This window comes from Cyprinus carpio, chromosome B18 (assembly GCF_018340385.1).
Source record: "Cyprinus carpio isolate SPL01 chromosome B18, ASM1834038v1, whole genome shotgun sequence".
Lineage (NCBI taxonomy): Eukaryota > Metazoa > Chordata > Actinopteri > Cypriniformes > Cyprinidae > Cyprinus > Cyprinus carpio.
In genome coordinates this window covers 16,679,047-16,802,885 of record NC_056614.1, presented here as the reverse complement: position 1 = coordinate 16,802,885, position 123,839 = coordinate 16,679,047, and the positions used below count along the sequence as shown (strand labels likewise).

Below are 123,839 nucleotides of genomic sequence, written 5' to 3'. Positions count from 1 at the left end.
TATGTAAGTAAATAGGCTATAGGCCTATAACCTTTATTTGGGAAACTAAAATAATTAAAATAGAAGAAACTAAACATGAAATAAGAAAAGGGTACATAATATTGGGTGGGTTAGCTACTCAGGACGTGTTAACCGTACCATGTTAATAATTTCCTAGAAAACGGATTGAATATTTTTAAATCCAAGTGCACTGGCCCTTCAAGATGCAACCCGGGTTTCATAAACGCCAAACTGAACACAGTGTGAGTAAAGTGAATTTAATGTGTATGTTCAGATAAGATAATAATATTTAGGCCTATAGTGCTTTTTAGTACACTACTCACTCGTATTCCAATTTAACTAACACTGGAATTCATCGTCTCTGGGACATGGAGCTGGTAAATGGAATGAACTGATGGAGCTATTAAAACTAATGCATGGGTTTTTATTACCTTCATATTTATCCCATTTTTATCCACAACGATAATGATTTGTAATCAATTCTCTATGTTCAAAATATTACCCAGCTCCAGATTTTAGAAGTGCACATATTTTGCCAATGACATAGTTTTGTCAGCTAAAAGTAAAATCCGATGTAGAATTTCATTCATTAAGATGGAAAGGCTTTACAATTACAATCCATTCATTAGTTCTTGATGATGCAGTCATCACTGTTCAACATTATAGCCCTGAGAATAGCACCTTTTTTTTTTTTTTTTTTTTACTTGACCTACGGCTCTTAAATCTAAAATGCTGAAATATATTGTTAAATATATTCAAGTGTCTAAATGCCTTTATTCATTTAAATCTATTTTTGAGTGGAATTTGATTGTTTGCATCAAATTGCATCACTATTTTATACTATATGAAATGTGGATCCAAAAATATAGTTTCTTACTCAAACAGCATTCAGAGTTCTCTAAACTGCAACTCAGTTCTTTCTAGCCTTGGAAATGGCCTTGACCTTGTATCTTCTAATCTGAAACTTTGTGTTTGGCGCCTCCATATGTCAAAAGGCAGCATTTATCATGTCTCATGTCCCATTGGGCAATGAACAGATCCTTAGTATGTTCACAGATGGTTTCAATTCCAGATCATTTGTACAACAAATCTTCAGCACTGTAGAGAAAAAGATCTGTTCTCAATGTTAAGATATTTGACACAGATTTTTGAATTTAAAGTTATAGTTGAAAGATCCACTAATTAAAGAACATATAGTGTGGAAATAGACTTGTTAAAGGGGTCATCAGATGCCCATTTTCCACAAGTTGATATGATTCTGTAGGGTCTTAATGAAAAGTCTGTAACATAGTTTGGTTAAAATTTCTCAGTGGTAGTGTAAAAACACCTTTTTTACCCTGTCAAAAACAACTCTTTTTTTTTTTTTTAGACCAAGCCGTTTTGTAGCATTTTCCTTTAAATGTTAATGAGCTCTGCTGACCCCGCCCCTCTCATCCAAATGGCTCTCGACTGTTTACTTTTGCTACATTCATCGTGAAACTTGCTAATTAGCTCATTATTGGGAAAGGCAATTTGCAAAGATTCATTAAAAAACCTTATACTTACTTCTTCTGTTGGTAAAGGAGGACCACAAATGATTTGCGCGAAGATAGACACATTTAGGGAGATGGGAGGCGCATTCCCTTCAGAAACAAATGTAATCCACTGTGTCTTCAGCAGCTCAGATGTCGGGGGGGGGGATAAATGACGACTGCTATGTTCATTATTTATTACATCCAACAACAAAACACCTCAATCGCTTAGGAGCCTTTCTTGTCTACACCCGCTTCAGTGTCTAAACAATAGCGGACTGATGACAGCTCACTCAGGGCGGGACTAAGGTAAGACACCAGTCATGTCTGTGCTGAAACACTACTGTCAATCAAACAATCGTGGGAGGGGCCTGTCTGTGTGACATCACAAAGACAGGCATCTGAGATCAGCTCGATTTAAGAAAGGGGTAAAGATTTTAGTAGATTAAAACAAAAAACACAGGGTGGATTTTTATCATTACAGGATGATTGTGTACACACATTGCCAACACACATTTCAGTTCAAACAAGTTGTAAAAGTGCATGTAGCATCTGATGACCACTTTAAACATGTTAAATTACTCATTTGGTAACAGAGGAATAAGATCTTTCCCACATTCCTGTCTCTTTTAATCATACATTCCTCTTTTATAAAAAACAAAACAAAATACATTTTATGCTCACAACAAAGCTTAAACACAAGGATAGTGCCCCAGATTACATCTGTCCTGGCTAAACAAAAAAGTTAAGCCCCTGTAAAGCTACAGTCAAAAAAAGAAAAAGCAGAGCAGTCACCAAAAGCAAAACTCCCTTGATACTGTGTTTCTGTCTATATGAGTTTGTCCTCATGCAGTTCCACCCAGACTACCTTTCCTTTAGTTACATTTCAGTCTGGCAGTCAAGTGGAAATAAGCATGTTTACCACTGACAACAGTGATGACACACTGTTTGTGTCATTTTGTCTAAGCCCAGACAGGAAGAGGAATTTGGAGGAGAGGGCGACAATTATGTTTGGTTGAACAGCTACAGTCAGAAAAAAGAAAAGTTTCCTGAAAAACAAGCTGAAAATAACATTGGGGGGGGGGGGGGGATGCAACAAATTTGTTTTTATCGCAGAGCAGCTTGATTCGATCACAGTTATTATTGTTATAACCCCCAAAACCAGGAGCCAAAAATTTTATTGCAGATGAGCACTGACCATCAAGTATTCACTTCCTCCTCTTTTGTAAATAATAGTTGAGACATTCCTTATGTCTGGGTAAACATTTTAACTAGGAAAAACATCCCAGAAAATGTGTTTTCTGCAATACTTCAAGAAAATGGAAAACAAATCTCTCTCTCTTTTTTGTACAATACATCATTTTGACCCTATAAACAGTATTTCTGCAAGAAAAAGATAAAGCTGAGTCATTTGGAAAGAGTTCATTTTAAGTGCAGCAGACAGGCAACATGCAGTTTAGCTCATCTTTTGGATGGCATGAACCTTGATTCATCAATTGGATTGTTGTGTTGCCACTAAAAAGCTTAGCTGGAATTATCTATTAGCAGTTCCTCCTGAGCTTCAGATTACCAACCAAGTATCGTACATATCTAGTGACTGAGTTTTTTCCTTAAATAATTTCTATAAAAGCTACTGTTTCTTTTACATTATAGTTTAATTGATTGAATTACATGGGTTTTGCATACACAAAGTTATAAATGAATTTAAAAAAATCATTAAAATTAATTAATTTAATTAAAACCCCCTAAACTCAAAGTATGGATATTTATTTATTTACATTTATAATGATTAAACATTTATACATTTATAAGATTTAAAAAAAAATAATCTTTATTATTTTATAAATGCAAAGCTTATAGTACAAAATCATCAAGACATTTTGAGTGGCCATTAGTTGACCATACATGATAGTTTAATCTAGATGAGTGAGAATGACATTATTTTTGTCAGTGTCAGCTTTCATGGGTTACAAAGTAGGCCAGGGTTCGGTGTAGCCAAGGCCATGATCCTCTTGTAAAGTCTGATCATGTGACATGGATTGAAGACACCTAAGGAATCCTGCATGGGTTACATAAACAGGCTAATGACAAAGCAAGGAAGGAAACAGATATGAAACTCACTGGTATGCAAAGCTAGATCCTGTTTTACATCTTAAACAGAAACCACATAGGTGTTTTACATTTAAAGTCTTTTGGCCAATTTACTTTGCTGCAATATTTGCTCTAATGCAAATTATCCTTGGCGGTTCAACAGCTGAGTGACAGTCCCTTTTGAGGATAAACTCTCATCTTTACAAAAGCATATTTAACAATCCAAGCTAGCCTTTCCTAGAGAAAGGAATTTCAGAAATGTCTGCAGTTTCTCAGTGGTAAGTCGGTGGTTTATGGGTAATGGAGATGAAGGGAGATGGGAATAAAACGGATGCAGAACGCATTTTCCATAGCAGGAGAGATTCAGATTGTACTATATTACTGCAGTTGTAAGTAGTAAATCAAGGTCAGAAAAGAACTCAGTGCAAATAATAGTGCATTTATGTCACATGAATTTGGTGTATTGTGCACATTTTGTTAAAAAAAGCCTTCAATGTGTTTTGTTTTTTTTCCACCCATGTGTGTCACATTTGTATGATGTTGTTGCCATCTTGTGGACAGTGTAAATACTGGACAGTCACTGTATGGAAATGGTCTTGGCTGGCATTGTAATTTACTGAATGTGGTTTGTTTTTACCCTTAAATGCTTCATTTACTTGCAGAGAGACAGAGGTGACAGAGAAATGGCACAGCTGTTATTATTAATAACCATCCCAGATGAGACCTTTAAAGATTCATTCAAAAATATTAAAATATATTAATACAGCTTTGACTAACATGACTGAATTGGTTTGCAATGTAAGCATCATAGCAAAAAAATAAAAAAATAAATAAAAATAAATTTTGTGTAATGTCAGTATAAACTTAATACCATGACAAGGAAATAAGAATGCATAATTTACCTTTTTTTTTTTTTTTTTTTTTTTTACAAATTATTTGTAAATGTAAAATTTGAAACATTTATTTTAATGTATTGGGAAATGTTGTCTTAATTATTATTATTATTATTTTTTTTTTTTTTTGTGTGTGTGTTGAAGGTGACACTTATAATGAAGAAGGGTATATAATAAGCTAAGGCTGCAGCCTACAGCTTTTTGGGTTAATGTGTATAGTTATCTATATTTATTATAAAAAAAAAAATGTGAGGACTGAAATAAATCCTGATGATGATGATGATATTTATGAATGAATTTCTCTTCTTCATACTTTATAGTCACTAGATGGCGCACGTTTGTTGAGAAACATTCAAAGGTCAAACAACTATCAAAATGAATTCAAGTCTAAACTGGAGATTAGTTTAAAAGGTAAATACAGGCTTTCTAAGAGCATTCCCAAAATTGATTATGTGAGCATTCCAATAATTGATTATTTTAAAAAGAAATTGAAAGGTTTGTTTTGCGTGCAAACATTCTCTCGCGAAATGTTCACCAGTAGGCTAAGTCAGACTGTCAGCACTCACATAAGCGCAGTTCTGCAACAATCAATAAACTAGTTAAGTAATTTAGAATTGCTGAAAAGTGTGCCGTAATGTCATCGTGAAATTAAAGGTCCATGATAACTAAGTACACATATCAAATGTTGTCTTTCAAGTGAAACCCTATCCAGTCAGTGGACCTGTGCGGCATTATGGCGAGTTAAGCACAAGATATGACGAATACCTGTCCCGTGTCAAGTCAGATGGTGCTGTCCCTATCACACTTCCACATGGAGAGAAAGTCAGAACATACACATTTGCATTCAATTGTAGATTTAGTTATATTGTCTCAAAAATTAGTTGCCTGCCTAGCCAGCATCTATGATGACTAAAAATGCTGTGTGGATAGGCAGCTCACTCATTTGAGATAGAAAGGATTAAATTCCTCATTTCAGTTCCTCAAAGTGTGACATTTGTGATAACAGGTGGAAGTAACTTGTCAGAAAGTTATTCGACTTGAGTTTCTGGGAGATGGTGATTTATCACATTTCATTCTTGCTCTCCACACACCTGAAGATGAAACCAAAGGTCTTGTGCATGCTGCGTTTTTCATTTCACTACCTGCTTCCTGTCACTCTGTTTCATTTTGGATAATACAGTATATAGCCTACTCTTTTAGTGGTTGCTCTGTACTTGCTAGGCAAATGGTTGGTGATGTTTTGAAGACATTTAAAAAAATCAAGACGTGGATTTTTGGTAGTGAGTAACAGTTAGCCTTGCAAAAAAAAAGTTTTGACCAGAAATGTCATAACCTTAACATTGTCACCATTTCCATGAAGGCTGTGATGGTTCTTGTCATTCCAGGTGGAATCAGTGATGCAGAGAGTTGTGCTCTTTCTGCTCAGTCAGGTTATATTTGGAATTCTGGAAAGGTCTCTTGAAGAAGACCTATAATTTTTAGCCTCCTCCTTGTGGGAACGTGGCAAAGTTATCTGGCAAAATGGAGAAGCAGTAGGGTTTTACACCATCATTTTTTTTTTTTTTTTTTTTGTTCTAGCATGCTTAGAGATTTGTAAAATCTCCATAAAAAAATAATTTTGTGTGTGTGTTATAGGCTGCCTGTGTGACAGCTGCGCAGGCCAGAGTTTTCAGCTTCCTGTGCTGGACACAGTGTTTGTTCGCTCTCACTGGAGAAGGACTGGTCTCACTTTACAGATGCTGGAGGATTTCTGCTCCTCTCAACCCCTCTGAGGCGATTCTGGGAATTAGCTTTCCTATGTCACCTGGCATGTATGGAGGTATGTATACACTAACATCCAAAGGTTTTGGGTTGGTAAGCATAGCATAATCATATTAAAACAATAAAATAATTGTTTTTATGGTTGATTGATTATTTGTTGATCATGGTTGATCATTTTATTTAATAACTTTTAACTTTTACGTTTTTTATTTTTAGCTGTGATATTTACATGTAAAGGATAAAAATATAAAATGCTCAACTTTAAAATTTTTAACTTATACTACTGTTAAAAAGTTTGGGTAGGTAAGATTTTTTAAAGTAGTATTTTATACACACCAAAGCTGCATTTATTTGATCAAAAATACAGCAAAAACATTAATATTGCACTGTATTATTACAATTCAAAATAACTGTTCTCTATTCTAATATATTTTAAAAAGTAATTTATCCCTGTGATGGTAAAGCTACATTTTCGGCAGCCATTTCTCCAGTCTTTGGTGTCACATGATCCTACAGAAATCATTCTAATATGCTGATTTAGGTCTCAAGAAACATTTTTTATTATCAGTGTTGAAAACAGTTGTGCTTCTGAATATTTTGTGCAAAGCATAATCCATTTTTCAGGATGAATAAAAATTTCAAAAGAACAGTATTTATTTAAAATAGAAATCTATTGTAACATTATAGATGTCTTTAACTTTTGATTAATAAATTGCATCCTTGCATTAATTTCTTTAAAAAAAAAAAAAAAACCTTCTGACCCCAAACATTTTAATGGTAGTGTTTTTCAGGGACATGCAGAGTGTTCCTCGGGGGCAGGGGCTCAAATGGAAAATAGGGGCAATGTTTAAAAAAAAAGAAAAAAAAAAGATCTAGGTCAAAAGTTTGGATACATTACTATTTTATATTTTTGTAAGAAGTTACTTATGTTCTTCAAGCCTGCATTAATTTGATCAAAATAATTTTATATTCTTTAAAATACAGTGCTGCTTGAAAGTTTGTGAACCCTTTAGAATTTTCTATGTTTCTGCATAAATAGGACTCAAAACATAATCCAAATTTTCACACAAGTCCTGAAAGTAGACAAAGAGAACCCAAACAAACACATGAGACAAAAATATTTTTTTGCCATTTATTTATTGAGAAAAAGGATCCAGTGTTACATATCTGTGAGTTGCAAAAGTATGAGAATCTTTGCTTTCAGTATCTGGCCGGACACCCCTTTTGCAACAATAACTGCAGGTAATGTTTCTTGACCAGTCCTGCACAACATCTTGAAGGAATTTTAGACCATTCCTCAGTACAGAACCACTTCAACTCTGTGATGTTGGTGTGTTTCCTCCTATGAAATACTTGCTTCAGCTCCTTCCACAAAAATTTCAATTGGATTAAGGTCCGGACTTTGACTTGTCCATTATGAAACATTTGCTTTGTTCTTCTTTAACTATTCTTTGGTAGAACAACTTGTGTGCTTGGGGTCATTGTCTTGCTACATGACCCACTTTCTCTTGAGAATATTTCACTGACAGATGTCCTGACATAATTATAATTCATTGTTCCATCATTGATGGCAAGCTGTTCTGGTCCAGATGCAGCAAAACAGGCCCAAACCGTGATACCAGCACCGTTGTGTTTCACAGATGGGATAAGGTTCTTATGCTGGAATGCAGTGTGTTCTTTACTTCAAACGAAATGCTTCTCATTTAAACCAAAAAGTTATTTTTTGGTCTCATCTGTCCACAAAACATTTCTCCAGTAGCCCTCTGGCTTGTCCGCATGATCTTTAGCAAACTGCAGACTGGCAGCAATGTTCTTTTTGGATGCACCATGCACATGACATTTGTAACAATACACACTACCATTTAAAAGCTTGAGGTCAGTATTTATATTTTTAGTTATTTTTTGTAAAGTAATTCGTTTTTTTTCAGCAAGGATTTGTTAAATTGATTTTTTTTTTTAAAAAGGTGATAGTAGAGATTTATATTGTTGGAAAACATCTCTGTTTTGAATAAATTCTGTTCTTTTTATTTATAAATTATTTATAAATTAACCCCAAAAAAGTATCACAGGTTCCAAAATAAATGAATGAATAAATAAAAATAAATAAAGCAGCACAACTATTTCCAACATTGATAATAAATCAGCATATTAGAATGATTTCTGAAGGATCATGTGACACTGAAGACTGGAGTAATGATGCTGAAAATTCAGCTTTGTATCACAGAAATAAATTATATTTTAAAGTATTTTAAGTTAGAAAAACATTCTTTTAAATTTTAATAATATTTCACAATATTAAATTTTTTCCTGTATTTTTGATCAAATGAATGCAGGCTTGATGAGCATAAGACACTTTCATAATACTGCATATTTATCAAAAATGGTAATATAATCAAGTCCTTTCACGTCACCATTTCGCCAGCCTACACTTCTCATAATATGCCTCTAGGTGGCACGTGTGCTTCATTAACGATGATAGTTTCATGAAATAGTAAAAGGTAGGCCTCTATCAAAATACACATAAATACAAGTGAATGGATTACTGCTTACCATTATTGCGACTTTTGGTGTTTTTGTAGTCATTTAGCATTCATTTTCTCAGCGAAACGCAGATCTAGATCGCTCCACAAATGTAAGCTTGTATGTCCATGTGATTTTCAGCCGATTTATGAATAAGAATGGAAAATGACCGCTGCACCTCACATTATTGTCCAATTCAATTTTAACTTCTTGTGCCAGATCATGATTGGTTGGTGTATTATACATGACAAACGTGCATTGATGAATCATGTAATATTCAAAAATATATAATATAGTGATTTTTAATTAAATTGACACACTAGCTTTTATTATTGATGAAAAAAAGTTTCAAATATTGTTTGGTTTATTTTTTCCTTTCATTGACCCACTCACTGAAAGAACCATACATGGCTTGAGAGCCTAGGTTTATGAACAGACTGTAGAATATCAGTAAGTCAAGCAAAATGCACGCAACCCACAGCAACGCCTCAGGGGCCATTTATACGACAATGTTTTCAGCCAAAAACGGGAAACTTTTTATGCGTTTTGACTGTTCGCTTACTCGACAACAGCCCACTGAAAACGCAGATTTATGAAAACGTGTTTCAAAGTGCAAGTTTTTGCAAACGGCACCGTTATCGTTTCCGTGTAAACACCCAATATGGGAATCATTGAAAACGGTGACACATGCATAGTACGTGTTAGGTTAGTAGACATGCACAGTAAGTGTCGATTTTAAAGGCAAATGCGAACAAACATAAACAACAATGGTGGAGTATATGTCACTGTCGTTGCTGCTCAAGAGTTTGCTAACACTTCTTCAGCAAAGTGTGGATTTACTTCACCAATATTACAACCAACAGTGGAGATGCATCATATACATCATATAATTATCACTTCTCTACAGGTACTATTTACTAACAAGGTGACAGCGCCAACTACTGGCCTGGCATACATAATACAGCGTTTTTTGCCGTTTTCGTGGATATGTGTAAACGCAAATCATTTTGAAATCGTTGTCGTAAATACGTGTAACTTTTTAAAAACACAAGGGAAAAACTTTTCCGTTTTTGACTACACCGTTGTCGTGTAAACGTAGCCTCAGATGGACAGATATGGAAAAATAAACAGGAATTTTCCGACTTTTGAGTAATTAGTTAGTGTCTTGTGCACATAGACATGTCAATTATAATTCAAATGCATTTTGTTTTATTGACCACAATATCATTGCTATTTGTCTGAGAGAGCCCCCCACCTCCCCACTCTGCTCGTGCCTGGTGTTTCTCATGAATAAATACTTGAGGTCAGTCAAAACAAAGGGTAGTCCTTTGGCTTTAGATTGTCATAAAAACATGGGGGTGGGCCATTTTGTTTTGGGCCGATTTGGTTCTCCAGCCAAATCTGAGCACCAGATATCATAGGCAAACTTCTGCAAACTTTTGACAACTGCATTTAAATATCTCCTAAATGATTGTTCCGTGTGCATGCAGAATACACAAATCGCTCAGTATTGAACTGATAAGAGTGGTTACATTGGATCTTATCTGTGATTATTTATGTAATAGAAACCTGACACCCAAAGCTTACACAACTTGTTGATATAATTGTTTACAGTTTGTAAAAAGTATCTTGAGATCCACGAAGACGAAAGAGAGCATCTCTAAGTGGAAGCTCCAGGTGGATGGGCTCAGAGACACATTGTGTGGTTAAATATCCAGCTGCGGGACTTTCCAAAACACTGTAAGAATCTGTGTAGATGTAAAACAGCAGATATGACATTGGTTGGGTAATAAAGTGAAACAGGACTCATTACACGTGAGCAAGAGTTCTGATTCTAGATATTTATTGGGTTTGTTTTTTATTGGTGCTATATCGAGACTTCGTGGCTGTTGCTCAGGACAGTTTATCTCTGAGGTGGGACTTTTTACAGGTGGAAACTCAGAGCAGAGTCCACAGTGCTCATATAGTCACGAAAGATGTGAAGTTGATTTGTAGGAAGAGGTATGATGTTATCTTGCGTTTATTTAAGCTTATCTAGAGACAGTTTACTGGCTGTTACTGTAAGTGTGTCTCAGCTGTCCTTGTAAGATATTATACTTAAAATATAATGATAAAATTAATCATATATTCTTCGTATTCTTACTCATTTCTGCGACAATGTGAATCATCAGGTTTTAAATGTCACAAAGCAATGTGATATTACTATGAACAAGAAAAAATCTTATTCTGGTGTTTTCCAAATAGATGTGGATTAGACTTATGACATAAAAACATATCAAGTTGATATATAATTAATTACCCTCCCCTTCAAATCAACAAAAACAAATAAAAGTTTTCAACAGTATCATAAAACTGTGATAACAAATAATAGATTTTTTTTAATATTAGCCATCACTCATATTTGCACAAATAAAGAGCATGCTATGTGTTTTTGGAACACGAAAATAAACATCTGAATGAAAGATGTGGGGGAAAAACTCATTTTAAACTCTTATTTTACATGTGTTTACATATATAGTAGGTAACAAGCAAGATACACCACATTTCCCTGCATTGTTAAATTGTTTCTTTCTTTCTTTCTTTCTTTTTTTTAATTCAAAAAATTGGATGAAAATAGACAATCACCTTCAGGAGAACATTAATAAAGAAAAGAAGAAGTAAGAAAAAGAGGAGAAAAAACACAATAAGGGGGTATGTAAGCTACAATAAAGGGACAAATATAATAATAAAAATAAAAGAGCAATGAAGGAAATCTATCTAAACTTAATCAAGGGGTTTAGTCATTAGAATTACATTTTTTCATATAGTTCCAAAAACCTGACACATTTTTTTTATTGCTAGTCAAACAAAAAGATGTGAGCAGCAAGTCAACCTCGATCAGAAAATGTGAAAGCATAGGAATTGAACCCATACATTTTTGTTTAAGGATGAAAAATTTGCCAAACAAAATAAAAAAGTTGAAAATATATTATTTAGATTTATTGGCAGAGTCAGAGTAATAATAAATAGTATCTTTCAAGATGAAAGAGTGTGCAAAGATAGGGGGTTTGTTGAATATAAATCAAACCAAAACGTTTGAAAAAACCACAAGAAAAGAATAAATGTATTAAGGATTCGTCTTCGTTACCACAAAATGTGCAGCTGCCAGGAATATCAACATATTTGGAAACAGTTGAGTTAACAGGATATATTTCAGGCAGTATATTAAAGTGGGGTTATTATTTTTAATTTTTTTGGTTTCATATGGATTGAGATTTCATGATGACGTAACCAGGAAGTAGCTGCAGCCAGATTCGACGAAATCCAAATCATCGGCAGAAAATGAGTCGCATTTATGACAACAACCCTTTATTAAACAAACCTGTCCATAATGAGAAATTCTCCTCCACATGGGATCCATTAGTTCACCAGAGGTAATACTTTAAAGTGTTTGCATGGTTTTTGCACAAGTCGACATCGACGCACAGCACAGCACGGTTTACTTCTCCATAGTTTCCCTTTCAAATATTCCAAATGCCATAGTCAGTGAAGTTATAGCTAATACTGCAAAAACACAATAAATTAAGTACATTTATATGTGATCTGTTTCACATCGTGAACCGTTCAGAATATTGAATGTTTTGTATGCGGTGGTTAATAACAAGTTACGTTACCATAGTTTTATAATAGCAACAGAGACTGTAAATGTCGGAAATTATGGCTTCCATGGTACTTTTTTGTAAGTATAATTTTCTTCTTGGCTGTCGCATTGTATTTTATTTATAATTTTCACTTTCCAGTGGTCATGGTGTCATTTTAGAGGGGACGGTCTTGGATGTGTCACGCCATGTCATAACAGATGTGAACAACAGAAAGGTTAGAGAACTTAAAACTCTTCCTCAATTAAGAACCTCAGGTCGTTTTCTGGAATCATGACCGTTTATTAATTTACACTTCCGTTCCAAAGTATGGGGTCAGTAAAATTACTTAACGATTTTAATTTTCAACATTAACAATAATAATAATAATAGTAGTAATAAAAGTTACTTGACAATCAAACAAGCATATTGACCCATGAAAGTGAAAGTGAAAGTGAAAGTGAAAGTGAAAGTGACGTGACATTCAGCCAAGTATGGTGACCCATACTCAGAATTAGTGCTCTGCATTTAACCCATCCGAAGTGCACACACACAGAGCAGTGAACACACACACACACTGTGAACACACACCCGGAGCAGTGGGCAGCCATTTTTTTTATGCTGCGGCGCCCGGGGAGCAGTTGGGGGTTCGATGCCTTGCTCAAGGGCACCTAAGTCGTGGTATTGAAGGTGGAGAGAGAACTGTACATGCACTCCCCCCACCCACAATTCCTGCCGGCCCTGAGCAGCAAATCTGCATATGGTATAGAAACTCTTTACTGTACTAAAGCAATTGTAGAATTCAAACAAATCTGCATATAGTATAGAAACTGTTTACTGGAGTAATTGCTGCTGAGAATTCAGGAATAAATTACTTTTTAAAATGTAGAACAGTAGAAAACTCTTTTTTTATTAATGTTTTAATAAATGTTATTAATGTTCAATATTAATGTTTTTACTGTATTTTGATCAGCATAAAAAGACAAAAAATGTACCAACCCCAAACTTTTGAAAGGTCGAGTATATTACTTTATTAAAAAAATAAAAAGACAAATATCTTCATTAGTAATGTTTCCCATGACACTTAGTGATTAGACAACAGTTGCTTTTGTGTTAATTTCAGGAGCGCTACAATGTATTGTACATCAAACCAAGCAGAATCCATCGCAGAAAATATGATTCAAAAGGAAATGAGATTGAACCTAACTTTAGTGATACCAGGAAGGTCAACACAGGATATCTGATGTCATCCTTCAGTGAGTAACCATAAAGTGCTTCTTTTTTTTTTTATCTAAATCCAATTGGTTCAACTTTTTTACTGTGCTTTTTAATAGCAAACTGTTCTAACAGCATTCATTTATACCATGCGATAGTACAAACTTGATTAAACTGTTGTAAGTAAATATATGATTTTGTAAATGCTGATATCTTGATGTATTGAAGCAGACTATTATTTATATATATATATATATATATATATATATATATATATATATATATATATATATATATATATATATATATACAGTATAGACCAAAATTTTGGAAACATTACTATTTTTAATGTTTTTGAAAGAAGTTTCTTCTGCTCATCAAGCCTGCATTTATTTGATCAAAAATACAGAAAAAAAACAGTAATATTGTGATATATTATTACAACTTAAAATAATAGTTTTCTATTTGAATATACTTAAAAAAAAATCATTTATTTCTGTGATGCAAAGCTGTCACTTCAGCATCATTACTCCAGCCTTCAGTGTCACATGTAACATCCAGTCTATCACATGATCATTTAGAAATCATTCTAATATTCTGCTTTATTATGAGTGTTGGAAACAGTTCTGCTGTCTAATATATTTGATGAATAAAAGGTTAAAAAGAACTGCATTTATTCAAAATAAAAAAAAAATTCTAATAATATATATTCTAATAATATATTTTCTTTACTATCACTTTTTATCAATTTAACACATCCTTGCTGAATAAAAGTATTGATTTTATTTAAAAAAAGAAAGAAAGAAAAAATACTGACCCCAAATTACTGACCAGTAGTGTATATTGTTATTACAAAATATTTATATTTTAAAAACATAGCTTCTTTTTTTTTTTTTTACTTTTTATTCATCAAAGTATCCTAAAAAAGTATCACATGTTCTGAAAAAGATATTAAGCAGCAGAACTGTTTCCAACTTTGATAATGAATCATCATATTAGAATGATTTCTAAAGGATCATGTGATAATGATCCTAAAAATTCAACTTTGCATCACAGAAATAAATGATAATTTAAAGTATAATAAATTTAAAAACAATTATTTTAAATTGTAATAATATATCACAATATTACTTTTTTTTCTGTATATTTGATCAAATAAATGCAGGCTTGATGAGCAGAAGAAACTTCTTTCAAAAACATTAAAAATAGTAATGTTTCCAAACTTTTGGTCTGTACTGTATAATATATTATATATTTGTGTGTGTGTGTGTGTGTGTGTATATATATATATATATATATATATATATATATATATATATATGTTGTTTTGGTTTGTGTGTATCAACCTTGCAGAAGTGGAGGCTAAGGGTGAAACAGATTGTCTAAATGAGTGCCAACTGAGTGACATTGTGAATAAGGATCAGCTGGTTAAAGTAACAGCAAAACATTGTCCTAGTCAGGCCTTTGCATTCTGGATCTCAGAAGTAGAGATGGACAGAACAGAGCTTGAGTCAGGCCAAGAAATCCGTCTTAAAACGAAAGGAGACGGACCCTTTATTTGTAAGTACAATGCTGAAGATAGCATATACTGTACATACTGTGTAATTCAAGGTGTCTACATGTGCTGTTCTGTCTGGTTTTGCCTGTCTAGTTTCCTTTGCCAAATTGGATGGTGGTACAGTGACGAAATGCAACTTTGCAGGAGATGAGAACGCTGGAGCATCGTGGACAGAGAAAATAATGGCTAACAAAGCAGATCAGGAAGATGCAGGGAAGAGTGGCGGTCAGGGCGAGGGAGCAGACGATGAAGAATGGGTAAGATTCTCTGCTCAATTGATGAAGTTTTGTGTTTGCTCTGAACACATAGAGAATTGGTTTAGGAAATGGGTTTATCATGAACAGATGTGTAATCTTTTTTACCATTTCCTATTATTCTATCACCAAGAGGTTTAAGATGAAGTGAAACTAATGCAGTGATCCAGTACAGGATTTGTTGGAGTTTCATTGTGCAAACCTGTAACATCTGTTTAATGCTATGTGGGATCTTGTTTTCAGGATGACTGAATGACACCATTGAGCTTCAAGGATTGCATCACAGTGCCTTATCTGTCCTCCAAATGTATATTTACGGCTACACCACAAAACAAGACCTAACTGTCAGTATTCATATGTTATCACATAAAAGTATCATAAATAAACAGCAAAAGTGCCATTGAAATTAAGACATTTATGTTTTATAATGTACTTAAGTATTTCATGTGTGTATTAAAGATATATCCTTAAGATCATTAAGCACTGTAAATTGAAAACAGTTGTACTATTTCATATTTAGAGATGCAGCAATATTAAAATTATGGCTGATAGCCAATTAATGGCATTATTTTAAAAGAATAAAAACTACTCAGATTAATTGTATTAAACACTACAATTGAATCACTAGGTACTTGGTTAGGCATCACAACATTATGTACGGTATAAAAGTGTATATTTATTTTGAGATTTCCTAAAGATTACATAAATGACCGTTTAAACGGCAGCAAAGGTTATCTAAATGTGAAACATGTACTATCAAATATCTAATATAGACAATAAATATCCTATATATTTGATATATTGTGCATCCCTTATCATAACATCAAAGATCTATTAGAGTATGAATACAAAAAAGTTAAAAAGGAAAAAAAAAACAGTTGTGTAAAATGATTGCACTTTATTTAAAGATTTACATGTTTGACTCCAATAAAAATATTAAGTCTCATAAAAACACACAACATAACCACATCATTCGGTTTCCAATCAGTCATTCCCAGAGATCAAAGTAATGGCTGTGGTTCTATAAAATGTAATATTTCAAAAAACTAGCTTTTATATTTTTTTGTGTGTATTTTATTTAAATTAAACTATACAAATAAAAAGGATGACATACTGTGCTTTTTCTAATGTGCTTCGTAAACAATACTAAGTCAGTAATATCAACTAAATTACAGTAAAGGCAATAAATTAAACTGTCCTATACATTCATTCTTGGCAAACATTCAATAGATTTGACATTAACTACTCAACATAGCATAGGGAATATGTTATGTAGCCATTTTAAAATTGCACATTCTTTGTTCTTCTCTTCTAAAGCTTGAATAATTCTCCAGTGAAAGTGGTCTTTTGTTCAGAACCACCTCAGAACCACAGGAGGGGGTTGCTTTCATTTCCATTCACTGTGGAACGCCTTTACATCTGTTTTTGATTGTATTGGCTCCACTGAGTATATTCTGATTGTGCAGGCCTACAAAAACTAAAAGTTCCTACAGCTCTCCAGTGAACCAGTCCTTAACAATCTGCTTATTTTCTTTCACCCACTTAATATTGGCCTCTGTCCTTTCAATGACCTGCTCCAAAGCTCGAGCTGCAATGCCCTGTTTTTTCTCCTCCTGCTCCCTCTGAAGCTGCTTCAGCTGTGTAGAGACAATTTGAAATATGTTTGTGTAAGATCAATGGTGGAAACACAATTACAGATTGAGACATTGTCAACTATTAAACTTTTACAATAACTAGAAGAATGAAAGTGTGCTAAAAATTTTGGACAAGAAGAGCACCTCTTCAAGTTCGACGTCCGTGGAGAACCTTTTTGTCACAGCATCTAACAGACTGCCTAAAGATATGACTCCCGCTCCATACCTGCCCAAAGGAGATGATTGTTAGTCATATGTCCATATATTTATGGTTTACAAGCAACTGTGTGATAAAACCTTTAAGACAATTATGACTATCTATCATTCATTTATAGCTGAAAGCAGCCTTTGGACCCTGAATTGTTCCTGGTCTTTGATTCTTTTATGTAACTTTAGTGTTACGACTTGCTGATTGCTGTAGCTATTCCCGCTTGAGTTTGTCGAAAACAACTGAACTTCCTCATGTTTGCAGAATGAGTAATTTGCACAAGAACTTAATGGTGATTTCATTTGCTTCTCTAGTTTCCATTCGTTGAATTTAAATAAATGTAAAAATCATAACTTACTCTTGGGTGATGTAGGACCAGTGCCCACGGACGAAATCCCAAGCCAGAGGCTGGCCGGCGACGTTTTTGGCGATGTAGTTTATGGTAGAGACCATATCTGTCTTTCTTATCTTTGAAGGGTCAAGAGTGTACTGAAGATATCTGATATTAAAAAAATCAATAGTGGGTATGAAGCAAACAAAATGGGTCATTGAGATGATATAAAGCTTATATCTCTGCACTGACCTGTTTAGCAGCCAGATTTCTTTGGTGCATGATAAGGCGTATCTTAGTTTGTCTTTCTCAGCTGCGACCGTGGCTCTTTTGTATTCTTCCCAAGCAAATTCCCAATCATTCTCATCACCGTTAGCTATTACACTGCAGTAGATTGCTTTCCTCAAATTCGGATGAATACTAAATCTACAAAGATAATTCAAGTCAGTATAATTTATGTTTATTGTAGAACTGTAATTGACAGTAGTTTAATTGAAACTTAAAGGCTTAAACTCACTTATTGCTGCTATTTTTATCATTTTCGAATAGACTTCTAGCCATTGTTATGCACTTAGTAAGGCCATTGCTGCAGGCTACTGAAATAGCATTTACCTGGTTATACCTGAAGGGGAAACAAAATAAATAATGATTGCTATGTCCAACAAAATATATATAAAGCAAGACAAAAATGCTGCTTACTGGTCAGTGTGTTTCTCAGGAACGGTTCCATTTATTGTGTACTCCTCAAAGGTGTCATACAGTTGTGTGATTAGTTTACGTAGGTATTTCTAGACATAGAATTGTACAGTTAATGCCGAGTTTCAGTGTTATGCACATATTCAGGAAACTGTGTCCTTATGCTCACCGTTATCGGACCGTAGACCTCAGAGCGATCAAACATAAGGATTAAATGATCCAGGTTTTTCAGCGCTGACTCCCATGGAATATATTCAGTATCATTTACTAGGTACTTGGTTAGATTTAGTGCAATAGTGACATTGAGGCGATGAGCCCTATACAGAAATAATCAGTTAATATACAGCAACAAATCACAGCGAGCCAAATAATTCTTTACAACACTGGTCAACTGAAAAATTACCTTGCAATATTAAAAGCGTCATCAATAAGTTGCCCTCGGTTGATGATTGGAATGACCTAAAAATAGATTAATAAGATTTGAACTGTTTTAAGCCAATCAGTATTAATGACAAAGCCTACTTTATGTAAGTACGTGAAGACTGGTGGCCAGGGTGGCCCACGCCAAATAACAACCAACTGCAAAATCGATGCAATGTTTTCAACTTTTTGGCCACTTGGTATCAAAAATCTGCTCGTTATTTAAAAACTAGAAAGTATTTGAATGTGACAGTGGTCTTCAAAACCCTGCTTGGAGCCAGTCAGGCTCATTTAAAAGCCAACTCATTTAAAGGAATAGTTCACCCAAAGATGAAAATTCTGTCATTAATTAGTCACACTCATGTCGTTCCAAACCCGTAAGACCTTTGTTCATCTTCGGAACACAAATTAAGATATTTCTGATGAAATCCAAGAGCTTTCAGACCCTCCATAGACAGCAACGCAACTGACACGTTCAAGGCCCATGAAAGGTAGTAAGGACATTGTGACATCAGCAAAGAAAACAAAAATAACGACATTATTCAACAATTTAAACGCACATTGGAGACTGACATGGAAGAGAAAAATCTGTTGAATAAATTAGTTATTTTTGTTTTCTTTGCTGATGTCACATTGATTCTTTTTACGATGTCCAGAACCAGACCGCGTGTTGGCCAAGCATTTGCGTCTGTGATCCCGTTCAATATTTCATTTGAACGGATGCTAATATTTCTTAAAAGATACTTACACGATGATTTCTTTCAAGTTGCATACGAAGTTTGTTCCAGTTTTCTTCATCGTAGTTCACACGGAAAAAGCCAACGCAGTTGATGTTTGCGAGAAGCCAGTCATCTTTGTCTTGAAGTTGAAAGTGTGGCCTTCGGACTGTAAGGAGGGATGCAGGAATGAGCAGCAGGATTAAACACAACTACAGCGACAGCAGATTTATTATTAGATGACATTTTTATTATTTGAAATGATGCTTTAATGTTTATTTGTTCCTTACCTGGACCTTTTACTTTCAGGAAATCGGTTTTCTCTGTTAACTCTCTGGCCTTAATGTATATGATGTGAACTTGCCATGCAAAACTGTTAGGAAGAAAATAAACAATGTTTGAATGAATCAACAAAAATTAATTTAGCTAAGGAAGCCACGTATAGCTTTTTTGTTTGATTGTAGTTTAAATCAAGTGCCATGTTAAATAATTCAATAATATGATACAATTTTAAACAGCAATTTGATTCTTGAAACTCACTCATGGCCCTGTGTTTGCTTTAGTAAAAAGTGTTCTTGAGAAGTCTCCCCCGTCTGGGTAATAATGGTGATTACTGGATACCCCACTTGCTCAATCCATGTGCTCATGAAGCCTTCCACATCTTCTTTTGTCTCCTGATCATTGTGGGAAATATTTGTCATTATCTTATCATATCATTTCAACTTGAAAATAGAATATAGGTCCTTAATTTACCTTTTGCAAGCATGTCAAAAGATCTTTGTATGCAGCGTTCTTGTACTCGAACTTGGCAAGATACGTCTAAAATACATACAATTAGTAATTAGGCAGTCAGTCCAGACCTTAAAATCTTCAAAAATGAATACATAAAAATATTCTAATAAATACAGGTGCATCGCAATAAATTAGAATGTCATGGAAAAGTTCATTTATTTCAGTAATTCAACTCAAATTGTGAAAATCGTGTATTAAATAAATTCAGTGCACACAGACTGAAGTAGTTTAAGTCTTTGGTTCTTTTAATTGTGATGATTTTGGCTCACATTTAACAAAAACCCACCAATTCTCTATCTCAACAAATTAGAATACTTCATAAGACCAATAAAAAAAAAATACAAAAAAAAAAAACATTTTCATAGTTGGCCTTCTGGAAAGTATGTTCATTTACTGTACATGTACTCAATACTTGGTAGGGGCATAATATAGATTCTCTCTGGGGTTCAGGTCTGGTGAGTTTGCTGGCCAGTCAAGCACACCAACACCATGGTCATTTAACCAAATTTTAGTGCTTTTGGCAGTGTGGGCAGGTGCCAAATCAGCATCTTCAAAAAGCTGGTCAGCAGAAGGAAGCATGAAGTGCTCCAAAATTTCTTGGTAAACGGGTGCAGTGACTTTGGTTTGCAAAAAACACAAATGGACCAACACCAGCAGATGACATTGCACCCCAAATCATCACAGACTGTGGAAACTTAACACTGGACTTCAAGCAATTTCTCCGCCCTTCCTCTAGGACCTTGGTTTCCAAATCAAATACAAAACTTGCTCTTATCTGAAAAGAGGACTTTGGACCACTGGGCAACAGTTCAGTTCTTCTTCTCCTTTGCCCAGGTAAGACGCCTCTGAACTCAAATTCTTGAATCGGTTGGTTGTGCATCTTTTTCTTCCACTCAAACTCAAACTTAGAGACCATTTTGAAGGCTCAGGAAACCTTTGCAGGTGTTTTGAGTTGATTAGCTGATTGGCATGTCACCATATTCTATATTTGTTGAGATAGTGAATTGGTGGGTTTTTGTTAAATGTGAGCCAACATCATCACAATTAAAAGAACCAAAGACTTAAACTACTTCAGTCTGTGTGCATTGAATTTATTTAATACACAAGTTTCACAATTTGAGTTGAATTACTGAAATAAATTAACTTTTCCACGACATTCTAATTTATTGAGATGCACCTGTAAATGCACAAATTATGCTATGGAAACTATAGTATACCATGAAAGGTCCTAATATTATAAAATATTAATTATTATATTATATATAAATTTTTTCCCATTTTGACTTACCCTGATTCCATTATCAAATGCTTCCTGGGTCATGAATGTGGCCAGCATTCTCAACACAGCAGCACCCTAAAAAATGTACAGAGCTTGAAAGTTTCTCATAATCCTAAAGGATTGTTTTATAAATTATAATATTGTGCAATATTGTATTGTAACATTTTTGTAAATTAAGCTTATCAAAATCATAAATGTACTGATGCCAACCTTGCTGTAGGTGATGGCATCAAACAGTTCTGTGATATCAGAGGAAGTTTGAACATCATTCTCCTGCAAGCTGAGAGGATGGGAAGAGTTTAAGGAATCCACTTGAAAGGCAGTCTGGGTTTCTCTGAGAACAATTAGATCTTTCTGAAAACAAATGAATCATATCATCAGAGGAGGTTGGAGGATGCAAGTAGAAGTCAAATTAAGAATTCGTCAGGGTGTATTGTTAAAATCATTCTTCTAAAATAAACAAAAACATACTAAGTCCCAGCCATCAGCTTCCACCCCAAAGTATGACATGTATGTCGCAAATCCTCCATTCAGCCATAGGTCATTCCACCAGCGCATGGTAACAAGGTTTCCAAACCACTGAAATTAAGCACAGGTATGAAACTTAAAGATGATTTTGTTAAAGATTTATGGACTCTTAACAGCTAGTGTATGATCTATGTAATGTTCTGCAGATTTACAGCAAAGAAAATACACTGCAGAATTCAAATAATAAAATACAATTAACTAAATAATCATGCTTTAGAATAGCAAAATAAACAGGCTAATCAAAACGAAAAGAAAAAGTTCCCTGTATATTTTTTACTACTTTATTATATACACTGTCAGTTAAAATGTCATGTTATTTATTGGGGATTTTTGATGGGGCTATGGCCTTTTTTTTTTTTTTTATTCTTCAGCATGAAATATAATTTGTGAAAATGTGTCAATTTACGAATGGTATAGTATTTTCATTGTATTTGTTGTTTTTGGAAGCCTCCTATAAACCGTTACCAATTTTGGACATCTGGTATAGAGATTTATACGATACGGATACAGAAGACAGCATTGACGATTTCTGCTGGGATTCAATATGGGCCAATCTTAAACTTGTTCTTAATCATCAATTAATTCACTACAAAATGGTTCATAGGATGTATCTCACTCCTAGGAAACGATATTTAATGAAGCTTTCTTAATCTTCAAATTGTCATTTCTGCAAAGGAAACTCCATAGGCACCTATAGACATATGTTTTGGGATTGCCCTGAAGTTAATCATTTCTGGAAACAGGTATCTAAGACTCTGAAGGACATACTGGAAGTCGATATATCATGCTGTCCTAAGCTTTTGCTTTTAAATGATGACTCATCTTTCAGTTTCTCTATGTCTGTTATAACCATTTTCTGTAACACTTAATAAAAACTGTATAAAAAAACAAAACTAAACCAAACAAAACCTGTGTTCATTTACCACTTAATCAATACCACGGTATCATACAGACAATGTACATTAGATTTTTTTAAGGTTTCAATTACTGCACATCTAGGTTAACAATGACATTCACTGAAATATCTAGCTTAATGTAAACTTTAGTCAGTGATGAATAATACATTATCATGAATATATGACTGTTTACCTGATGTGCTAATTCACGAGCAATAAGAGTGGCCACCCGTTCTTGATCAAAGGTCGATGCTGTATATTTATCATACAGCAGACCTGACTCCTGATATGAAATGACACCCCAGTTTTCCATTGCTGCAACACTGATGTCCGGAAAAGCAATCTGGTCTGTAATAAAACAAACTCTGCATGTGATCTTGTGAAGCTTGAGTTCGTATGCTCTCATTTTAACTTGTACCTGTTCAATTTAGGACAGTTCACACAAAAATGAAAATTCTCTCATATACTGACACCTACTGTTGTTCCAAACCTGAATTACTTTTTCTTTTTTTTCATTTGTGAAACACACACAAAAATATATATTTTGAAGAATGAATTTGTCCATAAAATTAAAACCAGAGGGCTCCAAAACAACCTTGGACTCCATTTAACGTACAGTATATGGATACAAAAAGAAATTTTTTCAAATGTATTCCCTAAAAAATGAAGCCATACAGGTTTGGAACAATAGGAGGATGAATAAATTTTTACAATTTTTGGCTGAACTTTAATTTTAATACATGTTAAACTCCATCCACATGTATTAAAGCATGAATTAAAATAATCCACATTGAAATAGTGAGTATGGTTCATATATTTTCATTGACTCACGTATTTTTGTTAGTGGGTAATTCAATCCAAATATTTTCTGATATTGCTTCAGAATATCCTCTGTAACTTTAAGTGAGTATTCAGCATGGCCAGCTTCAATAGCATCTTTCCGAGCACATACCTTGAAAATACATACTCATTATTTGTGAAATGTTAAAAATAAATAAATAAATAAGCAGGCACTCAAGTACCTTCAATAAAAAATAAAGAAACATACATGCATCTTTGTACTGGAATGTGTCATTATACATTTAAAATCAGATACAGTGAAGGCCAATGAATAAGTTGACATGATGGGGGTCTCTTCAAATTTAGTCACAATCCATTCTTCTCCATCTATTTCTGTCTGATCTGCGTCTAATGATAAAACAAAAAAAAAGTTATGTGCTGTACACAAATACCTTGTTTTTTTAGTTCATGTCCTTTGCAGATAAGAAACAGTCTTTTCTAAAATGTTCAGGTTTTGAACCCCCTGCTGTTTGCTGCTGATATTTATTGTTATCTCTATTAGAGACAGGAGGACCAAATATCTATATGAAATCATCTTTCATTAATATCAGAACAATGAGATTCTGACATAACTAGCAAGGATCCTAACCTCCTTCTGCATTAGACAGGGCAACAGTTCCAGGTCTGTGGATAACAGTAATATCAAAAACAGCCTTCAGCGCTGGCTCATCAAAGCACGGAAACACTCTCCTGGCATTTGTGGGTTGCAGCATACTGGTGGCGAGGAATCTGTTTGTAGAGACAATTTTATGCAAAACATAAGTAAATAAAAATGAACAACAGGAATTCAGTTCATTTGTTCTGGATTTATGTTATTTGGCATAAAAATTGTGTGATATCCACATGACAGCGAAGTGAGGATTTAATAGTTTTAGAGAAGAAATGAGCAACAAAAATCTCAGGAGGAAACTGTTCGTGGAGACATTTTTATGCAAAACAGTAAACAAAAATGAACAATAGTAACTGAATTCAAATGTTCCGGTATCCATTTGTAAAAACAACAATGAAGTGATGAAACGAGCAACAAAAATAAAAAATAAAAAAGTTTCTTGGACAATAGATCCATGGTGAATATGATAAAGAAAAACTTTAGACATGCAATACATGCAAATATACAGTATGAGGTGTTTCTTAGGTTGATATAAATAGACATGCACATTTTTGTCAGTGATGTTCCTATGGGTGTTGTTAACGGAACTGAAAACATCTTTGAAAGACAAAAATATAAAATTAAAAATATAAATGAAAAAAAAAAAACATTAAAATATACTAGTTAATAAAGATGTTTTTATTAAAAGCAAGTAGATTTCCTAATATTATGAGTCTTTACCTCTTTTGATCCTCATCTTCCTCCTCCTCCTCTTCCTTGGCTTTTACCTTCTCTGTGTACTGGCTCACATAAAACCCATCCAAGCCATCAAAAAGTTCCCCTTCGAATTTGGTGAAAATATAGTAGGTCCCATTTTCAGACATTGCATCCTCGAGTTGGATCTCGAAGAAATTACTTTCATTGTGATGAATTTTATATGATCTCACTGATAATTTCTCATTTGAATCAGATTTTCTCACTTCCACGGTCGTCACATTTAGGTCCTGAGCATGAAGAAAGATGCTCATGGAGCGTTTCATACACTTTACTCTTACAGTTGAGTTTCCCGTGAAAGCAAAGGATTGGTTTGTATAGTTATTAGTTATCGCTGCATAAAGGTACGGTTGAATGAAGACTTTGTAGCTCTCAGGAATAAAATGGTCAGGAAGTCTGAGATTCGGTGGAGGTCCTGTTGGAATAACTGTAGGTTTAATTGGAGGTGGTGGACTCACCGGAGGGTAGTTATCTATTTGAATTTTGTACATCACAGCCATCATCACTAAACCACAAACAGAAGAAACTGTGAGGATCCCAATGCCGACAGCCAAGACTTTGGTCATCCCAGTTCCTTTGGCCATTTCAGATCCTTCTGAGAAACCACCAAGAATGAATTGAGCTTGGCAAACCTGCTCTCTGTTTTTAGACTCTGTACCCTCTCGCAGATCTTCACCATATATATACTGCTAAAGGTGTCAAGCAACTATACCACGCCTAGAAGAGAGCACGCATTTCAAAATTACACATTAACCAGCATGGATGAGACAGAAACAAATATGTTGGCATTTCACAAGTACTGTGTCCCGTCACACTTTGCTCCACATCTGGAATCAGTTTTAATATCTATCAAGTAGTTCATGGTCAGAAAAAAATAAACACAAAAGAGAGCTTTGATGCTGAGAATAGAGATGGATTAGATGTTAAAGTAAATTTTTCTTAATCACCGAACCCAAGTAGAGCAATCTCAAGCTGATATTCAGCTGTTTGGGACCTTCTTGCTGGCCAGAAACTTTTCCAGAATCCTCTGATGACACCAAAAAAAAAATTAATAAATAATAATAATAATAATAAAAATAATTATTGACTGGTTTCTGAGACTTTTCTTCTTCTATATCAGTATGTCTTTGAGTGAAACTTGTAGTGTGTTTTCTTTAGAGTAAAGAATATTTTTAACATCTCACTACTTTCCCCTAACTTTTTTTTTTTTTTTTTTTTTTTTTTTAGAAAAGTACTGTTTGGTCTTATTAAAATTTAATGAATGTCCTGTGGAATCTACTTTTTATAGACAGATAGATAGATGTATAATCATTTAATAACACTTAAATGTACTCGTTGGCAAATCTCAAAACCAAACCTCTTAGCCATTTATAATAAAAACAGATATACTATTAAAACTTTCACCCTTTAAGTTGGAAATCAAACAATAATCAAATCCTCCAAAATCAAAATGAAATTAAAAATCAAACCATTTTGGGTTAAATCTGTCTACTTGAAACAGATTGAAGTCGACTAAATAACAATTCAGAATTATCTTAAAGTGAACTTACAAAAATAACATCTATATGTTAACACTGATGGGAAGGAACCGAAAGTGACAGTGGACCATTTTGTAGCACAAAGTTTTGAATTAAAAAAACTGCCTTTTTAAAAACAAACAAAGCGGCAGACATATTAAGTTAAATCATATCAATTTATTGTAGTTGTTTCAATTCCAGCCTGTACACAGAATTCCTTGATCACTGGGGTGGCAAGAGAGAAACACAACTGAACAGCTAGAAAAGAAAAGGGTGCCATCCTGTGGACGAGCATGAGATATTGCATTCAAATCACATTTTCATCCTTTGGGTTGTTTACTAGGAAATGCAGCTGCAAGTCAAAGAAAAACAAAACATAAGTTACATGATTAGTCAATTGGTTTGAGGCTAAAGGCAATATTTTCATTTAATAAAATCAAAGAAAAAACTTCAAGGGTCACAAACGTCATTAAAGGCACACTATATCTTTAAGGTACAAGTTATAGTTTAGCATGAATGCTGAGCATCTGATCTATCAATCTATGCTTATTCATTGGTCAGCTGATACCTCAAAATGTCAAGAATGTCTTAGCAGTTCAAGTTGTACTCCCATTACTTCTTTAGAAACTCCTAAACTTAATAACTGTCCTTTTAATTATAATTATATAAAATTTTATTATTAAGACATTTGCCCCAAATATGGATAAACATGAAGATGCAACACAATACATATTTTCACTCATGTAAAAATACTTAAAATACCCAGTCCTAGGCTTGATAAAATGAAATCTGTCTATTGAAATTCCAGTTTATGAAAGAAAGATTAAAATGAAATTGTCGTCTGAATTGTCTCAAATATAGATTATCAGGAATGTTATAACTTTTGGTCACGGATAAGTGGAAAATGCTTAAATAAAATCTAGTTAAAGACAAAAATACATACAAAATAAAGGCAAAAACACCTCTGTTTTTGATGACTCCTACTGAAACATACAAGGACTGAAATGCTATAAGAAATTAAAGTTCTTGTCAAAGTGATCCACACTCTATTGACCAAAACACAATCATAAACCCTTTTACAAAATAAAAATATACCTAAGAACCTAAAAAAATAACACACACTAAAAAAATCCATAACACAACAACACAAGCCAAAACTCTTTTTAAGCATAATTGTATAGTTAAGAATCTGGACATATATTGAACTTAAAATCACAGTTCAGTGAAACTATAGTTTGGTGAAAATCAGAGGTAAAAAACTATATGAATACTGTTCAGTTTCTTGCACAGACCGATCGTTTTGTGTCTTTACACATCAGTGTATCGTCACGAGCCGCAGGGTTTAATTTGGTTTTGTTTGTGTATGTTTTTTTGACTCTCAAAGCCGTGATCCCATCCAATTCCATTATATGACTGACAGACTGCAACAGCAAGGGGTGGCTGATGTATAATTAAATTACTGCTTTAAATATTTTTTTTTATTATAGAGGATCAGCAGAAGTGTGTTATCTGATTATATTTTGGTCTTTATAATTCTCCTACATAATTTTCTTCAGGATGTGGCTATGTCCTTTTAGGCCGTTATGTGTGGCCTGTAATTGTTTAAGTCTCGACTTCACCAGAGCCAACTGTCTAAATGTTGAAGACAGTAGCAAGACTGCTGGAGGATAGACGTCAGCTCTCTGTAACTTTGCTCTTTCCAGTTGGGAAGGAGTCTTTCATTGTTAAGGGCCTGAAGTTTGGGTGTCCCTTCCCGTAAGACCTGATACAAGCAGGGCCATCGGCTCTGTATCCGTAGTCGAGTCCGGCGGTCCAGAGTAATGCCCCGAACGATCTTTTTCGCCCGCAGCTCTCGCAGCGCTGGGAGGTTGAGGCAGGAGAAGACCAGACCTCGACTGGGCGACACATCTAGGAACTCGAGCGAAAGGGATTCAAGGGTGTACGAGATGCCTAGATTTCGCAGTGGAACAAGAACATGGAGCGTGAGGGATTTTAGATTAGGCAGCGATTTCGTCAGCGTCTGTAAAGTGTTCGGACTGACCCCTTTGAATACCCAAAAGTACTTCAATTCTAAGATACGGAGGTGTTGAAACTGAGTGATCAGTGCAACTGATGTTTCGGACCAGTCGAAGTGCAGCCGCATTTTGGCAATCCTGGGACAGCTGTGGACGAGTCTGGCCAGGAGAACCTGAAAGTTATTGACCTGGTCCATCTTGGTAATATTGTCTTGATGAGAACTAGAACTGGTGTGGACACGAAGGTCAAGAGGTTCGAGCAGGGTAAATGTCCAGTTCAAGTCTAAATAACTGAGATCCCGGCAATGCACGTTCTCTAGAAGGTGCAACAGGAGCTCTCCCCATTTATTGCACTGGTCCCCTAGATCAAAACTGGCCTTGAGAGTGAGCAAACTAGCCCCACGGGATAGAAGATGATGGGTGTAATGGTGAACCCAAGCCTTCCAGCGCTCAAACTCTCTGTTGGAAACAAGAAGACCCTCCTGGCCCAGATGAAACACCCCACGGCGGGAATAGTCTGCAACTCTCCAGAGCTTCCCAGAGCGCACTAAGCAGCTCCAGCTCACACACACAAGGGCAGAGTTGCATTTGTCCACCTCACTGAGGAATGAGAGCACATGGAGCTGACATTCCAACGGTAGGTTGTTGAAAGGGAAGTAATCTTCATCAGCTTTAACCCTTCTCCTTGTGTTAACGGGAACAAGGGCTCTCTTCCGTTGAGGCATTTTGTCAGTGCTTGATTAAATCTTTAAGATCATCCTTTTGTCTTGCTCTCTCACTGAGAGACGTTTGACTGCACCTTACAGAAAACACAATGTCATTTATTATGTGCATCTCAACAGTAAACATCGTCTGCAAGTTCATGTCAGAAAGTTGCACTACGGACCGAATCAGGTAACTCAAGAACAGCTGTAATTGTTTCAGTTCGATTAATGAAGGAAATCTTTGTGAACTGGAATAAGTATTTTTGTCAATACAAAATGTTTCTTAAGTGCAACAAGACAACAGTAAATGTCTAAAACAAAAGCAGTATTAAAACATTTTAATGTGTTCAAGTTATTTAATCTGCGATTTATATTTAAAAGATCCTTTCTGAATGATTAATTTAACTTGGGCACCTCTGTAACTGATTCGATTCTATTCGAGAAAGAAATCGTTCACACCGGGTTTGTGAACCGAATTAATAATTTTCCCCCAAAATTAAACGTTATTTTAATGTGTAACAGGACAAAGCATCTTACGCATAAAACGTATTCAGTAATAAAACATTTTAACGTCTAAGTTCATCAGTGTGGGATTCATATATTTCTAACTTAAATTAGTAAACAATATATAAACACGTATAACTTACCTTTAACATACTAGCATATTTCTGGGATGGCAAGTTAATATTACAGGCGAACACACTGTAACACTTTGCTCTGAGAGGCTGGTGGAAGAAATAGGTCGTGAGTTTAATTTTTTTTCAAAACCAAAATATACAAACTTGCAAAGCCAGTAAGTTAGTAGCGCCTCGTTAGCTTGTCACCGCGGCCTGAATCTTTTAGCGATAGCTGTGAAATATCTTCTGTTCTAAAGTTGGCTCAGTTGAATAATATAACTCAAACAACTGTGATAGTCTGACTGAGCTCTTAATTCAAAAAGCGTTTTAATTAGAGAGAATTAGTTAGCACTTTAGAGCAAGCTAAGCTGTGCTGAGGATCCCTGTAAGAGGCTGCTGTTGTTGTTCTCGGCGAATGACGTCATCAACGTGCGCGCTACAGCCGCGTGTGTTTATAGCTGATCCGGGAACAGCTCTGTGGATGTAGTCCTGCTGCTAGTTTAATCAGGATTTAGTTTCAAAGAACTGATCCAAGGACAGGCTCAACGTGCTTTTCGATTTCTGCTGTCAGTAGTTCCGCATCTAGCGGCAGCGGGTATCATTTGGTCGCATTTATCCATTACTACTTTTGTATTAAACGAATATTTCACACTGATCTATGTTATTAAGGAAAATCGTTTCTATAACGTATTTCACGGCGTGTATCTGGTAACGTAATGGTCTAGACTCTACACATCTGCACAGACTGGTGATGGGAAGTCCGAATCATTTCAGCGAATCGGTTCTTTCGAACAATTGAATTCAATGAACTGGTTTAAAACGCCGTTTCAGTTGTTTTACGTCATCCCGTTTTTCCCAGCGTGCTATGAACGTTCCAATAAGCCACATGTGGGCACGTCTGTTTAATACTTGTATAAATTCATGTGTCCCCATGTTCATTTTGGTATAAAATGAGTTAATCACAACTCATACAAACGTGGTTTAGGACCTAAATTTTTTACATTTATGGTAAACAAAGTCCCTTTCCTGTTTCTGGCAATTCTAAATGTCATTTTTCGTTAAAGCCACATGTATTTTGTAAGTGTGTTGATGGAACTGTTATACAGTCTACTCTACACAGTCAAATTATTTGTTGACATTTCTGATTCACTTTCAACAGTGTTTGGGCTAGTTACTCAAAACATGCAATATATTACTCATTACTAGTTACTCCATTCAAAAGTAATGTTATTACTTATTACTTTCTGGCCACAGAAATTAGTTACATTACTTTTCTTTCATACCCACATAAATCGCATATATTCCCCATAAAAAACTTCTAAAAAATACATATATTTCTGCCTCATCATTTGAACAAAATCCACATTGAATCGCAGTCAGAAGTTATTACAAATACTCAGTGGTGATTAATAGTAACTTTTAAGTGAAAGTGTTGTATTAATCTCATTAATTGTCATGTGTAGCTTGAAGCTAATTGTAGCTATAATTTCTCTGTTATGCCCATATATGATTATAAGTTATAAGTTCAGAAGAAAATGTTTTATTCTCTAAAAAGATTTTATACAATTTATATCTGGATCAGAGGGATGTGGGCTAGCCATGTAATGCCAGAGTAAAATATGCCACAATTTACACAACTGTGTTCAGATAATCTTTTCTCCTAACAAAATCAATGTAATGGCAATATTTCCATCCGCTGAATGTAAGCTTTTTGTATTCCATATGCCTGCTGCACTGCAAAGTTCTTGTGCCTGTGCAAGTTGTGAAAATTATGAAAATAAATCTAGGAATTAATGGATTGTTGGACTTCAAATAATAAAAAAAGTAACAAGCAGTTTTATGGATGGTATAACTGTAATATTATTACTGAACTCTTATTAGTGATTAGTTACATTACTAGTTACTGCAAAAGGTAATATTATTACTGTAACTAGTTACTGCTCAACACTGTTTTCAATTAATAAATCAATAAATTTTTGTTTACAAATCAAAATAAATAATTTAAAGTGCAACAAGACTTAGCATCTCATCTCAAATGCATAACAAATGCAGTATCAGAATATAGCTCTTAAGTATCTTTTAAAATACATACTTTTCTTCTTTTTACAGAAGTATCTGACACCATTTTTTTTATTAAAAGATCATCCTTTTGAATATTTAATATTTTACCTGTAACTTTAAAATTATTTGTTTATTACAAGCAAACTTTTGCTTTTAAACAATGGATTACAAGAGTTGTCAACTGGCTCTGAAAAATAAACCCCTTTAGGATTTTTTTAAATTCTTTTTTTTTTTTTTTTTTTTTTTTTTTTTTTTTTTTTTTTTTTATGAATCTGGTCCAAATAGACTATTTTCCTTGTAACCTCACCTTTCACAAGTTATGATATCAAATGCACCAAATCTTCTGATGCATAAATGCATAAACTGTTTTTTGTTTGTTGTATATTTGTTGATTTATTTTGTCCGGATGTTTTTCTTTATTGTTCTTCAGTGTTGGTATTTTTAACATGAGTAAAGATAATGTTGAAAAGGGATGGGTCATGGGTCCACTTTCAAAACGTCATGATTCCCAACAAGAGACTTCAATGCAAAACAAATAATGAGAAATATTTTGCAACACGTTTATTAGCTATAGCTTATTATTGATTAGGGTACCATTTCTACATGTGCGACTTCCAAAAAATATTTGTTTTTCATTGTTCTATATACCTGCACATGTTACTGGTTTTAGAAGTTGCTAGAAGAAAAGTTAAAGCAGAAAAGAGTACATTTGTGAGAGTCGATGGTGCGGTGGGATGCTGTTGCCTCTCCACGGAAACACAAGCGCGCTGAGCCGCAAGTGCACATTTAAATGGGTACAACAACAACGCAGTCTTTGTATACATTTGAGTTTGTCGAGGCTTTTATAGCGCTTGATCAACATACAGCCACCTTTTCCTTGTGCGACAGTATTATATGGACAGTTTGGGGGGTATAAAGAAGGAGCGAGCGTCAAATTAGCGCCGATAATTCAAACATTTTGGGTCTTTTTCTTTCCAAGGCGGCTCGGTAGTCCTGGTCTTCTCTGTTGATCTGGAAACGGTCGCCATCTTGAATTTTAATGTAATATTTTCGGACAATTTTCGGCAGTATGAAATTTTTGGATTGCATTGGACATCGGTGATGGGCAAACCTCAACGCAGAAGAGAATAAAGTGAGTATTTAGAGTACTGCGTGAATATGCTAACCGTGATCCCTCCTGCTCAGGGCTTTTCCGGGTGTCGCCTAGCAATCTCGCAGTTAGCTGTGCGTTAGGCCCAGCTTGATACTTATTTTATTATCGGTTAATGTCAGTATCTTTAAAAAATATCCCCAGAAATAAAATTTACGGGGTCTAATCATGCTCTTATATGTATTATTACAGTGCTGGAATATCCGTCAGGAACTCTGTTTAAGGTATCTTTGCTCTGCCGGTCAGGCAAGTCTCATTGTTTTGTTAGCTCGATGCTAAGCTAGTTAGCGTTCATCGAATGTTTACTTTAACTGCTAATTTAGGCTGTTCGCCAACATTAAGCGACCTAACTCGTTGCACACTTTAGAGTCATTGTGACCTCACCGCGTTTATGTTTAAGTAAAGCAGTAATTTGGGGCATAGACTAAAATCGGCGTGTTAATGTGGTTTGTGTTGGGATTTAAATACACCGTCGCTTACAGGGGAGCGTTTTAGCCGCAGTGGAAAAGTATGCTAATGTAAGTTATCGAACACATTTTAAGCATAAATTAATTTTATGAAATATTGGTCGATGTGGCATTATTTAGTAGACAATCTTGATTGTAAATTCAAGGTTTGTAGTTTAATTGAAGGCAGCTTTTGTTACTTCCAGTAACCTCCAGGGAGTGGCGCTCTATACTCAAGAACATTTGAAAAGTAATCATCTCACAACACTTTTTTTAATTCCCTGCATGCGGATCATGAATTCAGCCACTACCATGGATGCTGAAATTCTTTTCAAATTACGAATATTCATAAAATACATTTATGTGTTGATAAGCTGAGTATAATATTGATTCATTATTTTATATAGGTGAAGTAACAAGTGAAAAGAAGCAAGATTGATTCAAGGTTTCCTGGCAGATAAAACGACAGATCAGGCTTCAAACCAGTGGTTTCTGCTGTCTCCTTGTTGAATGGTTTCTCAGAAGCACACAGAAGCTCAATGCGCCTTCTCCAGACCGCCAGCTGGTATGAAGTAGATGGGAGAATCCAAGAACATGGTGCTGAATGGCAGGAGACATGGCAGCAGGTTCTCCAGTAATCAGCCCGTAAGCAAGTCCAGGCTGCAAAACACACAGAGAGCCCATCTTCGTCAAAGCAAGGGCTCCCCGAGTGCTAGAAGATGCAGTCGACGTAAGTTCCTAGCAAAGCCATCACAGAGTGTCTTTGAACTCATTTAACTACAAAAGCAGAATCTCAGTCCTGTTCTCAGTGGTTTTCATGCTGAATCCTCTAACAGGTTGTGGTGGGGCGCCCCCGGAGGCAGAAAGGCGCCATGTCCCCTCATCGGGAATGACTGCCAAGGAGCTGTGTGAATATGATGATCTGAGCACCAGTTTGATCCTGGATCCTTACCTTGGCTTCCAGACCCACAAGATGAACACCAGGTTGTGTTTCTAGATTGGTGAATTCAAATTCTCAGTGTCTGCAGTCAGGAAGCTTGTCATTCATGTTAACATGATGCTCTTTTTTAGGTTTCGACCAATTAAAGGTCGGCAAGGGGAGCTGAGGGAAGTGATCAAGCTTTTTAAGAAGCATGACAACCTGGAAAAAGCTTTTCAGGCTTTGACTGCTGGCGACTGGACCAGACATCACTTTCTCAACAAGACCAAGTCCCAAGAAAAGCTCTTCAAAGCGCATGTAAATGATACATTTTGAAAGATCTCAATTTATGATGACCCATATTTTTGTTTGCTCTCGTGTCCTGGCAGTCTTTGGTAATGTGTAAACAATTTTAATTGTTAAATATTAAATGTTTAGTATTAAATATGATAAAATAATAAATATATAAAAATTAAAAACTTGTTTAATATTTATTTAGAAAATGAATATTAACATTTAACAGTATTATTTGTTTGTTTGCTTCAAATACTTAAATATTAATACTGAATGTCATATTTAATATTTTAAAATATTTTTTATTTAATGATTAAATTAATATTTTAAATACTATTTGTGTATACATATTTGCTCCAAATACATATATATTAATATTATTTTATTATTAATTTTACATATATTTTGTTTTTTATATTATAATATTTTAATGTTAATTTTATAGAATTTTCCAAAATCAGTACAAATGGTTTATACATGTTATTACGAAGATGCAATATTTAAACATCAAATGCTTGTTTATTATTTAATTATACATTTAATATAATTTTTTTTATGCTTCAATATTAATATTAAGTGTAATATTTAATGTTTTACTGTTTGTGTAAACACATTTGCTTAATTATGCAATGTAATATTTACATTCTATATTTTTTCCCTCTCGTGTCCTGGTAGGTGTTTGTTTACCTACGCATGTTTGCTTCAGACAGCGGCTTTGAGATCCTTCCTTGCAATCGCTACTCTTCTGAGCAAAACGGAGCCAAAATTGTAGCAACAAAAGATTGGTGAGTTAACGTTTTTATGTGATCAAATCATCAACTTTATTTGCTTCTTGTTTTCAGCATGTATTTGTTTACTGTGCACATTACAGGAAGAGGAATGATAAAATTGAACATCTTGTGGGCTGCATTGCTGAGCTGTCTCCCAGTGAAGAGAGGATGTTGCTTCGACATGGAGAGAATGATTTCAGTGTCATGTACTCTACACGCAAAAACTGCGCGCAACTCTGGCTTGGACCTGCGGCTTTTATTAATCATGGTATTTCTCTTTCAGATCTTAAACAGTCACACCTGATCAATAAATTATGTAATTATAATGAGGTATCTTGATGTAGTAAGTTTAAGGTGTTCATTGTTTTTACAGATTGCCGGCCAAATTGCAAGGTAAGTACATATGAGGCTGGACTCTGCTTTATATGAAATGAAGACTAACTTGAAGACTTAACGAGAAACAGGAAATTACAGGAAATTACATTTGGCTGATGTGTGGTGTTTGTTGCAGTTTGTGTCAACAGGCCGAGACACCGCCTGCGTGAAGGTTTTGCGGGACATCGAACCGGGGGAAGAGATCTCCTGTTACTATGGAGATGGATTCTTTGGAGAAAACAATGAATTCTGTGAATGCTATACTTGTGAAAGGTATCATGTGCTGCATGCCTGTAGTTTCTCATGCTTCTTTCAATTCGGCACTTAGGAATAAATGAATATAACAACATTTTGTATTGGAAGGTCTTTTTATAAACCGTTACAACTTGCAGTTCTATTTAAAGAATTCTCAAGTAGTAGCTTGTTCCAAACATTTCAATATTATCCTTAAATGGTTGTTTAATTGAATAAAAATTAATATAATTTTAAATGTATGCATATTAAATGTAAAATTTAAACATTAGCAATATTAGTATTGCATAAAACTTAAGTATAAAACTAATATGAAACATTCCATTTCATTTCATTTCATTATTTGTTTATGCATATTCTCTACAAATATTTAGTAATATTAACATTTAGTATTCGTATTTATTTGCTTAAAATTTTTATTTTAAATGTGATATTTAATAATAAATTAGATTTTAATGCAAAAATTAAACTTAAGATTTTATTTGTTTATACAAATTTGTTGCAAATATCTGTTTATTAAATGTAATAATTATTTGTGTGTGTATCAGACGCGGAACTGGAGCTTTCAAGTCGAAAGCAGGGTTGCCCGTGGAGACTCCGGTGATCAATAGCAAGTACGGCCTTAGAGAGACAGACAAGCGTCTGAACAGACTGAAGAAGCTGGGGGAAAGTTGCAGGAACTCTGACAGCCAGTCTGTCAGCTCCAATCCAGAGGCAGACTCTCAGGAACCAACCACTGTACAAACATGTGAGAGACCTGTAATACTAGACATTTGATACTAATAATGCTGTTCCAGCTCAAGCTCATCATTTCTCTTCCTTTCATTTTTTTCCAGCATTACGTAAGAGGACTTCACAGTCCTGTGGCAAAAAGCACGGAGAAGCTAACGCTATAACAAGGCAAACTCTGTCAAGCCCTTCATCTTCTACCTCATCCTCTAAACGAAGTCAAACGAATATTTCAAGTTTACCAAAGAGACTTAAATCAAAGCCCACACAGTCTTTGCCTAAAGGAAGACGACGGTGTCGAGGCATATGGACGAAATCTTCTAGCCGAGTGAGTGCTAGTGGGAATCTCAAGGAGCCCTCCAGACGAGACGCAGACAGACGCAGCTCCGGAGGCAAAGGCAGTGTAGCGCGCCCATCAGAAAACAATCAGAGCTCTTCGAAGTGTGCTTCCCCATGCAAGGACAGCATACTTTGCCCTTACAGAACTCGTAGGTCCACGAGGACCTCTCTCGGTGCTCAGGGGGCAGACGGCACACAGGCATCAAGTCAGCCATCTAGCCCAGGTGTAGTCCTCAAATCGGAGCCTGGAGAGCTCATCCCTGTGACACCAGGGCACCAGATGAACACCCCTAGCTTGGAGACCAGCTGTCCAAAGAAAGGGACGTGTCCCAGACGCAGGAGGTCAATAAAACAGGAAGAGTCCGGCTCCTACGGCGAGTCCTTCCTCCAGGAGGGCGTGCCCGACCTGCGTCACGCGGTTCGGGCTGCAGATGTAGCAGACTGTGGGAAGGTAGTACTCGGCCTGCCGGACTGCCACCAGCACTACAATGGCTCGGCTAAAAGCAGCAAGGCCCTGCGCCGAGGCAAGGGCAAAAAGAAGCGGCAGATCACGCGCTACGATGCTCAGCTGATTCTGCAGAACAACTCAGGCATCCCCAAGATAACACTACGCCGGCGTCGAGACAGCAGCAGCAGTAAGAACGAGGCCAGAGAGGCCAACTCCTCCAGCTCCTCCAAAATCAGCATCAAGTTCAGCAAAGAGCACGAGAAGGACCGGAGCAGCTCGTACGTGGCCAAGCTGAACAATGGCTTCAGCCACGGCCCCCACAGCAGCTCCACCAAGCTCAAGATCCAGCTGAAGCGGGAGGAAGACGGCGCAGGGTTGCATCGCACTTACCCGGAGGACGTCACCTTAGGCATCGTGAAGCGAGAAGAGGGGGATGTACTGGATCACAATGCGGGCGCTCAGGTAAGTCAGAGCATGGAAGTGGAATCGCTGTCCTCCGAGGACGAAGAAGAGGACTACTTTGATAACGAGGATGATTTCATCCCACTCCCACCAGCAAAACGCCTGCGTCTCATCGTGGGCAAAGATTCCATTGACATTGACATTTCCTCCAGACGACGAGAAGATCAGTCCCTCAGACTCAATGCATAAGCTGTGTAAATATCCATTGTTTCAATCATGTTCATTTTGAACATATGTAATTTAAATAGAAAATGCAAATGTATAATTAAATCATGGCAAAATATCTTTCTTTACCTTTTAGTGATGGCACTTTGACAATTGTTTCCTCACTATGACTATAAATATTGTAGAAAGTGTACAGGTTATGTATGAATTCTATCCAACTCTGATCACGTGCAGATTTTGTTAGCATTCTGTCCAGCTTAACTGTTTTATTCCATAAACCTCTCAGCTTTGTTTGCAAGACGTTAATCCACTTGGGAAACACATGCATGGTTTCACCTCAAAAGGTTGACACGTCATATTTCAACAACAGTGTTCCCATGCACAAGAATCACATGCGTCTCTCTCTTCAGCTTGATCTGGCTAAAGGGAATCATTGAGCTAACAATGTGCAGAGGAGCTCAAATTTATACAGATCTCTCCACATCTTTTGTATCAAAATACTTTTTATCATGTGTCTGATTTTTTGGCCATGGAAGGCCGTGGTGCTCATTGTGGTGGCCTGGTGCTGGTCCATTAAGATACTGGACGATTGAATAATTATTCTGTGAACGTCAGACCCTTTTTGTGTGACCTTGGAAGTCCATAGAGAAGCGTGCCTACGGATAAAAGTCCTCAAGAGATAAGTTGTACTGAAACATCATCAATCAAGAATCTGTTTTCCTGAATCACGGTCATTGTGGTATTCAGTACATCTAATTGACTTTGTGGTTTTGTGTGCATTTTGTGCTCTGCCTAAAAATGATAAAAATGAAAAAAAAAAAAAAAAAGCTAAGGTATTCAAAGCTGTTGTTTGTGTTTCCATTGTTGATCTTAGGCAGCTGCCATATTAGGCTATTTTTATTTGTACCTTTTTCTATCGTTTCTTTCATTATATACTTTACATTCTGTAATGTCAAAGGTCTGCCATCTGTGGGCTTTTAAGAAGTTGTCAGCTTCTTATCCTAATGATCACAAAACTCCTATGGTCTCAAGCTTACAAACAGACTCTTAAGAGCATCATGACAGTAACAATGTAGGATGTATACATAATCTGGGGGCATACTGTTCACTATGTATATTCTGGGACTTGTTTTTATTTAACTGTTTTAAGTACTTGAAAACTATAAAACTCATTTTCAAGATACCTGCTTGTCTGATGTCATTATTAGATGTAATTGTAGTTTATCTGCAGTTGCAGGTTACCATACTCAGTTATAACTTTCTAGGTTTTATGCACTTTTATGCAGCTACAGAATGAATTTAAATATAGTGAAAATTTGTTGGAGTCGAGAGAACCACAAAATTATATTGGGATCTTCTTCATTTTTAGTGTCAGTTTTAACTTTTGTACATTTATCATGAACTCTTTAAAATTATAATAAAGAAACAAACATGCAAAAGGTAGGGAATTTTTAGAACTTTGGGCTTGTTTTCACATAAAGTCACTTGTAAATATGGGCGGTTGCTGTCTCGGTCTTTGTCAGAGAGTAGGGGGAGGCTGCAGATCTACGGCCCAGACAGTTTTACGCCCCTGTTGTTCCTGATGCATCCAGTAGGAGGAGGCTGCCGTCAGAACAGAAGAACACAAGCCACAGGCCCAGATCATTATCTGTTATGTGTAAGATTTTAAATGGTGTTGCTCCTAGAAATATAGTAATTATTAAACTTTGTGGTTTGGAGGGATTGTTCTTTTATGCTGGTTTTATGGAGGGTGATTTTACCCCAATATCATAAGGCAAAGATAATGCAAATGTGAAATGGATTGTCATAACACTTTTATATGCATCCCTATACTGTAGGCACAGAAGCCACTCGAGAGATCCTCCTTCTAGTCTCCCTAAATAGTAATCAAAGCCTGGTTTTGGAGATGACCAGAGACATCTTTAGGTTCACATCTAAGAGATGATTACGTTCCTATGGCATTTAACGTCGACAGTATGCCCTCTACACCATGCTGAACTCTCCATTCAGTTTCCCTCAGGTGAGCTTTTCTATTTTCTTCATTAAAAGGTTTTCTTTGTTTTCTGTTTATTTATACAATTAACAAAAGCAAAAAAGGTCTCTAACACTAGCTTGCACTATTCTTTTTCTGTTCTATCTGTTTTCTTTTTATTTATTATATAGTTAAAAAAAACTACCATCTTAAACAATGAAAAGAGGTTTAGCCCATCCTGACAAGCTCAATACAGCCATCAGGATGCGCTACCATCTTAAACAATGAGTTAAATGCCTCATCTGAAGGACGCTGCTCTTTAAAGGGGCCGGTTTAATGCTTCATCAAAAGGTCGCTTCTTTTTGCAGTCTGAAATCTGCATCGTTATAGTAGGACTTTTGCAGGGAATAAGCGTCCACTGCTGGCCAGAATAAAACTAAGTCCAGCATTAAACTAAATTTTATCAAAGGGGCTACCATCCACATATGGGCCAGGCTCTGGCCTGCTTAGCTTTAGTGAGGTAACAAAATTTGAAAGGGTAGCACAAGTCGCGGCACTGAACTATTTGCGGTCAGGTAGTATGAATCAGTGTTGTTAATCACTGACAATTTATATAGGTTACGGTTCCTGAAATATTTGCTGAGATTATCTCGGTATCACATCTGCTTGGTTTGCTTCTGTTTCTCCAATATGATGATTTAATTGGTCTTTACTGTACCACTCTGTATACTCTCAGTTCACTGCTCAATGCGATGATACCTTTAAAATGGTGCCTCGGTGACGTCACACATCATAAACATGACTGACAAAGATATTCTGGGCTTCTTTTCAGCAGTTTTTCGGGTTTGCTGGTGCTTGGCGACCATAATGCAATAAACTGTGACAAACCACTGATCATATTAAATCTCTGCATCTTCTGTTTGAGCATTATTTAGGTCATCGCCTAATTCTTGTAGACTGGAACTAATTTTTAATTGGTGGATCCTCTCTCCCTCAGGCCCAGTGAGTAGGTTATTCCAGTGGTTTTTACTTCATGTCCCACGGACCCTCATCTTTATACATTTTGTATTCATCATCTTCCTTATCTAACAACTCATTCAGACTCCAGGAACAGTTTGAAAAGCCTTACAGAGAAATAGGGGGCCTCAATAAACCTTCTTTACTCAGGTTTGTATTTTTTCTTTGTTATTGATGGTTTTAATTATATAAAATATAACCTGTTTAAATGTTGATTAATAAAGCAATTCTATTTCTTTTTTCTCATAAAATGCTTCTTCAGTTATTTTGGTGAGGTATCAGTTATATTTGAAATCTGTTTGGTCATATTTACTTTTCATTTTCCTCTCACTGATTCACACTGTTTCTGGGGTCTTGCATATAAAATCGCACAGCATCATCTCTTTCCTTCTATCCACCACAAAACACCAACCTAAGCAAGCTAATTTCCCACTTTTCGCTACATGAATCCTGTGAACGTTTAACCACAATTAAGTCAGTTTAACCATAAATAAGGTTTTAGCTGCCCTTTTATTTACAATCAAAGGGCGGGTGGGACAGTGTTGTCCACACATGGTATTCATGACTAATACGTTCTCGTCAGGGTCATGTGACTACAGAGGACCACTGTCAGACCCAGAGGATCGCACATGGTTTACAATTAGACTTGAAACGTGTGGAACGACACGTCTAACCACAACCGTGCAAACCCCCTTTGGTCCTTAACCTAAAAAAAAAAATAAGGAAAGGAATAATCTTCTGCACTAACAATTAACTGTTTTATTAAGTTGCAATAAGAAAATAATAAGTAACATAGATAGATAGATAGATAGATAGATAGATAGATAGATAGATAGATAGATAGATAGATAGATAGATTGATAGTAATATTAGTCAAACCATTTAATCAAGAAAATTCTGTAATGTACATGGTCTATCACACTAAACAGGTGCAATTTATGTCCCTGATGTGTAAAAATAATTTATTTATAATTTCCATCATCCCCATGCAATGTTAATATATATATATATATATATATATATATATATATATATATATATATATATATATATATATATATATATATATATATATACAACCGTAGTCAAAAGTTTTGAGAATGACACAAATATCAATTTTCACAAAGTTTGCTGCCTCAGTTTTTGTAGCAGCTGTAGCAGCAGACTTTGTTAATATTAATATTTGTGTCATTCTGAAAACTTTTGGCCCAGGCTGTATATATATATATATATATATATATACATACATATATATATATATATATATATATATATATACAGTGATGATGCTGTTCTTCTGAACTTTCTATTAATCAGAGGAACCTGTATATATATATATATATATATATATATATATATATAGATATATAGATAGATAGATAGATAGATAGATAGATAGATAGATAGATAGATAGATAAATTATCATACTGTTTTTTTGAAAAGACCTGAAAATCATGAGGTTATGCTTAGGTTCTGTTATCAGCTCATTTCCCTTATAAAGAAATTGACTATTTTATAAATAAAATAATAATAATAATAAATTGTCTTAATGATCATTGTAAGCAAATGCTCCAAATCATTACATTTTGTAAGAAGCCTGTAATGTCAAATTAATATTTTAAACTGACCACCTTGTTACCTTTTGAAGCTATTTATATTACAACCTGTTTGTAGGCCTATTTTGTTTTATATTTGACTGTATTTCAATAACAAACTGTTTTTCGGAATTTTTTTTTATATTCCAAAAATATTTTTTAAAACACATTATTAAACTGTAAATGACCCACATTTGACAAATACAAGACGTGAAAGCTGTGATAGTAATCTGTGTTTCTAAAGCATTGTTTACGGACGTCGTAGCTCGAGTTTGGAATGAAGGGGACGTGACTCTGTGGTCCAATCAGAGAACAGAATGGGTGTGGTCGGGTGACGTGAGGTCAAACCCACCCGACTTCAACATACTGCGCACGAAACGCATCTGAAGCAGTGTGTTCTTCATCACAGTAGTACGTACAGTTATACGGTGTCAGGTGGTCCCATTAAATCTGCGTTTAAAATATCTGATAGTTATAAAGCTGCATAGAGAGTCTGTGACAAAATTTATTGCCTGCAATTTTTGATTATTTACGTTTATACCAGTAACCAACAGCAAAGATGAAGACTAAATTCATCAATGGCGTCTCTTCCTTGCCTTCAATGTCTCTGGGTTTATTGGTAAATGAGAATGTCCTCGAAGTCCAGCCAGACATTGTGAACGACTGCAAAGACATTATTCGACCGGATGAGCCCGACCACCAGACGAAGCGTAAGGCGTATCTGTGGTGTAAAGAATTCCTTCACGGAGCCTGGACGTGCATAGATGAAGATGATTTCCAAATCTCTGTTATCAGGTATTTTGGTTTGCTACATGACTAGGGATGTAAATAACTGAGATAGAACTGTTTTTACTTGTGTCAGAGATGCCAAATTAAAAGAAACGTGATTCGGAAATAGGCGACACGATAAGTGAAAACGCCTTTAAACGCCTAATGGTTTTTCCTTTCTTAAGATGATTTAGTACTGTAATTTTGCTTACATTGGTCATGAGATGATAAAGGATTGCTCAATATTACAGTAATTTTTTATAACCATAACTGGGTCTCAAAACCTTTTCAGGCATTACATCAGTAATATAAATTGACTGTGTCTCAAAGCCTCGTTTTTCTGCTTAACAGGATTGTGGAAAATAGTGTACAAAAGTGGTGTCTCAAAATGTAGTGAGCTGCCTAATGAAACAACATTTTGTGTGTCATAGATGTGTGCAGCATTTTTAGGCGTCGATTTTGGTGCAATCATGATGCTCAAATGTTGGCAGCATTTTTCTAAGTGGTGTTGTCTGGATGTAAATAATTATATATCCTGATTCACTGTAAGAATGCAGTTATTCTCTTTTCTAACATGTATATTTTGCTTCCAGGGGAGGTCTCAGCAATAAACTGTTCCTCTGCGCTTTGCCAGAGAAGCAACCAAGCATTGGAGATGAACCACGAAACGTGCTCCTTCGTCTCTATGGAAAAATTCTGCAGGTGTTTTGCTAGTTTTTTTTTTTTTTTTGCTCGGTGAAATGTATGAATTAAGTGCCATATTGCATAGTAAGGTCTAATAAGATGCAAAGCAGTAGGCATACGTATTAGCATTCTTGATTTTTAATTTTAGTATTTTAAAAAATATGATAAACTTGAATGCTTAGTAACCTGTGCCTTAAACATTTCAAACCTTAACGTTTAAGATATATTGGTCAAGTTTTTGTGTAATTTACCTGTAGTAAGCTGGGAAGGATACATACATGCCTACAAATGCATACATACAGCACAAGATTGCCAAATGTTAAACCTTGCCATTTAGTCTGAAACTAGGTATTGTGTATCTGGGATAGCTTGGATGGTAGTAATTTCAGTTTAAACAGTTAAACCAATTTAGCAGGTCATTAATTTATGCATTAAACTAACCACAAATAACTTGTAATTATGATTTCACCGAAGTAGTGATTTTTGTGAGATATTCATACCTAATTTCATTCGGCAGATGGCAACCCCTGGATCATAAAACTCAGTTAAGAATGGGTATTAAATCACTCCCCCATCAGAGATTTTGTATTTGTGTGTGTACCCTCTAAATTTGAAGAGGCAGTTTTTATTGGGTGATGTACCTCCATGGCTGTACTTGCGTGTCTTCTTTGCCGTAGGCTTGCCAAAGGAGCGTGCCTTGAGCACTCTTGTTTCCAGGTGATCCCAGCATACCACTCACGGTACAGTATGTGATCCCTGAAGCAACAGCATTGCCTTCAAGTTTATGCGCACCTCAGTTTTTAAAATCTTTGAGAACTACGCTCATGATGTGCCCTGTCTAAAGTATTTTCTGCCTCTGTCTGCTTTTTTTCAACTCTTTATTACTCCGTTGAAAAATATTTAGGTGTTTGTTACATTAACAAAGGAGTTGTGGCAGTGAATTATAAGGGATTTTGGTGGCATTCCACATTTTTTAATAGAGTAACACATTCAACACATATTCACTATTATGTAAGAGTGTCCCCTCAATAAACTCCTAATTTGCTCTTTATAATGTATTGGCTATATTATATGACAGATAGATTAATATTTTCCTAAATATAAGTAAGATATAAACACACGTGAATGAAATATTATTAGGAAGTGACTAAATGTTCCCTTTAGGCTTTGTCTTTTGATTTTTGTAACGATGAGTTGCTTTTAACCTCTGGATGTTTTTCAGTAAATTATTTAGAGACACAGCAGTCACGAAGCTCATGATGTCATACCTGATGAGGTGTCAGTAGGTCCACAGTCCAGTCATGAATGAAAAGCATTAGTTGAAGCCATATCACAAATTACTTTGCTACACAGTGATTCACAAATAAATCTTAAGTGTTCATTAAGGCATTTTATATGAGTTAATTTTAAAACTGTGCACCAATAGTAATCTGTGTTGACCGCTATTTAACTAGACACGCTTTATTGTTGTCACTAGCATTCACATTGCTCATGTGAGATTTACATAGTGTTTATTACCATGGACACCATACCCTTTAGATCTTTTCATTCTAATGGAGAATAGCATTGTGTACTAAATATTTGTGCTAGGTCTCAGTGGAACATGGTTTTGATAATTGCTGTTATAAAAGATTTGATTGTTAGATTTTTTTCCCCATCTGTGGTCATGAAACAAGATTTTGGGATAGCATCCAGTCGATTCAAGCCTTTTGTTAAACAGGCCATAAATGTCTAGCTTTCAGCCCTATTTAACACTCTGTCCTTTTAGTTTTTTTTTTTATCACAAAGTTAATTAATTTGTTTAATGCACATTCTTACTGTGCTGCCATGGTCAAAGACATGGTCTCAGTAGTTTATAGTGGGTTCTGGAAAATAGCTTTGTCACATAATGTTGCGACTTTATGGAGATGGTCAAACTGATCTGTCACATAATCAACAACTTTGTTCTTATGGATAGTCTTTTGCTTTTTCTCTAATTGCTAGATGTCCTGTAATAAAAGGGATTCCAGACAATCAAACACAGAAAATCACTTTCAAGTAAGTAACATTAGCAAAGGTCTGTTTTTCTTTTGTTTTTATGTGAGCAGAATGTGACTTCATAGGCTTGTGTCTCTATAAAAGGTTTTTGTCTTTATTCCACCTCATCTGACATGTTTTATAACAAATAAAGGGCATCAAGAGGACAAATTCTTAAAAGCATTATAGTTAGTTAAACTGCTGTTATTGTATTTTTACCTCATATCCCATCATCCTCCAAGGACAAGGGACATGCTATTTGGGTCATCAGATATGTTTTGTTTGGAACTTTTAGGTCAAATTTTTCCATGAGCTCTCGGGTTTATTATTGTTACATTCTCGTATTTTAGTAGTGTTTTGGGGAAATTTGGTCACTTGGGACCTCTCTTATTAATGCTTCACAAAATAATTTTGTTCAGTATTTTTTCCTTGTTTTTAGTAAATATATAAAATAATTCTTAAAACAACGTTTACATGTATAATTGTATAAGATAATAAGATTTGTGTTCAGTAAATACATCTTCAACTGAGTATATTTTTCTTACCTCGACTTTACAGTTTTTTCTAGATTAATGCTTAAAACTTAAAAAAAAAATCCAATGGGGTAAGAAAAATAAACCAAATATAAATATTGTATAAAGATCTTTAAAAAAGAAATACAAATTAAATTTAACATTTTAAAAGTTATAAAGTATATAAAAATTATATAAAAAATTATTATCATTCTCTGAAAACCAATTCTTTTGAAACCAATATTATACAATTTTGCTTCTCCGGTAATATTGTCTTGGTTTAAGAATATTTAATTTTTTTTTTTACTCAAAACGAGACAAAAACTATTCACTATAATTATAATTAATAATAACTATATAATTAATATATTACAAATTATTTATATGAAAATGATTGTGTAAAAGGTTTATATTCATAGCTACAAAGCGAGATCACCCAGAACTGATAAGATGCATCCCCTGACACACTTTACATTTTCAGAGTTGCATTATTTCCCTGAGAGTGCATCCTTTTAGAAGCTTATCCCAGCATTAACTTCACTGTCTCGGTTCAGCATCACTTGTCTGGCCTCTGCAAACTTTGCTTCTATCTGTTTTGCATGTGTAGTTTTGTGTGCATTTATCTAGGTGTATTCTGCAGACTAACACACAGGGCTGTCAGTGGTGCTACTGTTGAGATGGACTTCTCCTCCTCGTTGGACTTTGATAACACCTGCATGTAGATACTGCCCTTGTGCTGCTGTGAACTGATCTGCTTTAGTAATCCTGTGATTATGCCTTGTGTATTAACTGGCACTGGAAAAACCAAAGCAGCTGCTGCTCAGCAGTCACATGGCCATTGCTTAGACAGATAACTGGGTAGGGAGGGAGAGAGAGAGAAAGAGAGAGACTGTTTGAAACCTGAAAAATGCTGGCTTTGCAGGCAGTATATGGAGATAGGAAGTAAATTTTTTGAAGGCAGCAGCACTGATGTATCCTATGCACACTGTTTAGGTGTGTCGTGAAAAGAATAAAAGTGGCATCTAATGGAATGATTGAAAATGTAAAATAAAATTTCCCCTACTTCCAAGAAATAAGCCTTGTAGTTATTTAAGTATTTGGTTATGTTTGAAGCTCTTTTGAATTTGTTCTAGGTCAAAGGTGTCCATTCCTGTTTCTGAAGATCTACGTTCCTGCAGAGTTCAGTGCCAAGCCTGATCAAACACACCTTTCTGTAATTATCAAGTGTTCCTGAAGATTTTAATAATTGTTGGTTCAGGTGCGTGCGACTAGGGTTGGAGCTCTACTTTGCTGAAAGGTTGATCTCCAGTAATAGAATTGGGCCCCCCTGTTTATAAGTCATTAGACACTACCACAGGTGTAATCAGACACACCTGCCTGTAATTGTCATGTGATCCTAAAGACCTTCATTAATCAGGTATGTTTGTTGGAACTATGTTCTGCAGAACAGTGGCCCTTAGAGCCAAAGTTTAATAGTTTTAATGATGCCTTCACGTGCTATTGGAAATTTCTTATTTCTCACATGTGAAGTCGTGATTACAATCTTGTCGTATTCAAGTGCTTTGTTGTCGGGAAGAATAAAATGTAACATCCCATTGGTTGACAATCATATAAACATTCACCACCCTACATATACAGTTTGCTGACAAGTCTGGAATTATATATATATAGCCTATAAATACACTACTTTAGCGACAAGACAAAGTGATGTAGTTGTTGTGACAATAGCATTAAAACCAGCAATGGTTGTCCCCTCCACCATGTTTAAAGTTTATGGCCCGCCCAACTTGGAAACTCTGGTATCAAAATTATTTCAGAATTTCCTAGTAGTAAATATGACTTGAGAGGAGTTCACATCTAATTTCCGATTGGGCAACTCGTATTTACGATAATTCCGATAGCACGCGAAGGCAGCATAAGTCACATTAAACTGTAGTTTCTAGGAAACCTGTCTGAAACCAGTTTCTGTAGGCATATTTTCGTAGAAGAGTGCTGTCTGTTAAATCATTTGACTCAGTGTTCACCAGACCAAACGAGTACCAGACATTTCAGAACAAATTTAAATGAAGAGCATGAGTTGTCGTATAGTATGTGTAAACTATTTTGAATACAGAATTAGAAAACTTGCTGATTCTGCCAATATATTCCTACTTCCAAAGCAAGCCAGTGATGGTGTTTCCGAAGTATCCTTTGAGGAAGTCTTATTTCCTTCCACGTTTTTCCGTCAGAATTATCCTCCAATGGGAAGGCCATAGTGTCCTTTTGAATTTCTGAGAGAACCGGATGTTTTTTTAACACTGCAGGTCAACTGATATTCCCTCATCAGGTTTGTTGCACAATTGCGTGCCAGTCTTGCATAATGTCAAACACTGAGATGAACTGAGCTCAGTGCTTCTACCTGACCTTTTTAAATTGAGCTGTAGTGAGATAAAAGACTCAAGGCCAATGCATTATTTGACTAGGTTAAACTGAGTTTCAATGTGTGCTGTCCCTGCACACAGTATATAATCTATGCCATGATGATTGTTTTAATTGAGATGAGTATTAGAAGAGATTTTCCTTTAGGGTATCTTCTAAGCAAGAGCCTTTGGTGATTTAATGTCTTTATTATCCACATTGAAGTGTTTGGACATCTTGATTATTAGTACTTAGCAAAAGATTTTCTGTTGTTTTATAGGACACTAAAAACAGGAACTACTTGCACAATGCTGCCTTTAACTGCACCTGGGAAACTCGAGTCAGACATTTGTTATTAGGACGTCATGCATTCATGTTGGAAATGGAACATGGAAGTAGCCTAAACAAAAGAAATGTACCAAATAGTAACTCTAATTATGATAATTAACCAAACAACTATGTCTGAACTCAAAATAATGAATAATAATAATGTTTTATTTATACATGGTATCACACCTAAATGTGAAGTAAACTGAAAAGTTAAGTGCTACACCATTTGCTACAGACTTGCTGTCAACTCATTGGTCGCTATATATAGATTCTACATAGATTATACAAACATTATTTATATAACAGATCAGTGTTTCCACCATGTTTACTAACTTTTACTAACTTCTAGAGTTTCCCACTTGTAGGACATTGATTGGTCATTCCTGTGCTCGGAACTCATAATTACAATATTTACTGAGATCTTAAAGGGAAAGTTGACAAAATTAAAAAAATGAAAGCCATAATTTGTTTACTTTCATTTTTCTCCAACCCTTTTTACATGAAAAAATAAATAAAATAAATGCATTTAATTTATTGAAAAGATCTAAGACAAGAAATTGAAACGTTTGAGTCTGATCTTTTTAATGAATCGACTGATCCAGACTTATTTTTTCAGCACAGTTCTCTTTCAATTTCATTATATTGAAAATAGTTGCTAGGATACTCACCAGGGAAAAAAGAAAGTCGTATAAGTTTATAATTTTTTGTTTTTGGCATTTTTTGGACTTTCTGTTTGACTTTCTGTTACCATATTGATGTGCCAGTTTGTCGTCAAAACTTTTGCATAACATTATCATGAGACATCAGTGGTTCAAGTTAATGTTATAGGAATTCTGTAACATTTGAATCATTCATGTTTGCAATTTCAAACATTTGCCCTACCAGGTTTGGATTCCTATTAGTTCAAAGTACAGCACTCAATGACTGATAACTGGTAAATATATAATCTCTTGACAATCTATTTTTAGATGATCTCTAATTGGAAGGAACGAGTAAAAGCAGAATTGTAAAATGTTTTGAAAAATTGAGATACCTTATACAAGTACTTCCCCCTAAATAGGAAGGGAGCTCTTTCGGTTCTGTGTATTAACACTTGGCACAGCCTTGTCCAAAAACAGGCTTAATGTCATTGCTAGTTAAGCAGCCACAATTAATGACTGGGATGTTTGGCAAGTTCTGCCTCGCTCAGCACAATTGTCTCTCTTGTTTTTCTCATTTAACTCACTTTGCTCCAGCACTGCCATTGATTTTGCTTCTGCCCATCACCCATGTTACAAAATGACTGGCTCTCAGACAGAATTGGTTTCAGTGCAGAATTTATTTTCCTTTATAGCATCACAGTTTTGAATTAAGTTCTTTAACTTAAGATGAACTTCTCTTTAAGGGATTGAAGGTCCAATCAGGCTAAGCAGGTTTTCATGGCAGTCTGTGGTTTGATGATAGATCTTGGCAGTTGATTCAACTTGTTGAGTGCCTAAACTGTATCCATATGTTTTTGTGTTTGCAGGGAGCTGATGCCATGGTACTGGAGAGTGTGATGTTCGCCATCCTGGCCGAGAGGGAGCTTGGGCCCAAGCTCTATGGCATTTTTCCACAGGGGAGACTGGAACAGTTTGTCCCTGTGAGTCTTCAAGCTATGTTGACTGAGAGGACAGTCTGGATGTGAAACATGGTTTTCGACACTAATGCTTATGAATCCCTTTCTTGCAGATTGGAAGAAAAATCAAATGACATTCTAGGCAAATTTCCTTATGTCATTTTTTCCATTTCTCTGAATGATTCTCTGTGATTTTAAATACACAGAAACTTAAAACTCAAGTGCAACTTTTAGTACTTTAGTTGCGTAGTTGTTTCTGTTTTAGTTTTAAAAACACAAACTGAAAGTTCAATGTTTGCCTGCAGAGTCGAAAATTGTCTACAGATGAGCTGAGTGTCCCTGGTATATTTGATGAGATTGCTGAAAAGATCACCAGATTTCATGGAATGAGAATGCCCTTCAACAAGGAGCCAAAGTGGCTGTTTGGCACCATGGAAAAGTGCGTGATCATAAAATATCTGTCAAATTAACACTTGTCCTGTGCTGAAAATCCTTTAACTAATTTGGCTGTTCCAGCCTTTTAAAAACTGCTTGCATTTAATGTTATAAAATCACCAAATTATGAATTCAACTTTTCTTTCAATTAGCACATGTCTGTATTTCGTTTTGGAACTTACTGATTGTAGGACTCATTGATCTGAGTCAGTTTTTGAGTGAATTGTTTGTAGACTGAACATTATTTCTACAACAAGTGTAACAAGGTGGTTAAAAAAAGCACAAAAATACTGGGGGTTGGGGGCGGGATTCAATAAACATTATCAGGAAAAAGAAAATCCTCTCTTGGTTTGAAATGGCTAGAACACAACCTTTAGCAGTGTTAAAAAAGGCTTGTAGTTTGTTTAAATGATCAGAAATGTTCATAGTGGGTGAGGAACTGCATCCTTACTGTCAGTATGTTGACAGTATTGGGTTTATTCTGGTGAAAGTCAGTTTATAAAACTTTATAAAAATTTAAATATCTAAACCTGGTTCCCTGGAATAAAAAGCTGTACTGTTTTCTGGAAAACCCCATAGCCATTAGGATCTCCACTGGGACCTAATTATAGATTACCAGCATTTATCATCTCATATGAATTTTCACTCTAGCTTACTTGATTGCTAAAAATAGAAGAGTAACTGTCTGTATTTACCTGCAAATATATTGAGTATTTTTGTTGATGGCCAACACTGCAATCTTTTTGTACTTGCATCTGCTGCACAGGTACATGGATCAAGTGCTTCAGCTCACCTTCACCAGGGAGCACCATCTACGAAACTTCTCCCGCCTTTTGAGCTACAACTTGCCTCAAGAGATGGACAGTCTCAAGTAAGAGCTTTATTATCTTGATTATTCCGTACAGCTGTGATTTCACTTCTGTTTTAGGGGAATTATCTTCTCGTCATACATTTCCAGCATGGTTTCATTGACATGCTTTATCAGAACCCATGGAAACTGTTCACACTTTAAGAGATTCGAGAGTGACTGATAGCAAGATAATGTATTGACAAATGTAAAATGTGTTTGCTGGCTGCTCATAATTGATGTCTTTTGTATGCTTACTTAAATGGCTGTTTGTGTATACAGGTGTCTACTTGAGTCAACTCCCTCTCCTGTTGTTTTCTGCCACAATGACTTGCAAGAAGGTTAGACATGGGTTTAGTACTGTGATTGTCTGTATTTTATTCTTGTTTCTAACAAAGGTCCACTCAATGTTTAATAAAATGTTTTAAAAGTGCTGCCATGTTTTAAACAGGAAACATCTTGCTCCTGAATGGCCGTGAGAACACAGACAGACAGAGGCTCATGTTAATCGACTTTGAATACAGCAGCTACAACTACAGGTCTGTAACATTCAGAGTCACATCCATTCCTCACATGCTCTATCAGAAGAAGCACATGCAGATGAATTCTAAGAAAACAGTCTGGTTTTGTAACGGCCAGATATTTGATGGGAATTAAGTTTTGATCTTTTACCTCCCACATCTTTGGAGCTGAAATAAAGAACTGTCGGATTCTCTAATTCAAGACAACTTGGTTGTTTCTGATCAGTTTGGAACACTTGGGGGGCCCCATTTCTAAGAGGGGACCTCTAGACGTTGAAGGCTCTGGCAATGATCCCACACTGTTGCTAGGTTACTCACATTCTTGCACGTGCTCAAACACAGGTCTCAAAGAGGATCCTCAGGCAAATAAGCTCCAAACTGTAACACGTTCTTTTAGGAGCCTGGTGTTGTTACAAGGGGGTTCTGTATCGGCAAGGTCACTGTTCTAGTGGTGGACGACTCAGATCAAGGCATGCTTTGTTTGTTTTCCCATCTTGCCATCCAGTGTAGTCTCCTAGGGTGTAAGTGACCCAGGTTTAGGTCCATTGACAGTGCTTGTGCAGCAAAGCAGTAGGAAATGAAGCCAGGCTTCCCAGCCACACAGTTGTGTGCTTTGTGCAGTTCCCACAGCAGCTGTGAGGCTCTTCACAAAGAATATAAGAGGAGCTCTGACTGGACACTGCAGATACAACTTAGAGCGAACACTGAACTAGACTATTTTAATGTTGAGCAAGCAATCTGATTGGCTGAAGAATCAGCCAGTCAGCTTGTGACATGTAATTCATGAATGCATTGCTGTCTAGAGTGTTATGGCTGAGCTGGATAGACTAGAAATTTATTATCATCTTCTGAAACAGCAATAGGACAATATCAGTTAATGCTGCACGTCAAGATATTCTCATCAATGTGGGAGGCAACTAAACAAAACCTCCTCCACAATTACTAATGATTTCTGAACGACCAAGACTCATGCATTATGCATTATTATCGCACTAACAAATGTTGTTGATGGGGTGCCGTTCTCCTGTCTTTCTCCCACAGAGGATTTGACATTGGAAATTTCTTCTGTGAGTGGACTTATGACTACACCTATGACAAGTTTCCATTTTTCATCACCAACACCAAAAAATACCCCACCAAAGCACAGCAGGTTTGCAAGATGACTTTTTTGGGGTACTTTTATTTCTTGTTTTAAATCTGTTAACCATAAAAATAACATCACATTTCATTTTGTATCCTCAGATGCATTTCTTTCAGCGTTATCTGTTGGAATCTCATGCTGGATTTGAAAACTTGAGTGAGGAGGACCAGCAGAAACTCAAAGAGGATATGCTAGTGGAGGTTAACAGGTGATATACTCACCTCAGATCTAACTTAAGCAGTTTTACACACATTTTGCCATCAATTTTTAATTTTATAGATGATTATGTAACATTTTCTTGAGCTTGTTGATTTTGAAATACAGTGGGGAAAATATTTATTTGATCCCCTGCTGATATTTTAAGTTTGCCCACTTACAAAGAAATGAAAGGTCTGTAATTTTTGTGGTAGGTTTATTTTAACAGATAGAGACAGAATACTGACCAAAAAATCCAGAAAAAAAAACACATAAAGGTTGATTATTTAAAGAAAGTAATTTGCATTTCAGTGAGTGAAATAAGTATTTGATCCCCTACCAACAAGCAAGAATTCTGGCTCCCACTGATTATGTGCCCACGTGGAACACCGATTAGTCCTGTCACTTTAAGAAGTTACTCCTAATGTCTGCTTGTTAGGTGAATAAAAGACACCTGTCCACACAATCTGTATCTTCCATTCCAACCTCTCCCACCACCATGGGCAAGACCAAAGAGCTTTCAAAGGATATCAGAGACAAGATTGTAGATCTGCACAAGGCTTGAATGGGCTACAAGACCATCAGCAAGAAGCTTACTGAGAAGGAGACAACTGCTGGTGCGATTATTTGGAAGTGAAAGAAATACAAAACAACCATCAATCAGCCTCAGTCTGTGCAAGATCTTGCCTCATGGGGTAAGGATGATCATGAGAAAGGTGAGGGATCAGCCCCGAACTACACGTGAGGAGCTTGTTAATGATCTTAAGGCAGTTGAGACGACAGTCACAAAGCAAACCATTGGTAACACACTATGCCGCAATGGACTGAAATCCTGCAGCGTCTGCAAGGTCCCCCTGCTCAAGAAGGCACATGTACAGGCCCGTTGAAAGTTTGCCAAAGAACATCTAAATGATTCAGAGAAGGCTTGGGAGAAAGTGCTGTGGTCAGATGAGACCAAAATTGAGCTCTTTGGTATTAACTTAACTCGCTGTATTTGGAGGGAGAGAAATGCTGACTGTGACCCCGAGAACACCATCCCTACAGTCAAGCACGGAGGTGGAAACATTATGGTTTGGGGCTGTTTTTCTGCTAAGGGTACAGGACGACTTCACTGCATTGAGGGGCAAATGGACGGGGCCATGTACTGTAAAATCTTGGACGAGAACCTCCTTCCCTCAGCCAGAACAGTGAAGATGGGTCATGGATGGGTCTTCCAGCATGACAATGACCCAAAACATACCAGCAAGGCAACAAAGGAGTGGCTCAAGAAGAAGCACATCAAGGTCATGCAGTGGCCAAGACAGTCTCCAGACCTCAATCCTATACAAAATCTGTGGAGGGAGCTGAAACCTTTGAGTTGCCAAACGACAGCCAAGACACCTTAAGGATTAAGAGAGAATTTGTAAAGAGGAGTGGATCAAAATCCCTCCTGAGAAGTGTGCAAACCTGGTGACCAACTACAAGGAACGGCTTACTTCTGTGCTTGCCAACAAGGGTTTCTGCACCCCAAGTACTAAGTCAGGTTTTGCTTGGGGATCAAATACTTATTTCACTGAAATGCGAATCAATTTCTAACCTTTATATAATGTGTTTTCTTTCTGAATTTTTTGGTTGGTATTCTTTCTCTATGTGTTAAAATAAACCTACCATAAACATTACAGACCATTTCTTTGTAAGTGGGCAAACTTACAAAATCAGCAGGGGATCAAATAAATATTTTCCCCACTGTAAGGCCCATATAATCGAAAATATAATGAGGCTATCTCTCTTGGGTCTCGTACTGTACTACTACAGTATAATGGATATTGTAAAAAGACATTTGGACCAAGTCTAGCAGTGATTCACATTTCCAGAGACTTCCCAAACGTTCTTTCCATCTGTAATTTGTGAACTCAATGCACTTTTGTTTAGGTTCGCTCTGGCCTCCCATTTCTTCTGGGGATTGTGGTCCGTGATCCAGGCCAAAATATCAACTATTGAGTTTGGGTACATGGTGAGTTATTGCAAGAAAGCCATCAAGTCTTTGTGTCTCCAGTTGAGTTATTGCTAATGTTGAGTTATTACAAAGTTATACCATTGTACACAGTGCAGCTCTTAGGTAAGACAAGAATTTTATCAACGGAGATCAGATATGTAAAGATACGGCCTTTGCAATATTTGCGCTGCCTGACAACACTTTGGACATTACGCAAATACTTGTGAGGTCAGGGTAACATGACTGTAAACCTACTGAGTGTGTGCCACTGTAATGTGTTTTGTAATAAAATGTTGTTTGTGTATTAAAAATAAAAATAAAAACATTTATTGAAGTTTGACCATTTTTAATACAATGAATAATCTACAATGAATGTCTAATATTAGAAAAATAATAAGAAATAAAATGGACAAAAAAAAAATAAAATCAAAAGGACAATGATAGTCCATATAATGCTCCTATATCTTGTAGAAATGCTCTGTAATAAATATATATAATTTAAAAATGCGAATCGTTTATTCTCTAATCATTTTTTCTTATTCTTTACAGGAGTACGCCATGGCCAGATTTGACGCGTACTTTGAGCTGAAAAAGAAGCTCAGGGTTTAAAGAAAACATGCATAAATTCCCAACGGACAGTAGGAAGAGGGAACAGCTGCTCATATGTTGTCAAGAAAAGAGCGGAGCAAATTTTGAATGTGCTTAAAAGAGGATGCTCTGCGTCTGTAGTGATTCAGCCGTGCTGTATGGACCAAAATCAATGCAACATACGTATTTAAAAAAAGGCCCTGTGCATTGAGTGTCCCCCATATGCTGATTCTCAGTGTTTACAAGTTTAAGCTTCTCACATTTAACACACCAGCCTGAGCTTCTGGACAGCTGGAGAATGATAGAGGAGAATAACAAGGTCACATGGCGAAAAAAAAGACTGTAGGTCAGGGGAAAATATTTTACGCAGCTGCAATTTGATTCATAAGTCAAAGAATGGTGTGGTGGGAAGTTCTTGATACTAACTTAAGCCTCGTGGTGTTTCTTATCACCTAGTCATGTAGTGTTATCTACACAATCGGTGATAGAAGATGCGCTGTGAAAGAGTAAGGTTCAAAAACTGGACCTGTTACCAGAAGATGGTACAACAGAGCAAACGATGTTAACACTGTGGTTCTGATGATTCAGTATTGTGTTTGTTTCCATTTCTGTTTCCAGTTTTTGGGTGTCCTTTTTACTGGATGATTTACCTCTTTTCTACTTCTATTAGATCATGTCTTGTTTGATGTCTTTTTCTAGTAGATCCGCATGATGTGAAGTGAAATACCTGTGGGACCGCACCATCTGCATGCTCCTTAGGAGAGAGATAGTATGAAATATCTGTCTTAAAGGGATACTCAAAATGAAAATGTTGTCATTAATCACTTACCCCCATGTCGTTCCAAATCCATAAAAGATCTGTTCGTCTTCAGAACACAATTTAAGATATTTTGAATGAAAACTGGGAGGCCTGTGACTGTCCCATAGACTGCCAAATAAATAACAGTGTCAAGGTCCATAAAAGGTATGAAAGTCATCATCATAATACTTCATCTGCCATCAGATGCGCAATCTGGGTTATATGAAGTGACGGGAACACTTTTTGTAAGCAAAAAAAAACAAAAATAACGACTTTATTCAACAATTCCTTTGTCAAAAGTCTCCTCTGTGTCTCTCCATATCACCGTATGCTGCATATGCTCTTCGGTGTCATCCGAAAGGAATTGTTGAATAAAGTCGTTATTTTTATTTTCTTCGCTTACAAAAAGTGGTTTTCATCCAGAATATCTTAAATTGTGTTCAGAAGATGAACTGAGCTTTTACGGGTTTGGAACGACATGGGGGTAAGTGATTAATGACAAAATTTTCATTTTGGGGTGAAGTATCCCTTTAACATTGGAAAACTATGGTTTTGATCATAGTGATGTCATTCACCTCTTGTTAGAGGTGCTGGTTTATTTTATAAGAATTTGATAAGTATAAGATTACCCACCTGTATCTGATTTGATACTGAACTGATAACTGTTAGATATTAATATAAAACTTTATAACAGTTGATCCTAAAATAACAGCCTTTTGTTTTATATAACAGTTGGTCTGATTACAATTTCACAGTGAACGTTTATGAATGTTTATTCTCCTATTCTTTTTTAAAATGGTATAAAATTGTTTTACAACTGAACAATATTTACTTAGTATAACCTTGAATTGTGGTAAAAGTATTGTTTATTTTCTCATATATTTGAAATATAGGTAGAGTAATAGAATATTCTTAAGGCAGTCTTGCTTTTTTGCTAATGATAATGTTAAAGGCACTTTCTGAAGCAGTTCTGTGAAAAAGTTTTATTAATTGCAATGTAACTTTTCTATTATTTTTCTGCAACGGAAGTTGTATTTTTCTTAATAAGAAAGTGTTCTGTGTCCTTACTGAAATAATATAAGTGGGTCTCTTGGGCCTTTTTTAACTGTAGTGTACTGGCGATCAGTTGTTTCATGTTTTCACATATCCCGCACATATCTTAAATCATAAAATAAAAAAATATATATATTTATTTACGTTCCTATGTAACTGGTCTCTATGAATCTCAATTTTTAGAACATCAGTAAACAGAAAGGAAAAGTGAAAGTATAATGTTGATGTTAAAAAAAAGTAGAATAATTGAATATGATTCCGTTTTTAAAAATCATTTGTTCATCTAAACAAGCTTTACTAACTTGTCCATCTGTTAACATTAATATAAAGCCTCTGATGCTTGTTCTCTCTAAATATCCATTAAATACACGAATATAAAAAATGAAGAATATAAAAAAATGTGATCTACATTTCTGCTTACAAAAGACTTAAGTGAAACCATTCAACAGGTTGTAATGTACTAATTTATGCTTGCATATTACTGTGAATAAAATGTTGTGAAATTTTCTCAATATGTCATTTTCTTTTTTCAGTCCTTCCCTTAATGTCAAAAAAGATTGTTTAAACTAGAATCCAAATTTATGATGCCAAGTTTTTGATCATGTTCCAAATCTTAATTCAATGATGATAATTATGAATGTGAAAATTAGTTTAAGAATGGATGACAAAAATCCAGATACATAAACTTAGACTGGCATGTGTATCAGTTTTTGATCATAATCATATGATCATTCTGATCATATTCGTAATCTTTTAACACTACTAGCTATACTGTCATATTTTGAGAAATATACAGTGTTTAGGAATCATAGTTGAAACCGTGTTTCTGGATGGCTAAATGCATCAGTATATTCATAAACTCTGCAGTTTATTTAGAGAGTGAAATTATGAAAGAAAAAAAATATTAGTTGGCATAAATAGCAAGAAAATAAATGCTGTGATAGCGCTGTTGATCAATGTTTGATGTAGAGATGAATTATTCTTAATTTTAATTAATTATGCAAATATTCCATATTCAGTTAATGAACTGTAGGCTGGTAGCAAATTATATTTTGTAAGGGGTTTACATTACTTAAAAAATAACTAATATTAGTGTAAAATGGCTTTTTAAGGTTGCTCGAAGTGGTTGCTATAGGTAAAAAAAACCATTCCTAATCACAATAACATATAATCTGGTTGCAGTTATAAAGAAATGAGAGTGGATTTGTGAGGTGAGGTGTCCTTGAGCTGCAATTTTCTTTTCTCTCTCTAATTTGATGTGTGAGAGGAGGGAGATTTTTGGCTCTTATCTTTATCTCCCTAACAGATGCCAGAGTGAAAGGTCTGGCTGTCGTTCAGCGGGGAAAAGATAAAGGAGAGCTCAGGATAAACAGGCAAACACACTCACAGAACCCAAAATGTAATTGGAAAATAGTGGCATGAGCTTGTTGCATTTATTTATTTAAGAAAGTACTTTCCAGTTTGTCTGCAATAACTGACTGTGGGATTAGCCAAGATTAGCTATTGTTCACTGCAAGATATTCAGTTAAATTTGTTTCACATCTTTGGTTTCTGGGATTGTGTAGAATGTTGTGGGACAAAGAATGGAATCTGACAGGCTGAAAAACAGATTCCTGTTCCTGCTTTGTTTGGATTTCCTGTAGTGTGAAACCTGTTTGTCTTTAAATAAACATTTCTTGATGTCTGAATGCCTCAGATCAACTGAGATCGCTTTAATCTGCCCAGTAAAATTCTATCACAATTGTTTATGTTTATAGTTAATATTATTTCATTTATTTAAGCAATGAAGAGAGAAATCTTTAAAAATGAATAATAAAATTAAACAGTAAAATAAAAAATTTAAATAAAAAAAAAATGCATGTTCAGTCTCTGAGTTTCTCTAAATTTCACTTTGACTCACTACTCCAATTTTAGGTCATGACATCCTGATTTAGTTGCTGTCCAAAGGTCTGTTTGTATTTGTGAAGAAACAGATTTTGGAGCACTGCTAGCTGGAAGGGCCTTGGCTTATGTAATTAAAAAAAAAAAAAAAAAGTTATTTAATAAATTATAGTCCAAAGTACTTCATAAAAGTCGGTTTCAGTTTAAATTTGTCTTGCAATGAAGTAAACAGGAACAGACAACAGGTGAATCCTGTTTTTTTGTTTGTTTGTTTTTTTTACTTGTTAATAATTGCCAAGTGAAATTGAAATATAGGTTTTTATGTCAAATTAGGTGTCCCAGTTTTCAATATTCAGTGTATTTGTACATTTATACACAACGTACAAATACAATGGTAGAATGAATGGTATGCCCAATACAGTACAAAAAAAAGTTAATAGATTTTTTCATGCTGTAAATTACACATATATTTGTAGACACACCCAATACACAACACATAGCAAAACATAAACAGAAATCAAGTACTGTAACAACAACAGCAATATCTTCTCAACAGTGCAATGGTTTCCATTATGCCCTGGGCTGATTCATTAGTGTTGCATAAGCAGTGTATGAGCCAACTCTACATATCATGTGTTACAGCAGTAACAGAAGTGGTCTGGAACAGCTATACCATAAGACCCTCATAAACACACAGCCTGAACATATATCTTTCATATACATACATATCAGGGCATATCCCATATTTTAATCCCATATGGAGCGATAAATATAATGAATATGTATACATTTTTAACTACCTCAGAACATTTTTCAAGTTGAGTAACATTACCTCTGCATTTATCCTTTGACCAGTTACTCATCTGCTTTCCACATTTGTCAGTTTCAACCTGCAATAAACCTGTTGTTTGGATTATAACCTGTGTTGCATTATTCTGTTTTATGACAGCTATTAAAAGTAATTTAATTATTAATTATAATTAGTCATTACAGTTTCAGTTAGACTTTTACAGTAAAAAATAACATACTTTGCAGCTCATTATCAACAACAACAACAATAATAATAATAATGTCTATGGATAATACTGATTATTTTTATGATTTTTAGTATTAATGTTAGGTTAAATGTACATTAAGCTTTAGAGCCAGCATCAACTTTGTAATTTGTAAATGAAATGAGAAATGAGGGAAATGCTTTTACAGTAATGGACTTACAATGAAAGCCTATGGGGCAGAGATAATCAGAGAATTTCAAATAAATATGAACAGTGTTGGGGTAACGCATTATAAGTAACATGAGTTACATTATAAGATTACTTTTTTTCAAGTAACTAGTAATGTAATCCATTACTTTTGAATTTACAAGGAAATATCTGAGTTACTTTTTCAAAAAAAAAAAAAAAAAAAAAAAAAAAAAAGTTTTCCCATTTATTGACTGACAAGTCTCCTGTCCCCACCTTGGGAGAAATCGGAAGTACAGAGAGGCCTTATGTGCGCTGTGTGAAACATGACGTAGTTCTAGACTAAATGTGAATTTGCATTAATTCATCCCACTCGCAAAAAAACTCGCAAAAAAAAAAAAAAAAACTGATTTAGTATTCATCAAAATGAATTAAAACTAAGAATATGACGCAAACTTGCAATAATTAAATATGTTAAATAACACAAATGTACCTAATCCCATTTTATTAATTAATGTCTTTGCTGCTGACCTTTGATGATCCAGTTCAACCGTACTAATAAGCAAAAGTGACTTTAGATAAGCTAATAATTGTGCTTCACCTGGTTTTTTTTATTGCTAAAGAGTATTGAACCTTCTTCTCCTGTGTTCTACTGTACAGACGTGAATTTACTTTTCCTTCAGCCTGAGGTTTATTCATACTTTTTGGTGTGAAAGGGCTTTTACATTTGCTATAAATAGAACTTCTTATATTAAAAACAATCAAGCCCTGCTCATATTTAAAAAGTAACGCAAAAGTAACATAATGCATTACTTTTCATAAAAACTAAGTAACGTAATTAGTTACTTTTTTAGGGAATAATGTAATATTGTAATGCATTACTTTTAAAAGTAACTTTCCCCAACACTGAATATGAATATATCTGTTATTATTTTATCTGTTGTCTAAATAATCTTTCTTAGGTTGGTCTACTTTTCTATGTGGAGGAATTCTAATTATGTGGCATTTGCTGCTAAAGTTCATCCTAAATCATTAGTGCTTTATAAATAGTTACATCCCATCCCATCCTGTCAGAGACAAAGCAAAAGTAACAGGGTTTATTTTTTCGGCGACCAAAAAGATTTGATACATCCCAATTTGCATACTGCTCCTTGTAATGATATTCCACTGGAGGCGAGCTTAAGAACCCATGTGCAGTTTTATTTAAGTCCAAAAGTGACGTCCAAAATACAAACAAATAAAGTCTAGACTTTGACTGACTTGAACAAAACAGAAACATGAACTCACCAACAGAAGACTACAGGGACAATACTCGACAAGAGACAATATCAACATAAGGGCTATAAATACAAAACAAATGGGTCACATGACACAAACCAACCAACCATGAGAACTAAAGCACATGACTAAAGCAACCAATCACAAAGCAGAACAAAAACCACAAGACCAGATATTAAACCAATCAGAACAAGACACATAGAACAAAGGAACCAATAGCAGGAATACATGAGGGCAAGGGAACCACATGACTAACCAGGAACCAGGACTAAACTACAAAATAAAAGAAATGAAAACATGAACATGAAACAAAACAAGCATGACATACCCCCCCCCCCCCCTTTAAGGGGGGGCTCCAGATGCCCTAACGTAACACCCAACCCAACAAAACCCAAAAAGTCCAGGAGGGTGGTGGAGCGGAGGTGGAACTGGGGGAGGGATGGAGGGCCAGGCCAATGCAAAGGAACAGGACCTTGACGGGACAGACAGTGAGTACCAGGACTGTGGAGCAATGGTGGACCTTTGCAGTGGAGCCATGGTGGATCTGGGCTATGAAGCAGAGGCAGGTGTGGAGCAGTGGTGGGCCTAGGCTGTGAAGCAGTGGCAGACTGTGGAACAGTGGAAACCAAGGAGGAGCCAGCAGAGCAGGAAGCCTGGGTGGAGCCGATGACCACTTCAGTGGAGCCAATGGTGCAGAGAACCACCACGGCAGATCAGGCAGGATGGGAACAGAGAGCACAGAGAGGTTAACAACGGCCTCTGTGGCCGTGATAGGACAGGTAGACAGTTCAGAGATTATATCTTTGGCCATGAGAGGACAAACAGAGAGTTCATGGACAGCCTCCATGGCCGTGACAGGGCAAACTGTGAGTTCAGAAGTGGGCACCACCACATTGGGAGGTTCTGCAGCGTAAGCTGCCACCTCTGGAGCCACTGGAGCAGATTCATGAACAGGAGAGGCATCTGGGGCAGACTCATGGATAAGAGAGGCCTCTGGAGCGCAGTGTGCAGCTCAAGCACTCAAAAATGGCGACTGCCATCACGGGCAGCGCAGCAGACAGTGGGATGCCCGCCAGGCTTGAGAGTGTTAAGGCTGTGAGGCTTGAGAGTGTAGAGGCCAGTGGGATGCCAGCCACTCGCACTGACATCAGAGGTGGATCCATCACACTGGCAATCAGTATCGTCAGTCCTGCCCCAAGCTCTGCATCTGCAGGACGTGATGGGTCGAGACTCTGGAGTGACAGCCATGATATGACAAGGTTCTGACGTGACAACCGTGGCGTGGCAAGGCTCAGGCATGGTAGCCATCTTGGCCAGGGACTCAGGCGTGGCGGCCATCTTGCGAAGAGACTCTGGGGCTGGTGGCCATCTTGTGAATAGGCCCTGGCTTGGAAGACATGACATTAGCAGTCCCAGGTGTAGCAGGCATGACGTGAGCAGGCCCTGTAGACTCTGGCATGAAGTGAGCTGCCTCTGGCTTGGCAGACATGACGTGAACAACTCCAGACGTGACGGTAGGGACATGGAGGCACTCTGGTGTGGTGAGTACTGTAGGATTGCAGGGTTCCTCATCCGCAAGCCCCACAGTAAATGAGGAACCACTCAACCGGAGTGCAATATATTCAGCCAGAGTCCAGTGAGCAGTGTGACATGGCATTAACTGAGATATTTCATTTGTGAGGCCAAAACAGAAAATTTCTTTAAGTGCCACATCATTAAGGTCTATTAAATGGCACAGTCCACAAAAGTCCTCCACATAATCCTCAATCGTCCGATGGCCTTGACGTAACTGCAGAAGTGCAACTGCTGGGTTAATTTTTTTAGTCGAGAATTCTGTAATGATATTCCACTGGAGGTGAGTTTAACAACTCATGTTTTTGTTTTGGTCAAGTCAAAGTCTAGCCTTTATTTGTTTGTATTTTTGATGTTACTTTGGACTAAAAAAACTGCACATGGGTTCTTAAACTCGCATCCAGTGGAATATCGTTACAACTCATCTTATATAGCATGAAGTATTAAAATTAGTTCTTCAAAAATCATAGTACATTGTGCTTTTGTGTGTGTGTGTGTGTGTGTGTTTAATTCAATAGTTTAAATTCAATAGTAATAAATAAATTGTTTATTTATTTTTATATTTTTTATAAGTATATAATTTATGAAATTATTAGAATTTAAAATGACTATTTTCTAGTTTAATACATTTTAAAATGTTATTTATTCCTGTGATGGAAAATCTACAATTTCAGCAGCCATTACTCCAGATTTTAGTGTCACATAATCCTTTAGAAATCATAATATGCTGAATTTGAGCTCAATAAACATTTCAATGTTTACAATGATGTTTACAATCAGATTAATGATAATGAAACAGTTATCAATGTTAAAAAAAGCGGTGCTACATAACATTTTTTTTTGGAAACCATGATTAATTTTCAGGATTCTTGAATGAATATAAAATTCAAAACAGCATTTATTTTAAGAAATCTTTTGTATCTCTTGTACAAATGTATTTTTTATAACTGTCACTTTTGATCAAAATAATGCATCATTGCTGAATAAAGGTATTATTTTATTTTAAAATCTTGCTGACCCCAAAACTTTGTGCATGAAAAACTTAAATAATAATGAACTTTTGGGTAATGAATTTATCTAGATCTAGATCTCTCCCCTGATAATGATACAGATAACAAAAAAGCACTTTAAAGCATTTTTTTCTGATATACAAGTCTATTTAAATTTATCTTGCAACATAGTGAATATTGAATAGAAACAGACAACAGGTGTATGTTTTTTTTTGTTTTTTTTTTTAATTAGCCTGACTTCCATGTGAAGCTGAAATATTTTCATGTCAAATTACGTGCCTCAATTTTCAATATTCAGTGTATTTGTAAAAGTACACAGTGTACAAATATAATTGTAGAATGAATGGTGTGCTCAATACAATACAATACAAAACGACAAGTGTTTAAATGGGTGTATTCACGCTAGTATAATATGCAAATATATAAAAGACACACCCGATACATTCACATTTACATTTAGTCATTAGAGCAGTCACTTTTATCAAATTAGGAAAATGGAAGCAATCAAAATCAACAAAATAGCAAAGATATGTAAGTGCTATAACAAGTCTCAGTTAGCTTAATGCAGTACTCATAGCAAGGTTTTTTAAAATCATATAATAAATAAAAAGATAGAATAGGAAAAGAATAGAGCAAGCTAGTGTTAGAGGCTTTTTTTTTCTTCAGTTAATTGTACAATAAATAAAAAAGAAAACAGATAGAATACAAAAAGTAACAAATAGTAACATATAACCTATAACATATAATATACAAATGGTAACACATCAACAGAAATCAAGTTCTGCAACAACAAAAATCTTATTGGCCCCAAACTTCTTAATTTTTGGGTAATGATGAACTTATCTAGGTGCTAACATTCTCCCCTTCTAATGATAAAGGGTGAAGTAAAACGTGACTTTCGGTGAGGGGTAAAATGTCCTTGGACATTTATAAACCCTGCGGGGTTCTTAAAAGACAAGTAATATTGTGGTTTTTAAACAAAAGCGACAAAAGAGGAATGCATTCCTCCCTCCCAAAGCCCCAGATTTCTCATGCTCACCCTTTTCCCCCAAATCCCATCGTGGCTTTCATTAACAGACTGTGGGAGGCACAGTTTTCCAAACAGTCTTGAAGAGAAAGATGTGATGCCTGGGAATGGCCTTGAGCAGCGAGGTGCTGTAACATCTGTTCAGCCCTGTTCATTATGAGTCAAAGTCGTGACGTTTGCCTTTATTCACTATCTACTTGTCTACAAAAAGACTGAAACAGTGGCTCAGAAGTAACTTCAAACAAACAATCTGGAGGCAGGCCAAAACTAAATAATGTACCACTGAGACACTCATCTGTTTAAATGGTAATGTGGGTTTGTCCTCCTTCCAAACACCTTTATCCTAGCATCATTCTAATGATGCAGCCTTCTCAAGTGCTGAGTCTGGTTTTGCAATTTTAGCAGTGAGCCAGTGGGCTTCAGTGGGCTGGAACTGATGAGTGATGTGTGCAACATTTGCAGCACAAATCCATCTGTGAGACATCCTTCATCAGAGACACATTCATTGTGGAGATAGACGAGGGGAAAGAAATCTTATCACATGCTTGTTCTGTTCAATCCAAAATGGTGACAGGTTACTGTCAGTTAAATATTTAAATATGCATTGCAGACTTGCTGAATTACATTTTTTTAATCTCGGTTTCAGTTGGTCAAACTCTTCTCCTGATCTATGCTTCATTAATCATTAATCTCAATCTAGTGTTAGAGAGCCATCTTGTGGTTACAGTTGGTAGCTTGTCATTCGAAAACATTAATATACAGCTGATTTAGTAGGTTTTTAAACACCAACAGCAAGCAGTGTCAGTGAAGGGCATGTTTGAGATGAAAAGAGACACGATGTGGTTTGAAAATGAAGAAAAATCAAGGTGAATATCACCTTTGAATTGAATATTTTATTGTGCATCATTACCAAACATCTCCAAATTAAGCAAAGAATGTAAATACAGTACATCTCATTTGCTTTCTCAAATGTTCCTGTGCTGATGTTCTGTATACAATAACAACTTTATACATGTATCATATCATATATGTCATATACAGGTTGTATATGGTTAACTGAAAAAAATAAATAAATAAAAATAGGCCTACTAGTGAGACTGAGTGTGAAAGTGAGTTTTTAAGACTACAGGGCCAGAAGTGTCCCATAGTTAAAGACACAGTCATATAAATCTGTATCGTTTTTGTATGTGTCTTTAAACCCAATGAGCAACCAAATTTAACATTTTATTTTCTTGACAGCGCACATTTCCTCATTCCTCACCTGAAACAGACACCTCAGGAACTGGAAGCCTCAATAAACTTGAGGTGTATTCAGATGAAGATGAAATGCCACTTAGCGATTGGCTGTCGTAGTGATTGCATCATCAGTTTCCAGTGCTCATTTTCAAAGGTTTTGTCCTTTTTGATGTGGATGTGACCAATCAAATGTTTGGAAGACTTGTTAGAAGGCTGAATTTCATAAACAGACACTATAATGGTGCACTCTCTGATCTGTTGATCTGGCAACACAAAGGTCAGGACCTCATTGAACACAGTCACCTCCCAACGCTTCTTCTGTTTTGTCCTCTGATGTCGTAGTTTGCAGTGGTTGCTGGTAATGCTGGTTTTGGCATAGAGAGCTGTGATTGCACAATCAACAAAAAGTTAAAGATCATTTAAAAGTAATTTTTTACAAAATGTATAAAGCTTGGATAATGTTAAAATGTAAATAAACTTTTGTTCGTTGTTAGTTCATAATGCATAAATTAATATATTCAATTCAAAGCCATCAGTAAGGGAAGATTCATCGGTATGCCAGTAGGTGGCGTAACTGACTATAATTATTAGTGGGTCATTTGTTCAACAATGTTCTAAAAATAGTTCAGATAATGAATGAAACACCATACTGTGCGCTGCAATGGTTCTGCTGTAGATTTGTTTGGAATTATTTTCAGTTGGCAGAGCAAAAATTCATAGACTGGCAATACTTTGTATTTAAATGGAATGAAGGAATGGAATGGAATTAAGTATGAAAGACCGTTTCCGCCACTGAATAAAAAATAAAAGGTAATTGCGACTTTTTATCTCAAAATTCTGACAAAAACTTTTTTGGACAAAAAAGTCAAAATTGCATGATATAAACTCATCATTGCGAGTTATAAAGTCAGAATTGTGAGATATAAAGTAAGAATTGTGATATATAATTCACAATTCTGATTTTTTTTCTTGCAATTGTGAGAAATGTTAACAAAAAAAGACTGATATGTTCTCAGAATTGTGATTTTAGGCTAACTTCAGAGTGAAAACTATCATGGCCGCCACACTGAAGGGTCATTCCAAACTGAAATGCTCAAAACTGGCCACTTCAGAGGGTGCCTTTGAAATTAAGGATTTCAGAGGGTACAACTGATGAAAACTTCGGGCCCCCATGATCCTTTGCGCAGATTCTTTCCATAATGATAGCGCCTCCGTGTGGGCACGAGATGATGACGCAGAAAGGCACTTCAAGAAACAGTTGTATGGTCCCCTACACCCTTCAGAGCTCTCACTCCGGAGGGTAACCCCTTTGAAGGGATTAAGGCATAGGGATGAGCCCTTCTGAATGGAATGTAGGGTATATCTCACAATTCTGACTTAACTCACAATTGCAATTTTATATCACACAATTCTGACTTTATAACTCGCAATTGCAATTTTATATCATGCAATTCTGAGAAAAAGTCAGAATTGCCCATTTATATCTTGCAATTTTGACTTCATTTCTCACAATTGCGCATTTATATCTCACATTTCTGAGAAAAAAAAGTCAGAATTGTGAGTTTGTATCAGGCAGTTTTGAAAAAAAAAGTCAGAATTGCAAGATGTAAACTTGCAATTGTGAGTTTACATCATACATCTGATTTTATTAAGTGGTGGAAACAGGCTTCCATAGTTAAGCAATATCACATAATCATACTGCTTCTCTCAGAAAAGCTTTGTGTCATCGTTTCTGTAGCAGACTTATGTTAACTAAAACTATTAAAATCGTTCTTGGTAATTGAAATAAAGCTGGAATATGAATCCAGTATGAAAATATGAATAGAAAACTTAAAAAAACTGAAACTAAAAATGATGTCTAATTAAAGCTATATAAATATAAAAAAGACAATTCAAACTAATATATATATAAAACCAGCCAAGCAGAGAAGTGCATTTCGTCAAAGAACATGTTTCCACTGCTCCAGAGTCTGGTGTTTTAGGCAATGCACTAGGTGATGAGGCTGCTCCTGCTGCACAGTTTTTTGTGCTGCATTTAATGGCAGTGGAAGTATGGAACTCTTCAGCTATGGAATCAGCTAAGTGTTGGCAACTTTTACACACCATGCTCCTCAACACTCGGTGACCCTGCTTAGAGACTTTATGTTGTCTTTGAGTTGCTGCTGTTCCTAAACACATCCACTTACCAATAATACAACTTACAGCTGACTGTGGAATATCTAGGATTGATAATATTTTACAAACCGTCTTACTGAAAAGATAGAGGTGTGTCCCAAATGTTTTGTCCATATATAAATAAGTGTTATAGAATAAAAATGTATCAGTTTGCAGCACAATTAACAGTGCAGTTTATTTCAGTTTCATATATGTATTAGTATACGCTCCTTATTCCTCACCTCTTTCAGTCTTATTGGGATGACATACTGTGCGGATCTTCAACACCCCCACCTCTAGCCTCTGAGATGTAGGCATGTATTTCAGAGAGAGCAGTGCCTCACCAACCATATCCTAAACAGAAATTGTACCAATTGTTTTTCATCTCATAATTTCCAATTTGTTATACCAGGATCAAACTTACTTTCTTGGGTACTTGCAGATCCTCTCTTAACTCTAGGGGATATGAGAGCTTCAGACTGTTCAGAGGAGCACGGGCCTCTCCTAGAATTCCATGTCTTGAGTATTTATCATAATCCCGAACCTAAAAGATACAATCTAAAGTGAATTGATGTGGATACAATAAAATAAGATGCTAGGCCCGTTACATACCTCAAATCTAACAGTGACTCTTGGTACTTCCTCCTCAGCCAGGGTGCAAGAGAACTGATCTCCAAACACAGGACTGCAGCTCTTTTTCCTTAGAGTTGTCTGCCATTCATCCAGAACACACTGCATTGAACTCTGCTCCTCATCCTCTCTTTCTGCCCACAGCAACCGCACCCAAACAAACGGGTCCACGTTATGACTGAAGTCTCGCACAGCTAGATCCTGGGCGTCCAGTACCGTCACCACCAGTTTGGACTGCAGCTGATCGTAGAACAGTGAAAAGCGCAGAGATCCCTGGATGTTCTCCTCTTCCAGATCTGCCATGCTAGCTAGATCTAAACTACTGCCCAGGTTAGTGCAAGAGGTGCCAGGGGACAGTCGGTGGCTCAGTTCCTCATAATGAACCTCCATCTGATGGACAGAATGTGTATCTGGTCTGATTTTCTAGTTATGGTCTTATTGGATATTTAGAAATACACACATGTGGTTGGCAACCAAAGCCAACCATCTGTGAAACATGTTTTTGATCTATTTTGTTTGATCTAGATCAGAGCAAGCAAAAACTAAGGAAGCAAACACAGTACAAAATGGATGCATTCCAGGTTATGAAGATAAAGATGGTTTATGCAAATGAATCTTACCTTAGCATCGTTTGTTTGTGTAGCATACTGAAAACCTTCGCTCCTTGCTGACAGGCTATCTGCTAACAAAATTTTCACTGGAATCTATTAGATGTTGATATATATTCTGCATAAACCTCATTAGCATGTCTTCTATAACTTTTTATTTGATAGACTGTTCAAAGGTTTTGGGTCAGTAAGATTTTTAATGTTTTTGAAAGAAGTCTCTTATGCTAACCAAGGTTACATTTTATTGGATCTCAAATGCCATAAAAACAGTAATATTCCAATCTTTAGTGTCACATGGTCCTTCAGAAATCATTCTTATATACTGATTTGGTGTTTATCAATTATTTTTTTTATTTATTTATTTTTTTTTTTTTTTGTGGAAACCACAATACCTTTTATTTATTTGATGGATAGAAAGTTCAAAAGAACAATGTATTTGAAATAATGATCTTTTGTAACATTATAAATGTCTTTACTGTCCCATCTGATCAACTTTTCAATACAAGTGTTTTACATTTTAAGTATTCAACAGCAACAAAAATATCTTACTGACCCCAAACTTTTGAACAGTACTCTAGATATAATAAATAATATCATACCTCTTATACAATACTGTGCATCTAAGCCAAAAAATAGCCTACAACCTGCTTATCTAAAACTATACGTTTATAGTAATATTATGTAATAATCTTGTGTAATATTAGGTCAAATCTAAAAAAATATATCATTCTCATTTGCATGAGAACTTACCAGGTCTTTGTGAAACAGGAAACCGTGTACAGTAGTGATAAATCTGCCATATCAAAAGGCAGAGTGCTATAAGCAAAAGGACAACAGATATGCCCAAAATACTATATTCCAGTTCCTCTGAGAATGACAGTAGAATTTCTCTGAAGGACAGACCCAAAACGGGAAAGAAAATCATGGCTTTCTGCCATGTACAGACCTGGAAATGAAGGACGTAAAGTTACATTTGTTGGAGTTATTGATATTGGTTGATATTCAGATTTAATCAGACAAGAATCAGATTTATATAATACTGTATATACTGTTAATAATATAGTATTTTAGATAATATATGAAGTAAAAAAGTATTTTATACGTCTGTTTTGTTTTGAGATACTGGGAAAGGGTTACTGCGTACTAAATTTATTTTAAACAGGAAAAGCACTAAAAAAAGAAACAAAGGCAGAAACCCTACCTTTTCAAGCTTTAATTTTCCTCCATTTGTTCCATTTTGCGAATAAACTACGACCGGAGCAGATCCTGAGACGCAGTTGACAGCGATCACCTGACAGATGATCAGCAAACACAAGGGCAAACCTGTTTGATCACTTGTTCATTTAGCTCTTATTAAACAGGCTTCATCTGTGTTACTTTCTTGAATCTACAGCTGAAACATAAGATGGATACGATGTGTTTCATGTAGAACTGCCCTGTTCTTCTTTCTTTAATACTACACTGTGCAAATTCAATAGCCAGTTTATCACTGCCTGTATCCAAATAGCCGGAGCATGTGAGATTAGATAATTGCTTATGGAAAAGAGTATCAGTATTGTACATGGGAGAACCTCCATTTGCCTCTTAGAACAAAATAATATTAATAGAAATGTATATGTATATGAAAAAAAACTGTATATGATTCTATAATAAAATAAAAACAGTAGATTGATTGTTATGATGCATAACTGTTCTGTGCAATGATATATAGCGAAACATAAAGATATGGACTAAGCTGAACAGTTTATTTACTGTGTATGTGCATGTGTTTATAAGAAAACAGTTATGTCTTGAAATTTGTGTATAACTAGTCTGCCACCAAAAGATCAGAATATTCAAAGATGTTACAGAATACAGCTTTATTCATGCATATACAGTTTTATGATTTAACAATAATAGCAAACTCAGTACAGTCTTAATGTGAAAAGCAACATACAACATTTTTATGCTTTACAAAGCTATAAATAAATAATAAATAAATAGGCTATAAAAGGTAGTTTTTGTTGTCCCTTTTCTGAGGACTGTCATACCCTGCTGAACTTTACAATTATAACTTAAATACTGAATGTTATTTACAGTTTTGGCTGTTTGTTGCAGTTAAACAAGAATAAGTGGTGAAAAGATTGTTTATTATTTACCAGACAAGATGTTATCATTATTTCAGTGCTTTTAATGCCAATATGTCAAAATAATTTAATCATGATCCGCTCTTATTGCTGTCACATTCACCATGCCAAATAATAAAATAACATTTCATAAGCAGGGATAATAAAAAATAACCCTGAACAAGAATGTTGATTATTAAATATGTAAATATACATACATACGTACTGTACATACATGTATAGCAAAACAAAAATAAAGCCTCTATTTCTCGCATCTAAAAACATCTGCAGCATCACCAGGGTAGTTGTTCACCAGTATAGTGAAGAAATGACCCATGATCCTTTTCGGTCAAACCACCAATCACAGACAACACACAGGAAATGCTTTCCTCGGGGCTCAATGGTGCCTGTAAACAAAACAATCAACAAACCACAAGAGTCTATCTCTCTTTTTAGAAGTTTGTAGCAGATAGCTGTGATGAACAGATAGAAGAAAGGACTCACTTCAGGTCCCACCCATATCAGTGCGTACCCAGCCTGGGTGCAGAGCCATACACAGGATCCCATCCGCCTCCAGGTCCACTGCCAAGCATCTGGTGACCATGTTCAGTGCACTCTGATGCAAAGCAAATGCAACTCAGTATCTCAACTGATATATTCAAAGACATACTATTATGTTCTTCAATACAGAAAACTATGAAAGCCTGTTTTCACCGCAGAATAAAAAAGGAATTGCAGTTTTTTTTTTAGCTGACAGTTCAGACTTTGTTTCTTAGAATTCTAAGAAAAAAGTGAGAATTGCAAGATACAAGCAATTCATTTTTTTTCCTTGCAATCGCAAGTTTGTATCTTGTAATTCTGACTCTTTAAAAGGATACTCCACCCCAAAATGAAAATTTTGTCATTATTCACTTACCCCCATGTCGTTCTAAACCCGTAAAAGCTTTGTTCGTCTTCGGAACACAATTTAAGATATTGGATGAAAACAGGGAGGCTTGAGACTGTCCCATAGACTGTCAGTGATTCAGCCGTAACGTTACGAAGCAACGAGAATACTTTTTGTACACGAAGAACACTGACACAGAAGAGCATAAGCCATCTGCGTACAGCTCAGAATTGCCAAAATGGTGCTACGCTGATTTGGAGAGACGCAGTGGAGAGGAATTGTCGTTATTTTTGTTTTCTTCGTGTACAAAAAGTATTCTCGTCACTTCATAACGTTACGGTTGAATCACTGATGGCAGATGGAGTATTCTGATGATGCTTTTCATACTTTCCTGGACCTTGACACTGTTATTTATTTGGCAGTCTATGGGTCACAACCCTCCCTGTTTTCATCCAAAATATCTTAAATTGTGTTCCAAAGACGAACGAAGCTGTTACGGGTTTGGAACAACATGGAAGTAAGTGATTAATGACAAAATTTTCATTTTGGGATGGAGTATCCCTTTAAAAAGAAATTGTGAGTAAAAGGTCAGAATTGTGAGATAAAAGGTTCACATCTTCTGGTCAGTATCCACCACCACTCACAAGAGTACCATGACGCAACACAAAAAGCGACTTAAATACAAATAGTATTCTCGTAGCTTCGTAAATTAAGGCTGAACTACTGATGTTACATGGACTAGTTTATCAATGTCCTTACTACCTTTCTGGGCCTTGAAAATGTTAGTTGCATTGCTGTCTCTCAAATTTCATAAAAAATATCTAAATCTGTGTTTCGAAGATGAATGAAGGTGAGTAATTAATGACAGAATTTTCATTTTTGGGTGAACTATCCCTATAAATGTTCATGAATATCCAAATTGACTTTCAGTGTAAACACTTATATTACTTTGACCCTTCCCTGGGAATTAAAACATTAAGCTTATGACATTAAGCTCCAGGAACACTATCACAAACCTTTGATGTTCTGTATGGGTACCATTTGAAGGTGTCTGCACGATCACCCCAGTACAGCTCAACTGAACCCAGCAGAGATGTCATATTGATGACTGCTGCTCTGTGGATGCCCATCCCTGTGCCCTTTGCAGCTGCTCGCTTCAGCAGTGGGAGCATGGTCTGCACGACCAGTTCAGTAAGTCAGAACATTTTCAGGCATTTGTGTTGAGAGTAATATGTGCATATTGTGTCTGGATTTAATTTGAGAAATTAAACCTTGGTGATCATCAACGGGGCAACAGAGTTGGTATGGAAGTTTTCCAACATCTTGTCTGCGGTGACTGTCTCAAGGTTGGCAACTACATTAATTCCAGCATTGTTGATGAGACAGTTCAGACCTTCCTCTTGAACAAGCTGTTCCACCTCAGATGCAGCTCTCTCTATACTCTCCTGACATGTAACATCTAGCAATAGAGACGTCCACAGTTAGAGTCAGATAAACTAACTCTTAATTTCAAATACAGCTTCTTCTAGATCAGCAGTTCATAATTGGTGTCACCAGCTAAAAATGGGTAGGTAGTTATTTTTTATTTATTTATTTTTCCGAAGAGGGGAGAAAAACTAGGCAACATACATGCCCTAATCCACTAAATCATTAAAAAAAAAAATGTAAGGTAAAAGACTCTTCCCCGTTTTCATTAAGTTTAAGGCAGACACATTTGTTGTTTATGCATTTATAAAACTGTCAATTTTATGGTAGTTCATGATAATATTAATCCTTTTAGTTAACCCTTGAGGGATATATATAAATACATATATACATACATATATATATATATATATATATATATATATATATATATATATATATATATATATATATATAATTTTATTATACCTAATTTAAAAATGTGTGATGTGTTAGCTCGCCACCTAATGTCCAATAAAAAAACTGGGTCAAGAAGCAAAACCAGCCGAGAACCACTGATCCAGATTAGACGGTGCTTTAGTACTTACCCAGTTTAATAATGTGTATGTTTTGATGTTCTTCTGCCAGCATTTGCAATTCCTATAAAACAAACAGGCCTTTTAAACTACTGTAAACTTTTTTTTATTCTTTTATAATTATTACACGTGTGGCATTTAGGTGCGCGTAATAATTAAACTACATGAAATACCTATTATTTAAAAAAATAATTTATCACTAAAATGCTAAAAGGTAAATAATATGTAGCCTAACTTAACCTAAAATGTTAATGTTTAAATAATGTATGTTGATCGTAATTCTGAACCACTCATGTGCAGGTTCTCCTGCAGCTAAGATGAGTGTAAATGATCTGGGGCTGGTTTCTAATGTTTGTATAGTAGGCCTAATGCAAACAGGACTACGGCTGTCTGCTCTAAGCATTACCTTGGCTCCATCTGGATTGCGAGCAGTAGCGATAATCTTCCCGGGAGAGAAGCCTCCTGTTACCAGACTCTCAACTATCTGCAGCCCGAGGCCTCGACTGGCTCCGGTGACCATTAGGTTTGAACAATTTTTAAACGCATGAGCCATTTTGTCACTTTAATCGAGAACACGTGTTTAATTTCCTATCCTGAACGAGACGATACAAGATGTTAGATGACAGCACCGTCACGTGATCCGGGAATCAGCTGTCTCCATTGCGTCACCACAGTCGACAATCCCCTGTAGCTCCGCTTCACCATACCTAGAAGTAGCTTTATTATAAAATACCATCATGTGACCCACAAAATGATGTTTACATAAGCTTTCCCTAAGAAAATGAAACACTCGAGTTTTCGTTGAGCTCATCCTTTATTCTTTTGTTCATTGTTTAACCAGTCATACTCGTGACATTTCGATGTCTATTCCGGAGAACTTCTGGAGAAATTTCATAAATTTGCTTTAGGAACACAGTAGTTAGTTATACAAATATATATATTTGAACAGTTTTTCAAAACTAAATAATACTTACAAACATGGCATGTTCAACATTATCAACATCCACACACTAAACACCTAAAGCTTTTCTTAAAGCATCAATTAACCACTGAAATATCAGTTATACTTTGTTCAGTTTTCATTCCGAAATGAATCTTAATTCGATTTTGTCCAATTACAGTGACAATTTTTTTTCTTAAAGGTTTGACATATGAAATGATTTGTGTGTGACATTTGGAACTACTAGACAAAAGTGCAAGATAAATGCATATTAAATTACACCAGAACACATGTGGTGCACACATTATGGACAATCTATCATTACTAGTATAGAATAAGTGCCTTACAGTCATAAACATGTCTAAGAATGTGTTACAGCTCAAGAAGACCTTTGATACCGAATCACCAGTTTGATAAGAGTGTTTATGCTCCTCTAGGTGAAATGACCATGTTAAACTGGTTACAGTCCCTAAAAGATTTTGCAATTAATGTCCAAACATGAAATCTGGTTTACTCCTTTCAATGATTTCTCTAACTTAAAGCATATGGGTTCATTTTTCAGTCACTCTTATTTAGTTATTGGTTTGAAAACAAAAACATGATTTTTAAATGTCATTAATTGTTCTATCAGAACATTTTGTACCATTATTAAAAAAAAAAAAAAAAACATTCTTATCAGTTCTGACACAGGAAATCATGATAAGCGCGATATCCTTTAAAGCTTGTTTTCATCACTTTGAAAGGAAGAATCCTGCCTTCATTTATTGAGGGGCTCACATTTAGAGTAATGAATTAATATTAATAATACCAAATCAAGTGAACTGGAAGTCTACATTAGTTCTATTTCATATCTGGTCCTGAAAGACATGCAGCAGAAGACTAAATCATTTGAATGACTTTTTCTTGCTCTCTGTCTGCTGCAACTACAGACTCAGTAGCCAGCATCACTTGGTAACAGCATGGATGGCGTGTGCTAGATATCCAACGTTTGCAGACGTCACACCAGCCACAGAGATCCGGCCGTCTTTTGTCATGTATATAGAGAATTCTTTAATCAGACGCTCCACCTGACAAAGAGCCATAAAGAAGACAAGCAGAGAAAAGCCAGTGAGAAATAATGAAAATAGCTGAGGTCTTATCAGAGATTCCCAGAATGCACTTCCACTTGACTTGCCTGCTCCGGTTTGAGTCCCGTAAAGCAAAACATTCCGATCTGTTCAGTGACATGCTGCCAGTTGTGAGTGGAACCCTCCTTCTTCAGGTTGGACACAAGCATCTCCCTCATCTTAATGATGCGGTCGGCCATGTCTTTCACCTCCACGAGCCTAAGAGAAAAACAGTAAAGCCACAGTCTGTACAGCTCAGTTCTCATTGGCTGTGTTTGTGATGGGACTTTATCTCAGGACTCACCATTCTTTGTAGAGTTCAGGCGTGTTGAGAATGGTGGAGGCGATACGAGCTCCATTCATAGGGGGGTTGGAGTAGATGGGCCGTATGAGAATTTTCAGCTGGGATTCCACACGCTTAGCCTCTTCAACATCCTTACAGACCACCGTGAAGCCCCCTACACGCTCACCTGAAGACACAAAGGTACAGAGCACTGACCTAGAGCACTTTCCTATTCTTAAGTATTTTTATCAAAAGTGACAGTGTAAAGAAATTTATATTGTTACAAAAGACTTATATTTCAAATAAATGCTGATCTTTTGAACTTTCTAATAATAAAGAATGCTGGAAAAATTTAGTTTCCACTAAAATAATTAAGCAACACGACTGTTTAACATATATTATAATAAAATGATTCTTGAGGACCAAATCGGCATAGTGGTTTTTGAAGGATCACGTGACACTAAAGACTTGAGTCGTGGCTGCTGAAAATTTAGCTTTGCTAAATTTTAGGGCTGTCAAATGATTAATTGCATACAAAATAAAAGTTTTTGTTTGCATAATATATGTATGTGTTCTGTGTATAATATATATATATATATATATATATATATATATATATATAAAAATACACACACATACAGTATATATTTTGAAAATATTTACATGTATTTACATAATTTATATTATATATAAATATATTTAATATATAAACATAACATTTTTCTGAAATATATACATGCATGTGTGTGTATTTATATATACATAATAAATAAACACAGTACACATATATATATATTATGTAAGCAAAAACGTATATTTTGTATGCGATTAATTGTGATTAATCGTTTGACAGCACTACTAAATTTATTTGGCAGTTATCTTGAATTGTAATATTTACAATATTACTGCTTTTACTGGATTTTTTTATTAAATAAATGCAGATTTGGTGAGCATAAGAGATGTCTTTTATAAATATTTTTACTGACCCCAAACTTTGAGTATTCAAATATTCAAGACACACTCAATTAAAACTCTTAAAATTACAATATATTAGTGTTGTTTGAAGTAAATATATCTTGTATATATGTGTTGTATATAAATGTAATATAAGTGCAAACTGAGGATTTGTTTTAATAATATATTCGATGCTCACCATACAGGCCCATGTTCTTAGCAAAAGACTGGGACAGAAGAATGTTGTGCCCCTGCTCAATGAAATCACGCACAGCCCAAGCATCACGATCAATGTCACCACTGGCAAATCCCTGGTAGGCCATGTCAAAGAACACCAGGAGATTTCTCTTCTGTTGAAATGAGAGCGAAGAAACTTATTATCACTGACATAGCCATTCATTTGAGACTTTTATTGGTCCAACTGGTCAAACACAAAGATAAGGTTATATTTATAATATATATAAGCTTTCCGACTATATCTCTCTGTCACTTTACTGTGTGGGTTTTCTGAGACCTATGGTCAGCTGGATTTTGGGCTTTAATTTAATGCCAGAACCAGTTACCTTGATCAGAGCGGCCATCTCTTTCCACTGCTCGGGCCTTGGGTCCACTCCTGTGGGATTATGAGCGCACGCGTGCAGAACAATCACACTCTTCTCAGGGATTTTCTGAAAGAGATTTAATATTATTAAATAAATCTTATTTATAGGATTTTCCCCCACACTTTATTAATACTTGACTATGCAAAGAAAAGGGGGATCAGAAGAAAATCAGAAAACTAAAATGCAACAAATGTATAACGTGTATCCCCAATAAAGTACAAGATATAAAAACGTTTTTCTTACTGAAATATCATCCAAGGCTCCTTTAAAGTCAAAGCCACAGGTTTTGGGGTCATAGTAGGAGTAGGCCTTTAGCTGCATGCCTGCATCTCTGAAGATAGGGGTGTGGTTTCCCCAGGAGGGTTTAGGCAGGTACACATCCCGAGACGCATTGTGGAATCTTGACTAGCCAAGAAAAAGTGAGAGAGACAGAGCTGCGACTACTTGTGGTGAGCTACATTTCATATGTTTTAACCCCCTTTCAATCAATAATCACCAGACATAACAACAGAGTCAACAGTGATCATCCACTTCTTCAGTAGCCTTGGTTCCAGAAAAGTATTATTATAGTCTTGAACAAGAGCAATCTGGCCTAACACAGCACCACAAACTCAAAAAAATAAAAAACATACCACAAAGTTAGCACCAACACGTAGAGATCCAGTTCCTGAGATAGTCTGGACGGTGATGCTCTGTGGGCAAAGAGAACTGGCAATTAACAATCACATCTAATCATTTAATAATCAAAAGACTTCCTTTCAAAATGTTTTGCTTTAAACTACTTACTCTTCCGCTTTTTAAGACCTCATTATCAGGTCCAAGAGCCAGCTGAGAGCAGGCCTTTGAAAATTCTGCCAACCCTCCAATAGGAAGGTACTCTTTATCCAACTTCTTAGCAGCAATCTGGGCCTCAGCCTGACAATACCAAAATCTGTCATTTGTTTTGGGCAGGGATTAGAATATTAAAGCTTTAGTTGGCTGATCGGAAATGGATAGCATTATGGACAATTGCTGATTTAAATGTAGGCCAGCTATAAAAACAAAAAAAGTCTTAGACGGTAAAATAATATAAACAGGGTGAAACTTAACAAGACAATAGCGTAAAGTACGGCAATTGTTACATTATAATAAAAGGGATAGTTCACCCATAAATAAAAACATTTGCTCACCCTCTACTTGCGATTGACCTCCATTGTATTTTGTTATGAAAAAATGAAACTATGAAAGTCAACAGCAACCATCAACTTTTTGGTTACCAACAACCTTCAAAATATTCTCTTGTGTGTTCAACAACTGCAAGAAATTCATTCAGGTTTGGAATAACTTGTGGGTGAGGAAATGTTACAGAATTTTCATTTTGGGGTGAGCTATCCCTTGAAGGTGTGTAAGATATGTAAGATAGCACCTTTCGGACACAGCTCAGAACAAAGGGCTTGCCCTGATCATCTCTATAAGCTCCTACTCCGAGGTTCATCTTCTTGGGGTTGGTGTCACGCTTGAAAGCCTCTGTGACACCCAGGATGGGATCAGGGGGTCCCATCTGTACCTCAGTCCACCATGAGCTGAGAAAAATAAAAAAAAAGTTAAGTATTGAGTGCAAGTATGCTGCTACAGCCAAATAGTTATTAAGTTGGCTTGAAAAAGCCAACTTACTGATCTACTATCTAATCTTATTATTATTAAGTTGGCTTGAGAAAGCCAACTTACTGATCTACTATTTAAACTTATTAAGTTGGCTTGAGAAAGCCAACTTACTGATCTACTATTTAAACTTATTATTATTATTATTATTCTTCTGAGACTAAATTTCTGACTGCTACTCCTCCTAGAGCTTTAACTCTACAGACTCCAAACTCAGCCCAGCTCTTCAGACTGATCTGACTCGAGTTGCTATATCTTTTTAGACTGATTGGACTTACGGTTTTCATAAAAATGAAGATTAAAAATCATAAAAATCCCATAGACTTACATTGAAAAGCCTCTGCTCATCTGAACATTCCGTAAACTCCAACTGTCAAAAATTCAAATCTAAACACACTGAAGCTCATTACACTCAATCAGACATGCCTTCTTTGTACTATTACTAACCCATTCAAACTTATTCAGACGCATCTATCTATCTATATATCTATCTATCTATCTATCTATCTATCTATCTATCTATCTATCTATCTATCTATCTATCATCTGACTGTTTCTATCTATCTATCTATCTATCTATCTATCTATCTATCTATCTATCTATCTATCTACCTATCTATCTATCATCTGACTGTTTCTATCTATCTATCTATCTATCTATCTATCTATCTATCTATCTATCAATCTATCTATCTATCTATATATCTATCGATCTATCTCTGACTGCTTCTATCTATCTATCTATCTATCTATCTATCTATCTATCTATCTATCTATCTATCTATCTATCTATCTATCGTCTGACTATATCTATCTATCTATCTATCTATCTATCTATCTATCTATCTATCTATCTATCTATCTATCATCAGACTGTTTATATCTATCTATCTATCTATCTATCTATCTATCTATCTATCTATCTATCTATCTATCTATCTATCTATCTATCTATCTATCTATCTATCGTCTGACTATTTCTTTCTATCTATCTATCTATCTATCTATCTATCTATCTATCTATCTATCTATCTATCTATCATCTGACAATTTATATCTATCTATCTATCTATCTATCTATCTATCTATCTATCTATCTATCCTAGCAACATGCTAATAATGTTAGAAACATGCTAGTAACTTGTTAATCATGCTAGCGACATGCTAGTCACATGCTAATCATGCTAGAAACATGCTAGTGACATGCTAGTAACTTGCTAATCATGCTAGTGACATGCTAGTAATTTGCTAATCATGCTAGAAACATGCTAGCGACCTGCTAGTAACATGCTAATCATGCAAAAAACATGCTAGAGACATGCTAGTCACTCGTTAATCATGCTAGAAACATGCTAGTGACATGCTAGTAACATGCTAATCATGCTAGAAACATGCTAGCAACATGCTAGTCACTCGCTAATCATGCTAGAAACATGCTAGTCACTTGCTAATCATGCTAGAAAACATGCTAGCGACATGCTAGTCACTCGCTAATCATGCTAAAAAACATGCTAGTCACTTGCTAATCATGCTAAAAAAAACATGCTAGCGACATGCTAGTCACTTACTAATCATGCTAGAAACATGCTAGCGACATGCTAGTCACTCGCTAATAATGCTAAAAACATGCTAGTCACTTGCTAATCATGCTAGAAACATGCTAGCGACATGCTAGTCACTCGCTAATCATGCTAGTGACATGCTAGTCACTTGCTAATCATGCTAGAAACATGCTAGCAACATGCTAGTAACTTGCTAATCATGCTAGTGACATGCCTGTCACTGGCTAATCATGCTAGAAACATGCTAGCGACATGCTAGTCACTCGCTAATCATGCTAAAAACATGCTAGCGACATGCTAGTAACTTGCTAATCATGCTAAAAAAATGCTAGTGACATGCTAGTCACTTGCTAATCATGCTAAAAACATGCTAGTGACATGCTAATCACTCGCTAATCATGCTAGTAACTAGCTTATCATGCTAGAAACATGCTAGTAACTTTGCTAATCATGCTAATGACATGCTAGCTCACTTGCTTTATTAAACTTCTTAAACTTTTCAAACCTTTCTAAACTTTTCAAACTTTCTGTTCAGGCTTTCTCAAGCCAACTTAAAGTTTATCTTAACGAACTTTTTTATCTAGTTATTATTATTATTCTTCTGAGACTAAATTTCTGACTGCTACTCCTCCTAGAGCTTTAACTCTACAGACTCCAAACTCAGCCCAGCTCTTCAGACTGATCTGACTCGAGTTGCTATATCTTTTTAGACTGATTGGACTTTACGGTTTTCATAAAAATGAAGATTAAAAATCATAAAAATCCCCCATAGACTTACATTGGAAAGCCTCTGCTCATCTGAACATTCCGTAAACTCCAACTGTCAAAAATTCAAATCTAAACACACTGAAGCCCATTACACTCAATCAGAGATGCCTTCTTTGTACTATTACTAACCCTTTCAAACTCATTCAGACTCATCTATCTATCTATCTCTATCTATCTATCTATCTATCTATCTATCTATCTATCTATCTATCTATCTATCTATCTATCTATCTATCTATCTATCTGACTCATCTGACTATCTATCTATCTATCTATCTATCTATCTATCTATCTATCTATCTATCTATCTATCTATCTATCTATTATCTGACTGTTTATCTATCTATCTATCTATCTATCTATCTGACTGTTTCTATCTATCTATCTATCTATCTATCTATCTATCTATCTATCTATCTATCTATCTATCTATCTATCTATCTATCTATCTATCTATCTATCTATCTATCTATCTATCTATCTATCATCTGACTGCTATCTATCTATCATCTGACTGTTTCTATCTATCTATCTATCTATCTATCTATCTATCTATCTATCTATCTATCTATCTATCTATCTATCTATCTATCTATCTATCTATCGTCTGACTATTTCTATCTATCTATCTATCTATCTATCTATCTATCTATCTATCTATCTATCTATCTATCTATCTATCATCTGACCATTTCTATCTATCTATCTATCTATCTATCTATCTATCTATCTATCTATCTACCAATCATATCAAAATATCTATCTATCTATCTATCTATCTATCTCTATCTATCTATCTATCTATCCTAGCAACATGCTAATAATGTTAGAAACATGCTAGTAACTTGTTAATCATGCTAGCGACATGCTAGTAACATGCTAATCATGCTAGATACCTGCTAGCGACATGCTAGTCACTCGCTAATCATGCTAGCGCCATGCTAGTAACTTGCTAATCATGCTAAAAACATGCTAGCGACATGCTAGTCAATCGCTAATCATGCTAAAAACATGCTAGCGACATGCTAGTCACTCGCTAATCATGCTAAAAACATGCTAGCAACATGCTAGTCACTCGCTAATCATGCTAAAAAACATGCTAGTGACATGCTAGTCACTCGCTGATCATGCTAAAAACATGCTAGCGACATGCACGTCACTCGCTAATCATGTTAAAAAACATGCTAGCGACATGCTAGTCACTCGCTAATCATGCTAGAAACATGCTAGCGAAATGCTAGTAACTTGCTAATCATGCTAAAAAACATGCTAGTCACTTGCTAATCATGCTAAAAACATGCTAGCGACATGCTAGTCACTTGCTAATCATGCTAGAAAACATGCTAGTGACATGCTAGTCAATTGCTAATCATACTAGAAACATGCTAGCGACATGCTAGTAACTTGCTAATTATGCTAGCAACATGGCTAGTAACTAGTTTATCATGCTAGAAACATGCTAGTAACTTTGCTAATCATGCTAATGACATGCTAGTCACTTGCTTTATTAAACTTCTTAAACTTTTCAAACTTTTCAAACTTTCTAAACTTTTCAAACTTTCTGTTCAGGCTTTCTCAAGCCAACTTAAAGTTTGTCTTGACGAACTTTTTTATCTAGTTATTAGTGGTGCTTGCCGAAGGCAAAGCATCACTATTACTATGCTCCATACTTATTATTATTATTCTTCTTCCGTACAAATTTCGGCGCGTAACTAGTCCCGCAGTTTTTGTCACAGACCCGCAAAAGAGGCGTCAAATCGTGCGGCCTATTCGGGAATGGTGTGCTATGACTTTTATAAGCGATCGGGCGTACGATGTTCGTACAACGGGCGAAATATCGCCCGAAAAATCGCATAGACAATGCATTGCGGCCAACTTTGACGGATCGTAGCTCCGAGAGAGAATTTCGCAGAAACATGTGAATCACCACATTTGGAGAGGGCTATCAGGCTGTGCGAGAACATACCCCACAGTGGGGTATAAGTTGTACCCCTGGGGCGCAAGAGCCCCCCAAAGTTGCCCCATAGACATACTATGGTGAGGGATCGCCCATGAAACAGCGCGTTTTTCCTACTATGGTACTTTACCTAGGAGTATGGCATTGAACATAACTCTGGATCACAATGTCATAGAGACATGGGGGTGGGCTCATTTTAATCAGGCAGCCAATCAGTCTGTCAGGATTATTGTGAAGCAGTCAAGCCACGCCCTAGCAACCATTTAGGGCCCCTTACTAACAAACTCCATAGACTTCCATTGAAAAAGATCAAATGAATATCTTTGGATAGAAGTGTCATAGAAACATGAGGGTGGGCTCGTTTGACTCGGGGCAGCAAACGACCAATCAGGAATCACCTTCAAGACTTCATAGCCACGCCCCTAGCAACCATTTAGAGCACCCTAGCAACCCAAAGCATAGAGGGATATCTTCAAATCTAAATATCATAAAGGCATGGGGGTTCGTTTATGTCATTCATACTGGAAAGCAGCTATCATTCCCAGCTGCCAAGCCACTCCCTAGCAACCAAACAGAGTACCCTAGCAACCGTTTTGCAAGACCTATCTCTCTGCATCAAAACATCGTAGAGACATGGGGGTTGGCTTATATTGTCAAGCATCCTTTGGAGTATCATCATTGGGAGCTGCCAGGCCACTCCCTAGCAACCAAAGAGAGTACCCTAGCAACCGTTTTGCAAGACCTATATCTCTGAATCAGAACATCGTACAGACATGGCGGTTGGCTCTTTTGACTCATGCTAGCAAACTGGAATTCCAACATGCTAGCCATGCTAGCAGTGAATAGCTACATGCTAATAGTGATTAGCTAAGAGATAAATCAGGCTATAAACTCTATAAAAAGAAACCCAAACAACCGAGGGCCGAGTTTTGCCACTGCAAGCACCACTCACATTTTCTTCAGGAAATGTACATTCTAGTTATTATTATTCTTCTGAGCCAAATTTTAAACACTATCTCCTCCTAGAGCTTTCAAGCTAGAACCACCAAACTCGGGTCAGACCTTCAGACTGGTCTGACTCGGGTTGCTATATCTTTTCTAACTGATCCGGCTTATGGTTTTCGTAAACCAGACTACCAAAACCACCTTAAATCCCATAGACTTTCATTGAGGGGGTGCAAACTTTTACAAAATAAGACTTATAATGTATTTAAGTTGTCTACTACAATAGCAAACCTTAAAAACTCCCTACTGAGAATACAGCTAAAACCAGCCTAAGCTGATCAGTTGCTTTGGCTAGTCTCCCAAGCTGGTTTTTAAGTGGTTTTGGCCACTGTCACGCTGGTCTTAGCTGGGTTTTAGCTGGTTTTTTACTGAATCCACTGGTTTAAGCTGGTTTTGGCCGGATTAGCATAGAAACATGCTAACAACATGCAAGTTACTCACTAATCAGACTAGAAACATACTTCTAACATGGTTTTTAAAGTGGTTTTGGCCACTGTCACGCTGGCCTTACCTGGTCTTAGCTGGTTTTCTTTACTGAATCAACTGGTTGTAGCTGGTTTAGTATAGAAAAAATGAAAACAACATGCTAGTTACTCACTAATCAGACTAGAAACATGCTTTTAACATGGTTTTAAAGTGGTTTTGGCCACTGTCACGCTGGCCTTAGGTGGTCTTAGCTGGTTTTAGCTGGTTTTCTTTACTGAATCAACTGGTTTTAGCTGGATTAGAATAGAAAAATGTTAACAAAATGCTAGTAACTTGCTTATCAGACTAGAAACATACTTCTAACATGGTTTAAAGTGGTTTTGGCCACTGTCACGCTGGCCTTAGCTGGTCTTAGCTGGGTTTTAGCTGGTTTTCCTTTACTGAATCAACTGGTTTTAGCTAGATTATCATAGAAACATGTTAACAACATGTTAGTAACTTGATAATCAGGTTAGAAACATGCTTTTTAACATGCTTTTAACATGGTTTTAAAGTAGTTTTGGCCACTGTCACGCTGGTCTTAGCTGGTCTTAGCTGGTTTTAGCTGGTTTTAGCTGGTTTTCTTTACTGAATCAACTGGTTTTAGCTAGATTATCATAGAAACATGCTAGCGACATGCTAGTCACTTGCTAATCATGCTAGAAACATGCTAGCGACATGCTAGTCAATCACTAATCATGCTAAACAACATGCTAGTCACTTGCTAATCATGCTAAAAAACATGCTAGCGACATGCTAATCACTTGCTAATCATGCTAGAAAAATCATGCTAGCGACATGCTAGTCACTCGCTAATCATGATAAAAACATGCTAGTCACATGCTAGTCACTTGCTAATCATGCTAAAGACATGCTAGCGACATGCTAATCACTTGCTAATCATGCTAGAAACATGCTAGCGACATGCTAGTAACTTGCTAATCATGCTAGTGACATGCTAGTCACTTGCTAATCATGCTAGAAACATGCTAGCGAACATGCTAGTCAATCGCTAATCATGCTAAAAAAACTTGCTAGTGACAAGCTAGTCACTCGCTAATCATGCTAGAAAACATGCTAGCGACATGCTAGTAACTTGCTAATCATGCTAGTGACATGCTAGTCACTTGCTAATCATGCTAGAAACATGCTAGCGACATGCTAGTAACTTGCTAATCATGCTAAAAACATGCTTGTCACTTGCTAATCATGCTTAAAAACATGCTAGCGACATGCTAGTCACTCACTAATCATGCTAAAAACATGCTAGTGACATGCTAGTCACTTGCTAATCATGCTAGAAACATGCTAGCGACATGCTAGTCACTTGATAATCATGCTAGAAACATGCTAGCGACATGCTAGTCAATCGCTAATCATGCTAAAAACATGCTAGTCACTTGCTAATCATGCTAAAAACATGCTAGCAACATGCTAGTCACTTCCTAATCATGCTAGAAACATGCTAGCGACATGCTAGTCACTAGCTAATCATGCTAAAAAACATGCTAGTGACATGCTAGTCACTTGTTAATCATGCTATAAAAACATGCTAGCGACATGCTAGTCACTAGCTAATCATGCTAAAAACATGCTAGTGACATGCTAGTCACTTGTTAATCATGCTAGAAACATGCTAGCGACATGCTAGTCACTTGCTAATCATGCTAGAAACATGCTAGCGACATGCTAGTAACATGCTTATCATGCTAGCGACATGCTAGTCACTCGCTAATCATGCTAAAAAAATGCTACTGACATGCTAGTCACTCACTAATCATGCTAAAAAACATGCTAGTGACATGCTAGTCACTTGCTAATCATGCTAGAAACATGCTAGCGACATGCTAGTCACTTGCTAATCATGCTAGAAAAATGCTAGCGACATGCTAGTCAATCGATAATCATGCTAAAAACATGCTAGTCACTTGCTAATCATGCTACAAACATGCTAGTGACATGCTAGATACCTTGCTAATCATGTTAAGTACATGCTAGTCACTTGCTAATTATGCTAGCAACATGCTAGCAACTTTGCTAATCATGCTAATGACATGTTAGTCACTTGCTTTTAATGCTAGCAATATGTTAATCACTTTCTTTTTTAAAATTTCTGAACTTTTCAAAATTTTAAATCTTTTTAAACTTTTTAAACTTTTCAAACTTTCTAAATTTTTCAAACTTTCTGGTCAGGCTTTTTCAAGCCAACTTAAAGTTTGAACACAAACTTTACTATCTAGTTACTGCATATTATCATAGGAAATTGATATTTAAGTTAAAGCACATTTAATGATATTTAAAAGTCTAATTGATATATAAAAGTTACATTTTACTTTCAGTCTTGGATTCACTTTTGGAAGTAACTGAGGTCAAACACTCTTATAGCTGTAAACTCTAAAGAATGTGGAGCAGTGCCGAAGACTTAAGTTCAAACATCTCTAATATTTAAAGTGAAAAAGTGAAGTGACGTGACATACAGCCAAGTATGGTGACCCATACTCAGAATTCGTGCTCTGCATTTAACCCATCCAAAGTGCACACACACAGCAGTTAACACACACACACCGTGAACACACACCTGGAGCAGTGGGCAGCCATTTATGCTGCGGCGCCCAGGGAGCAGTTGGGGGTTCGGTGCCTTGCTCAAGGGCACCTCAGTCGTGGTATTGCTGGCCCGAGACTCGAACCCACAATCTTAGGGTTAGGAGCCAAACTCTCTAACTGTTAGGCCATGACTTCCCCCTCAAAATAGACCACCTTGTCTTTACACTGTCTGACTCGAAAACCAATTTGTGTATACATTAGGAGAACTATCTAGCCATTCTTTTGAAGTCTCATTAAAATTTCTCCAAGCTGTATTAGTTTATCATAAGGCGATTATCATTACAGAGCTTCTGTTCTTTAAACTGGAAGGAAAGTCATTAAAAGCTTGAACTACACTGCTAACCTCGTCTAACGCCATTCATGAGACTTACAGTCATGTCTGAACTCAAACCTGGAGTTAAAAATCCCTTTACTGTTAAACACGTCACATGTCTGTGTTTGTTCTGAAGGATGCTTGGCCCACAGTTTCAGAATGGCCACGTCCTTCTAAATTAAGAAGGTCAACTCTGTAATTACCGGTGTAAAATGGGAGTATAATTCCAATGTAAACCCCACCCACATAAAGTACTGCAAATACTCCAATGGAAAAAGGTGCACAGCGCCCCACCCTCTGCTTCAGAACCAATCATGTGTCATGCTCACACACTACCCATTTCAACCTGGCTCTAAATGTCAATCACCTTGTATCATTCAGCAACCAGAACTACAATAAAAACCATACTACAGTACAAGCACAGTTGCTTTTATCCTCAACAGGCAAAACATTAATTAATAACAATAATGTAATTTTTAAGGAGCATATGGGGCTTTATGTAGACATGCATGCTTCTGACTGAGAATGGGCTGTAGTGATTGGCCAGTTTTGAAGAAGAATGTGTAATGAGGCGTTACCAGAGCATATTTTTTTGTAATGTTAAGTCACATTTAAGTACACTCAAAGGGAACAAAAAAAATTAATAAAAAAATAAAACAAATAAAATGTAGATAAAAATAAGCAGATATAAAAACAGGTACAGTTTTTTTATTGGTTTGGTATTATTTTCACAAGCAAGTGATACATTTTCAAAACTCTAAGTACTAATCTCACAACAAATCATCAGAAGTGCACTTTTTTTCAAACATTTCATCATATTTTCAATTGTTTTAGTACAATACACACAATCAGAAAGTATCCTTTTCACTACACAAAATAAGTGTTTCATCTATATAAATGTTTCATTCACAGTACCGGTAACTGCCTTTCATAAAGCTCTTACTTTCAAACTTTTCATTTGTATGACTTCTCATTCAGTTTTAATACATTTGTCTATTATTTAATGGTTAATCAGTAAATCATTTAGTGCATCTTATATATATATATATATATATATATATATATATATATATATATATATATATATATATATAAACTCAATAGATATATAGTTTCTATACAACTTGATAGCAATTTGGGGATAATAAAAATGCAATGAATTATTTTTACACTAAAAGTGATTTATCTAAAATGATAACCACTATTTTGTGTGTGTGTGTCTTTATCTACTTACTGTAACCATATTTTGGGGACAATTTGGTAAACAGAAGTAAGCAAAACTTGACAAAATTACCTTCAATTTGAGGACGTCTTCATTTGTAAAAAATATGCATTTTGCTATTTTTGAACATACAACAGGAAACAAGGGAGAGGAACTGATCAGAGATGTATCAGAAGAAGGGAAACAAATGGCATCAAATACAGGATTTTACATTACATTATGCCATGGGATACTGTATACAGAAGTATTACCACGGTAAAAACTGCACATTACTATAACTCACCCTTTATCTGAAAAGTTCAGCTAGAGTATAGATTCAGTCTTATGGCACAGTAAGGACATTTACTGCATTGACAGTAAACTCTGTTCTAGCACAAAACCTTATGGCCATATCATAACTTCATCACACCTTTTGATAACACACTGGATAAATACTTTTACAAACTTTAAGTATTTTATGTGAGATATGTGAGTTAGGTAATGTAAGTGTATTTTTTAGCACGTCAGTTATTGCCTATATTACTGTAATTATTTCAGCAACAAAAGTGATTTTAAACATGAATCTTGCATTGTTTGCTCTTGGATGAACTGATTTTTAAAAGTACTAAATTGAAAGAAGATCTTACTGTTGTGTTTTGGTGATTAAACCAAATGTATTGTTCTCAGTACATATCACAATGATCTTGGGTTTTGAAATAATGATTATGTGCCATGAAAATATGTGCAACTACAATGAAATCATGAGATCATGTTTTCAAAGAATGTCTAGTGGTGTTACAAGTGATGAGTTTAGAGTTTTGTACTAAGAGTTTTGAAAATGTACACCTTTCTTATGAAAATTGTAAAAAAAAACTGTAAATAACTGGATAAATGTTTAATTAATGTTCTTTAAATTTAAATGCACTGCTAGTTTACAAAAGGTTAAGAGAAATTTTAAAATTATTGTACAAGTAGATGAAAATTAATTATCAGAGAAAATAAATTAAGTTGATGACTTTAAAAAGTGCTCTTGCTAAGTTCCTGGTAACTAGCAGCATCAGTGATTACTGATGTAACTTAATACTTTTAAAAACAGAAACAACAGTAAAAGAAAGAAAAAACTCTCTCAAAAGGAGGTTGCTTTGTTTAACTCAAACTTACAAACTATCATGCAATAATGCCACCACAATAACATAAAAAAATCTATGAACAACCTTAAATCAGACGGTAGCAGGCCTAGTTGAACCTGATACATCAGTAATGTCATTATGAACATTTAACGTGAAAAATATCTCGCCAGTCTGCTGATCTCCTGAACTCTGCTCGATTATCAAAGCCCTGGTATATGATAACTTCTGACATTGACCGTCGTCGCTATTAAATATCGATGGCATTAATAACTATGTTGAATTATAAGCGCAAGGTTAATATCTCTTGTGATACAGTATAGTGTTATACTGTAACTTTCAGCGGCTCTGTGCTGCTCTAGCGCTCAGTCCGCTAAAGCTAGCACAAGCATACTTGGCAGCGGAGTGTTTACACAAGAAAAATAAAGCCTCAAGTTACCTTGCACGGAGTTGTAGGACTGCTAAAAAAGGGGCCTGGGCCCCTACACTAGTCAAAATCTTGGTGGATTTCAGCAGGGCCATTGCTGGAAGCCCAGATGTCTTGGTGGGAGAAAAAAAGCACACTGGCTGGCGACTTTAACTTGTCTGCTGCTTGTGTTGTTTATAGCGCCTCCAAGGACATTACATTGCATAGCGGCTGGAGACAAGAGGTAGTACAGTAAATTAAACAGCGATAGGAGTAAATGGGACTGAGACGTGGGTTAACCGTCAGAGGACTAGACAGCAACTAGGAGCAACTAGTCTGATGAGATTAATACTAAATTGAAATGTGTTGTCTATATATCCCTCTTCTGGGAAAAAGCTGGATGGCTGATTTTAGCCAAGTCTTCCAGCGTGGTCATATCTGATTTAGCAGGCTGGTTTTACATGGGTTTTGACTTCTTTAGCTGGTCAGGCTGGGAGACCAGGAGAACAACTAACTAAAACCAACAACACCAGCTTGGCCAGGCTGGAAGATCAGCTTGACTGGCTTAAACCAGCTAAGACCAGCAAATTAGCAAGGTAAAACATAGAAAAGAGTAGTCCTGGCCATTTGAATTTGTTGTTGAGACATTATGAAAAGAAAGACTAATTGTACATCTGTTGTGGTTAATTTGAAGTATTTAACTGCCCTAAATGTTGTGCAAAAGTATCTCGCTATTTTAAAAGTAATAAGATATTAAATGTCATAAATAAAATCGTTCAAAACCCGTAAAAGCTCCGTTCGTCTTCGGAACACAATTTAAGATATTTTGAATGAAAACCGGGAGGCCTGTGACTGTCCCATTGACTGCAAATTAAACAACATATTCAATTCCCATAAAAGATATGAAAGTCGTCGTCAAAATACTCCATCTGCCATCAGACGTGCAAGGGTTATATGAAGCGACGGGAACACTTTTTGTAAGTGAAGAAAACAAAAATAATGACTTTATTCAACAATTCCTTTGTCAACAGTATCCTCTGTGTCACTCCATATCACCGTAAGCTGCGTATGCTCTTCTGTATCATCCGTGCCACAAGGATGTGCTGTTTTCTTTCAAATCAAAGCTTAATGCATGTAAGAACAGCGCATCCTTGTGGCGCGGATGATACAGAAGAGCATACACAGCATACGGTGATATGGAGATCATGGCAGATGGAGTATTCTGACGATGATTTTCATACCTTTTATGGACCTTGACACTGTTATTTACTTGGCAATCTATGGGACAGTCACAGGCCTCCTGGTTTTCATCCAAAATATCTTAAATTGTGTTCTGAAGACAAACGGAGCTTTTACGGGTTTGGAACGACATGAGGGTAAGTGATTAATGACAAAATTTTCATTTTGGGGTGGAGTATCCCTTTAAAAGGCCTAATTATTGCTTGTGTATCACTACAGCTAATTCCTTTACCCATTTCCTTGGTTCAGACATTTTTTCATTATTCACAAGCTTTATTTGTTGCTCTTAAAACAGTGAATTTACTAGTGATCTGACTGAGATCCAGCACTTTCAAGAGTGAAGCAATGTGCACATTAACAATCTAGTGCAATAATAATAAGTGGCCACTTGGAGTCAATGTTGCGCCACACATCGCAGCAATTTTGGCATACTTGAACCCTTACTATTTAAAGAAGTGTAAATATAAGGCTCACCTCTTACAAGCTTGTCTTGGGATATAAAGGATGATGTCTTTATACTGCAGCTTTAATATAGCAGATCCTCTGCCTACGGTTGTTGTACCCTGCAGTTTAATTTCATATGCAGTAAATACTGACATATTATTACATATTATAATAGTGAAATATCAAATTTACTTTACAATTACTGCAAAAAATGCTTTGCATGTTTTTTTATATGCAAGTAAAGAATGAATCTGTGTGCCTCAACATGTATTTAACAGAAGTGACCATTTAACATCCACTCACTCAAGTCTTCTTAGTCACCATCCTCCTTTTCCCTTTTATGCTTTCAAATTTTCTGTGAGACTTATGAGGCTCACAAGGACATTAAAGGACTATATAATTACATTAGCGTACACTGAGTGGCCGAGAGCATTGGTGGTTCAGTGGTAACATCCTTGCTTGCCTTGCAGGAGATCCAGGGATGATAAACTGAGGCTGTTAAATATTTGTCTTAGAAGTTTAGTGTTTGTAGTTGCTGTAAGCTTCATCTTGAGCTTTGAGGCATATAGCTTGAAAAGTGGATTCTAAGCCTGTGTATGGTGTATTCTCACTAGTTTTGGTGTTGTTAATGAGATTTGTTTACTGTAATGAAAATACGTAGGTACACTGAAAAATACAAATTGGTGGTGAAACAGTTTTCACTCAAAAATTGCTAGTAGGTTTCACAAATAAAGACAAAGAAGCAGCAAATCATTGAATTAAACAAGAAATTTGAAATAGAAAGACTGAAATAGTATTATCCCGTAAAACATGCTCCAGTAATACTGGTTTTATTTTACAAGCTTCTGCTAAAAATATACATTTCAGCTGAAAGAGATCCAATCATTTACACAGATATGATAGGGGAAAGTTGCAGTAGCTAGAAACCAAAATTTTATGAATTAGTGCAAATATGAATTTAATCCAATGCTGTTTTGAACTGTTGATATAACATAAGATGTTTCTTATACACTGATAAGCTTCATCAAGTCTTAAAAAGTATTTTTGATGCTTAAGGTAATTGAAAGGCATCCAAATTATAATTAAGGATTTTCAATTTGCATCCATTACCATTAGGAAACAATGCTTTCTTTTTGAAGAACATAGCCTCGTTCCCATTTTGTGTAGTGTAGAAATGCTATGGAGGAGAATTGAGCCATCCGCTCTCAGTTCCTCATTAAAATCACTGTAGCTATATTTAAACATCATCAATAAAAATTCTCTTCATTTATTAATTCATTGCTCTGGCAATTACAATATAGACATTATACAAGACTGAATGCTTTCTGGTAATTGTATTCAATAGCTGCAAAGGGAAGGGCAAAGCTTTTTATATCTTTAAAAGCTAAATTTTTAGAGCTGAGGAACCTTTTTAGCATATTATTTTCCTTTAATATTTAATTTGCTTTTAACTAGATTCACACTGTATTGAGTGCATGCTAAAAATCTTTTTTTTTTCTGCATGCATGCAAAGTATGAAGAAATGTTAAAGAAAAATAATTATAACAATTAATTATAAGTTTTATAATTAAAACTTGAATTATAAAACTTATGATTTTTTTTGCTTGAAATAGTCATCTTCAAATATAGGAATGTGTGCATGTTTTTTCCCCTAAATTATTAGAACTAATATATTATATAGAATGTTAAATTGATTAGAATTTGTCAGATTAGATAAATGTTAATTGTTTTGTTTACAATCATCAGTGTACATCAGAGCAATGGTAACAGACAGTGTAGAGAATCCCATTTATAAAACCAAAACTGCATTTGGATTAATTATTAATGTTCTGATGATTAATTGATAAGAATTTCTACAAACTCTTGCTATGTAAGAGGAAAGTCTAGGAGATACATTATTTAATGTGGTTTAAATGCATCTGGACACAATCAGGAAAGATTTTTACTCAAAATGTGATGTCTCCATCCAGCATGTCACAGAGGAACTGACTGCTTGGGTAAGACTTTACATGCGACAGAGGACATTTTTAAAGAATGAAGGATGTTCTGTTCCATCAAAGGAATATTCCTGCTATTGTATTTCTTTTAATGCATTTGAATTATCAAACAAAAAACGGTTCCCTAGAATGAACAAAACAGATAAAACAGGACATTTATATCACATAACTTTTATTAATGCTCTTAGTTGCATCCTTAAACAGTATCAGCCAAAAAACACCACAAACCCAAACATAATTGGGCAGGAATTAAATGAAATGAGGTCAAAAACAAACCGAAGAGGAAACCAAACGGAAGGGAAGAAACCAGAAGAATTTGAAGCCAAACACTTCAAATAAATTTATCACATATCTAACCATATTATACCATTAGTCTGCTACTCTTTCAGAAAGATTCTTCTTTAAATATATAGTTTGAAAATTGAGCAGAGGGCATCATAGTAGTTGCAGTTTGTAGGCAAAGGAAAGCAGTGGCAATTGGGGTGTGGGAAGGGGAAGGAAAGAAGGGGAGAGGAGGGACTTTGTGCTTTTCTGTGCACTCATTCAGAACTCATTTCGAGAGGGGGGTGGGAGGGGAACGGGGTGCCCGGCACATGCACACGGTTACAGTATTCAGGCAGCTGGAACAGAGCTGAGGTTGAGGTCAGGAAGCCTCGATTCACAGCATGGGCTCCCGGCAAAGGACAATCTCCAGCTCTGTGCGGTACAGTTTTCCCCCGTCTGACAGTGCCATGATGCTTTGCTTATAACCATTCAGGCTCTTAGAGTCCACCTCCTGAGGTTAAACACAGTCACAGTTTGAGGGATTGCTTTCCTTATCTGTCATTGTCCGATGCTAGAATAATTCTGAGCCTTCTTATCTCACCTTATTGTTCTTCTCATAGAGGTCCTTCAGGAGAGCATCTAGCTCCTGCTCGTCAATATAGCCATTTCCATCTTGAAGGCAGAAAACAACACCCATGAAATTCTGTTTGTCACAGTTTATAAAACCTTTTCAATGTCTTTATGTGGAACCAAAAAGGAGGAACTGCTGCGACCAAATCATTCAGTCCAATTTGCGAATGAATCATTCAGTGAATCATTTTGTGAACTGGATCAACTCATTCATTCGTCTCACGTAAAATCAAGATCTTGTTAAAATGTCAACTTTTGTGTCCCATAGAAGAAAATAAGTCACATGGACCAGAGTTATTAGTTAATTAAAACTAAAAAAACAGTCTTCCTTAAAATAAAATAAACTTTAGTTGAAATAAAATAATGAAAATTAATACATTTAATAAAATAATATAACAATTAACAAATAAATTAAATTAATGTTATAAATGAATAATAAATCAATGTTATATACACTTTTTTATGTAGTTGTCAAGGCAACATTTTTCATTTAGTTTAACTTGATGTATTCAAATAACTAAAACTGTAATAAAAATCAACAAAACTATATAGTATAGTATCTGTACGAACAGAACCACAGTGGCTTGTAACAATAATTGTTAAATGTTTACTGACTGTTAAGTGACTGAAACCCTGTCAGAAATGTTTTTTTCAAAGACCTGTCTGTTTGAATTCTTGTTTTATGACTACAAGCCATATCAGTGCTCAGATGGTTCGGCAAATGTCTCACACTCTATTTTTCATAACAGCAGTAAACCTTTATTACTTCTAAAGAAACGGACACAAAATTAAACTAATCATAACTACTACATTTCATAATTGAATGTTGCAAGCCTCTAGTTTAGTTGAGTGGGTGCTGTTGTCTAATGGGCTCTGTTTGCTTACAGATTATATAGAACAAGGTTTAGGTAATCTTGCCTTCCTAAAGGGCATACGCCTGGTCTGTGTAAGGTAACCAGAGAAGGACTAATTATGAACTTGTGGTAGCACTGCATTAAATAGCAATTTTCATCTTGCAGCAATTTTCACTGGGATTTCTGTAATTACAAGTGGTAGGCACTTAAACTGTTGTAAATGTGCTTCTGATTTTGCATTTTAAATCATTTTCCAAATGATGATACCACCAAGCTGGAAGATGTGGGCAGAAAAACAGATGTGCTTCTGCTCATTTACCTGCACAGGTGAACAGGGACGCTGTTTTGCATTCAGAAAGCGCTCACGAAGGAGGGGAAGATCAGATTTACAGCAACATTGCGGCAGTGCATACAAATCTATACAATACTCTAAAACCCTGCAAAAGATGTTACGCTGTTCTTGCTGGATTATACATTACCTTATCATAGTATGCAAAGATGGCGTTGAACTGCTCAGCAGTCAGCCTGACTCCCTGTTGGGCAATAAAAACTTTTCAGTGTCAAAAATATTTGACCTCAAGAAGCTCATGAGGGCTAAAAACTTGTGGTCTTACCTGAAACTTCAACAAGAAATTCTCCTGAACCGGCAGAAGCCTTAAAATCAGCAAAAAAAAAAAAAAAAAAAAAAAATGGTTGTGATTGATGTGTCTTACAAAGTGATTTGAAACTTTTTTATTTTTTAAACATTGTCAGAACATTTCTGACCTTGCCATTTCAGACAGACCCAGTTTCCCATCGCCATTCAGATCAAACATCTTGAGCTAGAAAGGGAGACAATGGCTCAGTTTAAGAAATCCTGCATCAGATTAATATTTCCTAATGCTGCACATTGTTTCTTTACTTATTTTGTTCTTCACAATGTGTAGAGGACAACTCAGGCTCTTAATTGTGCAGCTGGCTTGCCTTGGAATAATTCAAGTTTGTCTCTGGCCTTAAGGAGTGGACATATGTTAGCACAGCTGGAGTGCAGACACAACCCTTGGGGTCACTGCAAGCATGGTGGCTAATGACTCAAGGATTTTAAGGTGAAAAAATGCTTTAAAGTTGTATATTTGTGTTAAAAATTAAACAACTGTTATGTAAATGCTTTTTGTCATTAAAAATGAATGACATTAAAAAAATGACACTAGGAGGTAAAAGTCATTAACTAATGCACCACAAAGACAACAACTTACTATTGTTTGTGTGTATTCCTGCAATTTTTGGTCATCATAGTGTCTGTTTGCCTTTTTAAGCAGGTCAGAGAGGAAGCCCTGTAGGAAGGAAAAAAATCACAAGAATATGATGATTTTATATAGGTACATTTAAACAATTTAAACTGAAATACTTGATTTAAAGTTATATTAGTTTAAAACTATATATATATATATATATATATATATATATATATATATACACACAAACACACACAAAAAAAAACACACAAAAAAACACAAAATTTCAGTAAAAAAAACACAATAAATAATGTTTATTTATTTCATTTAACCAAAACAATAAAATCTAATTTCTATAATTATCTTACAAACCCCCTGCTGTTTTGGTTTGTGAACCCCCTTAAGCATTTAACAAGAACATTATTTGTTAGTGACATCTGCTTTACTTTCTTTGAGGTCATCGTCTCCTCATTGCTTTATTTGCTTTGTTTACAAATGTAGTGATTTGTATACTCTCTTCTGATGCCAGCCACCAAACCCAGAGAGATTTGCATAGTTTCCATCTGCTCCATCACATTAGCGGCTTTCGAAACTCTTTTCAGCATTGTTACGAAGGACACAGCAGGGAAAGTAATAGAACTTTTACCTTAAGTTCATTAGCCTCAATGAACCCGCTGCGGTCTGTGTCATATTTCCGCCAGGCCTACAGATACAGACAAACATACAAAGATATTGTAACTGTACCATCAGTACAGAGTACGACTATACGTGCAATATATCTCAGGTTGGACAAACGAGAAGAATAGGACTGCGGAGGTGAAGAAATAATTGGCAAATTATTCTTGCATTAATTACACTGGCTTTTTCATTATCCCCTCTATATTTTCTATTCAAAGCAGCTGTGCATTGTGAGAACAAGGAACAAGAAATGCCATTTAATGAATGTTTTAATCTAGCAGCTGGCCTTGTTTCCATCACAGCTTCTTATCAAAGATAGATGCCTCCCTCTACAGGTCTACAGAGAATTACAGCAGTACATCTATAATACATGAGTCTGAAAATAGAAGTTTGTACTTACTCATTCTAGCCCTTTAAAAGGCTTAACTACCACACTGGATGATTAAACAGCTTCCCTTTCTCTTTAGCTCCACTCTCTCTTCAACTTGACATAATGCATCATCAAGGCAGTCAATTTCTGATGACTTTCCGAAATGTTGTATTTGGCTATGCATATTAGATTGTAATGAAGGAGTGAAGGGAGGATATTTATATGGCGCCCCAGGAGGAGTTTTGTGTCATAAATATATATCTAAATGACCACGGATCTATACAATGAAAAAGTTGCATCATCACTTACAGCCATGAATTCAGTGCTGGATCCCACAAACTGTCTGAAGCAGAGGAGGAAGTTCTCTTCTGTGGGCAAGATCTGAGCCAGCTGATGGAAAGTGTACATAAGTGGATTAGACACACATACATCAAAAAGAATTGAAAACCTTGTTTTATTCTATTTGAGACCATGACTTTTTCTATCAATAATTTATCAGTGATGTGTTAAAAATATGTGTTCATCTACCTCAGACATCTCAATTCTCCCATCTTTGTTCTTGTCGAATTTCTGCATGAACTCCGTCATCTTCTCTTTAAAGGCTGCATTTGATGGGTCCTGTGTGAAGAAAGCACAACAAGATGAATCTTCTTCTCATTCTTTGCTTATTGGAAAAGCTTTATTCAGTTTGTGCTTCTCAGGTTAGGAAAAAGCTATCCCTTTATGTACATTGTGCATTGCCTTGTGCCATATTCATTGCCACTTGTGTGGCAGATAATAGCATTACTAACTTTATGAGACCATTTGTGATGCTCCCTCCGTTTTATTGCTGAACATACAGGGATGAAGATAAAATCTCCTTTCCTATCTTTCCTGCAAGCCATCTGCCTAGTTATCTGGGGTCTTTATATAAATGATTTACACATGGTTCACTCTAAGAAAGTTAGAAATCAAAGTATTGTTTTAATATGAAGAAATTGTCCATATTGAATTGTGTGTATTGACAGTATTGACATGTTTTCCTCATATTTTTTCCTCATATGTTTTCCTCATATTTTGAATATTGCATTGTGTTGCAACAAATGTAAATGTAACAGAAAATGTCTGGGTGGTACCTTTTCCATGTTTCGACTATTTTTTAATTACAGTGTTACAATTAGTGATATTAGATAAATATTTGTTGAAAACAAGTTCTTCCAATTAGGTAGTCCCACCCCCAAATCATGCCATTGGTTGAGCCGGTGCTAGTGATGCACATACACAGCAGCTATGATTTCCATGAATATCTTAAAGTGATACTTCACCCAAAAATGTGATTTCTGTTATCATTTATTAATCTCATCCAAACCTGTGTGACTTTAGAAGATATTCTGAAGAAAGTTTCAATTGCCCATACAATGAAAGTCAAAGGGGTCCAAAACAAAAACAAAGGCATTTTTCAAAATATCTTCTTTGGTGCTCCACAGAATAAAATGCTGTCAATGAGTAAATGATGACAGACTTTTTTTTTTTTTTTTTTGGTGAACTATACCTTTAGGCTTCTTTGATGATGTACTTTGAGTTGATGTGAATCATGCCAAGAGCAACAATCTCACAGTCTTTTAGTTTGAGCACAATGAAGTTTACTCAATGCTTTGAGTATTCTGCAGTATAGTTTGGAAGATACAGTGCTTCCTAATGAGAAGTGTTTCTTGTCTGTATACTCACCACACCAGCTCCTCTCCGTGCAACATCTAGCTGACTGAAGAAGTTTTCAAGCTCCTTACCCTCAATGTAGCCATTTCCTGCAATATAAGGAAATATGGTTCAGGCTGAGATGTCTTAATCCATAATGATGTTTGTCATTATATGACTAGATAACTGCTGTCTCTCAATTGAAATGCTAAATAATGAGATTGCCTAGATGTCTGCTTTGAAGCTGGTTAACTCTAGATTGGTTCTTTGGCTTGCACCCAAATCCAAGTAACACGGGTCTTTGAAGGCTCTCTCTTTTCCATTTTTCCTCTAATTGGGCTCTCTCTTTGAAATTTTAAAACACCACCACTAGGCTCTCTCTTTTCCATTTTTCCTCTAATTGGAGGCCTTACAGTATGAGCCTTTTAAAGCCATTTATTTGAAAAGGAGATTCTTCTTGATGCTACTGCTGAAATTTTAAATCACCTCCACAAATAAATGTAATATTACCATCTGGGGGTAGTTTCCCATGCCAGGAAATTGGCCCTTCATGCAAAGGAAATTTGCGTTTGTGTATGTGTGTTTGAAATGGGATTTTGTGTGCATGGCATAATACATCACAACAGTGATTGTAACATATGTGAAGTGAGAACTACAATGAGTTCATAAGTATTGTTCTGTTATCTGTGTTTCTCCCAAAGGCATCATTTTTGAAACGTCTTAGTCTTAACTACTATGATTGTTGATAAATTTGCTTGTGGATTAGAGTGGCATTTGTAGACATCTGGACTCACTGTTAATCTCTCTTTCTGTAATTCATAATTCATAAACTATGTGAAATACCATCACTGCATGGCTGAGAAAATGCTGTATGTAAGAAGACAGGCAGTCTTACTTGTGTGTTTGCAATCGATCTGACTATTGCGTTGAGAGAATGAACACTGCATACATTGATTGTTGCCAGAGATCAATACAAAATTAATCTACTAATTTGCTGAGTGCAATACATAATAATTATGGTTTACACAGGCATTAATCCTGCTGAGTATAGTGGAAATTACTATATGTTGCCATCTGGTGTCGATATGATTGCTCTGACATTTTGAGAGATTACATGAACATTCATTCTTCCTACAATTAATTAAATTTTTCCATACGCTTTGAACTCCTGGTTTTTGGAAATGTCATTGTGTACAGATTGTTGATTCCAAGGTGCTTATAGGCAATATGGCCTATGCATTAATTAGAACACATATTGTCCATTCATTTTTTATTTCAACCATATTGAATTCTATGCCTGTTGGCTCTGCCTATGCTGTTATCATCATTCTTCTAGCATATCTGCATTGTTTGCAGGATGGTCAGCCATCTTGGAAATAGAATTGATGTGTTGGAGAAACCATTTTGGACTATGACACAACAAAACGTGTCACTCACTGAAATTGCAGTAAGCAGTAAGCTATGAATGTATAAATCCAAACTTATCATAATAAATATTTCCATTTTTATCAACCCACATGAATGAGTTTTAAAGCATCTTTAATGGAAAGTATTCCAGATACTCCTTGGGTATCTTCTAGAAGATATCCTGTAGTGACATGGACTGAGATCTGAGATCTGAGATCTGAGTCTATTTCTTAAAACCAATTGTGTGGCAGTTATTAATTGGTTACTTTTTAACTAAACCTATCATAATTATTTCCTCATAAGCTTGACAGACTGCGCACGTCGACTTTTTAATGGAATATTTGTCAGTAATTTTCACACTTTTTTGTTTTTTATAAAATTCGTTTCAAGGAACTGAATTGATTCATCCCCAGCACAAAAGTTAACTTTCTTAAATGAAAGTTTTTCGTGATATAGGGTTACTTGTGATAGACGTAGCTTACTGAATAAACTGATAAATGATGACTGTGTTGTTTGTTTTATAAATGTACCGACGTGTTTTACTATTATTATTATTATTTAAAGGAATGGATACTTTGAGAACCAACCCAACCCGTCTGTTTTGTTGTTTCCTCTGAGATTGTTTTATTTTTCCCTTTGCTGTAAGTTTATAGCTGAAATATTCCAGATTAAATGTGCTGTTTATCGAACTTCTTTTTTTTCTGTATTTCACTAATATGCATTCGGCGGGAAACGAACAGGAAAGAAACCGGAACCAAGTTGCTAATAACGATAACATCTGCCCTTACGGATACGATTATGTTCCTAATACATAAATAATCAGTCCATGATATATTTTCAGCTTCAGATATTGCAGGATGTAAGACAACTGCTAACTCTCCAGAAATAATATCCGATGAGCTTCCTGTAAGTGATCTTCAGGACTCAGGAGATGTCCTGGGTGGTGAGGACCTTGACACACACTCATCTTCCCAACAGAGAGGCACTGACAAATCCCCAGGGATGCGTAAAAACACATGGGAATAGACGGTGTAGGTGAAAGTGGACTTTTCGAACTCAATCAACGCGCGCATGATGCACAAAAATGATGTCGACGTGGGCAGTTTATTAAATATATATATTTATTAAATATATATATATTTCCGAGATAGTACTTGAGTAATAGTAATTTCACCAATGGAACACTATGGAGCCCCATCTGGAGTTACTAGGCGCGCGATACGGTTATTCACTAATAGCCTAACTGTATCAATCAAAGCATTTTAAGCGATATTGCACGCTATTATTGCTTATAAGATAATAGCAATTGTGAGCAAAGTATGCTCTTTATTTGTGCCAAGAAGGGTACTAAAATGCTGAATGAATAAATGACGTGAAAGGGACTTCTAAAAAAAAAAATATATATATATATATATATATACACACACACATGCACACACACACACACACACACACACATAAATACGTACATACACACATATAAAGTGTATTTATATATTTCTATAGCCTATACTAGTCTATACATTTTTACATTTTCAGGTATTTTATCATATCATTTATCAGTTCCTCACTATATTATGTCTAAAATCTAATGTATTATAACTGCTTTAGCGCTTGCAGTAGCTAGATCATAAATGCTAGATTGATGTTTTTAACTTTCTTTGATCTATTTTGTTTTATTTCGCACGTAAAATCTGTCAAACTATTTAGTTCTTTAACCCCACAAGTGTTTTCTTTGGAAATTGTTAGCTTCAAACTTTTTTTCTGCTATTTTAATGATAACATTTCATTTATGACTTAATTTGTTCTTCCTCGCAATCATAATCCGTGGAATAAACGGCGCATCTGTACTCACCGTCTGCATCAAAATGTTTCCAGATATCCAGGAACTGGGATGCGGTCAGCTCTGCCAAGTGAAGGTAGGGAGGCTGCTGTCCTTTGTTTGCCATGTTTTTGTGTATCTGTCCTACTGTCCACAAGAAAATCCCGGGCGAACTTTTACTCGGTCAGAATCAAATTCGCACTGTAAGTCCCCCAGTGCTTTGCAGGGGGTTTTAAATGGGCTGAGTGCTTGCAATCCTTTGGCGCTCATGCGGGTGGCGCAGTAGTCCCAGCATCACCGTTTCATGGCTCAGCACTCGCGCACGTGCTGGGAAAGCTGCTGGAGATGCTCAGCTTCACAGATGCTTCCACAGAAACATGAAGATGGACCAGAATTACTGTATGTAAGCTATTCAACGTTCTGCTCAGCTCCGCTAGCGCAATTTATATTGGTGCTGATACATATGTAAATTATGGAATGACAACAGATGAGCCAGGAACATCCACATTAAAAATACCAACAAAAAAATCCCCTTCCTTTTTTTTTTTTTTGTATGTGTGTGTGAAGGAAATTTGTTTCGGTGCAACTTTTATTTTTATGCATCCAGTGCATTTTCCGTTTGAACTAACTGGGACAATACCCTTTAAAGTCACCGTGAAATCAAAGTGGACAATTCTTGTTTTATGGAATATTATTATTATTATTATTATTTTTCATTCACGTGTGCCCTCCTAATCTTTGCTCAAAATAACTTTCCATCCCCCTTGCGACTTTTTCTGATTTACATTTATTTTTTGCTTCAAATAAAAGTTTGATTGATAAATTGATTGATAAAATTGATAAATGTTGTGATTCTCCTCTTTGCTGGTTGGCTTGGCTAATATTCACTTTATATTCACTGGGTGTTGTTGCAGTTTCAGTGTAGTTTTCCATTGTGTTCTATGTTGATTCAGGCTAAATGATGCCAACATCCTGTAGTGTCTCCTTTCCTTAGTATGTCTCTTGTTATTAATATTAATGTCTCTTGGTATTTTGAATATTTTCCTTCACTAGCAGAAATCAAGCTTTGTGTGTCACCAAGCAACAACACACAGACTGAAAGCCGGTTTGAAGCTGCATATAGGAGAGAAGCAGAATGACAGAGACTTCCTCTTCCTCTTCATTCTGTAATTCCTCCACTCCAGCTTCCTGCTGACTTTTGAGAGAAACCCCTCTATGAGCAAACCTGATATTCTGCTCAGTAGAGTGATAAAAACTGTATAACATTCTAACACTGCTTTAACAAATTATTCTAAATATATGATGCTTGGCAGTATGAGTATAATATGAGCTAGTACAGAGCAGTTGTAGGCTATGTGTTAATGGAAATGCAGTTACATCATTTCTGCACCATTGAACATTCAAATATGTCAGAAGAACTATTATTTTTCTTCATCAACATATTCAAATCTGTCACACTGTTTGTGAATATAGTTTTTGTCCTCTTAGAGGTGCTTGCAATCACAGATAGTGATAAAAGACATCTGTCCCGATGGAGCCCGCAGCATCAAAGGCTAATTATCCCACCGCAGTCAAGCATGCATACTGCTGCCTGCTCCATAGGAACCGGGAACGGAGCATTGGGAAAAGTAATGCTCACTTACCGCAGGGATCCCAAGAACTCAGCAGTAATTACTGCACCCTCACTGCTAAATATGTGTAAGCACCCAGCACATGCGACATGCCAAAAGCTTTAATGCCAATTACAATTGTTTGACAGAAATGGCTCAACTAGGGCTAGATTAATTAAAAATCCACACACTTAATCACATTTCACACGTCCCGTAGAGAGCCAGGGGCTTATGAGGACCGTCTTCGCGGTCAGGGCATCAGAACACTAATCTTGATTATGTGAATAAACAGACGCTTAATTTAATTCTGTATTGAGTCAGGTCAAAGGTGATGACTGATTTGTCTGACTGAGAGTTTCCTGACCTTGTCCAACAAAACTAGCAGACTTAGTAAGAGCTTTACCATGCAAATCTGGATCAACAAACAGCTGGTGTTTGCAACTTTCATTTATTGGTTATAGAATATTTTCTTAAGATGAGTTTAGCTGTTAACAGCTCTGAGAAGAGAATGTATTTTCCTGTTAAATGGATTGTAATTGATTTTAAATTGCAAAATAAAACATAATTTTTATTTAATTGCAAGTGAGTCTAATTTAAATGAATTGAACTAATTTTTTAGATGGGAATGCAAGTTTATCAAGGCAAACTTTGAATATTGGCTCATGAAAGACTTCTGAAAGTTTTGGCAAAAAATAAAAGGTTTTGAAGTTTTATAATGTATAGCCTTTATGAGATGGGTGGATGGATGGATGGATGGATAGATAGATAGCTAGATAGAGAGATAGATCAGTTTTCAAATTGTTTTGTTGACTATACATATAATGTGTAGGCCAACTGAAAAATTATTTTCATAAATCATTAAGCATTTTAAACAAAATGCACTATAGTTATAAAGATAACTGCATTTGAAAGCTGTTATATTGTACCAACATGATAAAAAAATTGCATGCTTTTGACCTTATTAATTATTACATGACATGGATAAATTGCCAAATTATAACTTTTAGCAGTCCATTCAGACTACACTTATCAAAAGCAGAAGAGCTTTCACTCACTTTCAAGGTTGCTGTGCTTCAGACATACTATCGTTTCTCCCCTGTGAATGCTTAGCTGTTTATGTGAAGTGAAATATGAGATTCTACTTCCACTAAGGGCAATGTCTCACACTGGATTGTCATTCCCTGTAGTTCATTTGAGGGGGAGACAAATGTGACTTCTGTTGTGTACTGAATGAATTTATATGTCTAACCTTAGGCTGGAGGTCCAGGTTATAAGGGGAGATTAATTTGGTCTGTATTCACTGAATGTGAAAATGTTTTGGAGACGATAGAAAACTGTTAAATAGAAGTTCACCCAAAAATTAAAACAAAAAATTAATTGGCAAGACCTTTTAATGTCCAGTTCTCACAATTAATTATGAATTTTGCCTCAATAATCTCCCAATTTGCTGCTTATTAATAGTTAGCTAGTAGGGTGGTTGTTAAATTTAGGTATTGGGGTAGGATTAGGGATAAAGGTCATGCAGAATATGTGCTTTATAAGCACTAATAAACATCCAATATGTTAATAATAGGAATGCTAATAAGTGACTAGTTAATAGTGAAAAATGGTCCCTATACTAAAGTGTTACCATTTAAATAAATAAATAAATAACTTACAAGTTTTTATTGAAATGGGGGTAAGTAAAAAGACACAATTTTCATTTTTGGGTATACTATCCCTTTAAGAAAAGAGATTTGGTAACACTTTATTTTGAAGGTGTCCTTGTCACATGTTACATGTACTTACTATTATAATAACAATAAATTATGCATAATTACATGCAAGTAATCCTAAACCAAACCCTAATCCTAACCCTACGTGTAGGCCTAGTTAATTATTTTAACTCCGTACTTAAATGTATAATTACACTGTAACAAGGACACCTTAAAAGGATACTCCACCCCAAAATAAAATTTTTGTCATTAATCACTTACCCCCATGTCGTTCCAAACCCGTAAAAACTCTTCAGAACGCAATTTAAGATATTTTGGATGAAAACCGGGAGGTTTGAGACTGTCATATAGACTGCCAAGTAAATAGCAGTGTCAAGGTCCATGAAAGTTATGAAAGTCGTCTACAGAATACTCTTATATGAAGCGACGGGAACACTTTTTGTAAGCGAAGAAAACAAAAATAACGATTTTATTCAATAATTTCTTTGTCAACGGTCTCTCCATATCACCATATGCTGTGTATGCTCTTTTATGTCATCCGCGCCACAAGGATGCGCTGTTTTATTTCAAAACAAAGCTAAATACATGTAGAAACAGCGCATCCTTGTGGCGTGGATGACACAGAAGAGCATATGGTGATACGGAGAGACACAGAGGAGTGTCATACCTTTTATGGACTTTGACACTGTTATTTACTTGCCAGTCTATGGGACAGTCTCAAGTTTTATGAAAACTAAAAAGTAGACGGACCCATTTCAATACTGCTTGCAAACTCATCCTGTTTACAGCTTGTCTGAGTTTGAGGGGTTTGTAGCGATTGGAGAGGTTATTCATCTATACCTGTGCTCTGTCTAGACAGCGCTGCCATGAGGCGGAGTGTTTCGGTGTGATCCTGAGGAATAAACATTTCCATTTGTCATTGACGAGAGGAAGCACGTAAATCACAAGCTTCCATCAGAGAAGCCTGATCCAGCAACATCTACATTCCTGCTGAATGTTTGGAACAGAGATTTTGTACAGGCTGCATTTATTACGTGTTCCAGGTGGCATTTTGCCGTATATACAGGCACAAACTCCAAGGTCAAGGGCCTAACATCTGCATGAATTACATTAAAATACTTACCTGTAGTCCTTTTACTGCTGAGAAATGAAACTGAAAATTAAAACGTAGGCTAATATGTCTATAATAGACTATACTTCATAGTCAGAAGCTGTTGTCCTCTTATCAGACAACCTTTCATAGAGGTTATAGAAGGACTGGGGATCTAATATGATCTACAGGGCAAAAACGTCAATCAATACGCTGTGAAAGTGACAGTGAACTAATATGATCATTGAGGAATAGTCCGTCAATACCATCTGCTTGCCTTGTCACTCAGTTCTTGGCTGTACTCCAGTGATCTGCCTGCTGACGGTTGAGTTTAGAAGTATGGAAAGTCTTTATTCAGCAGAGATGTCTCAGTCTGTTTCCTCTATATCTCCAATTCCACCTTTACAGTGTGATTGATCAAATTCCTCCAAATACAGTGGGGTCCAAAAGTCTGAGACCACTAGTAAAAAATTGCTTCTATTTTGTATGTTTAGTTCATTTAAATCTAGTTTACATGTAATACCTAATACATACAAGTTATATTTGAATGAATGAATAATTTGAAATGAATGAATACTTTAATTGTAAATGAAAATTTAAATTAAAAAGTAAAATGAACATCACAAGTTTGTGTAAAAAACTTCTCCATCATCATTTCTGAGTGATCTAAAGGGCATCCTGAAGCAAGAACATGTCTACAAAGAGTCACATGATCAATGCCGCTGCAAAGTCAATATTTACCTACTAAGTACAGAATCTTAAATATTTATTTAACTTTGTCATGAAGTTCTATTTTTTTTACTTATATGTGATTTTAAATCCCAGAATTTGAATTTGAAGTAAAGCAAGTGTGTACAACATTTGTAATGTTATATTTCATTTAATCATTAAATTTAAAATAATTGTCACTATATACATTACCAAGGCTGCATTTGTTTGATGAAAACAGTAATATTGTATTAGAATAATAATTTAAAACAACTGTTTTTTAATATATATTTTTGCATAATATAATTTTTTTTTTTAGAAATCATGATACATTATTTTTCATATTTTTTGTCATTTATTTTGTGTCTGTCAGTTGTATTCAATATTTCAAAAATTATGCCTGTAGTTTTTATTAATTTTTATTTCCATATTACTTATAGTTATTTCAAGTTAAAGTATTTGAAAACATTAACTTAAAATACATTTTTAATATTATATTTTATTTTGGTTTACATTTATTTTATTTCAGGTAACACTTTTATTATGCTTTTAGTTTATTTAAATATAATAATCCTATCTTTCACAATTTTGCACTCCACTGTATATTAATGAGACAGAGGATTATCATTTTAGCAAGAGAGATGTCATGAATGTGGATGTAAGGAAGGCACTGACCTTTGAACAATGCTCAGAATTACATCCCTACTGTCTCTCTCACTCAACTGTGGCCTGTGTATGGATAAATGAGATCTCTCTTTCCAATAAGGTCCCTCTTCCTCAGTGGATTCCCTGTTCCAAGAATGGGTATAGATGGTTAATGCCAGCATGTCCCCTGGGTTTTCTCTCACTCTTCCTGTGTCCCTTGCTGCAAACATGATTTGAGAGAGATGGTGAGATATAAATAAAGTGTAGCTCTCTATCAAGCACACGATCACAGCAGGCTGATCAAAGTGAAATGAAAAAGAAAAATCATGGGAGTGATTGTAGCGTGGAGGGATGTGTTGGGAGGGTAGAGTGTGAAATACCAGCCTTCTGATTTAAAGGTCTGTTATGCCCAAGATATCAGAGATTTGTTCGTGAAGATACAGTATGTGAACGTCTGCATGAGAGACATAGTTTTGGGAATTAAAGGGATACTCCACCCAAAATGAAAATTTTGTCATTAATCACTTACCCCCATGTTGTCCAAACCTGTGAAAGCTTCGTTCGTCTTCGGAACACAATTTAAGATATTTTAGATGAAACCGGGAGGCCTGTGACTATCCCATAGACTGGCAAGTAAATAACAGTGTCAAGGTCCATAAAAGGTATGAAAGTTGTCTTCAGAATACTCCATCTGAAATCAGATGTGCAATCTGGGTTATATGAAGCGACGGGAACACTTTTTGTAAGCGAAGAAAACTAAAATAACGACTTTTGTTTTCTTTGCTTACAAAAAGTATTCTCGTCACTTCATAAAGTTACGGTTGAACCACTGATGGCAGATGGAGTATTCTGATGACGTCTTTCATACCTTTTATGGACCTTGACACTGTTATTTACTTGGCAGTCTATGGGACAGTCACAGGCCTCCCGGTTTTCACCCAAAATATCTTAAATTGTGTTCCTGAAGACGAACAAATTTGGAACGACATGGGGGTAAGTGATTAATGACAAAATTTTCATTTTGGGGTGGAGTATCTCTTTAAAATACATACAGGTCCTTCTCAAAAAATTAGCATATTGTGATAAAAGTTCATTATTTTCCATAATGTAATGATAAAAATTAAACTTTCATATATTTTAGATTCATTGCACACCAACTGAAATATTTCAGGTCTTTTATTGTTTTAATACTGATGATTTTTGCATACAGCTCATGAAAACCCAAAATTCCTATCTCAAAAAATTAGCATATTTCATCCGACCAATAAAAGAAAAGTGTTTTTAATACAAAAAAAAGTCAACCTTCAAATAATTATGTTCAGTTATGCACTCAATACTTGGTCGGGAATCCTTTTGCAGAAATGACTGCTTCAATGCGGCGTGGCATGGAGGCAATCAGCCTGTGGCACTGCTGAGGTGTTATGGAGGCCCAGGATGCTTCGATAGCGGCCTTAAGCTCATCCAGAGTGTTGGGTCTTGCGTCTCTCAACTTTCTCTTCACAATATCCCACAGATTCTCTATGGGGTTCAGGTCAGGAGAGTTGGCAGGCCAATTGAGCACAGTAATACCATGGTCAGTAAACCATTTACCAGTGGTTTTGGCACTGTGAGCAGGTGCCAGGTCGTGCTGAAAAAACGAAATCTTCATCTCCATAAAGCTTTTCAGCAGATGGAAGCATGAAGTGCTCCAAAATCTCCTGATAGCTAGCTGCATTGACCCTGCCCTTGATAAAACACACAGTGGACCAACACCAGCAGCTGACATGGCACCCCAGACCATCACTGACTGTGGGTACTTGACACTGGACTTCAGGCATTTTGGCATTTCCTTCTCCCCAGTCTTCCTCCAGACTCTGGCACCTTGATTTCCGAATGACATGCAAAATTTGCTTTCATCCGAAAAAAGTACTTTGGACCACTGAGCAACAGTCCAGTGCTCCTTCTCTGTAGCCCAGGTCAGGCGCTTCTGCCGCTGTTTCTGGTTCAAAAGCACACGCCTGTGCACGGTGGCTCTGGATGTCTTCTACTCCAGACTCAGTCCACTGCTTCCGCAGGTCCCCCAAGGTCTGGAATCGGTCCTTCTCCACAATCTTCCTCAGATTCCGGTCACCTCTTCTCGTTGTGCAGCGTTTTTTGCCACACCTTTTCCTTCCCACAGACTTCCCACTGAGGTGCCTTGATACAGCACTCTGGGAACAGCCTATTCGTTCATAAATTTCTTTCTGTGTCTTACCCTCTCGCTTGAGGGTGTCAATGATGGCCTTCTGGACAGCAGTCAGGTCGGCAGTCTTACCCATGATTGCGGTTTTGAGTAATGAACCAGGCTGGGAGTTTTTAAAAGCCTCAGGAATCTTTTGCAGGTGTTTAGAGTTAATTAGTTGATTCAGATGATTATGTTAATAGCTCGTTTAGAGAACCTTTTCATGATATGCAAATTTTTTTAAATAGGAATTTTGGGTTTTCATGAGCTGTATGCCAAAATCATCGAGAAGGGTCTGGCTGCAGACTTGCATTCTCAGACTTGCAGTCTCAGACACTTGCGCTTCCGCTAGTGACATCCGTCTTTTTTATTTTGTTCTATTTATTGATTACTTTTTGTTTGAATCTCTCATCATTTTACAACAGTAGCCAGGTGATGAAGACAAGAAAAAAGAAACAAAATTACGAAGTCACTTGCACTCTCAGCTACCTGCGACGTCACTTGCAATCGACACAAATCGTATGTGTTTCCAATGGAGACAAGACGCTGTGGTGATTAAACGATTAAAACTAATTTAGTACCGTAACGTACAGGGTCCTGCAAGAAAAAGACAAGACCCGCAAATCCGCGGCCACAGAACAGCAGAATATGAACGCAATGCACAAAGTCTCTCGTTAAGCGTTTCATTTCATTATAAATAAAACGCATAGCTTAATGGACAAAGACAAAGAAATAAAAAAGCTGTAGACAGTTATTCTATATGGAAAAAACGCTTAACGCGAAACTTTGCATGTTGCATTTATTCTGGGCTCACCTGGTTGCCTGTACATATTGTTTATGTATATTTTAATAATGAAGAGGAGCATATTGAGTTTCTTCTTTATCTTCTTAGTCTATTATTATGCCACATTATGCCATGTTTTGCGCCTGTTTTGCCATGTTTTATACATTATTCGTTATATTAATAAACTATATTGAATTTGATATTTGAATAGCATCTTAATACATTAATAGGCCACATTAAGTGTTTATGTTTTCTACGGGAGGAAAACGCTTAATGAGAGACTTTGCGCATTGCATTCATATTCTGCTGTTTTGTGGCCACGGATTTGCGGGTCTTTTTTTTTTTTCTTGCAGGACCCCTGTACGTGATGTTACTAATTTAGTTTTAATCGTTTAATCACCACAGCGTCTTGTCTCCATTGGCAACATGCACGATTTGTGTTGGTTGCAAGTGACTTCGCAGGTAGCTGAGAGTGCAAGTGGCGATTGCAAGTGACTTCGTAATTTAGTTTCTTTTTTCTTGTCTTCAACACCTGGCTGCTGTTGTAAAATGTTGAGAGATTCAAACAAAAAATAAATAGAACAAAATATAAAATAAAGACTGCAAGTAATGTCACTACTGGAAGTGCAAGTGTCTGAGAGTGCAAGTCTGAGAGTGCAAGTCTGAGAATGCAAGTCTGAGAGAGCAAGACCAATTTGAACCTTCAAACACGTCCCACACAAATCATCAGTATTAAAACAATAAAAGACCTGAAATATTTCAGTTGGTGTGCAATGAATCTAAAATATATGAAAGTTTAATTTTTATCATTACATTATGGAAAATAATGAACTTTTATCCCAATATGCTCATTTTTTGAGAAGGACCTGTAGGTATTGTTTTGAATAGATTGGGAGAAATCCACCATTGAACCATAAAATTAATAAATCTTACTTAAGATTGAAACTTTTTTACTTAACCTACTGTACTAAGATATTTTTTCATTAAAATTCCAAAAATTTTTTTTGTAGTGCTATCAGTCTAATGCTGTCTGAAATACATGAAGACCCAGGAATGAAGAACGCTGAGCTAAAAGTTGCATTTCAGAGGAAAACAGCTACAGAGAGAAACAAGATTTTCAAATGAGATAATATGTCAGAGAGTGAGAGAGCAGAACATTAATGTGTAAGATCAAAACAATTTCCTCTGTTCCTCTAGAAAAGCATTGAGTGGAAGTACCGTCACTGCTGTGCACATCATGGGCATCAAGCCCTGAATATTTCAGCAAATGGCCCGTCGCTAATTGCATACGAGTTACCTCTTCACTAATGGCACACAGGGACTGTGATGTTTCAGGGCAGAGTCAGCACAACTGGATTTCCATAAATATTTTGTGAAAGTCTGAATAACAGACTGATCTGCAGCTCTGTTATCATTGGCAAGGGCAGAGGCGTCGTCTGACAGATTAACCTCTTTTCTCTAAAAGATTGTTTCCTCCAAAAATCTGGTGTGTGCAGAAGATTCTAGCACAGATCTCTCACACATCTGCCATATGAAATACAAAATGGAATCAGTATTCATGGACTGCTTTTCACTATACTGTCACTACACTGAAGAAATATCACGTCAAAACAATTTTTTTACTTCGAAATTGCTAGTAAGTTTCACAAATATTTAAAAAGAAAGAGCAAGTAAAATTGATTTAAACGTACTTTGATATACTGAGTGGATATGTTGCATTATGTTTTACTTTAAGGTTTTTGCTTGGTGACAGACTAGCTGCAAGATGTTGTTAATGTTTTATTTCATCACTACTTCAGAGGTAGGTTGGCATGCTTTATCAATAATGTAGTGACATGAGGGGGTTAAGTGGGATGCCTATTCATTCACTTACATGTGTTTTGCAGGCTGTAATGTATTCAAACTACTTCTGATCTTGCTATATATGCATTGCAGGAAATTATTCATATTGATCACTGCAGGGCCTTTGCTATAAACACAAGATAAAATCTTATATTTAGTCTTATATTTAATATGACATGAAAGACTGTGCAGTTTTCATCTCTGAGTTTTGATATACTGTAAATAAATGCACAGGATCTCAGAATTGGAAAATGGAAGGACAGAACACAAAGGATTACACCACCACACAGCAATTCATTTTTTATATTTTAATATTTGAGTGAAAATAAAGTTTAAATACATCCCATTCCTATAGACATTTAAAAATCTATCAAATATCTCTAATAATTTCAAAAAGATTTGTCCATATATATATATTTTTTTCAGAAAACATAAATTTAATCAAAAACATAGAAACTTCTGTAAATTTCTTTGGAAACATCTAGAAAAGTTAATAACTAAAAAGATAAAATATGTAATTTATGTAATATATTAATTGATTATTTAGCACCTAATTGCACTGTAACTCCTTATTTTGTATTTGCAACTGAATTCCCTTTCATACAGTTGAGAAAATTACATAATTGTATTGCAGTGTAAGTTTGTCCCTTTTCATGTTTGTTCTGTAACTCTTTTTTCAAGAGATAATGACAAGAATTATACTTATGTAATGCTTCTATTTTCAGTTGTTCTAAACATGCATTTCAGGAAGGATGTGAATGCATTATACAGTATATTTGTCATATTATTACCTAGTCTCACAGTGATATTTTAGTACTACAGTATACACCGCAGTATGGATAATATCAACTGTAAACAAAATTAACCTAGCCTAAATTTTGACTCAGAGAGTCTTGAGGGACTGGAAAGTTCATAAAGTTACTTTAACTCTGAATAAGATACATGAGAAGCATTAAGGAGCATATACTGCATGTCATTCTACATTGTTAGCTGTCTAAGTGCAAATCAAGCATATCAAGATTTTTGTACTAAATTTGGTAAATGCGGTACACTACATTTTTGCCACTAAATTGCTGACTAGCTTCTGGAGGTCTTCGGTTCGCATACGGGTGGTTCCCAGGACCTCTTCATGATTAGCCTTTTCTGTGCTGTTGTAGTCAGTCACTACTTTGTTGGTAATAAGGGAGAGTCCAAACACACGCATGCCACAGTGACGAGCGACCACCACCTCTGGAACGGTACTCATACCTAATTACAGAGAAACTGCATTTATTTGATGAAAAAACAATAATACTGTGAAATATTGTTACTATTTAAATAACTGTTTTCTATTTTAATATATTTTCAAAACAATTTATTCCTGTGATGGCAAAGCTGAATTTTCAGCAGCCATTACTCCAATCTTAAGTGTCACATGATCCTTCAGAAATCATTCTAATATGCTGATTTGGCACTCATCATTACCAGTGTTGAACAGCTGCATGGCTTAATATTTTTGTAGAAACCATTATATATATTTTTTGATGAAACAATGAAGTTAATAAGAACAGAATTCATTTGAAATAGAAATCTTATGTAGTATAAAGAAATGCCACTTTTTTAACCAATTTAATGCATCCTTGCAGAATAAATTACAAATAAAAATTCTAAAATCGAACGATACTTTGCATACGCATTTATATAAGCTGTAATACACACACTATGTCTTACACACTCAAAACATTTTTGATAATAGTGTTATGTAGCCTTACAGTACATACCCACAGCATCCGCCCCAAGGATCTGTAGAACCCTGCATTCTGCAATCGTCTCATAGCACGGTCCTGCCAACATGCAGTAAACACCCTCCTGGAGGAAAGAGTCACAGCCTAGTTCTTGGGCCGTCTCCCTGGCCATCCGTGCAAAGTCTCTATCATAAGCATCAGACATGCAGGGAAAGCGCACTCCAAATCTACAGGGACAGAACACAAATGTCAGTGAACATTGGACTGCTTGCAGAAATCATTAGAGAAATGCTTGTAAGATTATATAGCAAGGTTAATAGCAGAACGAAGACTGAACTGTTAAAAACAAAGCCACAAATCAAAAGTATTCATCTAATGCTATTCTTCAAATTCTGGTGTTAGGTAGAATTCGGTTTCTTTAATTATAATTATAAAAAATGATCTCAAATCTATATGATTGGGTTTTAATAACACATTAAACATCTGACTATACTGCATAGCAATTCACCTTTCCTCATTGCGTCCACACAGGGGATTTTGGCCTGCAAAGCCAGGCATATTGATATGGTCTTTGATCAACATGATGTCTCCCATTTTAAATTTAGAATTGAGTCCTCCAGCAGCATTGGTCACAATCAGAGTCTCAATCCCGAGTAGGAAAAACACTCTTACTGGATATGTGACCTAAAACAGAACAATAGTATAAGATTTAGAGACAAAAACCATTCTCATTTTTATGAAACAGGAAATTAAAGCTTGAATATGATCTGATATATGTCATTAAAACCATATAGTAGGCTATAACTGTATCCCCTCCTCCCCATTTGTCTAACTTCATACATTTTCTGTTATTAAGTACATTTTATAATTGAAAATAGTTCTTCCCTCATGTGCATTGAATTAAGAAATTGTGAAACAAATACATGACTGCTTTTTTACAACACAGGCAAGAATATGGACAGTGATTTCAATCACTCATAAAAACCATGCTTTAAATCATAATGTCATATTTCACTTGGCTTCTGCAACAAAGAGCAAGCACTGTCTGTGTGTTTCTGAACATTATTTAACCTGAACACAAATGTTGGAATGTTGTAAAAGTTTATAGGAGAAGACAAGGTGATTTGCCAAAGGTTAACTATGATCATCTCTGTTATACGTAAAACTGCTGATTGCTCTGCTTATATGAAAAGTCAGTGGTTAAGTACAGAATAACCTCTGTGTTACTGTTGTGGTATATAATTGCTAAAGCAACAGAAACACTAAGATGATTCTTAAATTTGATTCATTATTGTAAAGTGTTACCAAGATGTTTTAATCATCAACTGACAGTGTCCCTTCCCCCCACCCCCAGATTTTCTATCCAATCCCATATGCTTTTGCATGCTCTGATTTTGTTCTATGCTCATACTTTTTCTTGTGAAGTACAGGTGGGAGATTGACTGGTGCAATATTATAGTATGCCTTATCCATTGAGAATTCAATTTTCCCTTTGAGATTTTAAGCATGATACTTACTGTGGCAATGTTATAGCCCTCATAGAAGTGGAAGCGGCCTTGCATGCAAACACACTGCTTTCCATTCAGCTCTCCAAACACCAGCTGACCTTTATGTCCTTGGACTAAAGAGGCATGAGGTAGACTATTAAATGTTTGTTAATGCAAACAATAACCACATAATGGCAGTGAAATGATAAAGGACACGTTTTTTAATCTTTGTGTAGTCAGTGAACAGATTATGAAATAAATTCTCTGAAAATCTAACATCTCACACCTGTGCTTTGGGGAAAGCGGGGGATATTGTGGTAAGGAAATACTTTCTTGTTGTCCAGCAGGTCAGCCAATCCACCGAGTCCTGAACCACAGATAATTGCCACTTTGGGCCTGATATCTGTGTTAGCAAGCAGCCAATCTGCGGTTTCTTTGTAGTCCTCATAGCTGTAGCTATATAGAAACAAAACATGTTTTTTGCTTAATTTTTTCATTAGTGGGGCTGGTGTCATTCATGCATCAAAAAACACTTTTGCTGGATAATATCTGACTAATATCCTACTTGGTTATGAAATAAGGAGGTGTCAGAATTATCTGTATTACACACACATGCTAATGTCAAATGACCTGTCAAGTACAGTGATCCAATCAAGTAGCTTTCAGAGTGAGCAAGTCAATTAAAAGCAATAAAAGCAGAAGTATATACAGTACTGCAGTAACAAAATTGTTTTGTTTTTTATACATATTATATTATCTAATTATTTATCCTTGTCACTTGCAATGCTATTGTGTTGGATATGTTGAATTATCTCTTTGACTGTCATTTACCTGAACAATCGCTGTAGTAAATGATTTCCAGTATCTGTCTGCGTGTGTGAGCTACTGTATAACTGCTGGTCTTGTTACCATACAAGACTAATGGATGACCAGTGGAGTAGATATAAATCCATTTTTGAGCTGTAACTATATGAAATAACTACAGTATACTAATGGTCTGTGCTCATCTCTGGATTTTGCTTGGGTCTCAGCTATCAAAGCAATCTACTGTATTTTTCATTTGTAGCAAACTGTAAATAGCTTTGTTATCAATTATTGTATTTATATAGTCAGCTGAAAAGTAGTGTTAACAGTACACACAGCCTCGTTTTCACTCCTGTCAAAGATTAAATATGGCTTACCCGTGACTAAGGTTCATAGATGACGCTTTTTTCAGAGTAGGTAGTTCAAAATTCACTTGTAGTGTTTTAGGCTGTTAGTCATTATGACATTATGCTTTCTTGTTGTCAAAACGTGTCTGTCATTATATAACATGAAGCACCGTCATACTCTGAATTATTTTATAGTCTTTTGAAACTGAAACAACAATGACCCATTCATACTGAATTGCTTTCATAGTTGGACTGCCCACTTTTATTATCAGAAATTCTTTCATAGCTGGGAAAATATCGGGTAGGAAGAGCTGTAAGCATGCGCTGTCCGTGGTGCTGCAGGGCGTTGCGGGATCAGCACTTTCCATTCAGAGCTTCAAACACTACGTGACTCCATAACGCTCAATGAGAGTGCACAATAGGCCTCTTATTTTACAATCACAGCGCTGCCACCCTTACCCCCACTGCCTTTTTTTTTTACTTTGACAAGGTCTGCCAACAGCCATGATCTCCTTATTTGGGACGGTTCTCGTAGCTGTTTATTCACAGCTTTTATAGCGAAGCCTGTCGCTTTAAGAGCTGCGTATTATTCTGGGCGAATCCACAAAGCTGAATAGCAGGATTCTCTTACGTAACCATAGTTATGAGGAGCTAATTTTATAGCTTTTTTATAGATAATATGTTATTAAAAATGATGAATTTCATTCGAGCTTCTAATCTGCAACAAATGCTCTTTTTTACGGTGGAACTTGAGGGCTCATACTAGAGGAAGAATGGGAATGAGATCGCCATCCAAACACTTAGGGTACTAAAAATCCTCTTGAGGATAGAGACTGCGTTGTTAAGCATATAGGTATTGTTCTCGCATTTTCTTCAGGTTGATCTATAATGTAAAGCCCTGTTTGATGATGATATAACGTAAATAAAGAGCGACAGTTGTCATGGCGACTACTGACGAATGTAATCCCATATTTTTTCACAATAAGATTTCATTTAGACAGTCTGATATGATGTAGGATATTGATTTGGCAGGTCTGCTATGCTGTAAGGCAGCGAATCTGGCGCATTATGTTCGTTTTTCCCCTTACCTGCACTCGCTGGATGTTGACATGTCCGCAGCGGCTGGTCGGGAAACGGTTGCCAGGAGGAATAATACAGAGCAACCTGAGCGAGAGGTCAAACACCCGACGGTCTCGTGGGAAGGGTGGCGTGACGGAGGAGGAGTCCGTCTTAAAACTGGTTTCTTAAACAGCGCTCGTTGATCTAATCCAATTTTCTGTCAGAATGGGCCGCTCACTGACCCGAGTTAAAGAGCCTTGAGAACTGTCATCCTGCCAGGACCAGCACAGACGTGTCGTGGTGCCTCACAGCAGGGGAAATAACGTGTTCCTGTGTAACGTTAGTTTAACCAGAGTGTCCGGTTAAACTGTCATTTGTCACTAGCAGAGATTATGGACGCTTTTTAAAATACCAACACACTACTTTGACACAGTTTCGTCTACTGCCCTAGCTAAATATTTTCACTCTTAAAACTAAACTAAATAATAAATGAAGTTCGTCAGTAGGTCTTTGAAGTCACTTAGATTCAACAGTTGACCCGCCTCTTATAAACCTACCAAACTAATTCTCTGCTGTAATGGGTTTTTGAGTTAGTTATGGTTCTTTGGGGATTAGAAAAAGCTCTTGATGTTTTATTATACAGTACATTCTTCAGATCAGTGCATTGGTTTCTCTTTAAAGCAGGGCTGTAACCACTATGAACATTAAGGGGACATTGATTGGTCAGATTAGTGATTGATCAATGGGTTTCTTTAGTGGTCAATTCTTAAGTTGCTATAAAATATGATTCTTCATGTCATCAGATTGTCAAATCCTTTCTGCTTGTGTTTTATGCATGTATTGTTTGTGGACTATAGGTAAATGTAACATATATAAAACTTTAGTCTAATTTTAAATGTAAAATAAACCACATTTGAAATATTTAAAGTTAATACTTTGAGAAAGACACTTTCTAATGTGAAAAAGAAGTGCACTTAATTATATTGTATGTGCACTTAGTGTACTTGCAGATAATATAATATTAATAAAAAAGGCCACTTAAGGGTACTTAAAGAAAATACACTTTCATTACTTTTTTTTAACATAGCTAATTTTTAAAAGTGCAGTTTGTTATAATGTAAAATTAAAAATTTAATGTAGAGTGCATTTTAAATTATTATGTTTTAATAATCTTTTGCTTTGAAGAAATACACTTATTTAAAATTTATTAAATAACATATTAAAGTACTTCATTTTTTAATTTTAACTGTAGTGTTATTAAAATTTAAACTATATATATTTTAAATGTAGTAATTTGTAACTTTATTAGCCTATTACAAATATGTAATTACCAATATATTAAAATAGATGACATACAAGTTTTAACAGAAATTACTTACAATTTTTGTTTATCATAAATGCTTTTCAGCAGCTACATTCTGCAGTACATCAACCATATCAACTCAAAAATACGAATTATAAAGTTACATGAATTCATGTAATTTAGTCTAATTAGGTATGCCAAAAATACACTCTTAAAGGGATACCCCAAAATGAAAATTTTGTCATTAATCACTTACCCCCATGTCTTTAGAAACCCGTAAAAGCTTCATTCGTCTTCGGAACACAATTTAACATATTTTGGATGAAAAACCGGGAGGCCTGTGACTGTCCCATAGACTGCCAAGTATATAACAGTGTTAAGGTTCATAAAAGGTATGAAAGTCGTCGTCAGAATACACCATCTGCCATCAGACGTGCAAGGGTTATATGAAGCGACGGGAACACTTTTTGTAAGCGAAGAAAACAAAAATAACGACTTTATTCAACAATTCCTTTGTCAACAGTCTCCTTTGTGTCTCTCCATATCACCATATGCTGCGTATGCTGTTCTATATCATCCGCGCCACAAGGATGCACT

The 123,839-nt window shown here is 35.8% G+C and overlaps 10 protein-coding genes and 1 pseudogene across 11 annotated transcripts; 4 read left to right on the top strand and 7 right to left on the bottom strand.

The window, feature by feature from the left end:
- The first annotated feature begins 3,621 nt into the window (after positions 1-3,621).
- Positions 3,622-10,771, top strand: LOC109059314 (annotated as a pseudogene).
- A 1,256-nt stretch (positions 10,772-12,027) lies between these two features.
- Positions 12,028-16,524, top strand: LOC109059337 (arpin-like). Its single transcript, XM_042744066.1, has 6 exons — positions 12,028-12,189; positions 12,556-12,631; positions 13,517-13,649; positions 14,962-15,168; positions 15,260-15,423; positions 15,664-16,524. Exons 1-6 carry the CDS (start codon positions 12,098-12,100, stop codon positions 15,670-15,672), a joined length of 681 nt encoding a protein of 226 aa, XP_042600000.1. The 5' UTR covers positions 12,028-12,097; the 3' UTR covers positions 15,673-16,524.
- Positions 16,525-16,858: 334 nt separating this feature from the next.
- On the bottom strand, positions 16,859-25,787 carry LOC109059313 (aminopeptidase N-like). Its single transcript, XM_042744065.1, has 20 exons — positions 25,091-25,787; positions 24,350-24,489; positions 23,969-24,108; positions 23,752-23,872; positions 23,114-23,268; positions 21,968-22,075; positions 21,707-21,850; positions 21,506-21,571; positions 20,179-20,244; positions 19,966-20,099; positions 19,716-19,798; positions 19,458-19,594; positions 18,693-18,748; positions 18,459-18,606; positions 18,293-18,381; positions 18,111-18,215; positions 17,846-18,019; positions 17,621-17,761; positions 17,199-17,280; positions 16,859-17,057 (listed from the first exon to the last, which is right to left on the bottom strand). The coding sequence occupies exons 1-20, from the start codon at positions 25,705-25,707 to the stop codon at positions 16,908-16,910; spliced, it is 2,856 nt and encodes a 951-aa protein (XP_042599999.1). The 5' UTR covers positions 25,708-25,787; the 3' UTR covers positions 16,859-16,907.
- A 2,334-nt stretch (positions 25,788-28,121) lies between these two features.
- On the bottom strand, positions 28,122-30,512 carry si:dkey-12e7.1 (uncharacterized protein LOC557553 homolog). Its single transcript, XM_019076528.2, has 2 exons — positions 30,007-30,512; positions 28,122-29,454 (listed from the first exon to the last, which is right to left on the bottom strand). The coding sequence occupies exon 2, from the start codon at positions 29,378-29,380 to the stop codon at positions 28,256-28,258; it is 1,125 nt and encodes a 374-aa protein (XP_018932073.1). The 5' UTR covers positions 29,381-29,454; positions 30,007-30,512; the 3' UTR covers positions 28,122-28,255.
- Positions 30,513-32,667: 2,155 nt separating this feature from the next.
- On the top strand, positions 32,668-39,569 carry LOC109059335 (histone-lysine N-methyltransferase KMT5B). The gene is given in 10 exon segments (XM_019076525.2): positions 32,668-33,169; positions 34,041-34,363; positions 34,470-34,617; positions 34,705-34,870; positions 35,522-35,631; positions 35,718-35,884; positions 35,990-36,009; positions 36,128-36,264; positions 36,792-36,991; positions 37,080-39,569. Coding segments are annotated over 9 exon segments (2,499 nt in total). The 5' UTR covers positions 32,668-33,169; positions 34,041-34,143; the 3' UTR covers positions 38,411-39,569.
- Positions 39,570-43,330: 3,761 nt separating this feature from the next.
- On the top strand, positions 43,331-57,829 carry LOC109110126 (choline kinase alpha-like). Of its 2 annotated transcripts, XM_019123167.2 has the most exons (12): positions 43,331-43,766; positions 44,333-44,441; positions 46,407-46,460; positions 51,186-51,299; positions 51,581-51,714; positions 52,477-52,581; positions 52,840-52,898; positions 53,009-53,096; positions 54,120-54,228; positions 54,321-54,427; positions 56,326-56,407; positions 56,939-57,829. In XM_019123167.2, exons 1-12 carry the CDS (start codon positions 43,531-43,533, stop codon positions 56,996-56,998), a joined length of 1,257 nt encoding a protein of 418 aa, XP_018978712.2. In that variant the 5' UTR covers positions 43,331-43,530; the 3' UTR covers positions 56,999-57,829. The 2 variants fall into 2 exon arrangements, with proteins under 2 accessions (XP_018978712.2, XP_018978714.2); XM_019123169.2 differs by lacking the exon at positions 46,407-46,460.
- A 10,081-nt stretch (positions 57,830-67,910) lies between these two features.
- On the bottom strand, positions 67,911-71,586 carry LOC109110128 (synaptotagmin-2-like). Its single transcript, XM_042743692.1, has 4 exons — positions 70,781-71,586; positions 70,593-70,712; positions 70,411-70,522; positions 67,911-68,397 (listed from the first exon to the last, which is right to left on the bottom strand). The coding sequence occupies exons 1-4, from the start codon at positions 71,186-71,188 to the stop codon at positions 68,090-68,092; spliced, it is 948 nt and encodes a 315-aa protein (XP_042599626.1). The 5' UTR covers positions 71,189-71,586; the 3' UTR covers positions 67,911-68,089.
- Positions 71,587-73,246: 1,660 nt separating this feature from the next.
- On the bottom strand, positions 73,247-77,084 carry si:dkey-12e7.4 (uncharacterized protein LOC558132 homolog). The gene is given in 6 exon segments (XM_042744063.1): positions 73,247-73,918; positions 73,996-74,127; positions 75,414-75,572; positions 75,669-75,856; positions 76,410-76,461; positions 76,804-77,084. Coding segments are annotated over 6 exon segments (792 nt in total). The 5' UTR covers positions 76,951-77,084; the 3' UTR covers positions 73,247-73,804.
- Positions 77,085-77,256: 172 nt separating this feature from the next.
- On the bottom strand, positions 77,257-93,540 carry LOC122140433 (aspartate aminotransferase, mitochondrial-like). Its single transcript, XM_042744062.1, has 10 exons — positions 93,365-93,540; positions 81,688-81,844; positions 81,069-81,197; positions 80,915-80,974; positions 80,526-80,687; positions 80,244-80,348; positions 79,880-80,030; positions 78,748-78,913; positions 78,512-78,662; positions 77,257-78,404 (listed from the first exon to the last, which is right to left on the bottom strand). The coding sequence occupies exons 1-10, from the start codon at positions 93,445-93,447 to the stop codon at positions 78,282-78,284; spliced, it is 1,287 nt and encodes a 428-aa protein (XP_042599996.1). The 5' UTR covers positions 93,448-93,540; the 3' UTR covers positions 77,257-78,281.
- Positions 93,541-97,166: 3,626 nt separating this feature from the next.
- On the bottom strand, positions 97,167-106,244 carry LOC109110130 (calretinin-like). Its single transcript, XM_042744061.1, has 11 exons — positions 105,958-106,244; positions 102,729-102,805; positions 101,550-101,639; positions 101,331-101,411; positions 100,620-100,676; positions 99,995-100,072; positions 99,525-99,580; positions 99,374-99,413; positions 99,239-99,292; positions 97,877-97,948; positions 97,167-97,786 (listed from the first exon to the last, which is right to left on the bottom strand). Exons 1-11 carry the CDS (start codon positions 106,049-106,051, stop codon positions 97,670-97,672), a joined length of 816 nt encoding a protein of 271 aa, XP_042599995.1. The 5' UTR covers positions 106,052-106,244; the 3' UTR covers positions 97,167-97,669.
- Positions 106,245-116,934: 10,690 nt separating this feature from the next.
- LOC109068740 (purine nucleoside phosphorylase-like) lies at positions 116,935-122,511 on the bottom strand. The gene is made up of 6 exons (XM_042744059.1): positions 121,969-122,511; positions 120,016-120,185; positions 119,760-119,863; positions 118,751-118,926; positions 118,279-118,469; positions 116,935-117,766 (listed from the first exon to the last, which is right to left on the bottom strand). Exons 1-6 carry the CDS (start codon positions 121,989-121,991, stop codon positions 117,570-117,572), a joined length of 861 nt encoding a protein of 286 aa, XP_042599993.1. The 5' UTR covers positions 121,992-122,511; the 3' UTR covers positions 116,935-117,569.
- Positions 122,512-123,839: the final 1,328 nt, after the last annotated feature.

Bases quoted from the DNA above. Each gene is read 5' to 3' on its own strand.
- LOC109059337 (XM_042744066.1), top strand. From the start codon at position 12,098: ATGAGTCGCATTTATGACAACAACCCTTTATTAAACAAACCTGTCCAT. The intron at 12,632-13,516 runs GTTAGAGAACTT...TGTTAATTTCAG, and splicing joins CAGATGTGAACAACAGAAAG to GAGCGCTACAATGTATTGTA. The intron at 13,650-14,961 runs GTGAGTAACCAT...TCAACCTTGCAG, and splicing joins ATATCTGATGTCATCCTTCA to AAGTGGAGGCTAAGGGTGAA.
- LOC109059313 (XM_042744065.1), bottom strand. From the start codon at position 25,707: ATGGCCAAAGGAACTGGGATGACCAAAGTCTTGGCTGTCGGCATTGGG. The intron at 23,269-23,751 runs GTGAGTCAATGA...GTTTTATTACAG, and splicing joins TTACCCACTAACAAAAATAC to ACCAGATTGCTTTTCCGGAC. The intron at 21,572-21,706 runs GTTGGCATCAGT...TACATTTTTTAG, and splicing joins ATGCCATCACCTACAGCAAG to GGTGCTGCTGTGTTGAGAAT.
- si:dkey-12e7.1 (XM_019076528.2), bottom strand. From the start codon at position 29,380: ATGCCTCAACGGAAGAGAGCCCTTGTTCCCGTTAACACAAGGAGAAGG.
- LOC109110126 (XM_019123167.2), top strand. From the start codon at position 43,531: ATGAAGACTAAATTCATCAATGGCGTCTCTTCCTTGCCTTCAATGTCT. The intron at 51,715-52,476 runs GTGCGTGATCAT...TCTGCTGCACAG, and splicing joins CTGTTTGGCACCATGGAAAA to GTACATGGATCAAGTGCTTC. The intron at 53,097-54,119 runs GTCTGTAACATT...TTTCTCCCACAG, and splicing joins TACAGCAGCTACAACTACAG to AGGATTTGACATTGGAAATT.
- LOC109110128 (XM_042743692.1), bottom strand. From the start codon at position 71,188: ATGGAGGTTCATTATGAGGAACTGAGCCACCGACTGTCCCCTGGCACC. The intron at 70,713-70,780 runs GTATGTAACGGG...TGTATCTTTTAG, and splicing joins GAGTCACTGTTAGATTTGAG to GTTCGGGATTATGATAAATA. The intron at 68,398-70,410 runs GTGAGGAATAAG...GTGCAATCACAG, and splicing joins TCCCAATAAGACTGAAAGAG to CTCTCTATGCCAAAACCAGC.
- LOC122140433 (XM_042744062.1), bottom strand. From the start codon at position 93,447: ATGGCCCTGCTGAAATCCACCAAGATTTTGACTAGTGTAGGGGCCCAG. The intron at 80,349-80,525 runs GTAAGAAAAACG...AATCTCTTTCAG, and splicing joins GAGCCTTGGATGATATTTCA to AAAATCCCTGAGAAGAGTGT. The intron at 80,031-80,243 runs GTAACTGGTTCT...TCATTTCAACAG, and splicing joins AGATGGCCGCTCTGATCAAG to AAGAGAAATCTCCTGGTGTT.
- LOC109110130 (XM_042744061.1), bottom strand. From the start codon at position 106,051: ATGGCAAACAAAGGACAGCAGCCTCCCTACCTTCACTTGGCAGAGCTG. The intron at 101,412-101,549 runs GTAGATGAACAC...ACTTTCCATCAG, and splicing joins GGAGAATTGAGATGTCTGAG to CTGGCTCAGATCTTGCCCAC. The intron at 99,293-99,373 runs GTAAGACCACAA...ATTGCCCAACAG, and splicing joins ATTTCTTGTTGAAGTTTCAG to GGAGTCAGGCTGACTGCTGA.
- LOC109068740 (XM_042744059.1), bottom strand. From the start codon at position 121,991: ATGTCAACATCCAGCGAGTGCAG. The intron at 120,186-121,968 runs GTAAGGGGAAAA...GTTTCTATATAG, and splicing joins TCAACATCCAGCGAGTGCAG to CTACAGCTATGAGGACTACA. The intron at 118,470-118,750 runs GTGAATTGCTAT...CTGTCCCTGTAG, and splicing joins TGTGGACGCAATGAGGAAAG to ATTTGGAGTGCGCTTTCCCT.